Source organism: Styela clava, chromosome 14, assembly GCF_964204865.1.
Source record: "Styela clava chromosome 14, kaStyClav1.hap1.2, whole genome shotgun sequence".
In the NCBI taxonomy this organism is placed as follows: Eukaryota; Metazoa; Chordata; class Ascidiacea; order Stolidobranchia; family Styelidae; genus Styela; species Styela clava.
This window is the reverse complement of record NC_135263.1, coordinates 12,506,578-12,628,473: the sequence shown is the minus strand read 5'-3', so window position 1 is coordinate 12,628,473 and position 121,896 is coordinate 12,506,578. Positions and strand designations below refer to the sequence as shown.

At 34.1% G+C, this 121,896-nt stretch overlaps 8 protein-coding genes and 1 long non-coding RNA gene across 11 annotated transcripts; 4 read left to right on the top strand and 5 right to left on the bottom strand.

Annotated features, from left to right (window-relative positions):
• Positions 1-950: 950 nt before the first annotated feature.
• On the bottom strand, positions 951-49,683 carry LOC120341096 (uncharacterized). 2 transcript variants are annotated; one of them, XM_039409531.2, is made up of 8 exons: positions 49,437-49,683; positions 31,014-31,141; positions 27,550-30,323; positions 27,187-27,383; positions 22,672-23,085; positions 22,304-22,520; positions 20,921-21,935; positions 951-3,100 (listed from the first exon to the last, which is right to left on the bottom strand). In XM_039409531.2, exons 1-7 carry the CDS (start codon positions 49,495-49,497, stop codon positions 21,170-21,172), a joined length of 4,557 nt encoding a protein of 1,518 aa, XP_039265465.2. In that variant the 5' UTR covers positions 49,498-49,683; the 3' UTR covers positions 951-3,100; positions 20,921-21,169. The 2 variants fall into 2 exon arrangements, with proteins under 2 accessions (XP_039265465.2, XP_039265466.2); XM_039409532.2 differs by having other exon boundaries at positions 31,026-31,141.
• A 484-nt stretch (positions 49,684-50,167) lies between these two features.
• LOC120340939 (uncharacterized) lies at positions 50,168-54,341 on the bottom strand. The gene is made up of 4 exons (XM_039409341.2): positions 53,797-54,341; positions 51,370-51,590; positions 50,865-51,053; positions 50,168-50,685 (listed from the first exon to the last, which is right to left on the bottom strand). The coding sequence occupies exons 1-4, from the start codon at positions 53,888-53,890 to the stop codon at positions 50,437-50,439; spliced, it is 753 nt and encodes a 250-aa protein (XP_039265275.2). The 5' UTR covers positions 53,891-54,341; the 3' UTR covers positions 50,168-50,436.
• A 6,828-nt stretch (positions 54,342-61,169) lies between these two features.
• LOC120340479 (uncharacterized) lies at positions 61,170-80,798 on the top strand. The gene is made up of 16 exons (XM_039408750.2): positions 61,170-62,361; positions 63,071-63,225; positions 63,809-63,983; positions 64,756-64,921; positions 65,349-65,468; positions 67,796-67,961; positions 68,186-68,345; positions 69,102-69,328; positions 69,897-70,100; positions 70,871-70,958; positions 72,014-72,175; positions 73,972-74,109; positions 74,443-74,650; positions 75,296-75,888; positions 76,099-76,150; positions 76,474-80,798. Exons 1-16 carry the CDS (start codon positions 61,211-61,213, stop codon positions 76,660-76,662), a joined length of 3,954 nt encoding a protein of 1,317 aa, XP_039264684.2. The 5' UTR covers positions 61,170-61,210; the 3' UTR covers positions 76,663-80,798.
• Positions 80,799-84,211: 3,413 nt separating this feature from the next.
• On the top strand, positions 84,212-97,356 carry LOC120340691 (putative ammonium transporter 1). The gene is made up of 12 exons (XM_039409029.2): positions 84,212-84,226; positions 91,653-91,810; positions 92,203-92,420; positions 93,011-93,048; positions 93,210-93,364; positions 93,511-93,682; positions 94,061-94,215; positions 94,934-95,095; positions 95,711-95,869; positions 95,972-96,127; positions 96,339-96,468; positions 97,137-97,356. The coding sequence occupies exons 2-12, from the start codon at positions 91,726-91,728 to the stop codon at positions 97,267-97,269; spliced, it is 1,563 nt and encodes a 520-aa protein (XP_039264963.2). The 5' UTR covers positions 84,212-84,226; positions 91,653-91,725; the 3' UTR covers positions 97,270-97,356.
• Positions 97,357-99,314: 1,958 nt separating this feature from the next.
• On the bottom strand, positions 99,315-101,330 carry LOC120341337 (uncharacterized). Its single transcript, XM_039409825.2, has 2 exons — positions 101,225-101,330; positions 99,315-100,534 (listed from the first exon to the last, which is right to left on the bottom strand). Exons 1-2 carry the CDS (start codon positions 101,298-101,300, stop codon positions 99,744-99,746), a joined length of 867 nt encoding a protein of 288 aa, XP_039265759.2. The 5' UTR covers positions 101,301-101,330; the 3' UTR covers positions 99,315-99,743.
• A 504-nt stretch (positions 101,331-101,834) lies between these two features.
• Positions 101,835-104,900, bottom strand: LOC120341464 (galactose-1-phosphate uridylyltransferase-like). The gene has a single exon (XM_039409973.2). The coding sequence runs from the start codon at positions 104,022-104,024 to the stop codon at positions 102,969-102,971; it is 1,056 nt and encodes a 351-aa protein (XP_039265907.2). The 5' UTR covers positions 104,025-104,900; the 3' UTR covers positions 101,835-102,968.
• A 3,191-nt stretch (positions 104,901-108,091) lies between these two features.
• On the top strand, positions 108,092-111,291 carry LOC120341443 (mediator of RNA polymerase II transcription subunit 7-like). 2 transcript variants are annotated; one of them, XM_039409948.2, is made up of 7 exons: positions 108,092-108,298; positions 108,642-108,726; positions 109,098-109,235; positions 109,794-109,987; positions 110,127-110,277; positions 110,434-110,475; positions 110,694-111,291. In XM_039409948.2, exons 1-7 carry the CDS (start codon positions 108,204-108,206, stop codon positions 110,868-110,870), a joined length of 882 nt encoding a protein of 293 aa, XP_039265882.2. In that variant the 5' UTR covers positions 108,092-108,203; the 3' UTR covers positions 110,871-111,291. The 2 variants fall into 2 exon arrangements, with proteins under 2 accessions (XP_039265882.2, XP_039265883.2); XM_039409949.2 differs by lacking the exon at positions 108,092-108,298 and having other exon boundaries at positions 108,490-108,726.
• A 434-nt stretch (positions 111,292-111,725) lies between these two features.
• LOC120341444 (uncharacterized) lies at positions 111,726-118,774 on the bottom strand. The gene is made up of 6 exons (XM_039409950.2): positions 117,695-118,774; positions 117,154-117,404; positions 114,612-114,777; positions 112,561-112,737; positions 112,185-112,352; positions 111,726-111,893 (listed from the first exon to the last, which is right to left on the bottom strand). The coding sequence occupies exons 1-6, from the start codon at positions 118,203-118,205 to the stop codon at positions 111,781-111,783; spliced, it is 1,386 nt and encodes a 461-aa protein (XP_039265884.2). The 5' UTR covers positions 118,206-118,774; the 3' UTR covers positions 111,726-111,780.
• On the top strand, positions 115,004-117,057 carry LOC120341445 (uncharacterized). Its single transcript, XR_005569396.2, has 2 exons — positions 115,004-116,612; positions 116,700-117,057. It is a non-coding gene; the product is annotated as an uncharacterized LOC120341445 (long non-coding RNA).
• Positions 118,775-121,896: the final 3,122 nt, after the last annotated feature.

The window sequence follows — 121,896 nt, the reverse complement described above, 5'->3', positions numbered from 1 at the left end:
AGAGTGTTAGTGAGCAGACCATCCGTGCAAGTATGGTACTAATTCACGACAGTGAGCCATGCAAGAAAACCATGCACAGACATCATACCTTATTGAAGAAAAAATATACAGATATAGAAAGTCTATGATACTCTTATCTTAGCTTCAATATTGCAGTCTGAACAATATAAATCCTAGATTGCCCTCCAGGAAAAACTAAAAAAAACGACAAAAAGCCAATTTCTGTTTGCAAAATGTCATTAACCGTAAATGTTAAAAAATTAATGCACTTATCGGATTGTGATAGAATTCATCCGTAAACAGGTAAATGCCGGTCGACAGAAAAGGGATGAGGATATTCTGGCAGAAAATTAGCTTGTACTGTGCGTCCAACACCAAAATTTACCATACCGCTCCTCCTCACTCGCCCTGAATCGAAAACATAAAACTAACTCTGGAAATGAATGTCAACATTTCATACCGCCAAAAAAACGAAAAAAGTTGTCATCGAACAGCGTCAGTCGGCCGGAACGAAAGAGTCGAATAACTATCATTATGAGGTAACTATGATCAAACTACACGACACCGAAAATCGACGACTCCGGCATTGTTACGTAACAAAACGATTTGAGCAGAACTAACATCAACATTATAAGATGTGCATTACTGCTTTTGCAATGCAGCTTTTGGTTTTGCTGCTTAAATTTCTAAATTTTTTGTGGGCCCCCCCGCGACCGCGGGGGTGGATGCTACGCCACTGACCGTACCGGTATTTAATTGTGACAGATTGTATACCCGTACTACTTCGCTTTAGATTTCGTGTTCACTGTTCATATATTTGAGCATCGCTCTCTTGTTGTTGTATATATGATCATGTTCATAATGATATTGTACAAATCTTCACTGTAATCTCGAACGGTGTACTTTATCGATGAAAGCAGTAAATGAAAAAAAACTATCACATATATAATTTCACATCTTTATTTGTGCATATTACAATGAAATTGAATGTAAAACAGTTCTCAGTCTATATTCAAAAAGATATATATGTATGTGATATAGGCAATAACACACGTGTTTTGAAAAGTTCACTTTGATCTTCATCCGAATAGATGAATAAACTGATTTAGAGGAAAGAAATGTTCTGACTTTTGATGAATGACTGCCACTCAATAATATTTTCTTTAAATGATCCGTCATTTAGGCATTGGAGAAACAAATAAAAAATTGCTCTCGACTTCCCCTCGGCGGATAAGGAAAATTGCGATTAGTTAGAATTAGTAATGTTGCTCTGGATATATTTTAATTTTTTATTTTATTGAAAAGTGCATATTACTAATAAATAAAAATTAATAAGCAAATTTTTATTCAAATATAACAATATCACTGACATATTTATTATCAAAATAGCAATGTCGCGCAGCAGATAATCGTATAATATTACGAGAAAGTCGCCTGACACAACAGACAACGTTATTATATCATTCAAAATAGATAAACTCTTTAAATTAGAAACGTCACACAGATATGAGATAATATTGATTGGCCGTGTTGATAATTTATTATGTTTTTTCCTCTTAATTTTCTCTGCATCATGTCAGTACATCTAATAATGATTATTTCACCTTATACCAATCAGAACATTTAGGAAATTGTATAGCTCGCCCAAGATGAGCTATTTATGTGAACTATGCGAATGACATTGGAATGTATTTCTTTGTAACAAAAAAGAAGCATTAATATGGATTAAATGGAATCAATTTACAATTTATAAAGGCAGAAGATGCCTCGTAACACTTCGCTGGTATGCGACTCTAATAAAACATGTATAACTTCTGACGTGCAGTATGTTACATATTTCATTGAAAACAAGATAAAAATGCTACATTATAAAGTATCGGACACTTAAATCAAGCACATATAAACATGCGAATCCGTTGCTAGCTATTTACATTTAAGACATACATTAAAGCAATACAACATCGAACTTTTTGCCTGGCTGGATAATAGAAAACGCAAATATAAAGGGAGAGTATAGTTATGACAATAAATATTAGACGCATATAAAAAAAATCGCCTCCAAATGGAATGTGTTGAAATGGAGATTGCAACGACGTCCTGCTCAACTCAACACAGGACTATCAACAACAAAAATGGGAATGAGAGAATAATATAACCGATGATTGGTCGCAACAAAATACACACACAGTTGACAACAAAATAAATCAAGTGATATACCAAAAGGAATGGAATTTCATAAAAGTGTGGGAGCATTAGAATCCTTCAAACGTTGGAACACAAAAACCAACAAGAAAAAAATACGCTTGGTATTACAACCAATGATATTATAGTACGCATATACCATGAAACAATAAAAAAGAAACAAATATGAAATATTTTAAAACATAAGCAGCAAATCACACCGCGAATTATTGCATTATAAATAAATATAATTATATATATATATACCATAACGGTACCTCATCATATTTATCATAACCAATGAAATATAAAATCCTAACAGATATAAATGTAAATTCAGTATAAGGAGACCATTATGGTGTTTGTCGCTAGTAGATCGCGAAGGAAGGCAAAATATGATTTCGAAAATTTAAGCTTGAAAATAATTCTCAGCCAGTACAGCAATCTTAACAGAGCGCACACTGTCCAATTCACACTAATTTTGGTGCGAATTCTGGTAGCAAGAGGTGACGCCTTCTTCAGATTATCTTTTTTAAGAAGCAAATCACAGTTTATAGCGATTTAACACTCACGTCAAACGAGATAAAGTTTATAAATATTCATTAATTAAGTGGATATTTTCTTGTAATACAGGCGGTTGAAGAACAGATCACATAACATTAGCGTGTACTTGGGGTTGGGGATTGCAAGCGTGAAATACCTTACGAATTTCATTATCCTGGGGAAAATTAGTGAATATAGTCGGTCCTAAAATATTTGACGAGACAATGGTAAAACAAACGATGATCCTCCTTTTATGAACAGTGCAAATTTCCAATTTTTTAGTTTCATGTTGCATACTTTGTTTGCTTTTATTACTTTGTTGAAACATTTCACATTTGCGGGCATTCTATTATTCAAATTCTTCCACACAAACGACCTGGAAGAAAAGTAATGAATATATAAATAAACATGATATATGCAAAAGTAATTTGAATAGCTATCTGAAACATTCAAAACTTGAATTTCTTAGCTTCTTGTTACGTTCAGTTCATCACAATTTATCATAAAAAATATTTGACTTTATCAACATTTCACGAAGTTCTCTTAGTATGATTATAATTAAATTTGATAAATAATTTTATGGGGATTTTCACCGAAATTAAAACTAAATCAACTGCATAGCAGAAAATAGAAAAATGATACGTCATTTGAATATCCAATATCGGTAGTCATCCCTCACGTATGTCAGGCAACAAATTGTCATAACAAACAATACTCTAATTGTTCATGAAACTGTTCATTCATTAAACGAAGGGGAAGGAAAGATAAGACATATTTTTGCTTTGTAATACTAAGTGAATTTTATGCGGTACAGTGCGGTAGTTACGGATGTTTTCGATACTTCCTCGATATTTATATCCCAAAACGTGAGAATGCACTTTCGATATTGTTATTGTCATGATTTATTAAAAGTTATTTCTTTTTATGACTATAAGCTTTCTGAAAAATCTAGACAATATTTAATTAATAAATTCGCAGAAGAGAAGTCAGTGCCATCTCGACAAGTGCCGCAATGGTAGGTGGAAAAGTAGTAAAGGTACAAAATAAGCATTCTGTTGTTTAAGGGAACCACCAGAAAATTCATACACTCAGATGGATAGGAGAGAATTAATTAAATGAAATAATTAACAGTGAAATTTTATATCTCCCTATTATTGGCGACTTTTATTAGCGATAAATTTTCATCAGTATGTTAAAATACAGACTTGATAAGCAAGTAAAACTTTTTCCTAATAAACCGCCAAAAAAAATAAACTCGATGACTGTATTCCGAGGACTTAAATGACATGATGCCTTCGACGAATTAATTTCACGTATCAACGCGAAATCTATTATATAGTTTTCTAAAATCGGCCAAACAACTCCGCGCTTTTTTTTTTCTAAAAAAGTGAGCAATCAAATATACCTGAAAGCCAAAAAAAAATGTGAATGCGGGTTCCTGTCATATATATCTAGGGTGACGTAATTAAATCAATCTGAGCTCATATAAATGAAATTAGTCGAAATTTTCAAACCAAATTCTGTCAAGACAGATTGCCCTCTTTGACGATATATATTGCACGTTTTTAGAGTGGCAAATTCAACCTGGCGGAGAATGCCCTTGATTGGTAATCAAAATGCGGTGAATATAATGCGTACAAGCGTCAAGGGAAACAATCATTGTACCACTTCTGGACGAGATCCCAAATAAGCCACTCAAACACCGAATTGGGGGAATTGTGACGCAGACTATTTGACAACCCAACTTTTATTGTTTGATCATTTCCAGTCCGGATTTTTATCAAAATGGAAAGGGTAATTTTGTTCTTGTTCTGACAAGAACTCGCCAAATTGCTTCCATTTTGTATAATAATCCAAGTACAATTAGTGAAAGTACGCCAATAGATTTTATTCACCCAAATAAGCTCGATTTTGGATCTAGAGCATATGGGAAAATCTGGGCTGCCTACAAGTGAAATTTACCATACAACTTTTCCATGCACATACGCATAGAGGTGCTATTTCTCAGCAGTGATTTAGGTTCCACATTACAACATGAATAGATTTTTATTTACTTTCATTTTTGTTTTTATTTCACAACCCTCATATTTTCTAAATCCATACAATATATATGTATTGTTGGACTGAGCAATATGGCAATATTGTTGGCAATATTTCAATCAAGTACGATTAACCGCATATTGTATAGTCAGATAAGCGAGAATGGAAAAAGGCCGATGGCCAAGAGAGTGTCTTTAACTCGTGAGTCACAGTGATATAGTTTTGAGCGAATATATTTCTTTGGCTATATCCTATACTTTATATTTGTTTGATAGATACCATGTCAATTGGTTCTAATTGTGATTGAATAAATTAGTTGAAAATTTGTCACATCCCTATTTTAAAACGGGAAAATTCAATTGAAAAATGAAGATATTTATGATGAATTAGGCTATGAAAGAACAATAAAATGGCCATGGTGACATGCCTCTAGGTTTTGTGTTAGTTTAATTTTTCTAAACCGTGTGGGTTGAGGCGTGGCAAACATCAAGAAAATATTTTAACAAGAAATATTTTGATATAGACAATGTTTGTTTATTGCATTCAAAATTAAAATAAACAAAGTTTATCAAAAAAAACTAATATTTTAGATTGACAGATTCAAGAAAGTGAGGTGATTAAAATATATAAAAACTTGTTCAAAATAATCAACAATGCAAACAAAACAAATATACTGGTATTGTCAAGTACCAGTAATTACTCTTACATACCAACACCTCGCTGACACTGTTTTAAAATATTGTAAAATTGCTAGTATATTTAAGTTAATTTAGTTACTCGCCTAATTTCATTAACCAAATATTTATACACAATTTATTATATCGTCACCGTAATCTTCGTTTATTATCATATTTTGCTCATTATAAGGTTTAAAGCATATTCATATATAATAACCTTGAATTTATATTTGTTTATTAAACTTTTATTTCCGTAGTTTGTTTGTTAGATCGTGGACACGATTTCCAATAAATCGAAAATCCAGATTACTTTCAAATTTGAGATAAACAATTTTGAAATAGGCGTATTTTAATAAAACAATATTTTTGCGAATTCGCCGTGGTTACAAGAACAGGTTAGACGACTCCACTAACAACCAACAATCAATGCTTGCAAATAAATAGAAATGCAACCTAAATAAGTAAATACCCAGAAATCTGATTAAATAAACTACGTTTTTATAAACATAAATAGTTTTAAATATATATTAACCTCCTTGAAAATGAAATATGCATGTTCAGCAAGATGCAAATGATTCTTGGATAGATAATGTGTAGCACACATAAAATTATTGAAAGAGCATTTATTAAAGCTGAATCAAAAAGCTAATTCATGAGAAATAACACGGTTGGGCAAAGTATCTCTACATCTCAGGTCGAAGAACTGACTCGGCCCCGTAATAACCCAGTGTGGGGCGTTTTGCATTTGAAATATCCAAAAAAAATTTAATTGGTTCTTTTCTAGTGGGTGTAGAACAAAATATATTGTGTTATTGCGCGTCTATCGTAACGAAAGTAAAAGTTTAAATCAAAATGAAACGCTATATTTGAATTCTAAATTTAGCCAAAAAATTTAACCGTTTATATAACAGATATCTAAAAAAAATCCCCTGCAACAAATTTTATCTTATATATAATTTTAATCTTTATTTTTATTTATTACCATCAAATTTTATGCTTATGCAATTATCTTTAGGGTAAAAATGCCGTAATCTTGTGACTATCTCTTATTCTTGGGATTGTTTATTATATGGCGGCTGATACAAAATTGCTTCCGGGCAGGTTTAATTTTTTTATTTTGTTTTTGTAAAAGTTAAGAGAGGTATTGTTTTGAAACGAGTTTCAAATACCTCAACGTCGTCCGCTTTCCAGAAAACACCAAAATTTCCAAGGATGCAAGTTGTCGACCGAGTTTATAAATCAACACGAACCAACCTCATTTGCTGACTAGCACATTTTGTAGATGTTTGTCAATTTACGTTTAGAAAAACATACATCATTAGTTATGGATTTACCGTCCATAAACTGCATTTCAAGTTGCAATTTTAAAATACCGAAAAAAAAGAAAAAATTTTATGCATATATGTTTACATTCAACCTGATAGAAAAAATAAGTTATTAGGTTGCATTAAAATATAATGATAATTTACTAGAAATACGTACTGTCTCTCTCAATGTATATCTTTTCACCAATCTAGAGTATAGTTTTTATACATAAAATATTGACACATAAATGCATCTGCTGCGTCAGTTTCCCAGATTTAAAGCTATTTTTCATATCACCCCTGCTCGTAATTCTATCTACAGATACTTGTAAGAGGCAGCCAAGTTTTTGCATGCATCTCTCTGATTCGAAATAGTTCAGCTACTTTAGTAATTGAAGTGATAAGTGTAAAGTATGAAACAGAGACTTTAGAACTTGTTACGTCAATTTCCGGCGAGCGTCAAAAGCTATCAAAATTTTTGACCATATATAATTTGACTTCAAAATTATTATATAATTTCATTTGTGTAAATAGGATATCAAAGTTTTATGCATGATAATCGACGCTCATAATTCTTTCTATGCTAAATTCAAATTAATCGAAAATAAGGTAGACGATAACATAAACAGCTAAATAAACACGGATTCTTGACACTCCTTATATTGTTTATATCTAGGGACGTGACCTGCGATTAAGCCCCGTGTATCGTTTACTAATACGATCGCCTTATTGATAAAGTCTGTGACGTCATCGATTAAATTTTTATTTTGATGTTCAAATGTAAATATACTTATATACATTCCCGAGAAGCGCGCCATTTTTCCTTTTGTGTTGTATGTACGAATCCAATGATCTGTGCCTTGATTATATACCTACACCCTCGTTGAGCAATAGTAGTGTATTGACTTTTTTTTTAAAATGTACAGATTTCAGGATGTCTCAAAAATGTCGCGTATGACTCAAAACAGTGGGATAAGCGAGACAAATGTGGCAACGTGGGACAAGATATTTCGGAAGAATCGCAGATTTTCAAACGATTCATGTTTCCCGTACTCAAGCGTGATTTTATTCAACGTCCTCGCACAAATATGATGCAAAAAATTACGCAACCGTTTTTTTCACTTAATCAATTTTTAACTTGTTACTACGTTGTTACTCCGAAGGTTCCTACTTTACTATAATAATTCTACGTACAAAATTTTAATTTCTATAAAAAGGATTCCAGAAAGATAATTTTACAATATAGCTTCTATACATCGATTTTTTTTTGCACATAACAACTGAATTTTTTGTCAGAATTATTATTAATTAATTATTTTTTAAGAGATTTACAAGAAATTATCAATTGTAGGTCACTATAGTCACTATTGATCATTTTCATCATCATCTGAGGGAGCGATTTTACGTCTCTCGACATTTTGTGAAGTGGCCGATTACTTATCCATCATTTGATTAAATAATTATATAGTATCAGTTAAGGCAAATCAAATATAAAATGAAATATTTTAAAACATACCGATTTATAATTTAAAAAGCTTTCAGGCACAAAGCCTTTAAGCCGCGATTGTATCATTCAGTAAAAACTTTTTTTTACCCTGATTTGATCAATAAAATTGCCCAAAAATACAATAGAGAACGTAGAATGAAACTACATTCTTGTATGCGGTCTCTGATAAAATGTTGCAGTGTCGCTCAGCGCTTGGCAAATGTTGGTGATACCAATCAACAACACCAATCAAGACGTTCGATTAACCGCACAGTTCAAGGGCAGAGAATTTTAATTGTATTCCAGGACACAGCTCACGCATTTTTTCGTATTTTTAGGTCGTACCTGACGCATGGCTTTTGATAATTTCAATGACTTCAATGAAAGCCGTGTGAATGAATAGAAATTTATAAATATATAAAAAAAAAATCGGCCGAAATTGATAAGCAGATAACAGTAATATTGTTATTATAATTCAAGAGAACAATAATCAAATATGTGAGTCAAATATATCAGCAAAATTTCTACCAGATGTTTAAAGAACTATACCGAATATTGGATTATGAAACCCAGCAGAATTAGGGGGAAAATAAACGTTGTAGGTTTCATATTGACCACAAGTTGCAGAGAACATCGACAACAGTAACAGTCCACAAGAACAATTTTGTGACTGTATCTATAGGTACATTTCGTGTCCAATAATGTCATTGGAAATATTCTTGAATTGTGCGCGTCGCCGTTGTGATTAATTGTCAAATAGCCTCCTTTATGAAGGATGGGGATAAGACTACCGCATAATGGTCACATGATCACCACAAACAAAAATTATCACCATTTATCACCAAAAAATAATTCCGATGGTTTTTTCATAAAAGTTTGTTAATCCTTATGAACACGGAACCAATTATGACATCAAACTCTTTTTATTTTACTATCTGGGGCTAATTTTATCGTTTTGTACATATTTCCCTTTTCAAAACATTTTAGATATCCTGAGTGATGTTTCTTGAAAACAACCTTTAATATTATTTGAAGATCCTGATTATACGTGGAGTTTTAATAAACACGTTTGCAAAGCCACAAACAATAACCGATCTAAAATAAAATGAACTAAACCGTGATGAAATATAAATATTATATCACGATAGGATCTCGGATGACATTTATGACAACTGTAGGGTGAGATAATAATCAATTTATGACTGGTCGGGTTTACGCAGTGGTTATATTTTCATTTCAAATTCGATGTTTTATTAACCTTACATATTTGGGCCTGATCATACCGATTATGAAAGTGAAATTTGATTAAAATTTCAGCGTTTTGCAAATTTTCCGACGGGCACGAATGTTAATAATGTAACAGTAATGATCTATTGTGTAAGATTTTGCCTGTGTGGTAAAATCATAAGCGTACAGATAACCTGGCCCAAGAGCGAAAGTAAAACTTTTTGTCGGCGCTAATATCAAAATTTTGGTAGCGTGTATGTATACAAATCATGTTGACAAGGATTACACTTATCCTATACCGGATTGACACCTATGGTGTTGTTTGTCTTATGTACAAACCCTAGACAACTGTCTGAATGTGGTAAAATGTATTTGCCTAATGCAACTCTGCCGGCGACACGTAGAGGAGTTTTATCGACTTCGTAAACTGCGGTCAACCCCAAACGCCATAATATCGCCACTCCAGCCCTTTTCCGTTAGTAAACAATTTTACCCGATTTGTACATTACGATATCTTACCGAGCATGAACTAATTATAACCTGATAATCCAATCTTGTCCCAGATTTATTCGCCGATGCAGTAGCGATTAAGAGAAATGTGTGAAGGAAAATGAAAAATGAGACAAATGGAGCCTGTGGTCTGATTTGTACACATATCCCTGACTGTTATGACCCTAAAACAAACTACCTTAAAGTATTGCAAAATATGACACGTCACAAAAACAAAAATGCCTACAAATGCATTATCAAGTCAGTGTGTCCTTGATTACAATGACTTATTGGAAAGTAGGAAAATATTATCCAACTTTACTATCCTCTGTAACGCGAAATTCCACATTCTCTTAAATGAGACTCGATTGGAAAATAATGTCTGAAATTTGACTGCTCAACAAGTGTTTAGTTGGACCTAATACGAACTCGTTCATAGCGGCCTACAAACAAACGTTTTATATCATTTTATACAACTTCCACAATACTCATCAATTCCACAACAAAGGTGTCAAAATTATCAATGTTTTAATTGATTGAGTTAAGCATTTGGTTTTGGCCAAGTATTCCGAGAACGTAGCATACCAATGGGCCAGTAAACCGGTCATTTTTCTCGCCATTCCACCAGATGTGGATTTAATTAAAAAAAACTGCAGAATATCCGATGGATATATATAAAATCCCGAATTATTTAACAAATTTTACGGAATCATTGGAATTCGTCTGAAAATGCTATATGCAAATTTACATTCACCGTAACCACCGCATTTATATAGAAATAATATAGAATAAATGGGAAGGATTGAAAGTTATTGTAAACGGTGATAATACTCGAGATAAAACACATTAGTGGCGCATGAATCAAGTTGCACAGCGCGGCGATTTCGTGTAAGGGCAAATCATTTCACGTGCAATACAGGCTGGAACGCACGGTTTCAAGATTTAGAAATTCAGAACAAATGAAATTACCAGCTATGATAACAATGCATTTCACGTCTCGTTCAGTATAATCAGCCATAGTGATTCTGTCCTATTTCCATGTATTAACGCGCATTTTCTCCATAAGTTTAAAATGAAATATCAAAGCGATGGAGCTAAGACTATTAATATTCTTTAAAATCGAATGCATTAGTGGAAGTGTATCATATAACTGATTGTCTGAGGAATTATGATTTCAGCCAGACGAAATGTTACAGAATAAATTCCTGAAAGTGTCCATGCAGGAGTTTCATTCTATTAGGCTGAAAAATCAAAATCGTACGTCCAACTTGGGCATAGTATACTTCAATAAAATTTGTCAAAACAATGTTATTTGGATAACAATTTTTTTTTTTGCATTACAATGCAAAAATGATAAGATTAAATTCTGCAGAAATTCTCATGTTAAGATTAGGGCGTATTGCCCTGTGATTTCGAAACAGTAAGTGTTCACATGTTTACGAATAATTGAATTTGGAAATGGAAATCCCCTTTGATGTTACTATATCATCCAAACCCTTGCGTTTAAGTTTAACTAGAGATTTACCATAGAAAAAAAGTATTTTTGCGTCTTTCTCAACAGTGTCCCTTCACTATATTACCATAAGCTAATACACAGTATTAAAGTTACTTCACATTATAAAAACATAGGGACGAATTGTTAGATGAAATACACTTTACCAAACAACCACATAAGATCTATGCAAATAAAATATCATTTTGCGACACGGGCCATCGCTGCCCACAAAGCTGAGTAAATAACATGGGGGAATATTTTCAAACCAACTAAAAAGCTATAAAACATCTAAAGATTATATCATCTCTACTAATAATATATACATTCCCAAATATATTAGCGAAACAGGAGGCATTGACCCCTTAGCAGCATATGATGTCACAAGAGACAGATTTTTACAATTAAAAATCCCAGGAACAATATATTGGATGTATTGGGGGCTTGCCAATCTATGTATTTGATCATTACTCATCTGTCAATTTAAGTACAAATCTACAAAATGTTAAATTGACATCAATTGAGTTTACCGGGAAAATTTACTTATTGTCGGACAGAAATTCAAAACACTGGTGCAAAACTACATCGAGATGGTTGTCACGTGAATATCAAAGCATTTCGCTTTGATTTTGAAATCTAGTCTGCAATGTGGATGATATTAGTACATTGTCAACTATACAAGCAGAAAATAAAGAAGATCGCAGCGTTTAAATCGTGCATTGCATTATTGCAGTATACCATGCATTATTGCAGCACCTGCAAAATGAATACGATTTAAATTTTTCTACTTCGAGTGCATGAAATAGCATATTAAAAACTTTCCAGTGCGTTGCCTCTAAAATATCCATACTTTTTCTGCCATCCTAGTTACGAATGTCTATTTTTTGTACATATACCTGGAATTGTTGAAAGCATTAACCGTGAAAGGGTTAACTTCGTAATTATTGATTTAATATACCGGATGGACATTCTCTTCGATATACGTGGATAAATTGATTTCATTTTATTTTCTTCATAAGGGACAAGATTCATTTAGGGTTGGTTGAGATAAGGCACGGACAAATAACGCTCTTCTTCGTAAATAGTATATTATTCCTTCAATAATAATATAATAACTTATGAAAAGACAATTTAACAATGGTTTATGCATGACCTTGCGTGTGTATGAGATAACACTGGTTTACAAATAACTTAAACGGTCATAAATGTCAGATTAACGTTTACACAAGCATGGCCCGCAGTATCCGATCTAAACTCAAAATTGCATGTATTGAAACTAGACAATTTCAGGCATGCTTGGAACTTGTATGACTGCTTTATAAATTTGGAATACGCAGCAAACATCAAATGAAAAAGACATTGCGTTTTGCAAGATGACATGAGAAAATTTTAAACATTACCACAATATAAAGTGTGCTTACACGGTTCATAAAAATAAACGACATTTTATTTGTTATATATATTGCTTATTTCAAAGCATATCAAAAGGGTGTTTAATATTAGGCGTAAAATGTATTTTATAGTATTCACAGTATGAACTTTTATAAGTTTATTGCCCACATTTTAATCTCTTTTGTCATGTCATTTTTGACTGGTACTCGTACATCTTCAAGGCGGTGCAGCAAGAGAAGACGAACGACTGTAAATAAATTGTCTCAAACTAAGACGAGGTTATTTGGAATTGCGTTTCTAGCATTCCTACTAATTACCCTCGGGCTATTTGTGTGTACAGTAGAGTGGACATACTTAAACCCCTTGTTTGCTAGGTAAACATACGACCTATTGAGTTGGTTATGCCCTTTCCGGAGAAACAAATAGACAAAATTTACCTTTGAAGGGGTTCGTAGATGGACGACAGGGACCGCGCCCAGATTTCAAGTACCGAGAATACACAACTGGACATTTGTGCTAAAGTGATGCTTAACCCTCTTGAATCACCAATATCTGGAATATTATTTTATATGGAATATGAAATTTAAACACTAATTTTCAATGAAAAAAATATTTGAAGATTTCTGCTATCTACTAACACCTCCATATTTTTTCCAACTGCAGAGATGGTCAGCAATTCCCAATGACTGGAAATTATTTCTCCATGCCACAACCACTCCAAAAGCTATTTTTTGCAAAGTTACAACAAAAAAATAGGCCTATTTTCAGTTTTTGAAAAAGGTAAATAATCATGTTGAATCGCCGAAGCTACACTAAAAAAATTAGTGTTTTAAAGTTGACGAAAATTTTTTTCCAATCGAAAATGAACACATATCAGTTAAATTAGTTTTCATTAATATACAAATGGGGAAAATATTAAAAATTCAATATTGATTTAATCTATTCTATTCACTCAATCTCCCGGGTCTTAAGGGTTAAAATTCAACTTTCTTTAATTAGAAGTTTAAACGACCATAAGTTTGATTTGTGCGTTGTGGGTTTTATTGAAATAACTCGCTCGTCTTTTCTGGGGAATAAATAAAGCGAGCACGTTTGTTCTACCTTAATATAAAATCCCTAACTTTTATTGGCTCATTAATGTGGTCACAAATATTTTCTTTTGATGACCGTTCGAGTGTTTTCAAACTGAAAAACATCCCGTAGATTACGTTTGTCAGTGCTACGTTGCCACGCTTTGGATTATGATCGCCAATTCATTATGTAGTATTACACGATCATGCTTGATATAAACAACGCTTGAGATTTTTTGATTGGTGTATCGTAAAATATTACTTTTTTCTTAATCAATTGGGCCATCGATAGAACATGTGTGACTTCTTGAGAGCATGATCTGGACTCATATTCCATTCGTATATGCTATAATTTACGTTATATTCTAAGCTAGATTGCTATTTTTTCCCTCAATTATCTACGATATATGTATGGCCATTAGTTGAATATATCAATTCATTTGTGAATCTTAATTGAAAATAGGGGCATGGAACGATGAAAAATGACCTACAAACAAACAAACATCTATTTTAGGTTTTGTTAAGTCAGGGTTGGGTCAGTAAAGCGTCACTGTAGTCATGGGATACATATATACAACACATTGCGTGTCTTAGCGTGACGTGACTAACAAAATAACGAATACCTAGTGAAATTCATTATTAATTTCTTACTACACAGTTCGCATAAACTATATTTTGTGAAAAAAACTTTAATTTTGTTGTCAACTACTCGGCACATATGATTGTATATATTTTAGTTTACTGAATTTTCGCTTGTTGTCTTGATGTGAAACGAACGAATTAAATTAAACCAGAGAAAAAGCTTGAAACCTTTTGTACTTACTCCTTTGCTTTTTCAAAACGCTGAAAAATGCCTTACAGTTTACCCTCGTACAGTAAAACTTGACAGTTTCTCGGAATACACAAATGCCACCACAAAATACCAATTTCCACAAAGTTTATTTTATACCCAATTTCCGAGTTTTTATGGGGTTCAGAGAATAATGCTGTAACGCGTTTTATTTGATTGTCCTAAGTTCTTATTAGTCTTGAATCTCCTTTCAATAGCTACGGTGGCCGTATTTCGCGAAATCAAATAAAAACAAACTAGGTCGATGAAATTCAGAAAATTGAAACAGAAAGCCAATGTGAATCGAGATGAAATTTGGAATATAGCGCGCTTCCCCAGTAAAACAACTCAATATAACATGTGATGTTACAAACTGAACGTTGTAAAAAATATTTCGTAGGATTTTTTCCAAAAAGTTATCGAAGTGCCTTGTTTGGAGCAAAAGACGTGATTAAAAGGTGACACCAACGTGAAATGTTTTATGGCAACAGGGTCGTCAGGAAAAATAAAATCAACATTGTCATTGCATTGAATACAACAGTTGCATAACCCTAACGTAATATAGCGTGTTTCTTGACTATAGGTTAATACAGTATTCAATAGTGGATCCATATTTATTATCATATTCAAAGTATAGGCATGGTATGTCAACCAAAAATTCATAACCGCCCACAATTATCAACCAATCTCTGCAAGGATTTCCTGCTAAAAAACGCCACACTAGATCAAATGAACAACATAGTCTAGCAAAGTATCTAAGCCTTGATTTATCATAAGTTAATATTTGGTCATACTAACCAAATCTAACGTTCTAACGCCATGTTTTCAAAAGATGGAAAATCGGCAATGCTATCTCTCCCCGTATTGGGAGTAATCCTGCATTCTGAATGCTTATTGGAATTGCGGTCAAGGCCGTTAAATATAACGAAGGCAATCTGCACCGGGGTGTTGACATTCCGAAGCGTGTTTTTCCATTTCGGAGCAAGGGAGGCTGGGAATGCGATTTTTCTCAGAAATGATCTGCGTCTGTGGACCTATATGGTCACACCAGACATTGCTATCGTTGAAGGTCTTTGTTCGTCCCTGAGATTCTTGGAATTGAATAGAGGCAGTTTCAGTTCGTCATGTAACGAATTTGAACTGATAGAGAAAAAGTGATGTATCTGTTTCACGAATAAAAACACGGTTTAAGTAAGTAACTTGAAAATGTAATAACTAGTTTTACTATTTTTAAAAACGGTTTTATTTATAATATGTATATTGAATTGTGGATCATTCCTATTTTTTTCGATGTCGTTTATATACTGGCGCAGGATATCATCTCAATAATTTCAAATACAAACTTGTGGGTAGCACAAACAGATAGGATTAAGGTTAAAGCTCGTATTCGTCAGGTCTTGAATGGTAGATTATCTAAATGGTTCATATCGACTAGCATGTTTGAAACAAATGATATAGTTGTGTCGTTATGTTCAATAATATATTTCCAGCCAAATTGTGTAATGTTGAAAGTTGCTTAAGGATAGCCTACCTCTGTGCTGGCTAACAGACCTATTTTATGTTATCACGACTTACAAAGAATCCTATTGTTTGCCAAGGGATAACTATCGTTATTTTTACTCTTGTTTATTGTTTGTTTGCTTCCCTTCGACGACCATAAATATGTTGAATGACCTATGTCCACATTATTGCTCCACACTTTAATAATATGGCAAACATTGGTCGGTGTCATTTGCGAGAAATCGTCAATTTTACTACGAATCTCACATTATATGATCACTTTTAACCCTCTACACACTTTTTTAATTTCACACTAACCAAGCACATCCCATGTAATCTTATATACTAGTAAATCAGAATAGTTCAATTCAGCATATTCTAAAATACATGTTTTTCTGAATATATATATGATATATATAAATATAATTGACGCATATATTTCCATGTACATAGCCATAACGATCTTTCGGTAGATAAAAAAATGTTTTTACTTAAAAAATGTATAGAATTAAAGAATTCTGCGTAATTTAAATTATATCAACTATGCACACAAATAAACATAAACAACAAAAAGTTAAAAAATGTCTCATAAACCTGATGTGGAGATAACTCTCGTCTGTTTGTTTAAGTTTGTATATCCGCAAGTGGAACGATAGCATTTTTTTGTATACAATTTGTTGTGATTAATAGCTAACGCAGTTATGTAGAATCTGCTCGTACATATACTTCGTAAAATAGTAGATTAAATATTCAAATTGAGATGTTGAAGTTATTTGACTGAATCGAATTTTTCGAATATGAATACCTCGAAATTAGAAAAAGTTGAGAATGCGCCGAGACAAAAAAATGCCATTTTTTTAATATACTTATTTTGGCTTATTTATTCTTCCTAAGCATTAAATTTCTATATTTTGAATAAAATGTTTTACTCCCGAAAATTCTACAATAGTCACTGTTAGGCAAATCCGCGTTATCACCAATGAGTAACTTGAAAAAAAAAAACTAATAATATGTTTTATGCAACCTTGATGCACAATATTCGATTGCAAATCCAAACTAATTATACCCTTGAGTGGGAATTATACCAATATGAATCTGGGCCACTCAAGATTTCATGTTTCCCGCGATGATTAACAAGAGTATTGAATGACACGGAGTGATACGTTTTTTAGTGTTAAAATCACGTCATCTCATAGTGATTAGGACATTTTTTGTGGTCCATCCCATCATATTCTGTAGCTAGAGTTGTTTTACTATCAGTTTTGTTTCAAATGCTGTCGGATTCTGATATAAAGTTCATGACGGTGGCGCGATATAGTCGATGTTGCAACATTTAACTAGTACTAACATTATTACACGCCTGTCAAAAAACCCGCTGTTCAATTGAGAAAAAATAAAAAGATCTAATAGTTTAGCAGGGCAAATATTAGTTTATAGTAAGATGCAAATTTTAGGTTGTTTTCCGCGTAACAAGATATTATCATATCACCTAAATTGTGATTTAAATAAACAAACTCAATCTAGAAACTGTTTATTTATTTTTTGTACTGCTAATTAAAATTGAATGATAAACAGATGTGAAGCCATCATCCATGAATCATGCATGAAAAGGTAATATTACTATTTAAACTTGTCAAATTTCCTTTAACGGCCGCACCAATTGATAGAATTAATGAATATATATTAATTTTCTCGCTTCCGCAACTGCAAACGTCGCTCCTCCAATTGGGCGTGTTTTTTTTACATATTTTTTGTTTATAATATTCTATAAACAAACCTTCAATCTAAACTCAAAATGCATAAACTTCGAAACTGGGGACATAGCGATATTCAAAATGGCGGATGTCTTTTGCGATTGGTAACCAAAACAAAACGTATGCACCTGTTTGCAATCGAAATGATTCGTGTCGTTATATAAAAGTGATAATTATTTTACTTTACAAGATGTACTGGTTGACCTCGCCCCAGATGACATTTCTTAATTTTGTATTCGGTATATTTTTTTAAATGTTATGACATGACGTATATATATATATATATTTACAATGTAATTGACGCAGACAACTAAATCGTTTAATTTTACCTATGTAATATCACCGGTTACCACAATTGCAGGATTTATTAAATCGCATTCACAAAGAATTTTAAACATGTACGAAATCAATTAAACAAACAGCAATGAACTACGCTTTTTCTATTGTATACTTCTCACATTTTCAAGTATTAACACATGTTGAATAACGGCTTAAAGGTGAAATATACAGCAATATAGGGAATTAGTATCAGCATGGCGAGGACGTGCAGAAATGGTAGTACGAGTCAAGGCCCCATTGGCGTAAAAACCAATGTTTGTCGTACTGTTTGTTTATGCGGATACACTTTTGTGTAGAATTCAAATTTATGTTTCAGATTAGGAATGATATACGACTTTGGAATATGAATATGGAAAAAAACAAGCTTCTTAATGGAATTGTGGTGACTTAGTGTCAGATTACCCAAGACAACGAGCAGTTCCCAAACTTTTTCGTTGAATTTCTCACTTCGCCAATTTTGGAACTCTTTATTCCTCTCGTACTAATGGATACTTATCCAGTGTCAGTACAAGTCGTTCTCCCGGTTTGGCACAATTTCATTAGTATATAATGTATACATAATAAGTATATATTATAGCGATAAAGAACTGAAGAATATTAGCAATTTAACAGTGAATACAGAGAAAAATTCCTCCCTAAGAAGGACGAAATACCTATCAGGCTGGGAGACGGAGATAGGGAACAATAAGTTTATCATTTTAAATTGCTATAGAGGCTCTATGTAAATATGAAAATTTTAGAAAATACAGAAAAGACCATCTTGCACATCACTAATCGGAGTTTGAGATCCAGGCGCCATTTTGACTCAGATTAACAAGAAAAAAAGATCAGTCGAGTTTGCATCAACTTTCGCAACTAAATCAGATCACAACATCCTATCCCAGAATGTTCTTTGTTAAAGCCTTGTCGATAAATAGTTGTTAATACGAGTATCGTGTGTTTATACATACACTTGTAGGAACCCCGTTCATTCTTAATCCCCAGGACGTGACTACCTAACTCCGCCCAAACTGACAAATCCAATCGCGTCTTAAGCTCAAAGTTTAGTGTTATCTACGAATACCCAAACAAATGGGAGAGGCCTAAACGTTCACTGACATTAATATAGCAGAAATATCCGTAGTCAATCATGCGATAAATGTAATGGAATAGTTTATCAGGTATCAAACATTGTTGACGAACGTTGACGAATGTACATCAAATCTATATGACAGAGATGATTTAACACAGTTTATATTTGGGCCACGGCACATCAATCGAACTCAGGTTCCCCATGATTGACGGCGTGTATGATTAGAAAAATATGTCAAGCCTAGGATAACGGCATTACTGATTAATTGATGTATTTATATTTCATAGAATCTTAATATAAACACGAAAAATATTGCTGATTAGCATTTTTCACTTCGCTTGGTGACGCTTGTGGGGATCAGCGATAGCAACAGGGATTCCATTGTTAGTTCTAGAGACAAGATTACAGCCTATGAAAATTATGTCATAGTTTTTCCTATCTGGGATATCTGTAGATTTTTTTTTTCGTTTGACTGTATTTATTGAGGGTCGCTAAGGTGCATAACTTAATGTCAAGCTAAAACTAGATATCGATTAGAATTCGACCAAAGCACAAATAACAATTAAGTGATTGTTTGCTCAACCTTTAGTTAGATTGGAAAAAATGCCAAATCACGCTGTACAAGTTGAAGATTGTGACTACGTCTCGGTTAAAAACAAATGTTTGCTACAAGAAAAGGGTCGGGAGGACGCATTTTTTCTTAGTTGAATTAAAATCCTCTTCAAAAGATATAAACGATTTTCACAAAATTGAAACTGCTTCCAAAAATTTGATCTTTCCAAATTATATAATAATATGATGACTAAAAAGCTGAATAAAAATCAGTTTATTATCTGGTATTATTTCTGGTATTGTGTCTAGATGAAAAAAAGCAATCCAAATAAATTTTGAATATAACGTATAAATAAAGTAATGTTACTTATTATGCAGCCCACAAAACGCGATTACAAAAATTTAGTCGCTGCTTATTTTCGTGAAGGGATTTGAAATTTCCACGAAGCGGGATATAATTTTATTGTCAGATTTTCTATGAATTGTTTGTAACGGACAGAAATTTATAAGTTGAAGAGTGTACTTTAGTTAACCTTTTAAAAGTGAACATATAAAGATACCACGAAATTCAACAATTATTTCTATGTGCATTCGGAAACCAGTTTTCTGATTCCCAGTAAACATTATTTTTGCAATTTGACTGGAAAAATGTGTCATATGAACTTTGAAAAATAATATGAAAATATATCGGAATATTTACGTAAACGTAAAAATTGCCTATTTTTGACATCAAACGAAATAAAATATTTTAAGCAATATTATATAATTTATTACCATTATAAGTTTCGAATTAAGCGCTAAACGAAAAAACTTGGAGAAAGACAGCTGGTTTGTTCTTGTAAAGCATGTGGAAAAAATGATTCAATCCCAACTCGACTATTTGGTGTTGAAAACATTCTGTTTATTAACTGGAATATTACTATGTTATTAAAATACAACATTTTAACCTATATGAAACCAATGAAATTCTCACCATGGCACTCATATATTGCAGAATCCTTCGTACTTGTCGTGATGTATATGTGAATAATGGTCCTTCCGGGCTTCGTGGACGTGGTTTGGATATTATGGTTGACGAGGCGATAATGGCGGAGCTCTGCTACCTTCGAACGTTGTCATCGTGGATCGTTGTTTGACAAAAATGAAAGACGGGTATCGGGGTGAAAAAATTACAAAATATACAGTGCTTTTTCAATATTCAGTTCAAATTTAATTGCAAAAATCATCGAGCACATTCTTGAAGAGTTTTTGTGAATTTGCTTCCGCCCGACTGGAGATGAGAATTGCTTTTTATAGCCATGGGATTCGTGGAAGCGGTTTCAGGGAAACGAGAAGAGAAAGTCATTGTGTGGGCGTTCATCGGTTTGTCGCCGATGGATAACGAGGCTGGAATCGTTGAAAATACAGACGGAGCTATAAGGGGGTGTCCGTACATGAAAGATGAAGTCATTCCTCCGTAATTAAGCACAGGCTGGGTGGGGTAGTTATACAAATTAAAAAAGTTTTTCGTCAAAGTTACATTTGATGACAAGTCTCCAGCGTTTTTGTCATCGTTTCGTGTACTGTACTTGCTAGCCGCCGGCGATATTGCTTGTCCAAATTTAGACAGCAAATCACCGCACGTTGCTACCGATCTTCTTTCCGAAAATGCGTTAGTAAGAGCGCTCAACGGCCTTGATTCCAAGTTTAGAGTATCTGTAGACGGAATCAAAATGGATCTGTATTCAGGATTGCGATGTTGTACAGGTACTTGACTGCATTTCGAAAAATGTTCTTCGTCTTGTTGTGACCCAGTAGGTTTCAAAACTCTAGCCGCACCTTTGAAACGATTTTTATCGTGTCGAACGCTTTTATGTTGGGCCAGGTTGTCCTTACGCTTTGCAGCATAACTACACTGATCACATTGAAACGGACGTTCTCCAGTATGAATACGAATGTGTTCGATCAGTTTACTGAGATTCTTACCGTGATAATCACAGTGTTGGCACCTATGAAGACGACATTTGTTTACATACATTACAGAACAAGTCTATTTTTAACTTTTTCTCATCAACACTACAAAAACCAAACGAACGGACGACAACGTACGCAAAAAACGCAAAACTTAAGAATTAGGTTTATATAGCCTGTACAAGAAATTAAGGTTCAGTTACTAAAATGAAAAATAGGCATGTATAATGGCGTCCACGTAACACAAAATTTGATGAAGTAATGGCTGAATCCTACTTCACTTTTGCTCACTTGATAATTTTGTGACTTTGAGAACTAAACTTAGGTAACTGAAATAAACATGGAAACAGTCGATCCTCTCAAGAAACATATTTTGCTTCTATATGTAAAATCTAATATTTCTTACCTATACATCCCATCTTCCTTATGAATCGACATATGTTCCTGTAATGAAGCATTATTGTTTGCTATAAAATCACAAAGACGACATTTCAATTCTCTCGTGGAAGCCAACCAGCTTGATTGTTGTTGCTGTTGACTACCATTACAACGATATTGTGAGTTGTTGTCTTTCGGGGATGAAATTCCATTTCCAGATCGTATGGTCGACAAAACATCATTATCTGGAATAAAAAATTGAAAAATGGTAGACACTAAATATTATTGTCTGCAAAAAATGACTAACGAAATAAACCGATTACGAATATTATTAATTTTATTGACAATTACTAAAGACTAAATTTGTTTATCATTAGGGAAAGTCATTCTACTTACAAGATGATGGCATTGAGAGGGACGTTGGTTTTTCCTCATTCTCGTCGCAGATTTTGACATCCTCACCGTCTTCGGAGGTCACATTCCTCATTTCTCTATCCGATCTTGGATTCTTTTGATCGAAATCTGATTTGCAAGTGTATGTTGCGTGTGTGTCATTGGAAGATATGAAAGTGTACCTTGTACCACCAGACCTTTCATCTCTCTTGTTGGTTGAAACTTTTTCTTTTTTACCGTCAAAATCACCAGTGGAAGACGATTCTGCATTGATTACAGATCTGTCTTCTTTCAAACCATTCTGAGAGATTTTTCTTGAAATATTTCGTTCCGTTGCATGATCTATTTGAATATCATCTGCATGCTGTTTTTCTAGCAAATCTGATGTTTTGAATGTAGTATTCAGATGTGGAAATCCTGAAATAGAAAAGGATCTATCTTTTCAAATCAAAGTGGCCAAAAACTAAAAAATTATTATTTAATTTTTTTTATAATTGGAATTAAAATTTAATCATTGTTAAACTTGACAGAATGATTCGTATACTTGCTTTTGTTCAGATAACATGACAGGCCCTCACCCTCGAGTAAAGAAACAAGGGCGCTTCAGAAGTACGTGTACCAATATGCAGGTAACAAATTTTGTTCGCGTGTTTACATTAAGTTGTGTAAAGGGACTAAAACCTATGGGTGTATTCTATTGACTAACACAGACAGTCCCTGAACTCGTGAAAGTCTACAATAAGGAAAATCGGAATAAAAGTATGGCATAACCCTAACCTGGTACATATACTACGGGAGTACCGAAACAAGTTTTCCATGTCTGATAAAAGAGTTGAAAAGGGCGTGAAACCAGGTTGACATCAGCTTATTTATTTATATTTTTATTTGAGGCTATGTACTCGGGAATAAATACCTTAGTAAGGAATACGTAATTTATCGTTAAGATCGGCAGATATTAATAGATGGATTACATGAGTCCGATTTAATCCGGAATCGAAATAACCAAGAACACTTTATAAAAATGCATAAAGTGAATCGAATTTCCTTACAATTATTCCCAATTCTTCACAGGAAATATGACATTCAATATTACTTGATTATTCAACATCTTGGTGAAATTTGTTTACAATGAAATCATATCTTCATATCATTTACCCGTAGGCATCGATGATGAAATACTTACTCGTATCAAAAAGAAAAAGAATGAGGAATTTTAATGTTAAATACTTAATACTGCTTATGTCTGAAGAGGGATTTTAATTTGGTTTATACTATGTATGCGAAAGATCACGTATAGAGAATATAAAAATAATATTAAATCAGTATGGCAATACATATATTAGAAGGAAAAATATTTTGCTTTCCAGAGATTTTGAAGTTTTTTTATTGGAATAAATATGGTTTAATAATAATATAATAATTTGAGATTTCTGTTTGCATATATATATATATATATCAAAAGTAATCATCATCGTTAATATTTCCAACTTTTTTTTGTTTCATCCCAAAGAAAGCTGCTCTGGTTTTATAAATCAAATAGGTTTGAAATAATCCGAATCCTACTGACCTAAAGTGACGATTTTAGGAGTTTTTTATTACCCCACGCAACGAAAAAGTTTTGAATCTCATTATAAATCTTTTAAAAATCTCAGTTCTCAGTATCCGAGTTCAAATGATTAAATTGTTTGTTTTAAAGTTGTGCGCAACACAAATTTATTTGAAGTTTTGAAATCAATTCTCCACAGTGACCCTAAGAATAATCCGCCCAGGTAAGTCATGTCTAAGGTACTTGCAAACCTATATTTAAAGGCTTTACTTGTTCCTAGAATTTGCGACAAGAGGTTCAGGTGACATCAGGCCACAGTATCAAGTGGATGAGGTTAGGCTAAATCAAAATTTCATGACCAAGCTGCACTGACTGACTATACAAGGACAGCGATAAGCTTCCTAGAATTAAAACCCATTATTTTTTATTAGTAAAATACCAATTCGATGTCCCACATTTTTGTGGGTATTAGTCTTGTTTTTTCCTTTTTTCATCTCATTTGCATCAAACTTGGATACTTAAAATTAACAATTTTATATCGTTCCAACTTTAACTGTGCCACCCACATCTGGGAAGGTAATTAGGATTGGGTTTACGTGTTTTTTTCATATTAAGCATGTACAACTTTGTCAATATTGTTTACAATATATAGTTCTCATTTTAATTGTCTCAATATTCTTTAAATTCTTTAAAAATTAAATTATAATAATAATAATAATAATAAAAATAAATAATAATAAAAATTAAAAATTAAATTCTTTAAAAATCGGGCCGTTGAAATATTGTTTTTGTATATTGTATGTAAATGCCAATTTATCAATACTTGTTATAACGACAATTAAGAATTTGTTTGCTGAGAACAAACCTCAATATTAATTTAAAAATGTAAAAGTTGCTTCATTAGAATGTAATGAAGGCACCACATTTATTTTAAAATGTAAAAGCTGCTTCATTAGAATGTAATGAAGGCACCACATTTATTTTAAAACAAACATCATTATTTTAGTTGGATAAATAAAAAGAAAATGTCATTTTAAATCCTAGATGCATTCCGGATATTTTGACGATATTCAGTGACTTAGCCTGGCGAGTAATAAATACGTATTTTCAAAATAGTAAAACTCCTAACAGAATCCCATATCACTAAAATTCCGTCACGTTTTTGGAATTCTATTTCCCTTGCGCATATCATGCTGTATTCTATCACAAATTAATAGTCATACCAATTTGTAGGGAGTGAGTTTGTAAGAATGCCAACGAACCTTTTTTATGAACGTTTGACATTTTATTTAGTGTCGTTTACTCTCAAACTGTAAGGTATTTTAAAACAATTTGAAACATATTTCGAAAACATTCTGATACCATTTATACCCATATATATATTATATTTTTCACACTGTCACAAGCCTTCGGTTTTCCTAACCATATTCGTAAGGACTAAAGGATTGAAAAGGGTTTGTTAATATGTTAGCGTATTGTTGTTATGGATATCACCAACGGCAATTTCTCCGCTATACTTTCCTGAAGTACCAAGTGATGTGTTGATAAACTAAATCAAATATCGAATTGTAACATTGTTTTCTTTATCTTAGCTCTACTTCATTTATTGTTCACGTATTCATACATTCGAAAAACATATCTATTTGGCGGTTTCAGTAGATTATATTAAATCTTTAAAAGTGATTATTTTTTATTTGATTTGAACAACCCCGATTAAACACCAATCTATATTGCACATTTAATCCCCGTGGTAATTTAAACGACGATACGTCGTGCTGCTGTTTGGTATAATTTTAATATGTTATTTCATAGCACACAAAACCACATATAACCGACGATAGAAATTTGATGCAAGTCTGGGAACATTTTAGTGCGCGTATGATTGGACATAAAATGAAACAGGAATATTCAGAGCACAATGTTTTGTAAATCATGCTTGTAAAAGACATAGAAGCATGTCATGTACATCTCAAAGCAACAATTTAAATCGACTTATAGGGATCTTACATTATATGATGAAGCTAATTTTGTACTTTTGAACATGAACGAAAAACATATCAATGTTCCATCTGTGTGTTCATTTTATGACTCAGAAATCTGGCGACCACCCAAATTCGCTACTAACTTGAAGTAACTTTATATGGACGAAATTTTCGAAAAAGTATACTGATTATCAATTTACCACGTCCTTAAATCACACTGAGGACGAGTTAAAAATAAAAACTATTGGGGAAAATTTCATAAATCTTGCATAAATATAAAATTATTACTGACAATCCATAACCTTATCAATTTTCATTCTAGTAATACGGAAAATTACACCGCAACAAAAACATGTGCGCTCATTAGTTTTATTTTTAGGTGTAAATTTTATTTATATTCATTTAGTTTTTCAAGTTTTTTACAAATAGACCACACCTAAACTTTGATTAGTTTTTTTTTCACGATAAAAATACGATCTGTTAGCAATCTGTAACATCTCACAATTATTGAGTTAAACTCCAAATTAACTATTGTGCAATTCTTCAAATGTATAATTAATTTGTATTCACAGTTTTACAGGTGATTATTACTTGTCATATGAGTGGTATTTATCCTCAATAGAGAATCAAGACGAAATAATCAAAATAGTTCAAAAACATCTGTCCATACTGTTAAAATAAATGATAATGTTGACCTAATTTGCAATACATTTTTTTGTCTTTGATTGGCAAAATGCAAGCAAACAAACTTGGGTGTTTTGTCTTAATGTTTTCAAATTTACCAACAAAGGAACATATTCATTCAATATAATAAACTCTAGAATTAAATTCGTCTAGTGAGAAATGTTCTCAAAGTTCCAAATTTTCCTATATTTTATTTATCCGGTATCTGGTCTGCTTTCGTGGCATGAGTACAAATATTGCCTGGTTCGAAGGTGCTAAGGTAGTGGATTTAAGATATAATTTGAGACCGAATTAAACGTGACTTACCGAACATACTCGCCAAGTGTAAAAACTGACGTCGTTGCTCAAAATCCCCGTTTTGTTCATCAACAGATATTCTCGGATTAACAATTTTCTGAAGTTTTTCGGTTTCACAAATGTTGTGTGGATATGCCATTCCATTCATCATCCATTTGTCGTTTTCACAATTAATAATCTCCTTTTTGGTGCTTGTAATATGGGCTCTAAACACAATGATTGATAAACGTAATTGATACAGTTGACACACTGGCATACTAATTCGTGAAGACCAAATGGAAGATTAAACTATTGCTAAATCAAGAAATTGAATCGATTGAATGTTGTTTCCAGGTCAAAATAATCACCAAACAACAATGATAAATTCATTACCTGTTATCTGTCTCTTGATTAATTTGAGTTCTCACTTCATCGCCAGACAAATCTTCTTTTAACGAAGAGTTTCCATCCTTTGGAGAATTATTAGATTTTTCAAGGTGATTTTTCAGATTTATTGGTGTAGACAATTGAGATGAATTTGTGTCGAAGTTATTGCTATTATTAATGTTTGCCAAAAGCAAGTCTTTTTCCAGGAATGATAGACTGGATGAACCCATCTTGTAACGCTTAGTTTCGTCCTCAGTGTTAGATTCGGAAATGCGCTTTCGCGGTGAGATAAAAGGTTCGTGGTCTTTTTTCACCGGTTCGATCACCTTGTCTCTTACTTGTTCTCCTGGTGTTAGTAGTATATTGTTGCTTGCTTTTGATGTAACTTTAGTAGGCGGTGACAGGGATTTTCTATGATCTTCTATTTCTGTAATGCATCCCGGAGACGGTTGCGTAGTGCCAGTCATTTCTCCTTGCGGTCGGAAACGTAGAAATGGAGGAATAGTCGGATAACCGTTGTACGGAAGCCCTACCGCAGGATGACCAAAATTGTCACTGAATTTTGGAGACATCAATCCCAAATCAGACTTTGGTGTATTCAAAGTATACCTAGGAATATCGCCTGAAATTGGAGGGGTGGTCGGTCCAGTACTTGTATGACGCCTCTGGAAAGAAAAGAACTGAGAAGAACTCCCGCTCGAGGTGGATGAAACAGAATTAGACGGAGATCGCAAACTAGTGTGAGATGAAAAATTTGGATTGCTTGTGGGACGATACTCCGGCCTCGATGGAAACTTAGGTCCAGATGCAAGGTCTCGTCGACTTTGGACTCGTTTGGTAGCATCATATTTACCTTTCTCGTGCGTTTTCATGTGACTTTTAAGGTTATCCTTTCTCACTGATTTGTAAGGACAAAACGGACAAGTGTGACTTTTATCACCGCTGTGGATACGCATATGCCTCTGAAAATGATAAAGTCGTTTGATTTTCTTATGACATATAGGGCATTCAATGTACATGTTTTCAGGATCCATTCCTTTGTTCATTTCTTTAGCTTCGCGCACAATTGCAGCATGGAGACTGTCGATAGGATTATTAGAATTCACCTTTGCACGAGACGAAGAAGATTTTCTATTTCCAGACATAAAACTTGGATCAGACGATGGTCGAGAAGGCGACAAGGGTGATGTTCTATTTCTACGACTTGGCATTGATTGATTTCCGAACGGCATTGACAAGTTAGGATGAACTGCTTGAAGAAGAGGATTTGACGCTAATGGATCCAGAGACGGATAAATTGGGGGATATATCATCGCCCATGGACTGTAAAAAGAGGGCTGTGAAATATTTTGATATTCGTGAAGAGTACCAAGTGGAATCGGGAATGAATGGTGAGAAGGTGGAACAATATGCGATATTTCGTGACGACGAACAATCTGGTTTATACCTTGACTAGAGATGTTTTCCGATGGACCAGGAATACTTGTCGGCCATTTTTCCATCAAGGACGTAGATGAAACGGAACGTTCCTTAGAATTTGGATATTTGTCACTTTGCTCCTTTGGTAAATCTCCCGGTCTCATTGCTAAGTTCAATGCTTTTGGTGAAGAAGCAACATCATGTTCTTTGTTGTGGTCACTCTCTCGCCTTTCATAACTAGGGAAAGAGACTGGCATATGCGGGTATGAACTAACTTCATGTAAATCTCCAGAACCTTGGGTTGTAGGTGGTATTGGCTGTTTTTGCATTTCACAATTCAGGGTAGACCATGGCAAAGTCGGGATTTGCGAATATCCTAATGAAAAATGGTGATCTCTCATTTTTTTCCAAATTTCTATATTACTTTCAGGTGGTGTTCTTGAACCCATGTAATTGTTTGATGATTTACTGTTTTCCATGAATGCTTCCTTGGACTTTACAAAAGCTTGAAAACCAGCATCGACATTTGTCGAGTGCGGCAAGTTCTTGTGTACCTCAGAATGTATCTGACTGGCTTGTAAGTTAGTTTTACAATCCCCCCGTGGTTCCTCGATTGGTGCTGGATTTCGTCCCGACACGGAGTAGGTATTACGTGAGGCATCGGACTTTGTATCGTAATCCACATTACCGGTGTCTGAAGACACGACTTTTTTGTTCAAAATATGATTTCTAATCGCAGCCAGAGTTGGAGGCATTTTCGTCGGAAAAGAATCTCCTTTCGAGACATCAGTTTCGTTCTCCATTTTTTCAACTTTTTCGTTCTCTTTTTGTGCTTTGTTTCGAGAATCAATAATAAGTTTGGCCATAAGTTGAAATGGATTTATCATCATATTTTGCCACATAGTGCGCATATGTTTATCTGTGAGAACCTCTCCGTCCTGTTTCTCTTTTCTTACGTCATTTTTAGAATGTAAATGACTGAACACATTTCCATTGACATCTCCACTACCATTATTATTTTGCATAGTTTTCGATATGAAATTTCTAAGATAGTTCAAGTAGTCTGGACTGGATCTTGGTTCAGGGACCTCCACGCTATCGTGGGAGTGTTTCTTCATATTATGGAAATTCGTAAAAGGTTTAAATAATGTATTTTCTTCGTTTTCAAAATTTTGATCTGTTCGACTGAATTCGTGTGTGGGATTATCAATTGCGTCATTGCCTAATGATGACCGAGGACTCGAGTCAGTATCTGCCGCGTTGAAGGCATCACTTTTGCCGCAGAGCATATCTGTTTTCGCCTGTATTTCATTATCCGGTCTCAGTGGAGGTGGTGGCGGTAGACGGTCGTCACAGGAGCCCTTTGAACGTGTAAAGGATGGTATAGCATTCAAGTAAAATACGTGAGTATGATTCATGCCGACAATAGGCTAATTTGTACCATTGTTTTGAATATAACTTTCAAATATATAAATGATTTGATTAACCGCAAAATTCGTCAGAATGAACAAGAAACTATCAAAATCATTCTCACTTGCACTTCCAGCCCAGTTTATTATAAGGTCAGGGAAAACCGAGAATGAGAAACGAAAGATAAGGCCCTGCCATGAATACATACTCAGACAAAAAAGAATGCCAATATGAACGTGTGACTTATAGTACGCAACTATGAGAAAATGGAATATCATAAGTACGATTAACTTTTTATAATTTCTTGGTATAATAGAGAGAAAAAAATCGGGATAATGTCATTCAACATAATTTCAGCATACAAGATAAAGGTAATTCCGCTGGTTTCCTAGTTCAATTTAATACAGGAAAAGCAGTACTTTGTTAAAGGCATCAATAGATGTAATCGTATTCGTTGAACATATTGCCCACCAACGTATTAATTGAATATTTCATATAACTTCCAGTCCTACTTCAAGCCTACATATTAGTTACAATCATTTAGGTTCGAGGCTGAAGAGCTAATACTAAACAATATCACAATTTTTGAATACCAGAAAAATATAAAGAAAAGAAAAATTTGTATTCTCATGTGATAATACCTGGAAACATACCTCCTGATTTGACAGAATGTTCTCCTGAGAACTTGGTGTATTGGGTGTATCTCTTGAACAATTATTTGCTTCATCATAATTTTCATCCGAGGACATATCAGCTTCTTTTAAAGCTTCTAAATTTATAAACTCTGTTGATTATATTGATAATATCGTAAAAATACCATTATTTAAGGATAAAATAGTGTATTCATTATGCCTTAAAGTTCCATTCATGTCACGTAACACAGGCAAAGGCCTAATAGAAAATTCTGATGTATCGTATTATAACACTTATACCAAAATACATACAGACAATACCATATACAGAATACAGAAACTACCATAAGTAGGAGCCGAAGGCTGTATGCGGCTACTGAAACAGGTACTAAATTTATCATGGAATATAGTAGACTCTAAGTAGAGGGACTTTCATAAAATGAAAAATACAAAGTGAATCTCATAAAGTATACTAACTAATGCGTCTAATAAATATGCATCTATTCGAATTTAGAATCGAAATAAATCAACATAGGGGGAAATTTTAATAACTGGGATGTTTCGTCAAAACTGGTCTTTTTTACTTATTAAATACCACACAACCGTATGGATTTATTTAACCAGAATTTTCCAACCGAACATGAAAACTCCGCCCACTTTTCCTCTTATACAATGTCTGATTAGAATAACATGAAAGCAGCAACAATTCGCAATTCAAATCGGTTCGTTGCACAGACGAAAAATAGTCTTAAAGAAGAGATTGATTGAAACACGGGATTGGCAATTGCAAACACAACAATTCAATTTTGCTCAATATTTAACTTTGTTCGATGCAAATTATCTTACCACAAGCTCAATATAAAACGATTTTACCTATAATTATATCTAAAAACATTTAAAACAAACTAATTCCTCAAAATAACTGAAAACACAAGTTACGCAACCCAATATAAAACGGAACCTCGATTTGCGTCTATGCGTCTGTTTAAAGTAGCGGAATGGAGATAATATCATTGGACGCACGAACGTTCTACACAGATCGTACAACTACATATCATTAGCGTAATTTTGACGAATCGCGACGTCCGACGCATTCGGTTTCATTGCCATTGACGATTATTAACGACATTCACCGTCTTGACCCTAGCATAGGTTAACTCTAAACTTGCTTGATTACATAAGTGAACGTGTTTAGTAAATTGACTAGCTTTTTCGAGTTAATGTATCGCACGCGTAACTTAATCTGGGTCATAAACTTGTAAACTGAATTGGCTCTCACTCCAACACAATTGGACCAAGTTTAAATACTTCATAAATATAGCTATTGGTAAATCGTTTCATTTTAAGAGTGTTGCCATATAAAACAAGGTTACTAAGAAGCTTTTATGTTATCATAATCAAACTAAGAAGACTTTAATCAAATCATGAAATTGCCAGTGGAATATTTGATTTTTCAACTGTTAGACATTGCACAATAGGTGAATGTATATCATTCTGTCGTCTGATTGGCTCATCAAAACAATAGCGATGATGATCGCTCCTTTTTCAGAGGTATACAGACATGATTGAAAGTGTTTAGACTTTAGACTAAGAGAATCGATAGACACGTAATATTACCCTATTCGAGTTATTTTTTCTATTTTTATTATTTGTCAGCAACATAAATGCCTGTTTTACATATAATAGGTATCAAATGTTGTAAAAGCTGAGAATTGGGATGTAAGTGTGAAAAAGATCTGGTGATTCGCCAATGGTTTTGGATTACCAATGCAAATTTGAAAGCCTAAAGCAGAGAATATATATCTAAGGTAGGTGTCATCCTCATAAAAAGGCAGAAAGAAAATTTCCCGGCCTTCCTGTTTTGAAAACGCACTATTTGCTTTTGTCATCTCAAACTAAATTTAATGTTGTTTCTCAGCAAAAATTTGAAACGAAAATTCCAAATTGCCACAGGCATATTTATTTTATTATTTCCGATACACTATGTTCTAAAATAGAAACGAGTTACACACAATTACGCGCATGTTATCATTACAAATCAAAATATAAAATTCAGTAATGGAATTTCCCAAATATAATATACTTTGGAACGAACAACAATAAGCATAAAGTGATTGCATTATTGAAAATGCATACTGGACCTAAGACATAAGATTTTTCTTCAGTTCTTATACAGGCTGAAAGCAATTGCTCACATCTCTTGAATATTACAAGCGTATTTATAACAGTTACATTATGATCTGTATATTCCGGCACAGCTATCTCATTGTATGATTTTGGTAAAGGCAACATTTGAACAACATTTGATACATTGGTACCACACTATTGAATAAGTGACCAAATCATCGACATCGGATAGACGAATAGTAAGTAACAAGCATTCTAAAATTATACAACAAAGGGCGCAAATGGAGTAAACTCAACAGATGTGAACAAAAAATCGAACTTTTCTGTCCCTGTTCTTTACACGAAGAGCCATTAATCAAAAGTAAAATGAAAGTGAACATAGGGGGCAGATAAATAAATAAAATCAAAACAAATCAAATAGGATTTTGTATTAGATGATTTTGATGAAAAAGCCCAAACGAATCCGACGGATATTATCCTGCTATAAACCATAGTGAAGCGATTGTGATTTCATATTGCACGCGTTATTCCAATAACGAATAAATATGTCTATTGTATTTATACTCATCAGTGACGACAATTACTATAAATTTCTGTTTAATTACCGTTCTTTTTTCCTAACATGATGAAATCAAAATCCGGTCTTACAGGATGAATACAATTGCGACGGAATGGGATGATGAATCTCAAATTCAAATTTCACCAAACCTTGTGTTTTATATAGGATATGTTTGTGTGAACTAAATATAGTAAATCAATGATGCTTGTTGTTGTTATTGAACTATATTTGATAGTTTCGGATGTTTTACCGGTACTAAGAATCCTCATATGCAAGATAAGTATCATTTTAACTTCCACATGGAAGAGTATCAAAATAAATTTGCAACGTTTTTTTATTTTCTTGGCCTCTAAATATAGCAGCTTAATATCCCACATCCGGAAAAGTGTATTTTGGTCTTCAAAGCTAAACAGTTTTATTTGAGTTTGTATCGCTCTTCTTCCGAAGGATTCTATACATTTTCTTTCCTATTATAGGCAAAACATATCCATTCCTAATTGACCTTTCAGCCAATTTTCATTACTTGTATTGTAAATTTACCATGATTTCACTATTAAATATATTTAATAGTAGTCGGCAGATTCATAAAAACGACGGAAAACATTGAAATTGCATTACGATACATTGTTCTGGGACCACATCATAGCAAATAACACGAAACAGCATTTTTTTTTAATTGAACACTAAGTTAAATATACAAATTGGGCAACACAAGGAAAGGCAACTTTTCCCAAACACATCTAAAACCAAACTAGCCAAGGTCAAGGTCAATAGTCACAGGTCAAAGTTGACCGATGAGACACAGACAAGGTAATGTGTATGCGCACTGACCTACCAAGTCACAAGACGAGTGAGAGCACCTCTTGACGAATAAAAAAAGACTAGCTCTTATTTCTTAATGTTTTTCTAGGTTCAGACACAAAATCAACCATTGGAATGCCGAGTCATATTGAATATTGGGGTCTTTTCATTTTGAATGAGTTTGAAATAAATATAGGAAAAGTTTTTACTCATTCCAATCTAAATTTTAAAACTGAGTGTAATATTAAACAGTCAAAAATGATCACATTATAAGTATATCCGATTTATTGAACTACAGTGCTAGCCTAAGAGTCTTCAAAAAAAAAAAATTACTATTTTTACATGTTTTTTATTTGTGATTTCAACGGGGTTTGGGTCTGAATAATCGAGTCTGCTTATAGGAGCCATCCACAGTTTTAAACCGTGGAAATTTGCAGGCGAGATAAAACACGAATAAACGGAATAACAAACAAAGGTATAATTCAAATTACAATATCAATACGAAGCGCTTACTTTGCCGAGTCGATTATTACTTTATTCACCTCGCGTATTGTGTCATAAGGTCGCGACGCTGGCAATGACATTATAGGTATTATATATATAAGTAATATTAATTTTGCATGCTACCCCCTGCCATAAATTTTTCATGTTATTTGGCTTCAACCCTTCTACTAATAAAACGGCAAGGTATTATATGCATTCATTTAGGGTCTTGACTGATAATAGAAATATATTATATCAATTTTTATCAGGAAAAGGCATATTTTCAATTAGCTAATGCGTTTAAATTAGTCTGCTTTGCCCCGATCGATCCAGTTTGTAAACATTATGTAACAGGACGTGGCCATTTATTTTGAACGTAACTATTTTCCGATAAATTCAAACCAAAATTGCCATATTATCATTCACGAATTTGTCAAAAAGAATTTTCGTTTAATAATGTTTGATTAAAGTGCAAGGGAAAGTAAACAGTATCATTTTCGTGCGTTGGTATAAGAGTAAAACTGAAAAATTCATTTCACAGAAGTTCGGATCATGAAAATTGAAAAAAAAAATTAACTCAGTTTTCGTAATCGTATTATCCCGGCAACGCAGAATATTGAAAGGATAATAGAATATTCAAACGAGCCGAATTGAATTACTGTAGAAAACGCAGGAACTTTGTTTGTTTTTTATATGTATACTGGTTGTGAGTGACCATATAGAGAGTTTTTTTCGAATTAATTATGATTGTAGTTGGACCGAAATATTGCCCCAAACCAGGCTTTAGAACCGCCGGCAAAAAAACTTATTTAGAGATTTAACCCATGCTAATAGATAACTCACTTATATACAATGAACTAATATATTAGGTCACTTTGAATTAAAGACAACAAATGAATGCAAGCATCTGAGCACGGCTAAGAATGTATCGACAACTGAAAATTTGTGTATTTGAAAATTTTGCATTTTGTATTTGTATTTCGCCTTTTAAAGTTTTCCAGAGAATTGAACTTGATAAAGAAGCTTGACCTAACAGTTGCCAACATATATAAGCAATGGTACCAAACTAATGATTATAATATAACGTTATATAAAGTTACTGACAAGACAATAACTTTGATTTTGATGAAAGCTTATAACAAACGTAACAATATTCAACAATATAGTGTGTGCAATAGGGTAGTTTAAATCTCAATCAGGTATCATAAAAACAGGCCGTTTGTTGAAACTATAGCAACAGAGCGTACGTGAATTGCTGAAAATTTGTTCTTGCAAAATTTCACTTGTCATCAAATATTATCCTCCCATGAACTTCCCAAACAAAATATGTAAATACGTCAATATACATAAAATAACAGTCGTTTGACGTAAAAACACCTGGAAGACACACTCCTAACAAAATAAAAAAACGCCACACGTGTTGCCCAAACAAGGTCAGTAGGTGCAAAATCACAAACGCCCCCCTTAAGCTAAAAGTTGTCTTAATAACCAAGCGAAACCGAGAAGGAAACGATAGTGGGAATTACCAAACTCTTTCTGCATAATGCAGCCAACCTGCAATTCAGGAACTCAGTCGCCCACTGAATTGCGTAAAGAAAACCAGTGGTTTCTTTTCCTGGAGGTCCAAATGAAAACAAAAGGGGAAGATTTACCACCTTATATGCATATATTAAAAAAAGGAAAAAATATACTTGCATTTACGGGTATGTCAGAGTACTTTTACATCAGTTCGAAGTATTCAGCAGAACTCGTGGACAAGTATAAATATGGCATAGGATATTCCGAGACGTCCAAATTTATTTTTTGAACTTTTGTCTTTTGCGTAACGGTTACGCTATTTTAGCAATCTTAATAAAACATATACCTACCGATTTGATGAACCGGTACTCATTTGCATTTGCAACAGCAGTAAACAATAATATATGTAATTATGTAATCTGGCGTATGTAAACATTTTCGGTTCACTAACAGTCTACAAAATTTGATTTGACTCTAAGATAAAACTACATGGTTGGTAAATCATTGGTAAATCTTATACGAATACGGCTTTCGTTTCACTTTTTGTTGTTAAATATATTCATCGTCGGCATTTTGTACGAGGTGTCGTATATATATATATATATATATATAATAAATAGTTAGCATCTAGGCCTAACCCTTGTGGTATGCCAGGTCCTCTTGTTGTTTCAGAGGCAAGATATCATATTATCTAGTAGCGTATGACAAGCTATTTCTATCATTAATTTTCCTCGTCGATAACGCTGGAATATCTTGATCTGGGATGTGTTCAAAAAGTAACTATCGCGAAGAATCAAACTCGAACATGTAATGTATATTTACACGTGAAAGTTAAAACGTTACTTTATAAGCCAACCCGGCTATTATCTAAGCACTGTGTGTAATGCAGCGTTGAAAATGGGATCCACATGCCATCGCTTTCATATTTAGGGGCTATTTTAACCCTAAGTGGGGATTCAATTGTTTTGAAAATGAATATACGCGTTTTGGTAATGACTAATAGCAAAATACAGAAAGTTTACAAGAATTTATGATAAATTTTTCTTGTTAAGAAAATGTTGTTTTTTTATACTTATTGTGCTTTTCAGAAAGTTTTCAGAAATTTTGAAAGAAAAAAATATATTTTGTTGAAATTACTCAAGTTCAACTGCAATTTAAAACAAGAAAGAAAAACTTCATTTGAACAGCTAGCACTAAAAAGTTTTCTGGGGTAGGTATGGGTGAAAGAGGTCAGAAAATAATAGGTTCAAATTAAAGGTTATAGTCTCAAAAGTTTGCGGTTGGGGTAAAATTGGGATCAGAGGGGATGGGGTTCTGGGTGTGAGTGAAGTTATGCATGAAATATGTAAAAAGGGGTTATGGGGGCTTGTCTCGAGATCATTTATGTGTTCAACTTCAAAAGAGACGAGTATTCATCATCATCGAACTGTTACTTATGTCAACTATTTCGGTTTCAAGTTTGTAAACTACTTTCAAGTAATTATGATAATTCTTAATCAGATTCTGGTCAGTGTCAAGTATGGGCCAAACATGAGTCAAATATATTGTTGGAATATAATAATATGCTTAGAATAGATTGAGCGCCAAATTTCTCATTATTACATATGTTTTATTACTCAATTTTTGTATTGATATCACGAATCTGTTAGTAGCAATGCTTATCAAATTGAGTGGAAAACTCGTGGCAAATGCAAACAATTCTGTGGCTATCATCATATTGTATGAGTATGATAATGAACGTTTTGTCAATGAACTTTTTTAACCTGTTTTTTGACAATGTATTTGTTACTGCCGTCCATATTGAATATTTGCAACATATTAGTAGTATATACGATCAGATGTATATATTATCTTATATGCCACAAATGAACAATCTCAATGATTCTATTTTACATTGGATATAGGAACTGTAGCTTTGTCATATATGGTATGTGAATAAAATGTGGCTACCAGCCTGTGAGTCTCAATTATACTCAAAATCGCTGATGTGGACAGGTATTCCATCTAAAACGGCGTAGATTGTATAGTAAAATGTTTGAATTTTTTTAAATGTATTCAATATCGAAACAAAAACATAGTTTTGCACCTAGAAAACGATACATATCACGCTCCGCAGCGTCCTTTAATGTCCCGACTGCGCTTGGGCGATTACAAACATTGTGCCAAGTCTCAGATTCGCACGAAATTAGGGGTGAAACCTTCACTTGAAAGTAACTACTTCAAAACCGAATTTAAAAACCATGTATAATATGATAATATTTGCTCATTGGGGTCGGGTCTGCGTGTGTGATGTTTCAATTTATGCAAACTTCAGTCAAAAAGGTGTGGGTCGCTTCACAATTGAGAGTTTTTTTTTTGGATATATATCACAGGGCTGCTAGCAAATCTCAACAAATGTAAATGAAGCCACAATTCCTTTGCAAGGCCGTCACCTCATCGATAACGTCACAGGCAACTCTTATGAGAGATAAACACGAAATATATTTTTGTGATACACGCGAACAAATAAAATGAATTGAGAATATAAAATAATAGGAATTATATAGTCAACTTGAAATTTCCACGATCCATAGCAGGAATATATTTTACTGGCATATGACCAGTTGCCCTTTCAATTTTTGCAATGATAATACATAACATAATGACAGTCATAAAACAACAAACAGAGTTTATAAATCTGTCGGTATATGACAAAGCTAAGATGAACATACATTCTCGGTCGTCCCTGAATCATGCACGTGCATTTCCGTTTGCGCAGCCCCCGGACTGGTGGACTATGGTATATACACCTCACATTGGTGATTCAGACCGCATAGCGTTACTTTAAAAGTAATAGGGCTGATGATAACTAGACGGAGGTTATTTATTAGTATTAATCTCGTATTGACCTGTTTACCCTTCGTACAAAGTTAATTCATCTTAGTTTAATGCGATAAATTAGATAATAGGTGAGCTATTTTTGTGTCGAAATTTGTTAAAAAAACGACATAAGAATTTTGGTTATAAATTTTCATTATTAATTTTTTCGTGCATTGGCCTCATTTTGTTAGCACAATTGGTCTCATCTCACTGACATAAAAAACAAAGTTTCTTATTCGCGAATTCAATCATAAGTTCCAGAACGATCATCTAACATTCATTTCATTGTAGGTCACGTGGTTACTGTGTATTAAAAATCTGGTTTGCGAGCCCTTTTCTGTTTTGTGGTGAACGAAGGCCATTGCTTTACCCAATGAATAAAAATTGGACATATATATGTGAGTTATTTATTAACATGGATTGAAAATTGGATTGACGAGTGGTAACTATAACGTCCCTTGCAGCAATCTGTTTATTACGTTCTATTGGCTGAGACTTATAGCGAAAATGTCCAAATATTTATTTGAAGCAACCAAACTTAAACAATAGTGACACTTTTAATTGTGATGAACAATCGAATATGCTCCGTAATATCTTCGAATTGTGAACATCATTAGTATAACTGTAATGTGTCGTGTATTTCTGCATGCCAATTGCAGTACTACACCTATAGAATTATTTCCCCAAGGCAAGAACTTTTCCAAAAAAAAAAATTCTTCCCGAGTTAGTAGTCAATCGAGTGTGTATATTGACAGGGTTAGTCACAATTAAGTAATATTACTAATACTTTTTTATTTTCTTTGTGACTTCATATAGGCCACGAGACCCTGTATACGTAGCGAATTCATCATACCTTGAAAATATTGCGCTTAATTATAAACTTTTGCTGAAGTATTTCCTTGTTTCGTATCACTGACGGTATAGCCCTAACTGAATGATGTCCCCTCCACGTATGATTACGCATACTAAACAATACGTAATAAGAATCATCAGGAGGAGATATTTTGCCTAAGTAATGCTGGTTTGTAATAGCTGCTCTTACAATCATCAATATAGTACAGATTGGATGTTTTGTAATTTGAATACCACTGCATCCACACACGCATAAACCCACCCCGACTGCCATAAAATGGGTGAACAATGTCGAACAAGAAAGGCTTCATGCCGATTTGTCATGCCATGGTATTATGGAAGTGAATGTGAATTATGGAACGAGCAAACCCATTTCCACACTTTTCTGTGATATTATATTATTATGTATTTTTTCTTTACTATATACTGAATGTACTTTATTAATCAAAAAGAAATATTCAGATAAGTCAATCTTATATATTCGCAGAATTTCCGCTATAAATTGAATGAAGATAACAGGAAACTCGTATTTTCAACTTTTGAAGCTGGTATGTTTGAAACTACTATACTGCTGGATCCTGTTTTTAAACCGTCAACGATACTAGGTAGATTTACCAATTGTATTACAATGCATGATGAACTAACAGATGCCAGGTGATAAAGTGTGTGGGGATTTATCAAGAGGAAGAAATAATAATCGCAAGGTTTAATTAAAATATTTTCATTGTAGAGCTTCTTATGGATGTGGGTGGGTGGCCATTTAGCTATGCGACTCATGCAAAAGTTGTTGAGACATTTGAAGGAAATTAACCTATCTCTTTATTGTTTTATATCCCTCGAATATTATTATACCATATAGCAGGGAGTGCAGGGACATTTTCAGGCTGATTCTCCATTGTGGCCATATTTAAAATTTATTTGAATACATATAAATATTCGCAACGTCAAATCTGTCCAATTTTTCTAGCAACACTATCATTCGATTTTCCCATCTCTCATGTCTACTCTGTAGAGTGAATTTACTTTGTTAATTCTAGAAATTTAATTTTATTTGTAGCAGTTATTTTTTATTTTCAATATCTAAAATGACAGGACAATATCAGTTTTGGGCACCAAAACCACCTTCTACGAGACCAAAAAATCTAATGTAACACTTAAAAAGTTAACAAAATGGGAGAATGATGAAAGTATGTAACGGAAAAGGGATAACATTTAGGTCAAAGATAAGAAACTGACGATGTATAAAACAACATCTGACTTTGGAAACTTTCCCCACAGAGTTATTAGCTTTGGCTTCCAAGAAGAGCCTAACAGGTGCAATGAGGGCGAAAACGTCTAGACACTCCTCAAAAAATGACTTTAAATCACATGCAGATCGAGAGGAGTATACTAGCTCGGCCATAAAAACAGCAAAGACAATATAATACACAAGACCGTTGATTCCCTTTTTAAAACCTGAATTGATTTCTGCGAAATTTATGAGCATGAGCTCATTCATAGTTGAAGTATTTTGAAAAAACAGGATCTCAATTTCTATATGAAAGAATTGATATAATATTTTTCCAAGTAATACAGCAATTTCATGTTGATAATGATATTTATTATCAGTACTCAGCCCTTTATCAATGAAACCTAAGCGTTTCTTTTTTTGAATCGAGATGGATAAAATTGTTTCATCCAATGTCAGGTTAATATTTCGCAAAATTGCTCGTAGCATCGAGATTTCTTTGTTCACACGGTCTATCAGCTTATTTTTCTGAGAACTTAGGAGTCTAAAGTCAATGTGTAAATATACAAATTTAGAGTCAATTGGGGATGTTAAAATTCGAGTATTCAAGCATTTTGGAATTCCCGCATGTCAATTTTTAGATATTTTGAATCGCTTTCTTGGGCATCAGCACCATTGTACATACATGTAGATATATTATAGGTTTAGAATAAACCGAACGTGCTCTTTTTGAATTTTCCGTTTTAAATAAATTTTCAAACTAAATTCTTTAAACCTCTCTTACTGAAAAAATTATGTTTTTTGAATGAGGTATTCTTCGGATTTGATCAAAATCAAAGCACTGTATACCTACAACTCTAAAGCTCAAAACTATTAAACCTTTAGCAGATGGTGAGTTCCATCAATGAACCATACTCGATTGCACGTAAATTGAGAATTATTTTCTTATTGGGACAGAATTTCCGATAGTATTGTGTAGCCGGATACTTGGATAATGTATCCAATCATAATCATTTCCCTGTTTTATTCACAAAGACGACATTGTCTGCAAAAGCCATATTTGAAATTTGAATATATTATTTTAAAAAGGATGTATGATATCAAATCAAATTGTTTTAATCTACGGAAAAGATCTTTCATAGACAAGTTGAAAAGGATTATCTCATACAATGCACGTTCCGTTTGAAATTTTGCATATAAAAAACTAACCGCAAACCACAACGTTGTTGCTCCAAGAAAGAAAAGCTTTTTAAAACACTTCCTTTATTTGTGGGGCTGTCACTTAAATGTTACCCGGCCTTAAGACGACACTCCACAGTTTGATAGTGGATCTTTAATGAAAATAACACTGCGAAAATCAGAGGAATCGACATGATGTATTGCATTCATGTTTAACAATGACAGAAAGCATTATCATTCGAATACTTGGCCGAATTTGTCCTTTCAAACTTACTTCTTTGGTATTGGGGGTTGGCCAAAAGTGCCTTTGTATCCGTCAAATAAAATATATCGAAGCTAATAACAAATAAATTCCTTTTAAATCAGCGTACAAATTTAAATAATTTCACCCAGAAACAAAGAGGTTACATCCGTCATTTGAATATTCTACTATCATTAAAAGTGAAAATAATTTGATTAATATAATCTCTATTCTAGAACATTGAAAGAGGATAAAGTAGAAGAATGAACTATAACGAGCTATTGTATCCTATATTCTCATTTGAATTTTTAGCCCATGCACACTGTAGGCGATAATGTTACAGTGCAGACGAGATGGTATTTACAAAGTTACCAGTCGAATTTTCAGGCTATGGCTTGGTTTGAATTCTTGAAATTAATATCGTTTTCTTAATTAAAATAACCACATACCACTGTTATTGCTTCACATTGAAATATCAATGATCAACAAATATCCGATTGATTTGATTACGTTTAACCCCTGGAGATGGTTCAAACGTTCCAATTTCTTATTCGCAACGGGAAAACAAAGTGAAAACGTGGAAACAGCGTTTTCGTGAGGCTAACTGTTTGGAACTTATTTTCAAATAAATCAAGTGAATGAAATGACCGCGATTACGCGATTATAGTGCTGCGTGGTACATGCAAGTAAAAAATTGTCGACCGTACGTCTGCTCAACGGCGCCGTACAGAAACCCATGTAATTGATGTTATTAAATTACCAACAACGCTAAACGATGATGGCTTTTAATCGTAATATAAAAAATGATAATGCGTTCAATATTAGTAGAAACCCCATTTCTTACCGACTTCAAAAAATGCATTTATGAAATACGATAATCGTATATCAGATTTGGAAATTAAATCGAGGCCCTATCGGATGTGTATATATCAATTGCTCGCCAAATAAGCAAAATGTGTTATATTATATGAAGATTTTTGATACCCCAATATGAAATTACGTCTAAGACGTAATTCCTAAATCATGGATCATGCTCGCTATTTCGCTCATAACCCATTAAAAGGCGATGTTACCGGCATAAGGGCGCATCAATCGTGCCAGTAGCTAAAATGTGCGACATTAAGCTACCAAAATTATGGTAAAATTTGACACCCAGATTGCATATTATGGGAAATAAATGTTTTGCCGCCGAAGGCTACTTTGAACGTTGATGGAATGGGAAATCAGTAAGGAATATGAGAAATCATTTCGCAGTGGAAACATCACGAAATTTTTAAAATCACACGCGTATCAAAAAGGACGATTCTAAAAAAAAGTGATTACATTCACAAAAAATGTACATTGCAAGTTGAATTTGAGAATATATTGCTAAGTGGCACAACGCAGTTCTATAATGACGTCACATCTTCGCTGCCAGCACGTTTCCGAGTTCCTCGCAACAAAAACTTGCGGCACTCTGCCTTGCCTGTACGTATGCCCGCAGTGGAGTTGCGAAACATTTTGTGGTAACATTTGAACGATTACCAATTTCTGATCCAAATTCCTTAAGAATTCTAACACCAGCATTTCAGCAGCATAACAACTCATTTTTCGGTAAAATATCAGAAACGATAAAATTATTTCGAAGGGCAAGCAGTTCCATGCAACGTATTGTACAAATACTTCTCATATTTGTCGAGATATTTCATTCGAAAGAGCAACTTTGGTTACCATAAATAAATCAACGGATATCGCCACTGAAATATGACAGCACAATCGACGTGGAAGCTGTAAATGATTTTAATTATACTATCAGGCAGTGCAATCTTTGCGTCATATTTAAGACTAAACAAAAGCACATTCCGTAGTTTGAAGGTCAATATTTCGTTGATATCGATAACATTTGAGCGCTAGATGGGTAGACGCACTGCAAAGAAGGAATGATATTGTTGACTATTCTTTTATCAAATATACTAAATGTTCAGTGTTAAAGAATATTGGGTATCCATGTTTAACGACGCGTTAGAGAGATAAGAAGCCACGAATAACAAAATTTAATAAATCGAATTATTATTATTTTGACGTGTATCTCAAAATAAGGGATTTGAAACCGTATCATCCGATTTTCGTATTTAATTTTGATTTAAGCGTTCAAATTGCGATAAGCATCACAAGTCCCTATCTAGATCTAGTCTAGAATATTATAAAGATTGAATGCTTTTTCTGTCATATACTTGTAAGCAGCAACACATTGTAACATTGTGCAATAACTGTTCGAGATGCTGCAAATTTAATAATTCTGTTCCATATGGTTTTATTTCTGAGCAAAGCTCTGAGTAAGCACCTAAGCGCAGGAGGCCTCTTATGTATGACATCTCGTAAAAACCCATATGAATATTTTGGTTTCTTACGGAGTTTTAAGCTTTTACTCTGAATAGGGCCCTGGAAACCTACAGGGTTTGTAATGAATAAGTAAGAAAGAAGTTCAAAATATAAATCTGTGAAACTATAAAAACACCGTATATATACAACGAGCGATCGATTTTTATGGGACTTGATAAAATACCACAATAAAAATTGAAATTTGGGGGTCAAAATGCCAGAAAATATTTTTTGATGATTAATTGACAAATAAGCGATGAGCTAAGCTAGAAATTCAATTGTATCAAGATAGCTCCTGCCCGGGGCAACTTAAACAAGGATTTTGTGTGGTATTATATTTTTATTCAAATGAATCCTAAAGACAGGCGCAACAAAACAGTCGAAAACAATGTTATCGCAAAAACAAAGAAAATCTAAAACCCGTAAACAACATGTAAGGTCATGGCGCTTCATAGATTCCTGGAATGCGTACGACAGGAATTTTTTAATTGTCATCATCATATTCGGACCTTGAGATTTATTTTGGACGAAAACTGTATTAGTCACATCTTACTCAGCGAATCATTTATCTATTTTAACTCGGCCAAATGTAGGACATCGTTGAGGTTTAGTACTAGCGTAGTCGATTCTGGGAAAACGAACATTTCATTAAAATAAATCTGAAATATCAGGATTTTTTTGTGAACAAAAATAAGCAATTCTCAATTAAAGGATTAAAATTTGGGTGTTTTCGAAGGTCGCAATTGAAATGTCCTGATGTTCTTTAAGTACTACTTTACTTGAGCCTTCTTAAAATTGTCGAAAAGTAAATAATTTTGGACGAAGGGCGCAGCTGCAAGTTTAGTTTAATAAAGTAAAATTACATGATAAAACTGAGAACTGAAAACTACAACAATTTTTCACGTTACTCGTCTTTTATATGAATGTATTTAGGTGTTGGACTTTCTTATTTTTTGATTGTTATTTATATCTATAAAATGTCTTATTTCAATAATATACACTCACATTCGAATATCTAAGTAAAAATAAATCAATTATTTTTTGTATTCTTGATATTAAAACGTCATACCGATAAGCTGAAATCAACAAAACATGTTAAATTGACGTATTTGTGAGTGGATTTTACTAAATAAGGTATGTGATTGCTCGTGGAAAAGTATGGCTTTCAGTAGAGTAATCCCAAATCCTAACTTTTTCCGAAGTCATGGGAGTGATTACGTATACTTTATATAGTTTAATGTGGTCTGACAAATACTAAGTTCACATATAAATAGGCAGAAACGGGTTTATAATTGCGTATGCAAAACCGTTATAAATTTGCATACAACAAACAAAATTAATAATTTTATGTTGTCAATCAGGCCTAAATTGAGAAAAGTACATATTTACTTCATTCTGTCTAAGTGTTCAATCTAAACTGACAAGCAATTATTTGTGGTTGATACCACACATTTATAACTTTATAGGAGTGATTTAACAAATCAAGTAAGGTTAGTAAATAAAATGGACAATTTGTTAGTATTTTTTGGGGCTTTTGGATAAAATTTATAATTTTTCCGTGTATTCCTCTTAAATAAAAAGTAAAATGAGAACAGATTGAATAATTGATACTAAATCAAAAGTTCTGTTCTTGTTTTATGTACCAACTTACAGTGATATTTTGGTAATTTGTTGGAGTCTTTTTTTATATTGTGCAACCGAAATAGTCGTACAATGACATCGCAATTAAACCCTCGAAAACAAACTAGAAAATTGCGCGTTTCAAGGTTATAATTACACAGTCAAAATGAGAAAGTAACTTCGATATGGGCAAAAACGCGACATGATTAATCCGGACCAAATTAAATATGTTTCGTGGTCAAAACAGAACAAATATAACAAAAATAATACCTCATATATTTCATATTATTATACAACGTCACGTGAAAACTTGAAAATATTAAGTATATTATTTTATGTACTGGTTACGTTGCGTACAATGTTCAATAAAGGACCAATCCCTTACGTGAAAATGTTGACGTTGTATACGTTTATTTGATTTGTTTATTCCAATCACGGGGTCATCATTGATTCGCGGTCGTGTTTGTTCGAGAGAAAATGTTTAATTGAAAGGGCGGGACATCTAGACCTAGCGCACCGCTTTCGCTTCGTACGGTATATAAATAAAATACAAAATGGCGCCCACGCATATACGAGACTGTTTATATTAGAAGCGGGGATAAGGGCAATCTTGCAACCCGTCAGTCCTAAAATTTTGCCCCATATTTGTATTTTTTTTATAAATGAAATTATTCATTGGAATTTCAAACATCACATCGATAAACCATAAGAGCTTCTGGTAACTAAAAATTTGGTTAGATCAGAATGCCCGGTGTTAAACTATTTACACTCAAGTGAAACAAATATCTATCCTTATTTGAAATCTACTGGCCGACAAATCACCATCTGAATTCGAAAAGATATCAATGTATATGAAACGTGTATGTATAATTGCGACTTGTCTAGAGAATTGTTCGAAGCAAAATTTGAAACAAATCATACAAATTTGTCATATTAAACCTGTCATAATTGTAATTTTCCTACTATTACAAACTATTATAAAATAAATCAATTTACGTAGATGGTTACGTAGACATACATTTCAAAACCATTGCTCACTCAGTTTTACCAACTCAATATGGTTACAGTTATAAGTTTAGATCTAGTCGTAATATTAACACGTTATGCAGCAAAGCAACTTAACAATCGTTTATCATATGGCAAAGTAGGACAAGTCTCCTCAAAATTCAGGTGAAACTAACGAATAATTTGTTACAGTATATGATAGGTCGACGGTTTGAGAACTAAGCACCATATTTGCTTTGTCCAAATAACCACAATTCAAATATTTTCTTAACAACATTTAATGATCGCGGGACAATTTTTATACGCATAGTTAATGCTCATAGTTTACATTGCTGAGTCTTTTCCTATGTGGGATATATTTTCAAGTCGGAATTTTTTATGATCAAAATTATAGGAATTTCCAATACCCACTTAGCGGTTTTGTTATTTATTATTTACAAAATCATTATTCTAAATACAGAGTAAACTCAAAAAAAAATTTTTAGAATTTCAAATTTAAAGTTATGATCGGCGAACTTGCTTCATAAGATAGCAAAATAAATAAACCTTGCTATAGACAAGGACAAATACCAAATAATGCGTGTTGCAAGTTGTTGGTAGGCCTGGTTATGAGTTTGAATTAGGCCAAAAAGTTTTTAGTTGCACCATCGTTTAAAATCTGATAATAGAATCCAACCTATTTATATAGCCAATGGTGGAAATCGCAGCCTTTTGTGTAAATTCGGCATTCAAATGAACATTCGAGTTAGGTAAGGTTTCGGGATTGGGGTACAGTCGAATAGAGTACATCTACAATTCTTTTTCAATATTAAGTGAAATCTCCTAATGTAACGTGAACACCCCCCACCTGATGGCCGATACAACACGAATTTGTAAAGAGACGAAATAACAAAGTGACTTCCATATAAGCATTAAAAAGAGGTACTATTTAACCAAATAAAGATAAAAAATGACCCATTTTTGTATACTATTATTTGCTGTTCTTCCTTATCTAATCCATTAAGACAGAAAGATTTATACATTGGGGGAGAAGAGTCATAGGATATCTTGCACATTACTCAATACAAACAGCGGAAAGGGAATATATTGCTCGTTGTATCTGGCTTACAATTAATTCGTACACCGTAGAATGAATGAATCATATTGAAAATTAACCAGAAACGCACAAGGCTGTTCCATACGAGTTTCCTGAGAAAGTCATCTCGAGATTTTAGATGGCCCGCGTGCATTTGAACAACTTAGAGCCAAATAAGAGATCATTTAAAATAAGCTGATAAAGCCAGAAATATCATTTATTTTTAGGCATTACACGACCTAATTATTACTGTGTTTTGATAGTGTGAAAGTACATCATTCTGTTGTAATAAAGTTTGAAGAATAGGGAAGATCATCGCAACAGAAATCAACAAAATGTGAACCAAATGATTTTTTTTATTGGCCGATCAAATTCAAAGGTAAAACCGCCGAAAAAGCGTTTGGTGGGACATATTGGTAGGTAAAATTATCGTCGGGTATTCTTGAAAATGCCATAATTATTTACTTAGCTGGAACCACGAAAAGTTAGGCAACAGATATCAGAAAACCACGTATCAAACTTACCTCCATTTTCTTCGTCGTGCTCTATAATGTGCCTCGGTCTCTGTTGCTTGTGTCGCGGCATCTTCGAGCTTCTTATCGTGTTTGCAAAATGTCATGCAAAAGCGACGACTATATCTTTCGCGGGTTTTCTTCCCGCGAGATTATTCTCTTCCAGCGCCGGTATATGTTGCGATGTCCTTCGTTGGTGATTTTACGTCAGAGATAACTTTTGTGAACTTCGTAGACACGCACGTTGCAAGTACCAATGCGTAATAATTAATTCTATTAATATTGTTTGTATTAGTAACAGCGATTTGTATGACTTATCAAATGAGAGAAGAAAAAGAAGAACGCAACGTGAATTTGCGTGGGTTATCTGGCGAACAAAATCTTATCTTTTACGCCACCTTGTGTTAACACGAAAATCTTATTAGTATTTAGTTTGCGCTTGGCAACGCAAATCGCTGCTTCAAATTCAAATAAGTCGTTCTTCCGACCAGCATTGTCAAACTGATTTTGTTAGCTATTCGTCGTCATAAACTTCCCATCTTCAATCCGGACTGCACCCTCGGAGAATCCGAAAATCTGACTTGTTCGACGTGGGATGAATGTATTAGTTTTCAAATAACCCGCTTGTCGAAGGAAAAAATGGTGGTTTTTGTATACTTTTAAATACTTACTCTTACAAATCCCTAATAAAATCTTGTTTCTAGAATATACATATATTTTGAACACTGAATTGATACGGATACATTAACTTTTGACGATACGTGGTCAATGGGACGTAGTACCGATAAACAAAGAAACAGTTTTACACATACAATAAATCGTCATAGATGATCATCTGAGATATATGTTTAACTCGAATTTCTGGTATAGCATAAAATACAATTAATAAACTACTAAAATCATCGTATCCCTATCATTGCTTTTAAAATGGGTAATATTTCCAGAAATGTCTACTATCGTAATATTTGTGGTTAGTTTGGTATAACACAGCTTCAATGTTTATTACGAAATTTTACGAATTGTTATCGCTCTCTAAAGATACAAGTTCTTTGTTCAATGCTTCTTGCCAAAGTCGTATTGAGTTTTTATAGTCAGGTCTTCCGCCACTTTCTGCCATGATGCTGTAGTATGATGTAATTTTTAGCAAGTGGTGATAAATCTTGACGCCTTTCCTATATCTATCGGCTCTATCATTGAATTTCATCTTCAGTTGTAGTCCAGCAAGTAGCGCCGTTATTGCTATTAGGATGTTTTGTAGGATCTGTTAAAAATAGTGTAGCCTACGTAGATGTTATACAAAATAAAATTAAGATAAAAATATTGAAGTGTTCGGTACAACTATTTTCAGTAGTATGCAAATTGAAACTCACTCTCATTTATTATGTAATTTTACTTCATTTTTTAATTATGGTATTATAAACAATTCAATGAGTTACATACAATGAGAGTTTCATTAGAAAGCCAGACATCTCTGAGTGGCTGTATTGCCATTTGTAAAACTTGGAGAGACAGAAGTGCTAATGTCATCAGAGATTCACAACCAGAGTAGAATTTAATTCGAACTTCACACTTTCTGACTTTCTTTTGAAATCTTTCCCGTAATTTCTTCACAAGTTCGTCCAAATCAACCTGAAAAAAAATTCTAAGTAACCAATAATATATATTTAGAATAAAATATATATATATTATGAATAGTCCATCCATATGTTCATCCTGTTTCATCTTGGCCGTTTCTTGCCAATTTCTCTCGTCTGAATCTCTGAAAGTACATTGTAAAATCTAAAACTCTAAAAGCGAGTAACGAGTAGATTTTTGAATACATTGAAATCAGGTTAATTTAAAAGGTTTCCCATTTGATATAAAGTACATGACAATGTGGTGATTCGTATATTCAGAAAAAATTGAGACAGTTGACATATTCTGTGGAGACAGCTTTACAACTTACAGCATCTGGGTTTGATATAGATATTGATCGCTGAAAAGGCCCTCCATCTCCGATCATTGTCAAATCTGTTTCATCCAGTTCCATTGCAGGATTACAAGCACCACACTTTCCTTGTTTCTGATTCATTTCAAACGTTGACGAGTTTTTTCGGGAATTAGTGGATTTGTCTTGATCCTGCATTTTTGTTGTTTTGTTATTTGAAGTTGAACTTTGATCTGACTCTGTAGAAATTCATTTCTGATCATGGATGGAGACAAAATGCCAAAAACAAATTGTCGTTTCATATCACAAAAGTAAGAAAGTTTGCTATGCGGCGTACTTTGATAAATCGGTAAATCAGACCTTGGCAACAGGGTCATTCATATCAGGTATTATTTTGCGATACTTTAATTAATCGAGGACATAACTTGTATCAATGAACATATTTTAGATATGGATGCTAATTAGTCCGGCTATTATTAAGGGATTCGTTCAAGATTTTTTTGCCTTTTTTGTTTGAAACGGCTGTATCATTTGATGATGAACTTGCCAAAAGCCGCTTATTCGCAATAAACCCCTCGGAAGGCCACAAATATCGATGACTTGCCCATACACTCATGCTGTAGCGTAATGCGTCCGCAAACGTGGTTGGCGGAGCAAGACGCAACCGATAAGCCATTAAGCGAAGCACCCCTCGAAACAACAATATAATAAGACAAGATGTACTAAAGCCTAGGAGCCTCGAGGCCTTAACAATCAATTTTGAACTATTATTCATTTTAAATCGTTTTAAATTGTAAAGGCATATTCCAGAATAATGTCAGATTAAAACTTTATAGATTTCTTGTTTGTTATCCAGGTTAACAATTCTTGTTCCAAATATTTACCGTTAAAAAATTGAAATACGGCTGAATAAATAAATTTGTAGAACTCTGAAAAATTCTAATGCTTTAATAAATCCCAAAACGAAGTTTACTAATTTAAATTAACCGAACAGTTTTTACCGCAATAATGCATTTATTTTACGAAAAAAATATCGATATATAGCCATATATACTAATTCATCCAAGCAATAAAGAATGTAAGCATTATTATAAATAATTTTACTATGCCATATCTCACTAAAAACGAGTAATATAACGTCGGTTTCTGGTATCATGACGCTTTGTATAATGTTATCACAAGTGCAGTTTTAAATTACATGAATTAGAAAACTTTAGCTACGGGCAAGATACATACATAAATAAACTAGAAATCTCTATTATGACGTAAATGACAGCTTAGTTGTGACGTCATTGTTACAGAGGGGTCTTACAATTAGCATAACCTAGGTCCTAGAATGTCTCATCGTCTAAATCGGGCCCTGATTCGAACCTACGTAGGTTTCCGCCAGTGTTGGATTAATCACTGAGCAAAATAAGCACGTGGTTAGTGCACCGAGAACAAGAGGGCACCACAGAAATTTCCACAAAAGATTTTTCAATGGTGCCTCAGTGTTTAATGCAACAATTCGAGTGTCTAGTCGACACAGACCTCAGTATTGGCCAGACTGAAATAAAATTCTTAAGTGTCATCTTACCCCTCTCTATCAATCTTTGTAAGTATGACAACTGTTTTCGAAAAAATCATGAAAATGAATCGTTACTTGGTCCTCAATTAGCAATGAATACTGAAAATCGCTTATTTAATTTCAGATACCACACAACCAGTTTCATTATTACTATTTTCTAAACGTTGGGCACCAAAATCTTAAGTCCTTAAGGTCCCTGAATGGCATGATTCGGTCCTGGTTGCCTCCGATCTAAGTATTTTCTTCATTATTGTGACGCACTTGTTTTGCCGAGGCGGTGAGCGGATCCTTGATCCAACTGCTTTTTGATTGTAGTAGGCCCGTGATCTATGTTTCTTGATTTTTCTTGCTTTTATACTCAAGCGTCTCCTGATATCTTGGCGATAAAGTCACGCGATGGAGGTGAAAGTCAAAGCAAGAATTTTTTCTTTCATTTTCGAAATTATTATTCCGGCAGCGAGTGCAGCTGCCAGAACGCAACATTTTGGCGTAGTTTTACGGCGATGTTAGGGGTATTTGAATAAATAATACAAAACATAAAGAAAAAGATTTATTTTAAACCTCCCTTGTTTTAAAACAGACTGTTGCTTCAGGATTGATAAAAAGCAAAACCCTACGGCTATTTGTAGACTAAATTTCCAGAATTGAATATTACATAACTTTTTATGACGTTTCATCTGCTTAGGTTTTCACACAGGATCATCGATGATTATATATTATTTTGACCACTATATGCATAGTTTTTACTCACTACATTTGACTGTATATAAATGTAGTGAGTAAAAACTATTCAAGTTTTCTTAATGATTGTTAGTTACATCATAAAATTAACAAAGCAACTTTATAGTCACATCTTAATTAATAAGATTTCGTCTCACCTTTGTCGTAATCGTCGTGTAGTATGATCTCTTCCTTGTCGCCACTTGATTTTCGACTTCGTTTTATACTTTTTTTAATGGAATCTCCAAACATAATTAATATTGTGTATGCTATTTAATATGAACAAAATGTACTAAATACGTTCACCCTATCTAATACAGCGAGTTAATACATGTGCTACATATACATCCATACAACTTCAAACCCGGTCCAGTTCATCTACCGAAGGCTTTGGGTTCAAAATAATAGAGAACAACGAATGTAGTAATGTATTTATATTATAGCTATAGCATTCTGTTAATGAAGTTTTTTCTCTAAACGGAGTATTTTATTTGTACCCACAGTTAAGCACAACCGATTGCCAGTCATTCCATTCAAAACTTTGAACGGATACGATATATATATATATAATAGTCCTTTTATTTTCACGTGCCGTTTACTGTTTTTCAACTGCTCTAAAGCTGAATAGCAGAATATACACGCGTTATAGAATGGATATGATTTTTATCACTAAACCACACTATATTATCACTGAACCACATTAATAAATCTCCTGACCCTACACCCAACCAGTCATTGTAAAATCGTTTGCAACTTATCGAAGTTACCATTGATGTGATTGATCATAATTAATTGCTCATTCTCTGCTGATCATTATAATCAACGTCCGTTATATCGCCATCATTTCACTCTACTCGCGAAACAGATTGAATCGTTTTACCTAATGGAAATCCGGTGATTTCGTCGCAGATTTTCTGGGAATGATGTAAATCAAAATATTGTCAACAAAAATGGACATCTCCATATTTAGTATCAGGTAGCTTCGTCGATACTGACATCTCGAAATTAATACGCTAGCTTAGTCTATCTATCACATATTATGTTCCAAGCTATCACACAACATAAGATTATTTTTTTTAAATGCTTCGTTCAAAGCAGCCCATATCAAGTTCAAGCAAGCAACGAATGCAATGATTTGAAATGTGCTTATTTCCATTGAGTATGACCTTGATGATGTAAATATAAAAATTTATTATTTCAATGCGGTAAAGTGACTGGACAACTAAAGGCCATTTTTTCTAACATATATATATTCGGTTTGTTGTGACTTCGAATCCATACAGTATATATATCTTGTCAACAACATTTAAAGCTCAGTTTTAAGACCGACAATAAAGAATACATGAGCAAAAAAACAGTACTGGACAAAATGTCACAGGATGGCCGTTGCTATATAAATTCTACCTACAGACTTTTCCACTTTGTCCTCCATAATGCGATTGTGACGCAATAATTGGAAGCAGTAACGAGTGGCGATTATACGATTTGTATTGTATTGTGGAGATCGGTGTTATTCGGAATTATTGTAAGTGTAAAGCATCGGCTTAGTTCTGAAAGCCATGAATCTGGACAGTACGGGGTTCGCTTCGTTATATGGAGAGCATAGAGGACAAACCCTGTCTCTATCATAATTCAGAGCGGACTTGGTAGGAACGTTCGGGATTCAATGCGATAAATTATATTTAAAACTATAAATTTACTCGTTTGATCTTCGAACATATATATCTCCAACTCCATAAGCTACATATATAAACTAATACAATCATCATATCACCATCAATTTTATTAAATGATATTTATGAGTGTCTATTATTATAATATTTCTAGTTAGTTTGGTGTAATGCATTTGGCGCCCTATATCGATACGAGTTCTTTGTTCAATGCTTCTTGCCAAAATATTATTGAATTTTGACAATGATGCCATAGTATGATGTTATTTTCAGCAAGTGTTGATAAATCTTGACACTCCTTTTATATTTATTTGCTTTTTCGTGAAATTTCATCGTCAATTGCAGTTCTGCCAGTAACGCCGTAATTGCTATAACGATGTTTTGTAGTATCGGTTGAAAATAGAGTACTTAGATGATAGACAAGCCATAGTTATGACGTATTTGAATACTCTATATAACTCTTTTCAATTAAGTGTCAATCCAGACACTCATTTTTTTATTTATGTTATTTGGCTCCGTATTAAATTGCGATCTCATACATATAACAATGTGTTACATACAATGAGAGTTTCATTGGAAAGCCACACATCTCTGAGTGGCCGTATTGACATATGTATAACTTGTAGAAAAAGAAGTATCAATGACTTCAGAGATTCACAGCTAGAGTAAAATTTGATTTGAACTTCAGACTTTTCTTTGGAATCTTTCTACTAATTTCTTTGCGAGTTCATTCAAATCAACCTGAAAGAAAATTCTAACTAAACAAAAGAATTTTTCAACCTTATTTTCGTCCTGTTTTATCCTTGGATATTCATTCGAGGTCAATTGCACTCGTATAAATCTTTAAAAATATAAATTTAAGCAAATTTATTCTTAAATTCAAAATCGAAATCTAGTAACGTTAATATGTTAAATTATTTTGACATTTGTGAATTTGAAATGAAATGCTTTAAGTTGTGATGCTTTCTATTTTCTGAGATCAATAGACATATTCGATGTACACAGATGCTTTAAGGCTTACACATTCTGGATTTGAAATAAACATGTCACATCGATCGATGCAAAGGCACTCTATTTTAAATCATTGACAAATCAGTTTCATCTATCTCCATTGCACGATTGCAAGCATAAGCCTCTCCTAGTTTCTGATTCATTTCGAACGATGACGATTTTTTATGAATTTAGAAGATTCGTCCTGATCTTGCATCTCTTTTCTACTAATTATGATCTGACATTAACGAGAACTACCAAACCATATTCTGGGTTCTAACATCACGTGCGAAATAATAGCTCGAAGCCATAACCTACTTTGCTTCCATTTTAGATGATACTTTCATCCTACCAACTGTAAAAGATCGGTTATCATCACCTCGTGGGAACCAAGACATAAAATAAAAGTCAGCAAATATTCAATTGTTCATGATGTATTTTTATAGCCCAAAATAGACAAATTTAAGATTTATAATTTTTTACGTTTATCCGGTCTGACAGTGAACTTTCCCAAAAATACACCATTTATATGTAACTGCTTACCTTGACCGAAATTTTATAGATATACAACTCAAATATATTTTATTAGGCGACATCCACGTTTTCAGCGAAAGAATGAAAATTTCGTAAAGATTCTTTACAAAAAACTACTCGGATTATCAACAAATGAACTAGAAGTCTAAAATTAAAAAATAGAAATTGAAACAGAACTAGAAATGAAAATTTCCACCAACTTGAAGAAATTATGAGTAAGTGACAAGATTAAAATTGAACTGAAGATGAAAAACATGGTTGTTTAAGGAAGAACACGTATTGGCATCTGTTGAAACAAGATGTAATTCCTTATGCAAATACATTCCGTAAGGTTATTATCATATTGTAATGTTAGAAGGGAGAGACCATGTCATTCAGATCCGGATTAAACAAATGCGCAACAGTTACTAGCGTACTAAACTGAGAAAGAATACTACACGTATTGGCCATAGGCCAATTGATTAGCAAGTGACCGCTCGCGACAACGCTTCATGGTACAACAAGGACGCAATTCTGAAGCAAAGACCTGGGCCCACATGTCCTCCTTTAATGCAGGGGAACAGTGGTTATTTGTTACAACATAAATTATGTTTGCTGTGACCTCGAATGTATAGTTAAATCTTACATGGGAAATAGTGTAGTGTAGCCAGCATCAGGCATGAGCCTCCATTTGATAAATTTAAAACGTGGGCCGACGAAGACAAAACACCGCCAGTCAAGGATATCCAACAAATCTTATAAGGGCAGTTGATGGCTACAGGGAGCTATCACATGTCCTACACTTTACATAGTGTACTGCATTGTGCATCGAACGTTGCGCGATCGGTTATAAGTCGCTGCCCTCGTAAAACAACTAGAGCAGGGGATTCCGACTGCTATGCTAGAGGCAGACGTTGAATGTAACCAACACTGATTGCGCTGTGATGACCATGGGAAAATTGGTCAAGATCTAGGCCACCTCCGTGTAGAAACGGAACGAGATGTAAAATTCGTGTAGGAATAAGACGTGTAATTTCCGAAGTTAAGGTATTTCAAATTACTCCGTCGCTTTTCCCTTTTCAATTTTTTTTTCATCATACCATGACGGTTGTTGTAAACACGACGAACGAGCTATTCGGCCTGCACAACTATCGTCCGTATAATATTTATTGTGATAATTTATCTCCGATTTTTTATTGTTCAAGTGACAATAAAATTTTCTGACAGAATGACAGAATCTGACTTTTGAAAAGAGTTCAGTTAAAATAATGGGTTAATATCTAGCCTTGAAAGTAAATTTTGTATAAACAGCGGTTAGAGAGAATAATAAATGTCACAATTTCTGTCGCAAACAAGATATCTATTACGTCTTCATTTATGTCGATAGGATATGATTTACATATTTATCCCGGGGAGAGAAAATGGGGTACATATGCCCACGGGCGCCAAGGTACAGGGGCGCCAAAATGGGGCTTGCGAAAATTTCACAACAAGGGTAAAGAACGGTCACAAGCAAGATCGCACCGGCGCAGACATCTAGTCTTAGTACATGGCAAACTGCACACTTGGGCAGACCACTTACGTCGACTGCCGACGTCATCAGGCAAATAGCTCGCGCACGGTCAGATTTCCATCGTAATTACATGGCCAAAAAATCTGGCCGGGAAACAAAGCAAAATTTGATTTGGTAACGTTAGGTAACAAAATGCACGGGGTTAATTACGTGGTTCTGTATCGATAAGTTCTTGCCTGCGCACTCCGATGTATGTTGATATTAGTTCTGTGCTGGAGAAAAATGGCAACGGAATTTGGTTGAATGATGTTAATACATGTTTTGAGTAATACGTGGTTTTGTATTTCGTGGTTGTCAAAGTAACGTACTTTGCGGCAGAGTTACATAAAACATATTATACTGTGCTAAAAGACCCGAATGCCTTTTTCGACAATTCGTCGAGATTGCACAGATTTTGCAAATTTTTTACGACACGGACATCAATGGCCACAAAATCTTCCCGAAATTGGAGATTGCGGAATGCTGCTCAGTAACAGAACTGAAGGTCAACCAGAAACTCTTTTGGCTCCTCTTGGTTTTATTGTGTTTTTTGGAGACGACGTTTTACCCAATCTGCGAATTTCTCTACAAATTTTGTTAGCAATACCAGTTTCAATTGCAAGCTAAATTCATCAAATTGAAACTTGTTTTGTCGTATTCGCGTGCATCAATGGCACAGGATCGTCTCAGTGATCTTGCACTTCTAAGTGTTGAAAGAGAAACATTAAAAAAAAACAGATTTTGATGACGTGTTAACCAGTTTGCGACAGTAAAATAAAATAAATTTATTGTAGACTATGTAAATCATCTTTGAAAGTAACTGAGTTGGACATTATGGACATATATATGCTATATTTTGTATAGCTTTGCTTCTTTTTTAAATATAATGTTCCATTGAAATTTGAATACACATATACATATATTTTTGAATAAATAATAAAATATATAAATACATATAAATTTGAATTTACATATATAATTCGTTTTCACATATACAAGTAAATGTAATAGAAAATCTGATTAAACGTGGAGGTCGGGGCGCCAATTTTATAGTTTGCCCCGGGCGCAAAATATGCTGGCTACGCCTCTGGTCGTAACCGACCAGCGGTTACGTGAACTACCCTACGGCGGCAAGGAGTCCAGCTATCTTCTCGCATATTATCATCCCCGCATGGATTCGAACCCGCGCAGGGCAATCAGAGAACGCTTAGCACGATGCGCCACACCGCCGAGCTATCTATCCCTCTTGCTATCTTGTTATAAAGCTAACTTGTCCTAACACAAGCTAGAAAGGGAATCAGGTATTATAAAAAAATATGTCGCTTATTTATTCATAATCGAAAATTTTAAATTTTATTTTAAAGTTTCAGAACAAATACTAACAGATTCCACATTGTGCCGGGACCGGATTTGAATTTGACCAACACGCCGGTTTGTGATGTCATTGAACCGCACAAACGGCCGCTCGTCGTAGTAAACAAACCGATTCAGTTGAATGAAAACACGGGAGAATTGTTGAGTTCCTGGTCGTGAATCGTGACGTCTTGCAATTATAGGTTCGTGTGCCGCAAATTAGGCGAGTAGGCTAGCGATAATATTATACATTATTTTATTCAACATTTTCTGCTTGGTTAGATTTAAACGGGTTGAAGTTAGTAGGTTGATAATTTTTTATATGAACCGTACGACAGTACGAGAAATACAGAAATGTTGCAACAAAGATTGCATAGTTCTGTAGTTCGCTCTTATAAAGTTTAAATCAGTAACGACAGTCTGATAGTATATCAAACGTTTGTGATCTATCTTATGCTTCGCACTATGTCATTATATGATAGTGATAATAGGGGACCACAAGCTGACATAGTACGTAATGATACCAAAATACAGTTATAGGGCATCTTCAAGCTGTCCATTAAAGAGATTGAGATTCTATTATTTACCGTATCCAGGTATCTGGAATAATACATATACCAGTATACTGAACTCAACCATGAGAAAAATTTTTTTTACCTGTTTTACAATGAGGAATCATAAGGTTTCATTACAGTATTAAGCATGTGATTGTGAATTGTTGCTGCTGTTATTGATAAACTTAATGTCCCAAATGTTTGAATTTATTTTTTTTAACCAATAAATTTTAGGCAATAATACAAAGATATTTAATATCTAATATCAATCATTTTCAATGGGGCAAAAAGATTAATACTGGAACTGGATACCCTGAAAGCAAAATATAAGGTTATAATACTGTTATGGCAAGTATGTTATTAATTCTGTCAATGGAAATTTCCGCCTGTAATTAGTAAATATCCTATTTTTGCCACGCCATGAATTTTATAATCTATTTCCCTTCATTTTTTTGCCTTTGTTTGTGAAGAAATTTTAAAAAAAGGTTATATTTTCCCAATAGAGATTATAGACTTGCCCCACCACTGAAGTTAGGTTAGGCTTATTGCTCCAAGTTTTGTAGTTATCTTATTAACAGTTGCCTACTAAGATGTGAATGAGATTAAATGAAACTTGTATAGGGTAATCAATGGTGGGATCCCTAGCGTTTTCCTAATGTTTGGTATGATGCGCCAATCGTATGCCAATGAATAGTATATGATGATAGTATAATCTATTTATATTTTTTGGGTGTAACGAAGTAAACGCTGTAGGGTAAATTTTTAACTAACAACGTCAAACAAAAATGTGATGTGAAATTACTGCCGAAACTGCTTGAATAAAGCCAAACAGAAATGTACTTCTTTAGACGCTATTTTTCATGTCTATATTGATGTATATTTTGTGGTGTCATATAAATATAATATTATTTTCAGAATGTCTTGATTTGATAAACACATTATGCCATCTAAAATTAAATCTAATGCGATTGCCGCCGGTAGCGCAGGATTCTTGAAGCCTACCTTTTCTTCACTAAGTAAAGCTGTTGATAAAAATGACAATAAACTGGCAAACTTTGTTGTGAAAGAATTGAATAATAATGATATCAAAAAACAAAATTTTCAAAAGCAAAATGATATTGGTGAACAAAAAGAAACGGGCAAAGAACCAATTGTTCTTCCTACTGTAGTGCAGGAAAGCCCTCTTCATAGTTCAACTTCAGCGACTGATGCTTTATCCCATTCCAATGGTTCAGCAAAATCTTTTCATGCTCATGTAAATAATGAAGTTGAAAAAAATGACAAACCCGTGGAAAAAAATCTTGCTCAAGCTCTATCAGCTTCTCTAATATTGGATCATGCACCCCCCGATGATAATGATACTAAAATTCGAGATGCACGAAAAGTTTGTGATGAATTACGATTACAAATTGAAGATTTGAAAAAGCAGCAACAAATGTTTGTGACACGGTTGAGTGGGGAATATGAGGATTTTGAAAAAATAGACAATATAAAAACCGAACCCGAAAAACAAACTGAAATGGATTTAATTCTAGCAGATCCCGGGGTTCCATGTAAAAATTGTGATGAGGTGTCAGATGGCAATGATAATGCTGCTAAAGATGTTCGAAAGAAAGTGCAAAATTTTGGTCGAAATGCTTTAGTGAATGGAGCACGATCTAACAAACCCTTTTCGACTAAGAAAGTCAATTGCCAATCACCCTCTTTGTCATCTGACGATGGTTTCAACCTCCACGGGTCTATGACTTCAGATGCCAATGATTTACTAGTCAAAGAGGAATGGCTTGGGTCAAGAGGATTACCCAAAGATGTTCCACCCACAAAAGTAATAAAACGCTTGATGTCTGAAAGAGAAAGATACAAGAAAAAAGTGAAGCATTTACAGCAAGCTCTTCATAAACTCAAAAAACAGCATTCTCATCAATCATTTGGTAGAACGCCTGATATTGCTGCTCACGATATTGTGTACTTTAATGCAGACCTTATTGGCGAAGGTTATTTGAGTTATGTGTACTCTGGAACCATATACAAGAATCAGAAAGCTGCGATCAAGAAGTTAATTCGTCCAGATATGATGTCAACATCAGACAGGTGGGTGGCTTGATATCATATCTTTATCTGTGTAAGTATTATCAACAACACAATGTTTTTAACATGAACAAGCTCTTGTTTATATGGTATTCTTCACCAGTCATTTCAGTCTATACAATATTCCCATCTTTATTACAATCTGTTATCTCACATTATATACCAGCAAAAGGCATATAGGTCCATAATATTATATATATATATATATAATATTGTTCAAATTTACTAATATTGTTTGGTCTGAGTTTTATTTCTGAAACTGTTTTAGATTGGATTTCAGGTAGTGCCTCATGTAAATTTACAGGTTCGACTGTTAGAACCACACTTACAAAAAAGTGATTTTCTCAAAACCTTATTGTGACATACGGTAGCTACTTTGGTATTACTGTGGCGATTTGTCCAATTATTATTACAGGTTATTGCTCTAAACTCAAAGACCTTGATGGTCCAGTAATCAGTTCAAAGCTCCTTTCAACCTAATATTGATATGCTATGCCGAGCCTGGAATTTTTGATTGTTCTTGGCCTAGTAGAGCCCAATTTCCTGATATATATAAGCGACGGCATGACATGAAACATATTTTTTTTGGTTTAATAATAACTGTATGTGATCACTGAAACAAACTTCTTTTTAGAAAAATATAGTTCGTTTCGTACAATTTAATTGAAATTAAAATAGTACCATCATCATTAAAACCTCCAATTTTCTATAGGAGCTACTTGGCAGCCGAAGCTGGACTTTTGATGGCACTACATCATCAGAATATTGTTGAAGTATTTGGTGTGTCAACTGCACCTTTACAACCTTTAATTATCACAGAACTTGTGAAAGGAAGAAACTTACATGATAGATTACATTCTTCTGATGGTATGTCGGTGAAATGTCACATGAAATGTTAATTTATAGCTTTATCAAAAACGTTAAAAATTATTTGATAACATCTATAATTATTGATGTGGTTTTAACTGTATTTCTCAGTCATTTACTGATGTTATCAGTGCAAATGTGAAAATAAACTTTGATAAGGCCAGACATTCTGTTGGCGGTCAATATGGCGCCCATGCCTATTCTAGTATGGTAGACTATCGACAATAGTCCACATCATCATTGTTACATTAGGCTTCATATTTTTATTGACTAGTTTCTGAGAACATGAAATATTTTCTGTGCTAGGTGATATACCATCAAGTATATGATTTATGACTGTGATATCAGATTGGTGACCTCAGTTTCTTGTTGAATTAGAACCTTGTCATTTTAGTTGTACAGTAGTCTTATCTTGTTGGCCACTTTCCGTTTTACAAGTTTTATATTGTTGATAACCTACCTATATCATTTCTTTTATCTCAGTTGCTGATGGGAAAAAAATGATTTAATATCATAAAGACATTTGATTATTGTCTTAATTAAATGGGAAGTAATGTTCAACTTTTATTTCTTTTTTTTTTAGGATGGCCCCTTAGCCCAGTCGAATATTACTCTATAGTTCGAGATATCACTGTTGGAATGGCATATCTTCATGGACAAAAACCACCTGTTCTTCATCTCAACTTGAGACCTTGTAACGTTTTGCTAGACTCAACCGGTCGGGCGAAAGTTGCTGACTTTGGATTTTCTAAAATAAGGCAAAATTCATTTATTTAATTATATCAGTTTGTTAATGTTAGATAGCCAGCACTGTTACAGCTGATCTATGCCATATTATCAGCTTGATGTATGTGAGATTGTTTTAAATCTTGTTATATTTTACCCTTTTTATTTGGTTTTATGTTACCCTTCTCACTTTAAATGTCAAATGGCTCATAGAAGTCTAGATTTGCCATAATTGAAGCAATTCATAACAATTTTACAATCAGTAAAGCCAAGCTTGTGCTGCAATCTAGAATGGCTCAAAGTTTTAAAATATATTTCCTCAATTTCTAATACAGAACAACTGGAAAACTTGTTTTAAATGAGCCACAATACTCAGGGTGTTCGTGAAATCTCAATTTTTTAAATTGCAAAGGAAATGTATCAATACTATATGATAGTTTGTTGGTCTATATACGTGTACCAAATGAAGTAAAAAAAAAATTTAATGCAGAACAATTGAAAAACTTGTTTCAAATAAGCCACAATACACTCTGTGTTCATGAAATCTCAATATTTCAAATTGCAAAGGGAATTTATCAATACCATATGATGGTTTGTTGGTCTTTATATAAATGAAGTAAAAGCTTAAATAAACACTAGCTAAAATAAAACAAACTTAGTTAATCAATATATATTGAGAACTGAAGTCATAACAAAATTGAAACTGTTACAGTACTTTCGGAACACCCTGTACTATTTGACCCTTTTGAACTGATGTTATACACTATTTTCAGATTTTAAATGTCTGTTTTGTTGTAACTATAGGTTGGACGCGGGTGTGTCAAATCGAGCCAATCTCAGTTATTTAGCTCCGGAGCTTCTACAATTTCCTGTTCATTTAACAACGAAACTTGACGTGTTCAGTTATGCAATGATTATGTGGGAAATGGCTACGATGACAAAACCACACAAAGATACATCTACCTCTGAGGTATATCAATGGATAATTATAGCACGAAAATGCTAATTGAAATTTTATGGCAATTTCCCAATATGAGTCATCTGAACTCTTGATACCCTTTTGCTTTGGTTCAAAGGCTCATTTTGACTAGCTTATAGAGATGGATCAAGTAAACTTTGAAAAATATGTGAGATATATATTTGTATTTTAACTAGTCGACTGAATTTTATACAAAATTTCACCTTATCATGTAAGAGTTATCATGTGGTAATAAGAAGATAAAATTTACATTTTACACTTGCCTTTTCTATATTTTTTTATTTGTGATTACCTTGTCCAATTTCAGTTCATTTAGTCATTCAAATATTAATTTTGAAGTCACCTATTGTCCACAAAATGCAATTTTACTGTTTTTTTATATTAAATTTTGATTCTTTTTTGAATTTATTAAATTTAGATTCTGGCTTTGGTATCCAGTGGAAAACGTTTGAACATCCCATGTGAATTACCCAGTGGATTCCATGCAATAATATCAAGATCATGGGACCAATCACCAATGCAGAGACCATCTTTTAAAGTAGGTCGCTTTAAAATAACTAAAATAAAGTGCATTTTACTACTGGTAGTAATTTTTGTTGTAAAACTTTGTCAGAATATATTATTTTAGCTGGAAAATTTAATATTTTGAGCTCTATTGGACATGAAGTGGATTGTTTTGCTACATTCTTCTTGTTGTTGTTTTTGCGAAAAAGAATTGCTTTTTTGCAAATATTAGAACAGTTACTTTCAATAGGTACTTATTAAATAGAAGAAATCGCTAGAAGACTATTTTTTTTAATAATCTGCTGAGTTCTATGAGACCAGATATTTCACCAAAAATTTTGCCTCAATTATTTTAATTGAAGGGCATCCGTTTTATTCCTCACTTCTTGACCCTCTACAGCAGGGGTGACTGGCGGGCCATGTAAGTGTGACTCGAACAATATTTACAGTGTTACAAAAGCAAAAGTGGAAAACAATGAGCCTTGTGCCAAAACTAAATTTAATCCCAATCTCAAAAAAAATTCTTGAGCTATTTTTAGCTCAACATCAAAATTTGGTTTTAGTTTGGTCATAGTTTGCTCATATCTGCTCTACAGTCCACATATTTTTTATCCACCAATCTTAAAACTCTCAAACCTACCCTGCCATTACCAAAATGTGACCTCCGTATCCATATACTGAAGCATTGCTCTCGTGTTTTTTTGTTATGGTAAATTTCTGCCATGCATATATTTTGCACCCATAAAAATGTCATTGCAAGTTTGATAGGGCAGGGGCGATCGTAATATATTATAATGATAGTTCATAATTTTCAATCAATTCCAAGCTTTATTTGCTCTCGTTGTTTTCGATAATGCAGGCTGCCCACCGGCAGTTCCATGTTAGCTTAGTAAAAAGGAAAATCCAAATGCCGCTGAAATGGTGGTCAAACCAGCTTCTTTAATGCTGTATATACAACAGACATCAACACCTCAATTATGTCTGAAAGTCTGATATCACTTGTTCCTTCTATACATACTATCCTGAGAGCATTATTGCTCTGGGAAACATGGTACAAATAATCCCAGGAATTTGTTGAGCAATTCCCTGTGGTATTGAATTGACAGTTAGGTGGATTAGCTTCATATTATTCTTATATATTTGGCACAAACGGAGAACATTTTACTAATCCAAATTTTTTATTAAATGCTATAATATTATTTCTAATATCATTAATAAGAGAAAAAATTTATCAATTTTTGGGAAAATAATTCTGGAAGTGAAAATGGTATGAATTTGCAAAAATATTTTTATTTTTTCAAAATTAAAAAAAATTGGATTATTTCTGAAGACTAAAATAAATTTCACTTTAAACCAACTTTTTATATACATAGTAAAATTCCAAATAAAAATTTATCATTGTCGCTTTCACCTTTGCACTATTTAATAATATTAATATTTGATTTTAGAAAAGAATTTTAATTTGGTCGTGTCTCTGGGGAATGTGGGATTTGTCATTTTGCCATCTTATCTCTATTTTCTTGGTTTGGTTCATCATTCTTCATTATATCCTTTTGATATACATCAACAGTACTTTAATAATTAAACAACCCTATGAAGAAAATTTAGTATCTTTTTATTTGAAGCAATGCCAGAATTCTAGAGTTGGGAAGCTAAGCCTTAGCATTGCCATAAAGTTAGTAAGTTTCAAAATCCTTTATCTGTATATGACTATAGATTGCATTATTGTGATTCATAACACATTCTTCTTCCATTTTAACTTTCTCTACCTGTATGTATATTTGTTTTTTTTTGGTTCTTCGACTGCTTTATCCTCGTTTTTATCATTAACGTATCACGTTTACACTGATTATCAAAGTTATCAAGATTACTGTCAGGGAGGCCCGAAATCACATTATTCAGAATGAATTCTGAAATAATATATTTATGAATAGGGAATACCAAATGCATTCTGAAAATAAATTTGCAGTAATCATTGAAAATTGGTATACCGTACGTACCGTTGATTAAATTCAGTGGTACATGTAAATATTGATTTTGCCCTTGTTGTTTATAATTTTCAGAAGTAAATTTAAGTCTATTTTATGCCGTACCAATGGATGTCAAATGGTAACAATAAAATATTTTTAAGGTAAAATATTCATAAATATAGAATATCACCAATTTTGAGTATTTTAGATTTAATTTTTCACCTCCACCCCCGATTACTGCATCAAATTAACATTGTATTCATAGGGTCTCTGTTGAATACCAATGTACCCTATTTGCACATCTATCTTTTTGTAATTTAACGCAGTCAAGTATGCTTTAATTGAGAGACAGCACACAGTACAACCCTTTTCTTCCTCTTTTTATTACCAGGAATTGATCATTGTACTTGAAACAATGTCACTACCTCGAGATTGGGATGATGCGATTCAACGTTCGAAATTGAATAGAACCGATACAAGAGGTCTTATTACACCGAGGGATGATTCAGAGAATGCATCAAAGCCAGTGGCCAATTCTATGCAGTCAGATAGCAAAAGTATGTCTATTCATCATAAGGAATTGCTACTTGAATTAATATATCTTTTTCGTTTTCATAATATGATTAAAACCAGTTCATTTGTTAAATACAATTTTTTTGTGTGAATTTTTTATTTCTTATTGAGACATGACATATAAGTTATTGAACATCGCACAATGTAGCATACCAGAGTGAAAAAATATATATTATATAATGCTAATGCTTAAATCCTTGTTTTTTAGGCGGTGTCCAATACCCTCATATAGCATCACACGAGGTCACGCAAAAAATTCAAGAGCCTGACTTTATCAAAGAAAGAAAAAGGTTATCAGATGAACTCGCACTGGAAAGTGATATGATGACTCTGGGATATAATATGACGAAACCAAAGCAGCCTCATAGGTAGGTGAAATTTGTGGATATCAGTATTTTTGTTTTTTTTGTCTAAATTATTCATATCTGGTTGCTTTGGGCTATTTACAATAGTCTAGATTTTTCTTTGTTGATAAGTATAATCTTATTTCTAAAAAAATTCAAATAACTTAATGGTGTAGGATGCGATTGCATTATTTGCATATTGAAATAGTTCATTTTATAGAAATTTTATCTATAAAATATCCAAATTGTATTGTATCACTAATTTTAATAGGCCAATTTTTTTCCTCAAAATTTGACATAAATTCTGGGTGGCATACTAGCAAAATAAATTTCTACACGGGACTTTATTTTCAATTTAAAATACTATAATATTTTAAATAGTAAACTACCTATTGTAATCGGGGCAATAGAGTTCCACACCTAACTCTAAACTCAAAGGCATTTAGACGACCTAAATCCTGGTTGACAATAAATTTGACTCTAGTAACTCCTTGAAAACCATATTTTCATAACAAAAGTTTGGCCCCTGCAAGCCTTATTTAATTGTCTATTAAAAGTGCCTCTGTCAACTTGATGCTTTCGGGTTTTTGCAGCTAAAATTTTGATGATCAATTATAACCGTTAAAAGTATTGAATTCTGGCACTCGACTCCAAAAAAAAGGTAAAATTATGACTTCCGGATCTATGAGGTCTGGCTGCCCTACTTTAATGGTATAATTCAAAAAAAAGAAAAACCCTATATCTCTAGTTATATTAAATCTCATCAATAATTTGTTTTAGAACTGAATCCGCAGATTACCTCAGAGGATTCAAAAGATCCGATTCAATTCCTCACCATCATCATGTATCTCCTCAACAAAAAAGTACTCACTCAAATCGACGCTCACTCGCGTTACAATTATCTCCTTATAAATATAACATGATCAATGGAAGTCCTGTTATAACGCATTATCATCATCGTTCGAGCAGGAATGGCAATTCTGATTCTAGACGTGTTACCTCATTTGGTGAGTTTTTTTTTAAAGAAACCATTGCTCGATATATGAACACGAAGGTTAAAGGACTAGTATGGCCACCAAAGTCGTATCAAATTTCCAGATGTTGAAAGAATTATATCAAATGCCATACCACAGTAGGACTAAATTTCCATTTCGAAGTTTTGAGAAAATTGTATATTCGTAGTAGTTTGGTTTCCAACAGCCAAACTGGACATATGGCACCACCCAAAATCAGAGCGTTAAAAGGTGCATCTTTTAAACCCAGACCAAAAGATGAGCCTCGGTCTATAATAACAGAAGATCTAAAAAGCTGCATTGGTTTAACTGTTACAATATGATTGTGTGCTGGTGAATTATATATATCAAAATTTGAAAATAAAAAATAAAAATCAAGATGGCTTCCGACATCGTTTTCAAGTACTGAAAATTTGAAATTGATTGGTCTCATTATCTGTGTTGAAAAAAGATTTTTTTCACAATAACAACAACCCTATAAGAACAGCAACAATTTTTTACCAAAACAATCCACAATCCAGGTATGAAACAAATCAAAAATTTTACGGCAAATCTTTTTCAGGTGATGACATTCATCCACACTACAAAGCAGCAAGAAATCTCAACCAAGAACTGTCAATGCATCATGAAGTTCGATCTCCCACAAGGTCAAATGGTCATCCTACTTCGATTCATAACACAATTGATTACGACGGGATACTTTCAAAAGATCGCAGTAAAATATACCATAAAAAAGCATCAAGTCACCATAGACGACCTAAGACAGGTCTGGCTCATTTTACATTTATTTTTCTTATTTTTTTACTGTAAAGTAATTTCTATGCTTATAATTTATCGGAATTGATGATATTAGTTCTTGCATTTATAAGCATACATCATGTAATCATTCCAAAAATAATGAAATTTGTTTATCATGTTTGGTTAAGCTGAACCAAAATATCAAATTAATGGGTACATTGGCATAGCTTAAGACAAGAGATTCCCAACCTTTTTCGTTAAATCCCTCCCGTCGCATATTTTGAAACGTTTTATTCCTCGCTTGTTCTTTATTCGATCTTTAATAAAGGATCCCTAGCTTCTGTTAACACAAGTTGCTCTCCCCTTTTGTACAGTTCAAGTAATTTATAATGTGAGCATATAAATAGAAATATTATAGTAATAATAAAGAACTAAAAAATATTAGTAAGAATACAGCAAACACAAAACTCAAGTAAAATTGCTCCGAAAAACAACAAAATTCCTTCCTGGGTAAGAATTCTACCCCAATTGGGAAATGTTGCTCAATGTGTAAAAAAAGGATTTAATTTTTATACCGGTAATTATTCCGGGGAGAGGAAAGAAGACAAGACAGATTAACCATTTGGTAGACCAAAACTTTCCGTACTGTTACAATTCCATGCAATGTATGGAGATCCTTATTTAGTCAAATAGGGATCAAGCATTGTATAAATATACCAATATGAAACAAAATTTGAATAAAACTAAATTTCAAATATTCATCAAATACTAACAATAGAGATCTTATATTATTCTCAGGAAGTTTAAGTTCTTCAGAAACAGACAATTCTATTGACAATATCAAACTTGCTGACGTACCACAACCATTGACTGACAGAGATATGAGGTAAGCTATGAGTTCCATTACGGAGTAGCAGTGCAGGGATTTTCAGTGAAAACACTCTTCCATTATTCATGCCATTATTTCATTATTCCATCCAATTGACTGGTTAAACATAACCCAATGGAAGTTAACGTTCAAAATTATGTACTCGTTATCCATCCGGAAACTATTAAACGATTACCGGTATCTATTCCCAGCCCTACTGAAAAGCAAATCAGTTGATAAAATTTTGTAGTGTATGCTTGCTTATTTTATATTTATTGTTAACTATTGCACGTACAGTTATAATTGAATGTCCTATCAGCACAAAAAATGCATATTTCGAGTATAATATCTTTGATTTATGATATATGAATTGTGGTTTTAAAATTTTAGCTGCAAGTGCATACATTGACAGAATCGTGCTAGTTTATATTTGTCCATGTTATGTTACTTGAATTGAAATTTCAATCTTTATTAATTCATCTCTCATTTCCATATTCAAATGACATTGTTCTTTTATCATTTGAATGGAAGCTACAAAATTTACACAACTATTGATAATCCTCTAATGAATTTATATGTTCTACTAAATGCTGGGATCAATGTACTTCACAGCGTCATTACTATAGATGAGAGCATGCAAATCCCACTTTAAAGTCATAATTTCATATAACTATTCTTCTCGGCCTTTTCACACCATTCTGTTCAATAAGGGGAAGCATTAGGATTCTGATTTAAATTTATAAAAAATGTTCTACACACAAATTGACGAAATTACTTTTTTTCATGAATAAGAATGTTTTTTATTCTTGCCAAATGAAACTTTCGCGAAGTTCTGAAATTATATTAAAGAATTTCAAAATATTCAACTACACATAAATATTTAAATTTCTAATTGCCAAGTTATGTTGTGGCGGTGACAGCTAGCGGGTCCGACCGGAGGCTGGAAAGCATGGGTTTTTAAAAGGTTCCCAGATTATTACGACATTCCAGGAACGGGTTTCATCAGAGATACAGCAATAACTATCCTACCATTTGCGGAAAAAAAAATTGTTTTTACATTTTATAAATTTCAGATATCATGACCAAAACCTGACAGTGGAAACACCAAAAATTGTATCTAGAAGAAGTAACAAAAACCCAGACAAAAGATTTACAACGCATGACGGAATGGGACAGACTTCACCAAATATTCAGAGGGAAGATAAAAGAGTTTCTTCTTCTAATCCTTATTTGAAGTGAGTTATTGAGGTTTTGTATGCCATCTATAACCATAATAAAGTTTTTTTACATTGTAGATATGGAAATTTATGAGAAATATCGTGAAAACACGATTTGAACTATGTGATTGTGTTTCTCTTTGAATAGTCTAATTCTTTGTTTCTTTATTACAGCACTTGCCACATCAACCAAGAAAACCATGCACCCTAAAACGAATCACATTTAAAATTAGGCATTGAGTTTTAAAACCAATATATAGCATCAAATTTAAAAATCTAAGGGCTCTAACAATGGCTTTTCTTTAGAGTAATATGGATTTATACAACCTTTGTGCCATACAAATGCACGGTAATATTATTACCAGGAAAAGACTGTGACATTTTACTTCCTATAAGATATATCCTATCCTATATATCCTGTAAATTGGAGGATGTAAGAAATTGTACACCATATTTAAATAGACTAGCTAGAAAAGCGGTATTTTAATTGGTAATGTTCATGTCTATTCAATACATAAGGGAAGCAAATTAATCGTTTTTCATGGCTTCCATCAATTACAATTTTGTTTACAATTCTAATCCAAAGAAATGAATTGAACTTCATTACATTGTCATCTTTATTTCGGATTGTCCCCGACAGGATCGAATTCTCTTGCTTTCAGCTTGTTGGTTATCATTCCTTCATGCTTCTGTAGGGCTACCCGAATCACTACAATCTATGGTGAAAGAAGTTATTGTAAATGCGTATGCCAAGGACCTTTCATTAGTCCATTGCTCTTTTTCATCATTATTGTTTGATAATAGCAAATTCGATGAAGTTACATTTGAATGATAAAATAGATTGATAACACATTGTCTAATAAGTATAATAGAGGTTATACTTAATTGGGTAGAGGTCCCTAAACCCAGGGTCATAAAGCCATTAAATGTTTTGTACTATATTGTACAAAACCTCTCATAGTATTTTTATAGCAAAAAATATCCAGTAAAGTTGGGAGAGAGAGAGGAAAAAAATCTGTGCTTCCATTTAAACTGTAAATACATTTTGTAATAATACATTTGTAATTTTAAATTGAAGTAGATTTAAATTCTTCGATCAAACATATTTTGTGTTCACTGGTTTGTATATTCATATTTTATAAATTTTCATGGTAACTTACTGCGATTTTGCTACCGCATTGCATCGTGTCTTTTTTGTCTTTCATGGAACTGCTTGTAAACAGGAAATTGTGGTGATGTAGTAACGTTATTTTTTTCTAATTTTTATTGTCTAGTGCTAAGATAGAATTTGTACAAACAGCTGTTTTTCTATAAAATAATGTGTGTGTCAAAGTGGGGTCACATGAACTCATGTAAAGCATTATTGCTACAGACTGCAATCATAAAAAAAGGGGTATGGGCCATTACTGATGGCTAACTGACCATCTTATTTTCTGGCTATGCAGAATCATAATTTTATGCGTTTGATAAGTCTTATTTGATTCAACAAGATCAAGAGTCCTCTTTTTTTCTTGCTACAGCATCCTTGCAGTATGTACAATTCCAATAGTTCTTATGGTTGGGAGATAGGAAGTCCCTTTAAAGGGATTTTTAATGAAAGATCTGTTAATCATATTAGGCTTGGTATTTTTTCTTCGATCCATGCAATAAATAATAATTCCCATAGCCAATATAGTAACTGATCATTTCCCATAGGATTCGAATCTACAGTTACTTTATGATATGTTTCTTTGAACCTTAATCACCATCTTTATAAATTTCTATTCAAAATCCATTAGCCATCCCAAATTTCACAAGAGATTTTTTTGTTTCAGGAATCATGAGATGTCAAAAGTAGGTGGTGGAAGAAGTTCTAAGAATATGAATAGAAAATCCAGACATCATGAAGTGGAATCTGCATCCCCAAGGAGCCCAGAAGATTTGAGAACAGCAGTGTCTATCCCTTATTTGAGGTGAAATATTTGCGTCGAAAAAAGATATTTTAAACATAGTTCATGGTGGTGATTTGTCAACTAGAATATAGCAATATTAGTTGGATTTTGCTGTCTAAAGCACAAATTTTGTTCAACCTTTTTGGCTGAGATATTGGCGAAACTAAAAGTGTGTTTTGGAAAAAAAAGTCACCGGTGCATTTTGCTATAACTATCTGTGTTCCCCTGACCTTTCCTCTTTTACAACATTACAAGTCAACACAGAACCTGGACTGCCAAAAACACGTCTATGTACCAATTTCATTCAACATTTACACTGGAGACATATGTTTATTTGCCATTCTCTCTTGATAGGAATCTTCGATCTGGAGAAGAAAGTGTTTCATCATCAGGCAATGGTACACAGAGGTCTCACTTTGATGATAAATTAAGTTCATATGTATCTGAAGCTTGTCAGGCAGAATCCAGAAATTATGTTGATTCCAGAATGAAAGGTTGGCAGAGCTCTAGATCAGCTATTCTCAACAAAGAACCTGCACCTCCATCTTCAGATTACTTGAAGGTGAACATGCATAGTATATTATGTTTTACCGTACTTCTCTTTTTGAGTATTCTATCTGTGAATTTTACTGACGTAATTTCCTTCTGAATAACAGAGAAAAATCATGAAGGGCCCATACTTCGTCCAGCTACTCATTTCTACTGTTTCATATTAGATCTTAGTCGCTTTTCCTACTTTATTTTTTCACAAATGTATTCGAGCAAAAAATTTGAAATTTCACATTATCTGGAGCTGGAGCATAAGTTGCATTTGGAAGACATTGCTTATCCCGTATGGCAGGATTTTTTTTCGTGCACCCCAAGGGGTCTGTGTGATGACTGCACAGGGGATTTGCAATGATATGAAAAGAATGTGATTATGTGATCTATATTTAAAGTTTGATTTAAATCAAAAAGCCATTGCATCTTTTTGGTTGAGCGTTGTGGACGAATATCCATTGCTGTCAGTGTCAATAAGGCAGCATTTTCAGCTCTTACGAATATGATGACAAAATACAGGTTGAGACTTGGTCGTAGAGTCGGACGTGTGTTGTAAATGGAACATTACCCTTCCATTTTTCATCAGTCTGTATGGTCGGTATTTAAAATTATATACTCAACGTGAGTTCAACTCATATTCATCTCTTCCTAAAATTGTTCGTTCCAGGTTCGTAGCATTGGTACAACTATTGCTGATCAGTTGCTTTTGAATGGGCAGAATAAAAATCAACAGACCATATCTGAGTCTTCAGAAACACTGATGACTGCAGCATATAAACCTAACGAAGCACGCAGGAGAGAATTATACAATGCTTCACGAGAAGCCAAACATATTGATGATATCATAAGTCCAACAGTCTCTGAAGATACATTAGATGAAACTCGTCGAATCGGAGTGATGTCGGTTCCGTCTTCAAGTGTGACACAAGTTCCCCCAACCCGGCAAAGCGCAGAACCACCAAGACGTTCACGACACATATCAGACGGCAGGGTTTCTGAGCAGAACCCTCGTTCTGTCAACCCTAAGCTGTTAAGAAGAGAAAATTCTTGGAATAAGTTGAAAAATTCATATTCACCTGAACCTCTGATGCCACATTTTCATTCTCCTTTTGGAACTCCAGAACATTCTTCAAATATTGTTCTTCCACCGGCGATGAATGCTTCTGAAAGTCGAGATAGACCAAGTGCTTTCAGTAGACCAACTCATAATTCTTCAAAAAATACAAAAAGAAGAAGTAACAGGAATTTACAGGCTGAAAAGTGAGGACAATTTTTACAGATTTTTTTCAATTTATCATTTATTATTTCTTTGTCAATTACAGGTAGTCTTGAAAAGGGGAATTGATATGCACTCAAATCGAGTCAAATTTTGTATTGTTGGGAATGGGATTCTGCATGTTCCTCATCATATCAGGCTGACAATATGTAAACATATGATTTGCTTTAACAATTTCCTTTTTCTTTTTGTAGAGTTTACTCACAGAATATCCCCCTTCCTAGAGGTTGGCCAATACCAAACCCGGTAAGTTATCATTCGAATTCTTAGTTATTGCTCATTGCTCTGAAATAAAGTATCTATTATTTTAAAATATTAAAAATTGAATAAAAAATTTATTTCCACTTTTTCATTGTATCCAATGCCTGGTCAATAATGACACACCTACTATCACTTTAATAAAAATACATAAGCTTTCTCAAAATTAGTCTACTCAAAGAAGTAACAGGTGTTAACTATTCTCATACCATGCATGGACTGGTAACCGGATAAAAAGCTGTAGTTCGACAAATGATTGCACCATCTTATCATCTTTCCAAACTGTCTTACCTATATTGTCTTACAAACAGGTACAGGAAGGCATTAGCACCGAATCCAATACTACTAATGATGAGGTGGGTGAAGCTCTTAATGACACAGCTAGAGAACTGGCTGGGGTTTCGGAAATACTGGAAACGGCTGTTGAACAACATAAACGTGATCAAAGCAAGCGGAAAAATCGTGACAAAACTTCCAAAGCGAAACCAGATTTGGGGTAGTGTTTGCGCTGTCCGGTATCTAAGAATTTTTATTTATCTGGAACATAGACTCTATCAGTTCCTGTAATATTTCGATTTTAGGATGATATACTATCATACTCCCAAATTCCAGCTATCCAAAACCAAACATTTCCAACATACGTTTCACTCTGACCCAAACTCGCGAGTTGCGACTGTGAAATATCTTAATTTTCTCAAAAATTGATTCTTGCGCTAGGTGTTTTAAGTTACTGTCAAAATTCATTTTCAATTTTCAAGAGCTCAAAATTTATATTTCAAATTTGATTCATTCTAAAACCCGCGAAAAAAGAAAAACTGCACCTCAATTGTCTGCTTCATAGGCTTCTATAACTTATATAAATTAACTAATTTAGCAGCTGCTTTATGTACTATAGAAAAAGGTGTATCTCGTAAATTACCATAATGCAGCCCCATACTCGTTTATATATTTTATACCTCTGATTTAGTAGTTAAGTAGTAATATCTAGTCTTGTACCTGACTTCAGTTTTCTTCCAAATCTTGCTATATGCAAAATAAAATTGTAGGATTAGAAATATGAGCTGTAGATTGCAAGAATGACTCCAATTTTCTCCTGGTGTACATTGTTTGATATGAAATACTATTTGTGTTTACCATTTTGGGAATTGCGTAGAAGCAATGTAGTCTACTGGATGGAACTATTACTTTATCACTGACAATAACTTTGCTCATAGTTGGAAAGGAAGTGACTTTTTAAAGCAAAATAACACATTGATAAAGTGAAATTTGCCGGAATTGAGAATATAATCAATCTGTTCGTCCACATTTGAAGGAAAATGTTTTCTTCAAATTTTGATCTCAATTCCTATGAACTTATAAAATGAACTTTTTTCAAGTTATATTGCGATACAATATTTTTTGGTGGAATGGAAATCTAAACTTGTTATCCATTTTTTTCAAGTTTTTTACGCATTTCAATTTTGGGGTGATGATAAATACCATATGGCATTGTGGGACCATGCATGATCGACAATACCTGGACAAAGTAAACATGTAAGGTTTAATGTATTTCTAATGTGATAGCTGTTTTTTTTAAACTTCCCTGTCAGAAATTATTTCCAAGCTTGATTTATGGTTAATCTTGCTTAAATGGCACGATTTATCTGTGGATTATACACGGCCATGGATATGTAAATATTTTCTGACTCGGACATTATACTTCTCACTGTGATTAAGCTTAAGAATATGATCAAATTTTTGATTTTCATCTCAGAGGACTTGAATTTTTTTTTACTCCCAATATTTCGTTTTCCAAGAATTGTTTCCTTTTTCACATTTTTGTATATTTTCAAGGTTTTGCTGCTGATTTTTTTTTATAAAAGCAGGTTTGTAATCACAAGGTGTGGTAAAATGAAGCAAATATAGTAATTTGGGATTTTACAAAACAAAGTTTTTTTATTCATTTTTGACTCGTTTTTTTATGATGGAACAAAATTTGCTGTTAGAGTAAATGTGTAAAGTAAGAAATAGATTAAAATTCATGGAAGAATGAGAGGTAAAATGGATATTTGGTAAGATTATTTGAAAAAGATTTTAGCTGAATCCTTAAACTTGAATCGCCTAAGATGGAAATTTTGTCCAATTTCGCTACCTTGAAAATATAGATTTATTTATACAATTTTTTAAAATTTGGAAAAAGTCTAAATGTAAAAAATAATTAACATTTACATGAAGGAACTTTTTGTTTACTTGGTCACCATTTTCATGCCAAGGTCAATAAAGCTAAGCAAATTCTTTATTCGATTTTCGACTGAGCCAAAATTTGCGTATTTATTCAATATAACTACCTATTTAAATTAGCTATAATTTTATAGCATTCAATAGTTCTTAATAAGAGTACTTCTCGATTATCAATTGTGATTGACTTAATCAGTGCTGTTCAGAAAAATTTCAAAATATTTTATCAAACTCGTTATTAGTAATCTAGTTAGCTATAGCTTGCCATGATATGTGGTTTTAGATCATTTCTATATCTTGTTTTAGAAAAAAATTCATATTTTTTTATCAAAAATTTTTTTAGGTAGAAAGCTTGTTTTTAATACATTGTTTAGTTTAATAGATATGAATTTCAAACCATTTTTAGGTTTAATTTTGTTATGGTATATATGGTATGCTGTAAACTCAGTTTAATAATATTAATGCTTACTGCTTAGCAATAGTAAATAATACAGAAATGCATAAGAAAAAGGGTCTAAATTAGTGGCACGAACCAACACATGTTTTCACTCACGCTAATTACTACTAAACAAACAACATACATTTGTGTGATGATAATAAATGTATGAACAATTTTTGTTTTATACATCTAAAGTGAGGTGTTTGAGAGTCGCAAAAAATTTGTTTTTGGGCCGCAGTTTATCGACTACAGGTCAAAAGTATGGGTGAAAATTAATGTAGTTTTTGAATATTCAAACGCCAATAAATAAGTTCTTAATATAATGAAATAGGTGGATATATATATATATATACCTATAATTTGCAGTGTCTGACTTTTTTTTACTTTGAAGGAATAGCAATTTTTTTCTAATGAACTTTTATCATAATAAGTCTGTTATCATATATATTGATATGGCACATATAAAGCATATATTTCAGTCAATATCTTACAGTGAAGCAACTCGGCGAAAATTGGACTTGACACTTGCTCTCCCTAAAACTATTTGGTTATACAGACTCTGCATGTTTATGCTCAGTCAAATAGTTTTGGCATCAGTTCAGTGTAATTAATACCGGTAATCATTTTTTATCTGGACACATGAAATAGTGTAGAATTTCTTAATGCAATGTATATTGATTGAATGATGTATTTAGTACTATTGTTTGTTTTTTATATACTTTGATACAATGAGTTGTTTTTCAGGGTTTATTATATATCTATACTCAGGCTAGAAGTGTAATGTCATCCTAATCTGATCAATATGTGTAAAATTTAACTGTTTTACCTACCACCATTATCAGTAAATACGCATTTGGTGGTTTAAAATGTATATCCTTTAGCTAGTCAAATTTTCCAGATAAGGATTTTCATATTTATCAATGCGGATAAGACGGCTCAATCATATGACAAACTACAGCCTGTATGATAATCCAACACCCTTTTCTTGTTACTAGGATATTGAGAATGTATATTCACATAAAACTAACTGACCTTTCCCTAAATACACCAATTTTTGCAATTGTACAAAGTGTATATTATTATCGATGAAGATTTGCCATGGTTCGTATCAATTACAAAAATCAGCTTTTTTTAAGTTTTCCATATTTTGTTAGGAATTTTATTTGTGTCAAAAATTTGACCACTTACAGGTGTGTAGTTGGTTGAACTTTCTTATCTTGGGCATGGTTAAAAATTTATAATCGGGTAGGTTATCAGTGTAATGATAAGATATCCACTACAATATTCTACTACTCTGTCTGCTACATTATGATAGCATCAATTTTTACTGATTTTAGCACATTTCGCCTCCTCTACAATTGACTGTTTCTATCTGATATACATCTCCCATCTTTTGCTATTTTTAAGATAAGCTAAAATCAATACTACGTTTTCATGTTTTTACTTCTTAATTTTGAAAATTTTTTAATTTGTGAATACTATTTGATCCAAAAACGTTCCATTCCTTTTCGTACTTTCATACTTGATACAATGATAAACTATTGATAATATTGCATCTTCTTCAGTATTCCTAATGCCTCACCTTTTTCTATGGCTTGTGTCTTTTGCTACCCCTTATTATTGAATTTTTTATGGCCATGTATAGGCAGTGTCCTAGAGTTGAGGGTGAACTTGGTGGCATAGGCATTGCCTATCTATGGTCAAGCATAATTTAATAATAGCACAGTATGTGCCATAAATTTTCTTCAATCTTTTTCTACACAATTCTTTTTACAGCAGTATGGTTTTTGTATCATCGGATTATCCATTGATCATGGTCGAGAATGTGGTCTTTTTCTATAGAATACCACATCTCCAAGCTTGATTGATTTATATTGTTGTCTTCTGTATGTAAGATATCATTTTTCATGTGTAAAATAGTTTGCACTAACAACTAGTCGGTATTTACAATGAGTTTATAATATACTCTTTTTACTTCAATTGACTTAGACATACTGGGCATGTATTTTCGAGGAGATTGATGAAGATCTAGTAGTACGCATGGGTGTAGTCATGGGGTGGGGGGAATGCATCTCCTCCCTCTCCAATCCCCAAAAAATTTTGAAAAGCGATTTCGTTCTATTGGGGAGCAATTCGCTGATAACCCGACGATTTTCGACGTACTATCAATTCTTCCTCCAAATGAAACGACCGAGCGGACAACTTCGACAAGGAAGTTAGTCAGCGGAGAGATTCTTTAAGATATCGTTAGAGATGTATCAGTGGCAGCCGGCTTTGCTTGGAGAGAAAGTTTTGAGTGAGCGTATTGAAAAAAATCCGCCCCCCCCCCCATTTTGAGCTGCCTACGCTCGGGGTCGACTTGGGACGCACTCGGACCCACCTAACACTGAAAATGGTGTGTATGACAGAATTATATATTAGATACTTATTTTACCTAAAATTAACAAAACAGTCCATTAGTTCGGATATCTACACTATGTAAATCATATGATACGAATAAAAGCGGCACGTTCGCGAAATTAACATAAATTATGCATTTCTCCGAAGGCGGATATCTGGGTTACTTTTATCCAAAACACCTCGGCAAAAGTGGGCCGATTTTGTTACAAGATATTCGACACTAAATCGCTGAGATTTTTCTCAACTTCATTCTATACAAACGATTAGAAAGGAATATCTGACTCACAAAACAAAAACATTTGAAGAAGGAGGAATTTTGCCGCGTTTACAAGTTTGGTGATAGCGCGGAACAATATCTATTCTTATTTATGTAGACAAAAGAGCATGTGCAGAAAAGCGCTTAATACGAGAGTAAAAAAACGACGTCAAAAATAAAACAACAATAGATTTAATACATATATGTTACTATTTTATATATTAACCAAATGCGATAAAGTTACCACAATTGTATTCATGTACGATGAATTTCTTCAATTCCTGACTTCTGAAGTAACTTGCTTGCAGATTTCGTCTACCATTTCCCCGTAAAATTTGCTATGACTTAATCAGTAATGCAAAAAGCAATTTTGAAATAAAAATGATACTCATGTAGTATGGCAAGATGGCGGACACCGGAACGTAGTATGCGTACCAGGTTAGGATTAGGTCATAATTTCAGATACAAATACTACGGGAGTCACTTGGCTAGTCGTCGAACTCGTAATAGAACTAAAACAAGAAAAATCGGAATAAAATTATGTCCTAACTTAGTACACATATTACATTCCGGTGTCCGCCATCTTGGTTAACATAATACGGGAACGCCATAAAAATTTGATTGTACCGCAAGTCAATTGCTTTGGAGCAAGGCACGAATCGAGCTTTCGTCCAAATAACCCTACGATGCGATATAATTTTTCTGAAATTGACGGAAGAATAAATAGAGCCGGAATAGAGTTTCCTGATACTACTATAATCTTTCTTTTTGAATAATTTATTCTTATATAACATATATATTATTGAATACAATCAACAATGATATGAATAATAAACACTACACACGAATGCGCCGCATGTTATTCCAGATCATATAATTTATTCATGTTGACTCACGTGTTTCAGGCTCGTTGACTTCCCGGCGAAATTTCATTATTAGGATTATAGAAGGATTATTACGAGGAAAACAAAGACTAAGAAGTGTTGTAAGCTCTGGCACCCTTCGCTCGTTTAAAAGTCTGTAAGTAAAAACGACAAATAATTATATTAAAAGTGATACACTGCTCAAGTATTTTCCAACTAGCAATTTTTGGAAATAAAATTCAAAATTGCGATACTTTTTTGCTTTGTGCGATCTGTAATTTTTTCACTATTATTTATAAAGGTTTATAGCGGAAATGATATACAAAAAGCACGTATTAAAGATTTTATATTGAAATGATTCGCCAGATACGTGTATTATATCTGAAAGCACTTACAAGTTCGTAAAATCAATCCCCTTAATCAAGAATGAGATTTGTGTAATCTACTTGTATTAAATCCAAACGGGAGTATTTGAGGGTTTAGGAATCTTATAATGAATGTTACAATGCATATATATTAGTTGCCAAGACTGGACATTATACCATTAACAGCATACGTTATCTTTCTTGAAACAGGTAGTAGTTCCCATCATATGTAGCCAACAAATAACTGAAAGACTCAGCTATTTAATCTTCCAAGTTAACTATAGCAATTTTCATATGGTACAACTGGTACATTCTCGTAAGTCGTAACCGTAACGTATCATACTTTCAAAGTTAAATGAGTTATTTCGTTACTTGTGTCTGTTACTATACATAGCTATATAAAAAAGGTTTGGAATAGAATATTGAAACAGTCCCTAAACCATACCAAATACCATAGAAGCGTTTGGTGTTCAGGTTGATTTATTGTCCTGTGTCGAATTAGTCAAGGTGATAAGGGCAATGTGTCAAATATAGAATAACACGTCTTATTTTGGCAACGAAAATTGAAATTGATATACAAAGCCAGTCCCAATGATATGTATTGATTTCAAGTTTTCTCAATATTTTGGCAGAACGTTCGTGATCAATACTCAGAAATAACGAGATGTCTCGATAATGGATATATATATTGTATCTATAAGCACAATGGACAGATGTTGTACTCCCAAATCGTATTCTTTGTAAAACTCGCAAGTGAGAAGGGACAATGAGTTTTAGACTCTAGACAAAACAAATTTATATATGTACTATTCAATTATCATGTATTCAGATAGGTTTACAGGTATAATGGTATACCGGTTCATACATATTTGGTCAGTTCCAAGCTGAGGTCACAGCAGTCCAGTGACGTAAACCAGATGAGGCTATTCGGGTGAGGTACCAGTTCAATATGAACGGGGGAAACAAACTTGCCACCTACTATACCACTTTTAAGTGCTTGAATTAGTCAGTTTGAGAATTTTATCTAACTTATATTGTGCTGAATTCCCGGATGTGGATCCAAGGAAGTAAGACTCTTGAGATATTGCACGCGGAAGTTTATGATAATTTGTTGAAATTTATTGTATTTGACCAGAAAGTAATGAGCATAGTAATATCAATATACAAAAATGCTGTTAGTTCACGTAATTATTTATCTATATGATATATACATTAAAGAAGTTTTTTTTGTTCAGCATTAAATATAGTTAAGCTGTCCTGCAGCGACATGCTTTACCATGCAGCAATATCGGCTTGATCTGAACGGGTAATAATCTCTGACGTAGAGCAGGAGTTTAATTTTCCGTATTGCTAATAATTTCTGAACACCCTTTTGAATAATTCAATTCGATTATCCAATTAATATTCATATGTAAATACAGCAATTATATACGACCGCATAAAAAGGCAGAAACGACAGAATTTATCTTATGCAATGCTCCTATATTTGCGGATAAGAGCGTTCGCAATCGGGCAAGATTCACGGTAAGGTAAAATTCAAAATGCACTTTTCAGTTTAGAGAGTCTAAATAGTTTTTCAAAGTTTGCCCAACTCGACTTGGAATGTTGCCATAAAAGAGACCATGACGATTATTCACTCATTAGTGAAAGATTACACTCACTCAACAGTAGAGACGGAATAAATCGAATTATTCTCGCCAAATTTTATCATTTCAAATTTTCAATCAACAAACTGTTACTGTACAATTCATCGCGGTGTTCGACACACTCACTCGTATTAATTACAACGTGTGAATATATATGTTTCGAAACTATGACAACTTCATAATTATTAGAATCATTTGCAAACTCCTATCATATCGATATGGCTGTTATGTCAGTATCTATAACTGTGGTTTTCAAACAGTGGGGTACACGCCACAAACGGGGCGCGAGACTTGACAAATTCTAAAAATTGGGCGCGTCTTAAAAAGTTAGAGAAGCACTGATCTATAGGGAAATCATAAAATATTGAGGTGATAATGGCAACGTCGTCATGTGGCAGTTGACACAAGGATTGGAGGGTTGAAACTTTGATTCATGGACGTACAGGTAGAGTGTTAAAAATTTCATTATGCCGAAACTTTTGAAAGCAATTGTTAACTAATGTTAAACTCTTGGAAGAACACGTGGGAACTCCTTAGGGAAATGAGTGAAAGAAATGAAATCTTATCACAACTGGGCAGATTTTTTCGTGAAAAATTTTCCGCCGATTGTGTGACACGATTTGAAGTTAGGTGTCACATTTTATTGTTATTATTTGTAACGATTTTATAAAGTGAAGATATGAGCATGAGCCTACAAATAACTTAAAATGAAGAGCGAAACAATATGGAGACTGGTATTCGGACTGTTGCAACCTCGAAGTATGGAAATTGATTACGTACGTGTTCAATTCGCTCCAAGTATGGAAATTAATGATATTTATGTTCAATAGGCTTTTAGAGTGATATGCACTTCTGTTTATGACATTTTAAAATAATAGGTATATGCTCGTGTCAGAGAATTATTAGTCAGCCATACTGAACTGTATTGACAAGCATGCAAAGTTTTGATAATTACCGTTGCTACATGGCGTTGAAATCGATCGTGTACAATATTGGCAGCTACTAATCTATATAGTATTCAAATGCCAAGTGACGTGTTAACGATATGCGGCAGGAAGGTTGCCAAGTTTTGTTATAATGTGATATAAAGTGTGATTGATTAAAAGAAGTTATATATATATATATATATAGTTTAATAGTATTTAGAGAATGTATGTTATCGTGTTCAGGCTGATAAAAATCTCGGATGTATGGTTTCGTTTGACCTTACCGAAAATATCAATGCTTGTTTCTATATAAATTTTAATCATGCCATGCTGTGGCCAAATAATATATTAACGTTTGCATAGTCTAACTCAATGGTCGGCAACCTTTTTCAAGTGACGGACCGGTAAAGTCTGACCAAAATCTTGGCGGACCACCTTTATACAAACGAACTAAGCCTATGCAATAAATTAAATGCATTATGAAATTGATGCTATTTAACGCGATATCTGTATTTGTTTGATGGCCATTAACTGTTCCCATATTCGAGATATGGTCGACATTGACACACGTAACGTGTTTCTTACATCCACCCTACTTCGATATTTCGTTTTTGTAGTTATCAATATTGAAAACCAGGCCTCACATTATTAAGATTTCGGGAAAGTTAACAATGCCTGTATCATTTTGTTGGGAAGATCTTATTCGGATTCTTATATGGGCGTAGAGAAAACAATTGACCCAGCATTATTGCGACATACTGACATGGCAATTGTTTATGAAGTCAGACATGCTGCTCAATAGTGTTGTGCAATGGTCGGCAAACTTCATGTACTTGCGGGCCAAATATACACATTTCCGGTAGCGCGCGGGCCGCAATATTTCTATTTACGCCTTCAAACAATCGCTACATTAATTGAACTTCAATAACGCATTCGCATTGTTGCGCTTCTATTGCTGTGTTGAAAGCCTGCCACAATGGGATGTGTACGTGGCGTTTTTTAATATATTATCCAACAATACATTGTTTTTATCTACTTATTATCTGATGTTTTTATGGCAACCTGTCGTCCAAATGATGATCTGACAGGCGAGTACGACGAAATTTATTCTAAGTGTAATGCATTTGAGATAAAGCTGCTCAATGCCATATATTCTTCCGACCGTGCACATTACACCTTTTGCACTAACGCATAGATGAGCTATGGCGCAGTCCCGGGTCTTGGGGTCGAATTTTCGACGACTCACTCGTTCCGTAACGTAGTAGTATATATTTACGGTTTAACATCAAAACCCTTAACAACTGCAATGCTGACTGGGCATATCGAGCAAACCGGTTTAGGAATGTGCAAGAAATAAAAACATTTTTCCGTCCAAGCGCTTTGGAATGCTCGACCCTCGTCGCTCCGTTTCCCAGACATTTTTAATTTTTAAAAATCAAAATTAACTCGAACGATATACAACCAACACTACTTATTACAAAACAAGCACCGTACATCAGCACTTGTTACCACATAAATCCGTGTAGAGGCAATAATAAATTTAGAATCATATTTGGTTTTATGTATTAAATGTCGGGTCGTTCGAGAGCCGCAACAAATTAGCTCACGGTCCGCATTTGATCCGCAGTTTTGCCGACCCCTGGCGTTGTGTTTGTCTGGTTTACTGTTGTGCCCAGAAATCTTAGCTGTTTGATATACATTAGTCATTATAGCTAGTAGTACTATGGATATCACGCAGAGGATGTTTTCGGTTATGTACGAACGGAAACAATAGTTATATATTAGTAATAGAAATTGCAATATGAGCAATAATGTTTCATCAATATAATTATCAGTTATTGCATGATATAATATTCCGGAAAAGTATGCCAATGCATACTTGATTAGAATCTCGAGACAAGCTAACTGAAGTATTATGAATGATTCTATCATCAGCCGATATATTGAGCTTTATCTCAGTTATAAAATATTCATTTATTTCTACATGTCGGCTCGTATAGAACACTGATTGTGCAAGTCAAATAAGAGCTATAAATTTAGAGAACTAACTATCAAAATTTTAAGATCGGAATTGGAGTGATGGACACCTTTAAATGTTATTGAAAAAATATTTTTGTTCGTTATGTAGGCTAGAATAAAATAAATTCAGTGGTATTCAAACTTTTTTTACCATCGCCCCCCTACAGTAGTTTATACAAGTTCATCGCCCCCCCCCCGGCACTGCGAAAAAAATGTAAAGTCTGAAATGAATATATTACAGACCGAATAATGAGACAAATCATAGTTTATAGTATTTTTTGATGAGATGGATGAGCTTGGTGTTCTTCAGCGAGTTTTTTATATTATCTAAAATTACCCTGTTTACTGATGGAAAGGCGATTTCGTTGTTTTGATAGCAATAGTAGCACAGCTGAAAAGCCCTCATCATATTAGCGGTCGGAAATAAAAGATCCAGGGTTCTACCTCCTCAAAAACCGCTGTGTACTCTTGCCTTATAGCATTTAACTCCCTAAATTCACCCCTTTTTACATTTAGGGTTGCTAATCTTTTGCGGGTCGCATATAATCGTCTTATTGAAAAATTATTACAATGACGTTTAATGTGACACTGTCTTGTTGCTGCATCACGCTTGATAGCTTTACGACGCCAGATTGGAAGATTTTCTAAATGGGCATCACTAATCCTAGTTCTAGCTTGTTCTTTGTAATGTTCATTTTCGAAAATAATTGTTCGCACACATATGTACTTCCAAACATCGAACGCATGGTTTGTCAAATGTTGATGAAGATTTTCTTTTAAGAAGATACATTCTTACAAAAATTAAGCAGTGATGAATCCCTCGAATAGAATATGAATTTTATTTCCTTATTGCATTGCAATATATTCTAATATTTACTGCGCTATTGAACCCCTGCACTCAGCATCAACTTTTCTGCGTGTTTCCTATTGTCTAATTATAATTGAATTATAGGCTCGTTAAACGAGAAGCTGTTTAATATAATTTTAAGGATATAATAAAATTTTGTCTAAACGTGCCTCACGATAAATTCTGTTCATAAAAAAATGTAATTTACTCCTCGAGCGTAGATTGTAAATAAAATTGATTCATCGCCAAAACCGCCGTTTGGATGTTTCCACGGGCATAGACTTCCTTGTTTACTTCGTGACATTGGCCATTCAGCAAGATGCAAAAATAAACATAACAATGCTCCCTTTTGCATCAGACACATTTCTCACTCAGACAGATTTTCAGGCGTGGCGTGAAAATTACCTCATTTTGGCGTTTTTGAATTATATTCGTTAGTTTTTAGTTGTTTTTCGGAAATTTATCGGAAGCCAATGATCACTTTGTCTCCCCAGAAGTTTCAGTTTATTTACAGTAGGCAAAAATTTGGTGTAGAAATATCTTTGATGGACTAGGCTTAAATTCTTTACTGGTACTTATAAAAAAACAGATTCTAGAGTGATATGAATTAGAATGATAGTTTGAAACAAATACCCCGTTTTACAGGCAACAACTCGCAAAACCACTCTTAAAATACGCACCGAAAATTTTAAAATGGTAAAGTATAGGAAAAATTTTCCGGGGCAAAGGTCGGGGAACGGTCCATTCAGTGGAGCGTCCTGGGCCTGATTATTTTACTTCGGCAGCCGTATTTTGCCGACCACTGGGATACGGAAACGACCGTATCTTACTGCGAAGTCGAGTCCAGCACTCCTTTCGCGTGTGATAATCGCCTACGTGATTCAAACATACGAAAGCACGCAGAGTACAGTAATCAAGTGCACGATGCGCCGAACAAAAACAGGTTTCTAAAAATCGCCCCCTTCGACTTTTTCGCCCCCCTCTGTAGCGTTATCGCCCACCGGGGGCGATATCGCCCACTTTGGGAATCACCTAGATCAGTGCTCTTCAATCTTTTTGTTATTGCGGAACCCCTGATATCATTTTTCGTTTTTTATGGAACTCCAAATAACAAAAATAAAACACGAAATACTCGTAACACGGAATATTTGTAATTCAAATATTTCCATCTCATCAACGAAACAGAAAGAAGGTAACAAGCGTGAAATTCAAAGACTAGGTTGTTCTTGCATTTTCTTTGCAATCTTCTTGAATCGTGGCTCCACGGCGCTCAAAGCAATTCTCATACTGGTGTCTACACTCTTCAAACAACTTCTTTTTTGTTATTAATAGTTGTTAAAGCAGAAAATGCTGATTTACACAAATAGGTATTGGGAAATTGACACAGAAGTTTTAATGCATTTTTGCAATTGCTGTACCCTCTTTGTGAAGAGAAATCCAAAAATATTCCTTCCCATTTTTTTCGAAGGTTTCCTCAGAATTAATATCATTACGGATATCTAGGAGTCCTTCTTGCTGTTGCGCACTTAGAAATTCATCCAAAAATGGAAAAGAAGAATAATCATTTTTTGCAACTTTACTGGCCCAGCAGTCATTTTTTCCTTTACGCGGAACAAGGAACCCTATAAACTCACGGAACCCCACTGCATGCGTTGCGGAACCCATGTAGAAGAGCACTGACCTAGATAGCTGATTGATTAAAAGGAGTTGATTTTCTACCAAGCCTATATACTGCTTTGTACCGTAAGCGAAATTTGCAATGAGAATCAAATTGTAAAGTTTTCTGATTAAGTTAGTTCCTGGTTCAAATAGCGTCACTGTATATCAATTTGAAAAATAACTGATGATTCACTGAACGCTTGTACATCGGTAATGTATTTTATTCTAAGAATTTGCATTCATCGCATGGAATTGATAATACGGTGCTTTTATCTCCTGCAAACCAGTAATTGGCCCATCATTTGTGGTTAGAAATGATATACATTAAGATATATCAGGCGAAAGTTCTGTTGTGATGACGTTATACGATAACATATATATTTGAAATAGAGTAATATTAAACCGACTGAGCAAGACGAGGATAAATGCTAAATTACCGATGTTGGCATACATATATAAATTGATTTGTTTATTTATTCGAAGGTTTAAATTTTGTCTTATCGCGTAGGCAAAATAAAGCTTGTCAGCGCAATGAAGTGAGGAATATTCTCAGGTGGATTTAGGCTATATTGAATAGACGTTAGAAGATTGGACTTAATGTAGCTAGAATATAGGGTAACATTCTTAATTGAGAACAATCAGTATTTACATTATACATCTGATTTTTGTCAGCAAAATTGTCAAAAATGGCAAAAAATTCTTCGAGTTTATAGCCGCTTGAAAAAGGGGAAAATAATATTTCCAGAATAAACCTATTCAACGCGTCAGACATTTTCGCCAAGTTGAATTTAGTAAATTTCAAAGGATACTTAGTTTTAGACAATATAATTTTGCAGCCCCTCAATTTGTGTATTATCGAAGATTTTAGGCACGGAGGGATAAAGAAATTACCTTTCAATTCAACAACTTCACGAGTCCGTTATGAGTTTAAAAGGCTGTCGGCAGTGCACTTGCAGCTTAAGTCTAACGAATTCGCTACTGCATCCTTACGTCTTTGAGTTTAGATATTCAAAGTCTGATAAACTCGTGGTATCGGTCTTATCGTCGAATGTTTTTAATCTTCTCTAATGGATTAAATTTTTCAAGGTAGTAAGTGGGCATAGTGTGGATTTATTTGAAATATACACAACAATAATTAAAACGTATTTTCAAAAGAGGGATAAAGTCAAGTGGAATTTGATCTAAATGTCAGTATAGAAACATCTGATTTAATGTAGCCTATGTAGCTTCAATAATATCGAAATCATGTTTGACACTAACTAATCTCACTGAAGTCAGAAACTCTATCGTACTGTAATGCTATCCAAAATTTTCAACTGCCCAAGAAAGTGACAATGTGGGGAAAACAGTTGAAAAATATCTACAGACGGTTTGTGGTTATATATTGTAAACTGACTGAGTTCAAAGGAAATCATGATTAGCTCTGAAGTGAGTTTAAATATTAGGTACTCCTGAAGTATGCGCACCAAGATGTCGCATAACCTGAACCCTAACCTGGTACACAACCTGAGTTCAGGTTGTGCACCACCTTGGTGCGTATACTTCGGGAGGTCCAAATATTATCATGTATAAATCACTAAATAATTTATCTAGTCAGTTTATTATCTGTGCAACGGAGTCAACTACTTGAGATGACTTTAACAAATAATAAAATATGCTGGCTTCGACAGAAAAAGGCAGACGACATACATTTTTCATCCCTGATTATAATTTTTTGATTGTTAGTCAGCTCGCATAGACATGTGGCATGTCTTATCTTTTTAATCACAATTTCAATCCGACTTTACACATATAATAATGTAGAAAAGTGGATATTAGTTCAACTTTACTAACTTGTTGAAATTTCCCTGTAGATCGTAAAGTCTAGTGATAAATAAACGAAAAGCGAAAATTACAACGACGTATGGTATCTGAATATCGTGGAAAATGGCAGACATTGTGACGGAATCAGTTCAAGAACAAATTTTCTCTTTAAAAAAGAACCTCGATCAACAATTCAAAATATTTATTTGTAAGTGATTCGTAAATCACTCTATTTACATGTTCTCAAAAAGGTGTTATTTTTCAAATTGTTTTTATATTATTTGCCAAGTTTATATTTAAAGACTATAATTGAAAACTATGTATATGTTATTAGCTCACAATATAGTAATTGAGTCGATGTCAATATTTAAAACAGTCGTTTTAGAAGTTCCAACTCACAACAGTAAAAGATAGACTATTTGGGTATAACAGTTTACCGTCCGCGAATGAATCGTGTGGCGCATACCAGCCAATAGTGATTTAAAATTAGTATTGTCAAAAATTATAATCAATATTATTTGAATTTACAATAATAGAGTTGTACATAAAGCAATACCGTAATTGAAGCGTTTGGAAAAATACATTTATTTTGATTTTTAGCCATTTGGATCATTTTTATGCAATGTGGATTCGCTCTGCTTGAAGCGGGATCGGTGCGAAGCAAAAATACAACGAACATACTGTTTAAGAATTTTTTGGACGTTTTTGTCGGTGCTTTATCATACTGGGTGTTTGGATTTGCGTTTGCTTATGGAGTGCCCGGGAATGCATTCATTGGACATAATTACTTTTTCTCTAGATCAGTTTCCCACAGGGAGGTTTGTTCCAACTTTTTGAATTATTTTATATATAGGATATATAAATATAATATAACAGCGTCTCTCGTTATACATCTTGAGCGCTGAGATCTAAAACCCCAGTGATATTTATTAGCAATGGCAATGGTAGCAAGTTGTATAAAATAGTAATTGAGGAAATGAATGTTCATGAAGTTTTTTGTCTTTATTTTGTGTATGGACATTTGTCCTACAAAAGTAACACAGTAGAGTGGAATGTTTTCGTGTATAAGACTGTTGTGCTTTGCTCAATTTCAATCTCAATCCGTACCCTACACATTGTAAGTTCGATAAACCTGTTTCATCAACTTATAAAATGGGCTATAGCCTACATGGCACATCAGTGTATTATATTAAATACAAGCATATTATTTTAGATTCAGTCTTTTTTTCGTTTTATTTGTTCGTAGTTTGGACCAATTCTTTAACGCTCTGGCCAATACAAATATTTTATACAAATAACAAATTTGCGTCGAAGTCACAAAGAGTTTGAAATTATTATGTTTACGATGCTAGTTACGATGCTAGAAAGAAGAGTATTTTAGATTTAATTGATTTTTTTACTGTTTCAGATTTTGGGTAATATGTCATACGAGCTGGACATAGGAGGGTGAGTTCTATATATTTTAATTCGTGTAAAATGGTATTATATAATCGGTATTTGCATCGGTTTTAAATGAAGGTTCGGTATGATTTTTACTGGCTTGTTATACTATGTCCTTATAAGTCAATAAACAAAATAAATTAATTCATTGTCTTTGCTCTATACAGAACAAATTCACCCGAAGTTATGGAAGCAAGTGAATATTATTCTTCGTGGTTTTTCCATTTTGCGTTCGCAGCAACAGCTTCAACTATTGTATCAGGTGCAATGGCTGAAAGAACTCAATTTGTAGCTTATTTAATCTACAGTTTTGTCATAACAGGTAGGCCTTCGTTTTTTGCGATTCAAACATATTTAAAATAAAAAAGTTTGAATTGGTTTCAGCCAAATTTGAATAAGTATTTTTTTGTGGACTAATTATGATCTCATTGCGATTATTTATTGACTTGGCAATTTTAAACTTTACAGGTTATATTTATCCTGTTATGTCGCACTGGTGCTGGTCAGATAACGGTTTTCTTTACACTGGTGCGGGATTAGGAGTTCGGTTCATTGATTTTGCAGGAAGTGGTGTTGTACACGTTACTGGTGGAACAGCTGCTCTGGTAGGAGCTATAATTCTGGGTCCAAGGATAGGAAGGTTAGTAACATTTGCTACACTGTATTGCCAGATTACAATGAAATACAAATTGCAATTAAAACGCCAAGAGGAAAAGGAGGTGGTGTTGAAAACTACCATGGAATTAGAGAATTCACTTCAATATTTATGATCAGTTTCATCTTTTTCATACAGCAAAACCAATTTTATAAAAAATTTCTTGTGAAAGTTAGACAGAAAGTGATGAAAATTTTTGGTAACATTTGCATTCCCCCGAACACAAGATATATATTCGGGCTGTCGAAAATACAAAATTCAAATCTCACGTTAAATATGAACCACATTTTTATATTCTCGATAAGAAACTGGTATAATGTAAACTTAAAACTAGTCGAAAAATCAATCTTTGAACTATACCAGGTTTTCTAAGGATGATGACGATGACCCAGAAAAATCCAAAAATAAATTTGATAATAACTTGAGAGGTCACAGTGTTCCCCTTGCCAGCATGGGGGGATTCATTCTATTTGCTGGATTTCTCGCATTCAACGGTGGATCACAGAGTACTATTTCTAGTAAGTAAATTTTTTTTTAGAATTTAAATTATAAAATTTGACCAGTGGAATTCCAGTACAATGCCTGACCAGTGGCGTATCTGAGTAAAATGACAGCCATGATGAAATTTGAAAATGCTCCCCATTGATCGTTAACTGACAGTTTTTAACGACTGCTGTTGAATTGACACACTTGTAATTTAATATTTAAGTATTTTCCACGGTTAAAGCCCTTTCGCGCTCCTACACAAGCGGCGCCCATGGCACGAGTAATGGCTTTAATACCCGCCTAGATACACCATTGTGCATGACATGACGGAGGCGAACAAGTGGAACGGAAAAAGTGTTCCTATGATGTAATATAAAAAAAGAGGAAATTGACCTAACTAACGAGGTCCATAGTACATAGTAGCAGGGAAATGAAAATCATACGCCATTGTGCATGACATGACGGAGGCGAACAAGTGTGACGGAATAAAGTGTTTCTATGATGTAATATAAAATAAGAGGAAATTGACTTAAATAACGAGGTACATAGTAGCAGAGAAAAGAAAATCAGTCATCTTTACGTATACAGTTGAATTGAATTAGTCGGGAAAAACAACAAAAGCAACAACAATTTATTTTTGTGCAATCAAGTTACTACTAACCTGCCAATATTATCGTTTTAAGCGAAATTAATGTAATTTCAGTTATAGTTCGACACCTCCATCGACACCTTTTTCACTTCTACTTTTAGACGGCACAGACGGTGTAACGATGTCAATGTCAGTGGTAAACACTATCATATCTGCCTCATCTGGCGGACTTTCAGCTTTAGTTTTCAACATAATTTTCTCACATTTCAAGGGACGAGAAGCGTATTGGTCACTGATTATCGCTATTAACGGAGGACTTGCAGGTAGGCTGATGACGTCCAATTTTATACGTTACAACGATCTCAATTGGACAAAATGCTACATCAATAAAAATTATTTAAAAACAACCGAAACTAATAGTCTTCTAGGCCTAGCGCATTCAGACACCTATACAAATACTCAAATTATAGACTCGTTTTTTTATTAGTTATGCGGAAGGCGTTTTTTACAGCAATACCATGCACTTCAGTTATGCCAAAATATAAAACTCATGCTTTCCAGAATAGTTTAGGCGCACGTTACCTATTCTCCATGGCATCGCAAGGATCGTCGCAGTAAAACATGTACATGGTGACATCCGTCAGAAAGCTACATAAAAGTAGATTGCAGGGCTAGATTTGTATGCATTGATTGTGTTATTATTTATGTCGGTAGCCTGACAACAAAATCACACTTCCGTTATCGAAACGACACTACCATAAGGGGTTGAAGGCGAAATTGCGGTATCGTTAACGGTGGCGAAGTTCAAGATCATCTGTATCCTTCGCTGATGTTGTGGAAATGATAATTGAAATGAAATCGGGGCCTAGCCTAGTGTAGTTGTTTAAATGCCCCAATTCTTTACTCATTTCAACCCGTCTATTATTATTACTGTTCAGGCATGGTATCAGTGTGCGCTAGCAGCAACGATACCCACCCATGGGCAGCTGTAGTTATCGGAACAGTTTCTGGCGTTATGATGGTGGTAACGGAACATTTGCTGATTAAACACAGAATTGATGATCCTATTGGAGCAATTCCGGTGCATTTAGCAGGAGGTAATTTCTTATCTACTCATTCCCTCGGGAGGTAGTTTATTATCTACTTCCTCTTGGTTGTCGAACGACTGAATTGTCAATTTTCACCTTCTTTACGTTTAGGACTCACCGGAGTGCTGCTTGCGCCCTTTTTCGTTATTCGGGGCTTGAAGGTTGACGGTACATATATAGGGGGGATTTTACTGGGTGGGCATGGAATGGCTTTTGCTTCTCTTGGCTGGAATATCTTTGGAACACTCTGCATTATTTTTTGGACAGGTTAGAAAAAGACTAGTCTATAGAATTCTACGTGATATAGCCGTTTAACAGACTCATAAGTTGGGTATTGTAGATGTAAATTTTCTGTTCATTACTTTGCAGTTCAATAAACTTTTAATTTTCTTGGAATAAGCAATAAAATTACTGCCAACGATAAAGAAAATTTCATAGCGTTATACTGATAAAGAATGTAGACTATTGTGTTTTTAAGGGATGAACTGCTTGGTTGTGTTTACCGCATTAAAGATGATGGGATTATTACGAGTTACCGAAAATGAAGAATTGTTAGGACTAGATATCAAGAAACATGGAGAGCCAGCATATCCCGAAACGTATCATCTGTAAGTTATTTTCTAATCAGCTATAATGTAATATACATAGATGGTGCTACACGCCCGTTGCTCAGTGATCTAAACCACATGTCTCTGAAATAGCGTAAACTTTAATGGGCAATGAATGAAATTGCCCCAGGCCAAGTCTTATCACATCCAATGACATTTCCCCATTTCACAGATTTGAAATGGTGATTAACAGAACGATTGCGTCCTTCCGTTTGAACAGTCAACCATGCATATAATATATACTCTGTTCTTCAATATAATTCGATACTCCTCTGAAACAACTATTGATTTGAGTCAGGTCATGTTAAATTTTATTCGATCAGACAGAAACAGTGGTTTTGCAAGTTGAAAAGCCAACCAAGCCAAGAGTTAGATCACGTCATTCAATAAGTTATTCCAGAAACCTCGACTAGCAAAATTTCAAGTCTATCGGCAAATACCATATTCATCGCAATACATTACAAAATAATTCCGTAAGAGAATTGCGATTACATTCATGCTAAGAATATAATGGTCGAATCTTAAATATATATCACAGGAAGAATATCTAAATTTTCTACATGTCTTACAATACCACGACCGCAAGTAGATTGCAATATCTTGTCGTACTAACTTAATACAATTTTTTTTAAATGCATGCATAAGCTAAAACTCAACCTATTCCACAGACTGACAAATGAAAACGATATGTCTCCAAAACCTCCTATACGTCCATACAATAGACCAGCATCTCAAGTCTACTCTGACAATGAAAGAACTTTTACGGTGCATGAAACGGGATGCAGGTCTGACGTCGAATAACACAACATAAATATGTAAAATACATATTTGCAATAACATGATACTATCCGATCAATTGAGTGGGTATACTTAAGGATATATTGATAACGCTTAAATTAGTTTTCTTCCAAAGGAAATAAAACTACTTTCCGGCAATCACTTTCATGCTCACGTCCCAAAGATTTCATCAAAACTCTTTTGTGATTCCAGCTCTCAGTAATTTGACTATAAAAGGTCATATTCGGGCAATAAAAACCTCATTCTGATTATGATATCAAGCGTAGTCGGATAATCCAACGTTAGTAAATATATTCAATCTACTGAGTTTTTAATATTATTGCCAAATCTCAGATCTTTAATATTAAAAACACAAGTGTATTTGCAAATTGTTTACTACTCCAAATTTATGAGCACGGAACAAATTTCCCTATGCACTGTTTTGTTGTGTACATCTATGATATTATTTTGTTATTTTTTGTAAACTACTTGCCATTTTTACAATAAAAAAGTTTCGTCAATTCTGATATCAGGAGTAAAAAGCTCCATGCTATGGTCTAGTACAGCGACCCCGATGGGGTCGTGAAGATTTTCCGGGGTCGCCTAACTTCTGTAGAACATGCGCACACAAGTGAATAGGATTTAAAAATTGAAATTTGTGCTGGTCGGCAAATACGGTAAAATTTCCAACTTCGGATTTTTCAGCAATAACTCGACCATTTATTGTCCAAACGGCCCCAAAATTGGTCGATTCTTTTTATAGCTTGTTTGATCATGTTACATCCGAATACGTTGTTGACCCGCTGGTACGCGAATCGGATTTATTGCCAAGTCTGCGAGAAGTTACGTTTTTTTTTATCAGTGTCGTCCAGCGTTTCTCACACTGTGTGCCGCAGCACGCTAGTGTGCCGCAAGAGCTTCTCAGGTGAGCCGCCGCGGAGCTTTTTGAAATTTTAGAAAATAAGCTGTTTGTATTACACATAGGCATGCATGCAACGGGCAGGCTTGTAAAACTTGAGTATTCAGTATTAGACATGTAATATAAATATATTTGCCTTATCGTTGTAGTAAGAGTGACTTTCTACTATGGCTGAAATTAAAAGCAAAAAAGGGAACGACGAAACCTCGTTTCAATTGGTTCTCAAAACAGACACACACACATCGCATTAACATTTGCATAATATTTTGTTTAAAGATAACTTTATTTTGTTACAAGTGTGCCGCGGAATATTTTTCATTCGCTAAGTGCGCCGTAAGCAAAAAGGGTTCGAGAACTACTGGTGTAGCTGCTTGGTTGTGGAATATACAAAGCAAAGTTGCTTTATTTGGCGGAGTATTGGCACTTTAGGTTTCGATCAGTTTCGAAAGCACTTTGTTAATTTGCGCACGTGTCCAAAATCCACGAATCGGCTGCGTGTTTTGTCCACATCGACCCCACAAAAAAGTGAACATTTTCGTATTGCAATATTACGTATTTAGACTTTTCATAGATAATTTCGACGTGTTCCGAGTATTCAAACACAAAACCACAACAAATTTCAGCCTAATAAAAGGCACCAGAAAGATGTGATTCCGTACACGTTTTCCTATTTTACTCTCATGCTCTGTTTTACTTTAAAATCAATAATGGAGCAATCTGTAATATGTTAACATTGTACTAAAAATAATAAAGACACTGTTGGAATATACTAAATAATATTTAAAATTTATGTAGGGAGAAGCATCTTACCATCTTCGAATCTTACTATTTCCGAAGTATCATAAGCTTCCTTACAATCTACCACGTTTTGTCAAGTCCGTCTATGTTTCGCCAGAGAACCGTTATGGTTCTGATTTAAGAGGTTTTTACATTGTGGTTTTCTTACGATGTCGTGTATTATCAAATCTTCCGAAGTTCCTCCGTTTTCCGGCGCATTGCCGGACTCGTTTGTATATTTTGGGGCCAATGTTCACCGGCAACGTCCAGTTCCCATTGAGGTAATTAAAATGATGCACCGTACTGATTTCGGATGTTGCTCAACGTTTCTAGTTGTGGGGTCGCGAGTATCTGTGTGTTTGATTTATGAAAATTGGGGTCGCGAAAAAAAAGGTTGGGAACCACTGGTCTAGTAAATATTACTTTACAGTATCCATCTGCAACAGGCATAAACGGTCGCAGGTTTGTCATGACAAATCGCAGCCTAGGTGCTCCGTGTGGCGCTTCTTTCACCGCCAAAGCGAAACAACGGTTAGATTCCTTATGGGGTTACTCAAGGTAATCGGCATTAGGATTTTGTCATGAAATCTTTTCAATTTCCGCTAAGTGTCCAGATTTTGGAATAATCGAACATATTCAAATTTTTATTACACGAATGGTATATATTAACAGCAGAATACACGAAAATATCACGATATGCAGAATTTGAGGAAGTATTTTATTGAAAAGTGACTGTATTAACTATAAAGTAATAATACACTATTTTGTTCCAAAAAAAAACAGTCGATATAATGTCTAGTGTTCATTTTGCAGCAGTCATTTTTACTCGAGCCTCGCATATAGTTTCTTTGTTTCGCATTGTCTTGAAGTAGAAGCTCCACATGTCTGCAGGATCTTTCCAGTAGAAAGTTTGAATGCGATCACCAAGCTTTGATTGCTTCAAATACAAAAACGAGCACGAGCGTACCTGGTAATCCCATATAGGCATGTTTCCAGGCAAATTGGTAACGCCATTCATGGTTGCATCTCTTGCAAGGCAGTCCAGATAGAAGTTTAAATACTTATGGTGGGGTACATAATCCAAAAAGGTTACGTCTTCCATTTCGACATGCTTAGCCACGCTGCCCTCTGGTGCAGTTTCCATTAAATTTCTTGTGAATATATCACTGTTTTTAGTGACGCTACTCCTTTCTTCAGCGAGTTCTCGAAGTTCTTGCGGCAGACTGGCGGGTATTCCAGTTGCTTTGTTGACGCAAACAGCCAATAGACGGTGAGTTGCCAAAATCTTATCTTCTTCGAGGTCTGTCACAAGTGAATCTGACACAAAAGATGTCTTTCCCATTGATGATAGCTTATAAGTCATTTCAATAGCTTTATTAAGTCGCAAATAATATTGGAATCTATCCATCTTATCACATGCATACTTGAACTCTTTCGAAATATTCTGGAAGTGATCACTGAACTGCATCCTTTGACATTTTATCATTAAGACGTGATTTTTTGAAAACGACGGAGCTTTTTCCACGAGAGACTCTTTAATCAGGAGACTAGCAAGTCCGGGAATAAATAGAAACGAAGATGGATTGATGTACGCTGCAATAATAAATGTAGTTTAGTTTTCTGTTGATTTTCAAATTTGAGTCTATTTTAAAACAACTATATTGACAATCATTTCAAAGTTATCATCCGAAAACCAATTGATATCGTTATGTAGTGGATTTTTTGAAGAAAGACAACCTACATTTTATCTTTTTGCAATAGATATAATAAAAAAACACACTATTGCTGTAAAGCCTCAAACGACAGAACTTTTATCAAATGGGTTTTCATTCCACTTAAAATTTGCCAGCAATCTAGTCACTGTATCGTATTAAAATTAGGCACGACAACTTTCATGAATTAATAAAAAGGCTTATAAATAGGCGTATATATCACTCAATATAAAGTTGAAAGTATAGTCAAATTAGAGCGCAAATATATATACACAAATTTCAAAAAAATGGAATATATATACATGAATCCCCCGATCCTGGGAATCAGAACCCAAGTCACGCTATTATTCTCCACACGGTGTTAATGTTTTAGTGTAGTTATGACTGTTTTATGTGAAAAAATATCAAACGTAAATATTTGAAGATTTATGACATATACGACCATTAAACGATGCGATTTTTCCCTGTCAATACGACTACAGATAAATATTTACAAGCCTTCTACAAGTAATTTAACGAACGCCCTTCTCGAAAAGAATAATCGTTCAATTTAATTTGAAAATTGACTTACCTCCTCCAATAAGGTTCCAAACGGTCAAGTTCTTTATCAAAACAGAGCCTGTAGCCCCTGCGATACGATACTCCATCGCGTCCAGGAAGCTTATGCAGACAATGAATCTGTGCACATAATTCGATAGCGATGTTCCGTAATATTTCGAATTGTGAAATTCATTTTTATTTAATAACACACACAGCGCGTGAAATCGCCATTATTGCCATCTCCGTTATTATAATTTTTTTTTTCAAACCGTGGCGCACGTGTTTTAGTGAAGAGATGGCGAAGCAAATGAAAGATCTTGAAAATTTAATTTAAGAAGATGTGATATCAACTGTCTCCGATAATCGACTAATGGCCGAATCAAATATTTATAATAAAAAATGCATGCAATAAACACCGTGTTTTTAATAAAGATATCCGCCATCAAACCCGACCGCTAGGCGCTTGGGAACGAAGTACTTAGAAAAAACTTTTCATATTTGATTCAATTTTCATCTCTCCTGTTTCCCAGCCTGGTTGAATGAAAACGGCATTTGGTGTTACCAATATATTTCATTCTTCATTCAAGCATCTCATACATACTTTCAATTTGCGATACAAAAGTTCGACATTCATAGCATTGAACAACTTTTAAAACAGAATAACAAGCATGTATCTGTTGTACCTAAGAGCTGTTTGCGATGGAAAAGACTTTCACACATAAACTGAATACCTTAATAAATCATTTATTGGGTTTTATCAAGTTTTTAAATTTGATCAAGGTATAATAGAAGATTGTGGTAATATAGGAGGTACTAATACAGATATGTCACCAAAAATTGAAACAGTAAACTTGGCAATTTAAATAATTAATAAAGACAAATTTAACTACTAATAATATTTTTTAAATGAAGGTTATTGTAATTCTACAAGGCAATAACCTATTTGAAACATTCCAATTTAATTAGTTGAATATAAAATAAGAGTACATGCAGGAAGAGAATGATTGGGTCTAATATAATTATAATCAATATTTGCTAAATCACAGAATACACAAAATTCTTTACAAATTTCTCTATTATCAGAGTTGATAAAATATTGCATATACGATATATGATAAAGTTATATATATAATCAGAAAGGCAACCCCAAAATAATTTATAATATTTTGAATTTTACATGAATTATAAAACACTATTCATGTTTGGATAGCCTTATAGGCTATATCTTGGAAATATTTATCAAAATCAAAATCACACAAATCACAGGTGAAGCTATTAGATAATCCACTGAGATATTTATTTCTGGATATTACCAGGTATATCTGATTGGGTAGGGTGAACATTCGCCCTGTGGACTTGGGTTGGCATTTATTTTAGTGATTCCAGGTTAAAACGTGAGTCTATGAATAGACCCGCGAGGGTGAACAGGTAATAGTTAGGTATGACCAGCCAAAAATACTGTAGCACTTGTAATTAATTGTATAAATTATTGAAGTCTTGATTCAAGCCTCAGACAAATAAAAAAATTAGTAAAAAAGCAATAAACTATGTTGGGTATCTGTCCCAGACAAGAATGGAGCATTATTCTACTTGTTGAAGACATATGAAACCAAAGAATTGAAGAAATACATTTAAAGTACAGTGAATAAATACACTAGTTCATGAACCACTTCAAAATTGAAAATTAAGTTTTAGTAATGAATATCATAAACTAACAAATCAAAATGATATTGCACTGAAATTTATTGACTTAAATCTAAATTTTAAAAATTCCTTCAAGTTGTCTTGCTCTTATAATGTTCTTCAGGTAATTCTCTCAATTTTTTTGCTGCTAGTTCAGCTGTTATATCCCTCTGTGGTTGCGCAAGCATTTCATAGCCAACCATGAATTTTCGAACTGTAGCAGATCTTAACAATGGTGGATAGTAGTGAGCATGTAGCTGCCAGTGAGAGTTATCTTTATCCATCTCAAGTCCAGTCGGTGCACCGTGCCAACCCATGGAATATGGAAAAGAAGTTTCAAACAAATTATCATATTTTGTCAGTAGGGACTTCATTACTTCTGCTAGGGAAGACCGTTCCTCATCGGTTAGATCAGGTAACCGAAGCACATGTCTTTTTGGAATAAGCATCGCTTGATAGGGCCAAGTTGCCCAGTAGGGAACAATTGCCACCCAGTGCTCATTTTCTGAAATAATCCTCTCTTTGGACTCAGACTCACGCCTTGCATATTCAACCAGCATTTGATTTCCATGTTTACAATAGTAATTTTTCTGAGTTTTATCTTCAATTGCAGCTTCATTGGGTAGAAAGGAGCTCGCCCATATTTGGCAATGTGGATGAGGGTTGGAGCAACCCATGACTGATCCTTTGTTTTCGAAAACTTGCACCCAGGTATACTTTTCACCAAGCTCTTTTGATAAATCAACCCATTTATTGATGACCTCAATTACATCATTATTGCTCATTTCTGGCAAGGTAACATTTGAATGAGGGTGAAAGCACATTACTTTGCATTCACCAGATACAGGAGACATCTTAAACAAAGGGTCATTATTTTCTTCTGTTGAAAAAACTTCAGGTTGTAGAGCAGGAAAATCATTATCGAAAACATAAGTCCCTGAATACTTTGGATTTTGTTTACCATTCGATCTTATGTTGCCAGGACACAGTGGATTTTTAGGGTCGTATTCAGGAATTTCATCTAAAACTGGTTTTTCAACTTGTCCAGTCCATGGCCTCTTAAGACGATGTGGAGACACCAAAACCCATTCATCTTTCAGTGGATTATATCGAATATGTTGATGGTCATTAGGATTAAAAACAGACATAGCTCAAATATTTTTGTAATACATTGACTGCCATATACAAATTCAAAATTTGGTAAAACACATTTAGCTATACCCATTATAAGTACCGGTATAAGTTTATTTCGATTCACACTGCGACCTGTCTGTCAACTAGTCAAACGACCAATCATTGCAGAATTGAGAACTGAGAAGCATAACAATCAGATCAACGAGGATGCAGCAACTAATAAAGTCATTTTTGTGACATTGTGTACAACAAGTTATAGGTACGGTATGCTTTGGTTCACACCTAGCACATTGCTTTGCAGTTGTTCACCTCAATTAAATTATTGTTTTGCTTTAAATGTGTCTGTTGTAAACAGATCCATGATTTATGTTTTGGTGATTGGTTACACAATCAGGGTTGCCAGACCCCAGCCATCAAAAAAAGCCAAATCAAGACATAAAAAAAGCCAGAAAAAGCCAACAATTTTACTAAGTACCGTAGGCTACCCATGATTTGTCAGATTTTAAGCCCTTGGCAACGTACCGATGATGATATAGAGCCATTAGTTCATTCAGTGAGGCACACGAATAGAAAGTAAAGTTCCTATAGCCTAGCACTGTAGAAATTAAATATCGAGCGGACAGCATTATTTTACCATTCAATAAATACAATACAGGGTGCCGCATCAGAATATGATATACCTACATGTTTCTACTTAAACTTATGATATACCTTAAAAATTTCTCCCTATATCGTACTTTACTATTGAATATTTTTTACTTTTAAAATTTATAAACCATCAATTTTATTAAAAAATTATCTAACCCCCTGCCGCTCACAGGTGGACCACTGATTAGAGATGTACCGATGTATCGGATATCGGTATCGGCAATATCGGCCATGTATCGGTATCGGTTAGATTAAGGCCGATATTTCCGATATATTTAACTTTTTGATATGGTCCAAAATAGATTAGTTGGAATACTACTTTTCAATTTATTTTTTGTCTGGAGAGATTGTGAGCTATGAGCCATACATGTCCCCACCACCGTGAGAGAATATTCACGTGTTTTTAGCTATTTATCAGCCAAACTAGCTCAACTAATTTAGATATTTTCGCTGTCAAATTTTTATATTGACATTTTTAATAATACATAGTAATTATGAAGAAATATATCAACACCGCACATAACAAAAAGCAATCAGGCGCCCGGTTTTAAATCATACAGTGGAATTGGGGTCCTTATTAACGGCACATAGACCCTTGGCACAGGTATAAATTCTGACTGTTTGTCGTCAAGTACGAGTGTCATTTAGTCCGTCGACATCGATAAACTAAATTCCGACACAATTATCTCTCTACGCAAGTATTAATTTGAATTTTGTTTAATTACACAACTATTTTATAGATATATTGACATGACCGCCTATCCCTAGACTGTCTCAAAATATATGATTGCAATTGTAAAATATTATAAAATCTATTTCGTTGAAAGAGATCATGTTATTTTTACTAAAAAAACCTCCTCGACGGTTATAGGTAGGCCTTCTTTTTGTTGGTGCTGATTGATATTCTTTATTCATGTTGGCTTTGACTTGTTGCGTCGACGATTATGATTAGCCATGAAATACAATATTTGTAAAATGCTTTTAATTTGAGCGTAGGACGGCGGCACTAGAATATGTGGGTGATATTCGATATTCTTTTAAACACGAAAAACGATATTCGAAGGTCGCGATATTAACATTAAATTCAAATTTGACATCCCGGCTTATGAGTTTTCTAATTGAACACCGAGATTACTAGCGTTACTGTACAATGTATCTTAATCAGTTAAAGCAAACTCCAAACATTAATTTCATATTATGTGATATATCTTTTTTTTTCGATCTGAAATAATGTGTACTATGAACAACGCTCAAAGACCATTGTTTTAACCCGTCTGCCCTACACAGCACCCCTAATTAAGTAATAATTACATAGTATCGGAATATCGGCCTTCTTATAGTATCGGCGTATCGGCGTTTTTAGCTGGTATCGGCGACAAAAGTGGTAACGGTACATCTCTACCACTGATATCTTATTCAGTAATTTTAGCGTAGTTAATCACATCGTTATTGCAATTGCAGAATTAAACTAAAGCTCACATAAACCATATCAGGCATAATGAAAATTAAGTTATATAACTATTTTTTGGAAACAGAACGAAAACTATAAAAACGAGGCAATGTTTACAACCCTGCTTGAACATCTGTCTGAGCAGCTGCAGAAACTGCAATTATTTCTTATTGGGTATGGTTAAGAGTTAATGTAACAAACAAGGAAATCGATGCTCCAGGAAATCCTAATGTTAAGTAGCTAAGTACAAGTAATAGGCTATTGTTCAGTTGTTACACACTAAATATTGTATTTCATATGATTCTAATAATAGACACTAGAATAGACTTAAAAAACGCCAAAAAGCCAAACGGATATTCTGACGCTATACGGGTTTCAAAAAAGCCAAAAATGGCAAATTTGGCGTTAAAAAAGCGAATATGGCAACCTTTTTTTTTTTTTTTGCTAATCTTCTCTGTATCGTTCCAATTTTTTCATATGTACACTCGAAAGTAGTACCCTGTACACAACGTTATGCGCCCTCAGCCGATAAATGTTCCCGTTTTTTAGTTTTTTTTTTCGTTATTTATGCGCGTGTTATATAGGTTATATGTGGGAGAGAGATTTGTTATCACAAACAATATCAACACTATAATACATTTGAAGCAACACAAAATAAAATTTAACAATAAACAACTGGTTGATCATTATTTGTGAGGGTCAATATGCAAGACCAGTTAGGTCACCAAGGCTCCTGGGGGCTGGCCCTTGCTGTATAATGTATACGGACCTTTCCCCGATCTTTGACCCCCGAGAAATTCTATCTAAACTTCACCATTGCAATAATTTTCGGGGTTATTTTAAGAGTGCTTTTGCGAGTTGGCGCCTGTAAAATGGGGTATGTGTTTCAAACCATCATTTTGATTCAACGCATACAACAATCTGTTTTTTAAAAGTACCGGTAAAGAATTTTAGCCTAGTCTATCCACTGCTATTTCTACACTAATTTTTTATTACTGCAATTAAACTAAAACTCCTAGAAAGACAGAATGATCATTGAATTATCTGATTTATATTTAAGTTTCTGAAACACTACTGAAAACTAAAGAATAAATTTCTTTTTTTTTTTTTTTTTTTTAAACGCTCACAAATGTGTTAAATGTGATACAGTAATAATCATAGAAATAATGGGAAATAAAATTTTTACAATCATTATTATCTCAAATTGTAATCCATATTATCCGACGTAGTTTCCATTTTTCAGTATTCCAATGTTCAATAATCCATGTATAATCCGTAATATCAATTCAGTGATATCAAGATGTTTTCAAGTTAATAATACATTAGTTAAGCATTATTTGTTATACATAAAAATAGAAAAAAAAATATTAGCAACTATACATTTACTCAAAATATAATCACAGACAGTTGGTTAAAAATTCTAATTCCTTTATGAAATTTGGTAATTTTCGAACTTTTTCTATATTTCTCCGACATGTTATTGAAGTTTGTATCTGTTTTATGACTGTTTGAACGTTAGGTATCTTTTTTTGAAATATAACAGCATTTCTTTCTAACCAGATCTTATATCTTGTTATTGATATAAGTAATACTATAATGTTTTCATGAAAATCTGAAAAAAATACACTGTTCATTTGGGAAAAATCTAATAAAATGCAGGTCAAATAGTCTTCTCTTAAATTACTAATTTTCCTAATAACAGAAAAAATATAATCATATATATGTTGAGTGAATTCACATCTCAAAAATAAATGTGATATAAATTCTGGTTCTTTGCCACAGAGGGCACACAAATCATTTCCAGAAATCCACTTTATTCTTGCATGGGTTTTTAAAGGTAAAATTTCCCACATAAGAATAAATTTCGAAAACGCGAAAATGAGGGAATGTTTACGACCACGCTTGAAAACTTGTCTGAGTGAGAAAAGTGTCCGAGCGGATGCGAAACGGGAGCATTGCACGTCACTTTTTGCATCTTGCTAATTGGCCAATGGCCAATGCCACGAAGTAAACAAGAAAGTCGATGCTCGGGGAAAGTCCATGAGGAATCAATAAGACATAGCATCAGCAATGAAATACGGATCAAAATATATGAATGGGCATTTACTTATTTCAGTATTTATTGGCGCTCACCATATTCCTATTTCTGCGCGTTTTGAATCTTATCAGTGGTTTCGCCAGCGATTTTCTGTGAGTTGTTATATTTTGTGTTTGTTTTTCTGGGAATTACAAAATGATCTTATTCTTATCATTATAAAAACTATGGATTAACCACTAGTGTCTACTGTCTATTATGTGACACGGCCACTGGCATGACTTCACTACCACGCCACGATAAGGTATTACCTAATGCCATGCCTTTAAATGCTATGCTAACTATGCTAATGAATTTTGGCTTCAAGACGTTCGAATGTTGTTCTATACCTAAATATTTACGGCCTACAGGTCTAGCGTTACGGTCTTTCTCATGCGCATGGTGTACAATAAAAACGGAACTGTAACCTGGTACCGGTATAATTCGCCTGCTATTCAGGAATACAATGGCTGCGGCTCAGCAGACTGTCGGTGGATCAAGTGATGTCCAAGTCCAAAGTTCATTTCCTTTGCCACCCAAGATGGTAAGATACGGTAAAGTTTTCATTAATAAGTAAAATAAAATCATGTTATATTGCGCAAAGTTCACACTGTATTATAAAAATTTTATTATGTTTTTTTTCATCAAAATAGACCGTTCTCCAGTTCTCATTGAGAATATTTTAGCCTGTTTTGTATATAGCTATAAGTCTATGCATCCCAAACAAATAACTGGCCAACTAAACATATACCCGACATGGACTGGTGCGGTACCGGTAACCGGACGAGAGGCTGTGGTTTACCATATGATTGAGCCAACTTTCCTCTCTGAGGATGTATTTTATTTTTTGAATTCTCCTATTCCTATCTTGTTTAGTTTTGAAATTGCAAATAATTCCTCATGCATAAATTTCAGTTCATAAGCAAGTATACGGATGAGGCTGTTCAGAGGGATATTGCTCCTAAGCCTCCAGCTCTGCCTGATGGTTCTTACATGATGTTTGGACAACAATGTCATCAAGATGACCTGATCATCAGACCTTTGGAAATGCAGGTGCTAATTTTTATTATTCGAAAAGCTAGTTCAATACCTGAATACGGGAGTAGCATAATTAATATTCATACGATTATCATGGTGTTATCTATATTAAACATGCGACAACATTTGAAACCTCTAGTTCTTATGGTTGGGGCATGCTTTTTCTTCAGGTCTAATATCTCGATGCTCCATCTCAAAAAACTGCCTGGAAATAAAGGTAGTTCTTATATTTATATCATATAGCCTATATTTTATTTTCACATTAGTAACTTATTTTCTTTTTTTTTGCGTGTCATCAACGGAAAAAATGATAATCCATATGAGCCATTTTCATACAAAAAATAATTGATAATTTCATATGATAAATTATTTAGAAAAATTGCTCATTATTCTTGAAATTTGAAAGTGCATTGGTTGTCCACAGTATTGGAGAAACACCTGTTTAAGTTATATTGCTGGCTTACAATATTACAACTCTCAGGGTTAAATGATATTTCTGCACAAACTTTGCCTCTACACATTTTAATGACTATCTGAACAAGATATGGAATAACATTATAGTTATGTTTTCAGGGACTTCAACGGCTCCATCCACCTGTATATGACAGAAGAAAGGAATTGAAGAAACTCACTGTTTCTATACTCTGCAATTTTTTAGATTTGTTGGATGTTCTTGTTAGTGCTACAGAATCTGAAGCACGCGATAAGAAGATAGAAGATTTGAACATGCTTTTTATACACATACATCACCTAATAAATGAATTTCGGTACTACATATATTGTTTTTGTTATTGCATCTGCATCACAAACTTATTGGTTATTCATAGTAGTGATAAGACTAGTAATGAGAAACTGTACAAATTTGACTACAGTAACATGACTAAGTTATTTCTTTTTTGATTACAGTCCTCACCAAGCTCGCGAAACTCTTAAAGTTATGATGGAAATGCAACAAGCACAAATGCTAGACGTTGGCGAAAGGTTATGGAAACATATTGAAAAAGCTGGTGATATATTGTCAGAGTCTAGTACTCAACTTGCGACAATGCAAGCAGAGGTATGTGGTGTTTCATATAATGCCGCATGCCACGACTTGTCTTTTTTTCATGCGCCCATTTGACCATTTCTCAAAAACTTCAATGAATGGAGTGTTGCATTTTGCTCAAGGTCAACAATTTCCCATATACGGTTAACAGTTTTTTATTTCATTCAGAATCAGTCTGCAGTTGAAGCCATTGAGCTAATGCGAAACCAGGTAAGGAAATATTTCATATTGATTATTTTCTATTCTATTTCTCAGTTCACTATTCTGCCATAATTATCGTATTTCAAAGTTTCTGAGTTTTTAATAATTGTATTTTAATAAATACAAACTTTTGTGATTTCATACATTATGATGCTATTTGAGTTTTGAACTTGTCTAGATACTCAAGCTCCCAGTTCGCGTCCTTATTTACCTTAATTTTTTTTCAGGAACCTATGAATGTTGATTCCATGCTTACTGATTTATCTAGTACTGATTTATCAACATCAATATCTCAGAATGCCCAGGGTAAAAACAGTATGGACACAGAAACATCTGATATTGTGAAGGACATATTCAAAAAGGATAAAATTTTAAGCGGCTTTATCAATGACATGAATGACTGATAGCAAGATATTTACCTGGCACTAGCAATATGACAGCCCTACCCAGTTTGCAGGGTTGCTATAAGAAATGATTTGTCTGTTGGGTTTCATCGTGCGATTTCTGGAATTATGTACTCTCAATTGTGAGACTGTTAAGAAGCTATCACCTATTTGTTGCTAGCCAGACTAGAACCTGCAGCTACTTGATCATTCATGGAATTGAAATACTACGTACACTCAGATAATCTCTTAGGCATATATTTTATGTGTTCACTATACATGTATATTCTATTGTGGTCTATGCGCATTTGCAACAGATATCATGTGGCAGCATGCATAAATAGTAATTTTCTACAACAAAGAAAGTTTTCTAAACCACCTGGTAAACGAGTTAGTATTATGTTATAAAGCAGTAAATAAATTACGGTAAATGCTTGCTGCATTTGTGCTTCTTTTGTGAGCCAGTACATAGATCTATCCCGAGGGCAGCCGTTTTGTTGCCAAAAATATTTCGCGATTGTTTTATCATAAGCGGAAAGCATCCTTCTGTAGATAGACCAAGCTTGGGCGGTTTCGACGTGTGCGGTTCTGCGAAGCCTCTCGGTCTTGGTAAAGTTCAGGGTCCTATATGCTCGGCGGTCACAGCTGATGTCTTTGGTTTGCGTGCCGTCTCCATGTACCGAATGTGTTGTTTGATGGATGGGCGTATCGTAGAGCTGGTGACTAGTAGCAAGTTGTATATTTAGACAATGGCTAATGCAGGCTGGACAAATGGAAGTGGATTTTTTGGGATTTTATAAAGTCAGTAAAATGGGTGAGATTGCCTACACTTCTACTTGGTCAAAAGCGTCCAAGTACGAGTATGATTATTACGTGGAACTTGTGCGTACATTTAATTCGTTACATTTATTGATGAAAATAAATATAGAAATCACTGGTGTTCATGATGGTGAGGTCCTTCCCACTTGGGGAGCCACTTTGGTCCAGTTTGTGAACTTGTACTTCCCGGTCTACTTCCGCGAGTCATGGTTGTTTTCGCAGCATCTTTGGAAATATAACAACGGTGTCAGAGTTTTAACGTTTCATAAGCATAATTTTATTTCGACTACATAATCAGCATGAAGGATGATAAAATACGATAATTGATTATAAAATCAGGAGCACAGTATATCAAAATTCTACGAGATACCTTGTCACGATTCTTATTGTGAAGGCGACTTATTTTATTTATACAATTACTCCAGTGTGATAAAAATTTGAAATATAAATTATAGCTTAATACATCGGATAATTTTTGATTGAATATAATGATAGGATTATACTGTTGTCACTTACCGGTCCTTGCGTAACGTAGAAACTGATCCATTACTTTCTTGTTAGTCTGATTATTGAGAAGTTTTTCTAGATCAGGTTGACTGTATCTGTTGCGAAATTCTGTGTCATAGGTCGTCTTTCCCTTAATCACTTCTTGGTTTTTGACATGATTTGATGTTACAGTTGGAACTAGAATACATATAAATTATCAACGAACCTACTCAAGTCAATCAGTAGACGAGTGTGGATTTTAGCACCAAAAATATTCGATTGTTATGAGAAGTGATTTATTCACATGGCTTGAGATTGTTGACAGAACTTTTGCCGATCAAGGGTCGGATATCGAATACAAGAAAAAAAAAATTCTCACAGAAAGTCAAGCATCTGTAACACTTACCTGCTCCCAATGCAGCCACTCCCTTTTTCTTGTTGCATCCGTATCTTGTTGTGTTTCCAACAAGTTCAACATGCTGCTGCGGGCGCATGTAAGAGTATCGTACGGTCGTGTCCAGAGGACGCCGTACCTTTGCTCTCCAGTCTGCTGGGGCATCTATGGCAGTTTTGACGTGGTATCCTGACATACAATAAACATATACATACAAATGTATATAGGCCTATCGTATTTGCGCAATATAAGTGGTGATTTAATATTATGTATTTATAAACATGATCAGAAGCGTGGGGGTCTCGGTCTTTTCTACGCAATCGATCCTAGTTTTCAGCACTCAAAGATGCAAGAAAACGTTAGAATGCCATAACTTTCATTGTACTAATTTCCCCTAAGCCCTATGTGACTCCATATCTTACCCGAAATTTAAATTGGGCCGCCAAGTCAGAGGCGTAGCCAGAATATTTCGCGCACGGGGCAAACTATATAATTGGCGCCCCAACCTCCACGTTTAATCATATTTTCTATTACATTTAATTGTATATGTAAAAACAATTCAAATTTTAATGGAACATTGTATTTAAAGAAGAAGCAAAGCTATACAAAATATAGCATATGTCCATAATGCCCCACTCAGTTACTGTCAAAGATGATTTACATAGTCTACAATAAATTTATTTTTCTTGATTTCACTGTCGCAAACTGGTTAAACACGTCATCAAAATAACAATATAATCCGGCCCGCGACGCTTATATTCTTTACGTAACAGAATTTGTTTTGAGACACTAAATTATATTATAATCTGGCAAGTATATAATTCACAATCACTTGTTTAAATTGATTATAAATAGACCAATGGCAACAGAACGTAAAAAAGTTGATGCTGAGTGCAAACGCTTTAATGGCGCAGAAAATGATCAGTCTTCGCGCGCTGCTTGAAATTTAACTGAAATCTGTGTGAAAAAATGTGATTCATTGACCATTCCCTCGGTTTTTAACTTTCTAAAAATATATGGGGCCCGCCAATGACTTGCAACCTTTAATTTTCGCCCACGAACGACAAAAATTTGCCGACGCCTGAATTAGAACATCACCGAGACGATCCTGTACCATTGATGCACGCGAATACGACAAAATGAGTTTCAATTTGTTGAAAGACCGTTCACAGCTTGCAATTGAAACTGGTATTGTTGAGAAAATTTGTAGAGAAATTCGCAGATTCGGGAAATAGTCGTCTCCAAAAGACACAATCAAACCAAGAAGAGCCAAAGGGGTTTCTGGTTGACACCGATGCATCAAACTGAGTTGTTGCGATGCTGTTGCAAGTTGTGGTCATTATAAATATTAGGCCCAGGGCTTAGTAAGCCATACTTTTCACGAATGCCGTTGCCAGGCGGGAACTGAACAATCCCTTGCCACTAAAAGTTAGGTCTGCGTCGTGGGCTACCTGGAAACGTTTAGCAGCTTACCACGTATTACTCAAAACATGTATTACCAGCTCTTCGCTGTTTAACATAATTCAACCAAATTCCGTTGCTTTTCGTCTCCAGCACAGAACTAATATCAACTTACATCGGAGTGCGCAGGCAAGAACTTATCGATACAGAACCACGTAATTAACCCCGTGCATTTTGTTACCTAACGTTACCAAATCAATTTTTGCTTTGTTTCCCGGTCAGCTTTTTTGACCATGTAATTATTGTATTATTGGACACAATAACAGATATATACCTGTCTAGATCGCATGGGCATAGGGCATAGGATATCGCTACTGTCGAGATGCGATTAACTTTTTGATCTTCGTATCCATATATTTTAGCATTGCACTCTTGTTAATCATGAATACAAGCATCCATGATGAGAAAAGTCATTAGCCTACATGCCATGCTCAACAACAATGTGCGGATGGAATAATTGCGAAAACTCGTAAAACCTGCTAGCGACACCTGTGACTTATACGACATGTCGGGAGTGAGAGATAATGAATATTTAAATTATTACAAAGCTACAATGAAACTTTATGGCATTAAGGAACAGCTTTTCAAAAATTATTAAGTACCTTGTGGAATTCCTAAGTAGTCGCATTGATATGTTGATTTGTGCTGGTCTCTCAAAATCTGATCTAAAACTTCATTAGTCAGCTCTCGGTATTGCAAATGTGGTGCCGTAGCGGTTATCATTCCTTTGGCAGATTGCTTGTTCGGCAGTTTCCATACCATAAATGACTAAAAAATATAAGAATTGATATATATATATATACAGTATAATATAATAATATATATAATGTGAGAGAATAAAATCATCCTGTAAATTTATGGGATATATATATATCAATTAATATGAGCGAAAATTATGATTTTGGCAAGCACCATCATTTCTACGCTCGTATGTCAATTTCCGTTTAAACTGAGCTTATTCTATGATGTTCCGCACCACAAACCTTGTTTGGATTGGATGGGATTCTGCTTTGGTATGCGATCTCAGGAGCTATATTCAAAGCTTGTAGTAAAATAAAATCCAATGATACGTTTTTGGTTAAAATAGGTATGACTACTCAGATCGATAACCACGGCACCGTCTCTTAGTGGTAGAATGATTCTAAGTAGAGTGAATGTTTATTGGTGAAGCCGGGTTATCGTCTTCTCGGTTTTGGTTCGAATGGAATAATAAGCACTTGAGTCATTTTAGACACCTTCTCCTAAGTTAAGAATCTTTTGTAGATAAGAGAAGAAGATATAGTGAAACTTAGAGAGATTAAGTGCTGCGTAATCTGGCAACCAAGGTACATGTAATAATTATAAGACACATTTGAGCTCTGCAATGCAAAATGGAAAACGCGGGAAAGTTGGGAACTGCACCAACTTTCATAGCTTGCCGTCGCATGCAAGTCTCAACTATTCACAGGTGCGCCTGCTCATGTTGCAATGTTTGTTCTAACTGCAGCCTTATTTGAGGAGAATTCAACGTTTAATTCATACAACGAACTGAATTCAGAAACGAATTAAAGGTATGTAGAATATTATGATTTCGAGAAATTGCTCTTAAATGTACATTGTTGAATGTACATCATTACTATAAGTTACCGCTATTTTGAGCTTGAAAAAATAGCCTATAGGCTAAAAAGTTGCGTATTAGCATACACCAGCTTTTTTTGGAAATACGAATTATTCTGTTTGTAATGCCTTCCCACCCAGAGCGGTCAATTTGTGATAATCCAGATTTAAATCACACAGATCATTTCAAAATGTTAATATAACCATATTAACACCAATTCTTATTTCACGGATCTTATGTACGTGCATGTGTCGGCGCTCCAGAAGTGTGTGTACCAATATGGAGGTAACTAATTTTGTTCACCTACTTTATATCAAGTTGTGTAAAGGGACGAAAGCCTATGGACAGAAGGTATATCCACTTGGCTAACACAGACAGACCCCGAACGCGTAATATGCCTAAAATAAGAAAAATCGGAATAATATTATGGCCTAACCTGGTGTACACTACGGGAGTACCCATGCGTCTGGCATCGGCGTCGCAGAAAACATCATATGCGCCCATTGTGATTTGTTGGCCTGAAGTACCCGTTGAGTTATTCGTGCAAAAGCCAGCATATGTGACATTCACACATAATAAATCGCACTAGTAATGGCGGTGTTTGATTGATATATGGTACCATGGCGAGGTTTATGCATATGTGTCACTCTGCGGTTTAGAGCGATTAGTATACGTTCGTTTTAAGTACCGGATTTGTACTCGACGTCGGCGCGTTAATCGTCATCACAGACGTTCTTCTTTTGTTTGAATGGATTAGAACGTTCTATTTCGCTCGTTGGTGCGAGAATGTAATTAAAACTGCATCTTGCGTGCCTTATAAAAGGAAAGATTATTGCACAGAGTTCACTCGTTGTATTTGTAGTAGGACTGTTGCAGTGACCCTTTCCGCCACACCCCTTGTGGGTGCAGATCAGGCATTATGCGTATTAGCGTAGTCATTCTATGTTAACTCGATAAAGCAGACAAAGAATCAATGGAGAACATGGTGTTGAGATTCATCAGAAAAGTAAGTTTGGTTGCATGTTTTTTTTTATTTCATTTTAACTGCTCATTAGAGACAATGACTAAACAAATCTCATTCAATGATATTCAGCAACTCAAATTCTGTTTCAATCATCACAAATCTCTGACTGATAGGACAAGTAGACGCGGAACGGCGATAATGTCTTGAAGTATGAGAGGTCGATAGCAGTTCAGAATTGAAAAACCAGATCGCACCACGTCATCGTGATAATTTTTAAGTAAATTATAAATGGCGGCCAAGATAGCAAAGAAATCGGAATTTCGGCACCATGCTTGATGGTTAGTGACGAATCAATTAAAGCAAGCAGAAAATCACGACACGTAGATGGCAGTTGACTTATGATGACTGACATAAACGTACCAGATTACTCGGAGATTGTTTTTGGTTGGTCGGTTCATCATCAAATAAGGAACAGTAAATTTTGCAATCAGTAATCACTTTCAATCCAATATTGTTGGCACACACAAGAAGGCAGGTTTTGCGAATCCAGCTCTAAATGTATGTAACAAAATTTATTACTGACCTCGTGGGGATGCGGATTGTTTCGTCTATTGCCAGAGGAAGTCCCAGAACGTATAGGTTCATTTTTCGTGGCTTTTTTCCATCCAAATTCTTGGGTGCAAGTTGTGCCACCAATTGGACCAGATAACTCATATGGTGCTGTGAATCCCTTGCTGGACATAGGACGTTTGGCCTCGGCGCACAGGCCACTGGAATATCCGGGGAATTCTCTCTCGTGTGTGGTCAAATATGGATGGTCATATCTTTTTCCACCTGTAAATTTATTATATCGAGTAGTATTTAGTATATTAATTCAAATGTTTAACATATTTAGTTCGTAACTGTCTAGTATTTTCAACCTGTCAGTATTAAAAACTCAGCATTTCGATTCTAAAACTGACAGGTGGATTAAACAAAGAATTTAATCATTTATATAGAAGTCTTTGAACATAGCCACAGTTATAATATATTTTTCAAAATCTGTTCCAGTGATATAAATTATAGGAGTCGTTCGAAATAGGCATAATTAACATTTTGGTTTATACATGTAGAAAGTATCTCACCGATAGCTGCCATGGCAGATTTTGGTCTATGGTCACTATGTTGCTGATTATTTGCTAAATTTGTTGTCTTTGGTCGTGATAATCTATGGATCGATTCCTTTTGTTTCTGATAACTTGATTTTTCCTTTAGGTCGTTTTTTAAATTTGGTTCCTCATCAGTTTTAGAAAATTCCCTAAGTGATTTCTTTTCTTGAAATGCTGACTTGGGTCGGCCAACGTGGGTCGCAAAGCCTACTCTATTTGCTGGCACTTTTGCAGATGATGGTCTTTTTGAAGTCACCCGCTCACCGCCTGTTGCAGATCCGCAGGTTGGCTGAAAGCTCGCTTTGGCTTTATTGACCTCTTCTCCCTTCAGTTCGATTTGAGCCAAAAGTCGAAGACAATGCTCTTTATCCTTCGGGTTTACTGTACGTTTGTAAAACCACTTGAGGGTATCTGAAAACTGAGGCTGTACGTTTCCTCCAGTTTCTCCGTGGAGCTGAAATTGAAATTTGTGATATTGTTCACCCATTGTGACGTCACAGACTTAAATGTCAATCATGTTTTAACAAACTGAATAATCTCAGCGATACGAGTTGAAAAAATAAAACCACAAAAAAAGAGATAAAACTGGTGGGATTTGTTCCAAATTTTAAACCACGCAAAACGAAATAATCTTCGATACTGAATGTCGTAGAATAAACAATGGACAAATCCCATCCGAAATATTTTTTTTAATTACAAGAAACGCCAATTCATAATTCGAATATGTTGTTACAAGTAACGCATTTTTTGAAGTAAATAAGCCATCAATGTCAATTGATAGTACAAGTTACTTACCTTTGGGGCGCCATATTCCCATGCCTTTATGGGTTCGGGCTCGCCCCAAACGCCCCAAGCTGTTTCAGGTACTCCAGGCATGTGTACAGTTGTAAAGTTTTTTTTTAATTTTGCTGTATATTCATAAATGAATTTTCAATACATACACCGCCTCATCATAATTAAATGATCGTGCTGCATAACCGAAAACTACCTCAATATATTATGTCTAGCCTAATGTGATTATTTTTAATAAATGAAAAGTTATGCGGGGTCTTGTGTTTAATTCCGATCAACGAACGGCATTTTGTGTTGGAAATAAGATATTCTCACATTCCCGTTTGAAATTACATTATAGCTGAGGGAGGTATAATGACACTTCACGTGGTAAGTTCACGTGGGTGTTCTATTAGTATTAGTTTGACGAGTATTTCAGATTTCATGTACAGTCACTCGAAGTCGGACTATTGAAATAACATCCATGTCCACTATGCGTGCGAAGATCATTAAAGTGTAGTCAGGTTTTCGTGCTGGAGCATAGAGTCGAGCGTGGCATTTGTAATCACATCATACAAAAGATCGCCAATGTTCTGATAATGGTAGTGTTTTGTGCGTCTCTCCTTTAATAAATATAAATCGCGTTAGATATACGAAAATCATCAATCTCTCGTCATAATATTTTCTCTCATGGAGACCATTGTTTCGAGTTTTGCCTACGTCTGCAACATGCATCTTAGGAACTTGCGGCGCCTGTTACTTTTAACTGAGCTCTCCCGGCAACCTCAGCTTTTTGTAAGTCATAAAAAATGTAAGTAAGGTTGGCTTAGCCCCTAAAAAACTATTAGGTTAGTCAGAATTGGCACAGAATTGTTACTGACAAATCTGGCTGTTGCGCGCGCGTTCAAAATACGCAATATAATCTGCTTCAACTATGCCACTTCGATCGAAATAATATATAGCGACCAACATCAAATTCCTAATTTTTTTCTTAGGATTTACCAATAGACAGATGTATTGCAAATTGACGTAATACGAAACGGTATATTATATACAATTAAACAAGTCGAGACGTAATGACATTGTCATTGCAGTGTGCACCTAAAACTCAAACGGTTAACTGCTTTTATATGCGAGGTAATTTTGGGGATTTTATGGTCTCACTGTATCATTTATATATAATAGTAACAATCATTGCATACACATAGAAACATTTGTATATATTACTTATGCCGCGTGGCTCACGAAAAAAATTAGACGTTATCCCTCGATCTGTGTGTACACAGAGAATGTATTTACTTTGTTCCACACAATCGTTGCCAGGTTACGCGAGCACAACCTATTGTCATTTCGGTCGTAACTCATTCGTGATAGTAATGGTTCCAATAAGTGGCTAGCTATAATACACCTGCTTTGCGAATTATTAATTATATATATCTACACTTACAAATATATTACAATGAAGCCTGAGTTTTAGACCCATTTTTTCTGGAATTGAACTATTTAAAACACCAAATCGGATTCTCTCTCATATGTAGATCGTATACAACTTTGTATATATTTTGGAATAAATTTGGAAATAATTGGATACGTATTCAGAATTTATTACTACACTTACTCACAAATATATTACAGTAGATATATAGTAGAAATTGGCACTATCAATCAGTCCCCTTTAAAACGCGGAACATAAAAGATGTTGATATTTCGGGCTGGAATAGTTGTTAGATGATATTATATAGCAAATCTATTAGATATTGGGTTACTGTATTTTGTATTGGTATTACTAAACGTTTTCTAGATTACGAACCCATTCCTTCTGGAATCGAACTGAGATTTAAATCTTCCCAAATCAAATATCTTTCAATTGGACTCTTATATATATATATATACAGATGATATCCATTTACTTCAACTTTAGATATATTTTGAGAACTAAGTTTGTTATGACTTAATAAGCCGTAACCAAACACAATTTCGGGCATTAAAAAGTTTACATCAATACTTTTTACCACAAACGACCACGCTTCAGTAGATTTTATTTAACCTATTTTCTAAGACTGAATAATCCTGATAATTAGATTGATGTACGCACAGGCTATACTGATCTGTAGTTATAATTTTATAATATTATGAAATAAAAAAATGTTGGCTAAACTGCCTCCCCAAAACCGTCTGCATATAAAATACAATATGACTCAAAAGATTCCTGACTTCTGTGCGCTCGTGGTTTGGGCATTCTATTGAGACTGAGCGATCTCTGTATCAATTGCTCTGAACAGGCGTCGCTGTCACTCGTTGAATACCACTCCAAAAACATCGTCTTGTAACCCTGTGTATTAATTTTTGAAAGCGATACTCGACCCGTAGCGGTGGAGTAAGTATCTTTTTAAACATCTGTTACAACAATTCGTAGCGGTAACAATTGTTCAAATACCAGTTATTGTTCACGAAATTGGATTAGAGCGAATTTTACCGATATGATTAAATTGTGTCTTTTATGCATCGCACTACCTGCTAGAGGTGACTACTGATTTGATATAGAAATGGGTAACGAGGAATGAAATAAAATAGTATTCCCGAATAGAAACTTCTAATGTCGAACAATTGAATACTGTGACATGCAAACATACCTCAGGGTTGAGAAATTCATATATAAGGCTAGAAAAAATAATCACACCAGGCCAACTTTTTTTCTACGGGACTAAAATGGGTAAAAGTTGATGTTTAGATTCATCATTCTAACTTATTTATAAGAGATTTATTGTCTAGCGCGATCCACTGATAAGACGAGCAAAAACTCAATTTTATTCAATACAAAACATAAGTTTCGAAACAAACTATTACAGTTAATTGATTTCACCCCTGAATCTAGAATCTATCCTACTAGAATAAGTTTAATTGTTATGAATTGAAGACACGTGTGTAAAATAACAACTGAATTATAAAAAAGTGAAGCGAAGTGGGCAACTGTATATTAGTTGTTCTGTCTGACCTTTCACAACCCCAGAACTTACTTGAACAAGGCATAATCAGCGTATGTTTAAACGCACGATGATATTAGAACCCATTAGCAGGTACTCGAAATTTAAATAAACCTCCCCAAAATCATTGTAACAATAATATTGTAGATTATTACAACATTGAGGAGAGTGTGTCTTGATAAAAATAATACTAATACAGGTTTTGCATAAACTGGATAAACTTTTTTTCAACTGAGCTGAGAAAAAAATCTTATTATGCAAATGAACTTTCTCGATGGCTTAGTACTAGCGATCAAATACTCACTCAGATTCAATGAAGTTCGTCTTGGTTGATAATCCGCTTTCCACTTTATCTCCGAAAAATATTCTCTTGATAAATATGTCACACGATCAACTCAATTGTGATGCATAGGAAATCTGAGT

Coding starts and splice junctions, on each gene's coding strand:
- LOC120341444 (XM_039409950.2), bottom strand. CDS start 118,205: ATGGGTGAACAATATCACAAATTTCAATTTCAGCTCCACGGAGAAACT. Junction 117,405..117,694: donor ATCTGCCATGGCAGCTATCG/GTGAGATACTTT, acceptor ATAAATTTACAG/GTGGAAAAAGATATGACCAT. Junction 112,353..112,560: donor AGTGGCTGCATTGGGAGCAG/GTAAGTGTTACA, acceptor TATGTATTCTAG/TTCCAACTGTAACATCAAAT.
- LOC120340479 (XM_039408750.2), top strand. CDS start 61,211: ATGCCATCTAAAATTAAATCTAATGCGATTGCCGCCGGTAGCGCAGGA. Junction 68,346..69,101: donor AAACCAAAGCAGCCTCATAG/GTAGGTGAAATT, acceptor AATTTGTTTTAG/AACTGAATCCGCAGATTACC. Junction 72,176..73,971: donor TCTTCTAATCCTTATTTGAA/GTGAGTTATTGA, acceptor TTTTTGTTTCAG/GAATCATGAGATGTCAAAAG.
- LOC120341096 (XM_039409531.2), bottom strand. CDS start 49,497: ATGCCGCGACACAAGCAACAGAGACCGAGGCACATTATAGAGCACGAC. Junction 23,086..27,186: donor ACACTTGGCGAGTATGTTCG/GTAAGTCACGTT, acceptor TTTCTATTTCAG/GATTTCCACATCTGAATACT. Junction 21,936..22,303: donor AAGGAAGATGGGATGTATAG/GTAAGAAATATT, acceptor TCGTCTTCATAG/GTGCCAACACTGTGATTATC.
- LOC120341443 (XM_039409948.2), top strand. CDS start 108,204: ATGGGCATTTACTTATTTCAGTATTTATTGGCGCTCACCATATTCCTA. Junction 108,299..108,641: donor GGTTTCGCCAGCGATTTTCT/GTGAGTTGTTAT, acceptor CCTGCTATTCAG/GAATACAATGGCTGCGGCTC. Junction 110,278..110,433: donor TTGCGACAATGCAAGCAGAG/GTATGTGGTGTT, acceptor TATTTCATTCAG/AATCAGTCTGCAGTTGAAGC.
- LOC120341464 (XM_039409973.2), bottom strand. CDS start 104,024: ATGTCTGTTTTTAATCCTAATGACCATCAACATATTCGATATAATCCA.
- LOC120341337 (XM_039409825.2), bottom strand. CDS start 101,300: ATGGAGTATCGTATCGCAGGGGCTACAGGCTCTGTTTTGATAAAGAAC. Junction 100,535..101,224: donor TTGGAACCTTATTGGAGGAG/GTAAGTCAATTT, acceptor TTATTATTGCAG/CGTACATCAATCCATCTTCG.
- LOC120340939 (XM_039409341.2), bottom strand. CDS start 53,890: ATGTTTGGAGATTCCATTAAAAAAAGTATAAAACGAAGTCGAAAATCA. Junction 51,591..53,796: donor ACACGACGATTACGACAAAG/GTGAGACGAAAT, acceptor GAATTTCTACAG/AGTCAGATCAAAGTTCAACT. Junction 51,054..51,369: donor CTATATCAAACCCAGATGCT/GTAAGTTGTAAA, acceptor ATTTTTTTTCAG/GTTGATTTGGACGAACTTGT.
- LOC120340691 (XM_039409029.2), top strand. CDS start 91,726: ATGGCAGACATTGTGACGGAATCAGTTCAAGAACAAATTTTCTCTTTA. Junction 91,811..92,202: donor ACAATTCAAAATATTTATTT/GTAAGTGATTCG, acceptor TTTGATTTTTAG/CCATTTGGATCATTTTTATG. Junction 92,421..93,010: donor GATCAGTTTCCCACAGGGAG/GTTTGTTCCAAC, acceptor TTACTGTTTCAG/ATTTTGGGTAATATGTCATA.